At 43.2% G+C, this 142,364-nt stretch overlaps 8 protein-coding genes and 1 long non-coding RNA gene across 18 annotated transcripts; 4 read left to right on the top strand and 5 right to left on the bottom strand.

The window, feature by feature from the left end:
* Positions 1-3,513: 3,513 nt before the first annotated feature.
* On the top strand, positions 3,514-4,506 carry LOC6612147 (keratin, type II cytoskeletal I). The gene is made up of 4 exons (XM_002036628.2): positions 3,514-3,688; positions 3,743-3,951; positions 4,007-4,239; positions 4,293-4,506. Exons 1-4 carry the CDS (start codon positions 3,620-3,622, stop codon positions 4,340-4,342), a joined length of 561 nt encoding a protein of 186 aa, XP_002036664.1. The 5' UTR covers positions 3,514-3,619; the 3' UTR covers positions 4,343-4,506.
* Positions 4,507-58,980: 54,474 nt separating this feature from the next.
* LOC6612144 lies at positions 58,981-60,058 on the top strand. Its single transcript, XM_002036625.2, has 2 exons — positions 58,981-59,699; positions 59,874-60,058. Exons 1-2 carry the CDS (start codon positions 58,981-58,983, stop codon positions 60,007-60,009), a joined length of 855 nt encoding a protein of 284 aa, XP_002036661.1. The 3' UTR covers positions 60,010-60,058.
* Positions 60,059-60,247: 189 nt separating this feature from the next.
* Positions 60,248-62,477, bottom strand: LOC6612143 (double-strand break repair protein MRE11). The gene is made up of 5 exons (XM_002036624.2): positions 62,187-62,477; positions 61,060-62,134; positions 60,842-61,002; positions 60,473-60,782; positions 60,248-60,405 (listed from the first exon to the last, which is right to left on the bottom strand). Exons 1-5 carry the CDS (start codon positions 62,411-62,413, stop codon positions 60,316-60,318), a joined length of 1,863 nt encoding a protein of 620 aa, XP_002036660.1. The 5' UTR covers positions 62,414-62,477; the 3' UTR covers positions 60,248-60,315.
* Positions 62,478-62,691: 214 nt separating this feature from the next.
* LOC6612142 (lysosomal thioesterase PPT2 homolog) lies at positions 62,692-64,312 on the bottom strand. Of its 2 annotated transcripts, XR_004363642.1 has the most exons (6): positions 64,105-64,312; positions 63,863-64,004; positions 63,693-63,800; positions 63,225-63,498; positions 62,852-63,160; positions 62,692-62,792 (listed from the first exon to the last, which is right to left on the bottom strand). XR_004363642.1 is itself a non-coding variant. In XM_002036623.2 (5 exons), the coding sequence occupies exons 1-5, from the start codon at positions 64,246-64,248 to the stop codon at positions 62,962-62,964; spliced, it is 867 nt and encodes a 288-aa protein (XP_002036659.1). In that variant the 5' UTR covers positions 64,249-64,312; the 3' UTR covers positions 62,692-62,961. The 2 variants fall into 2 exon arrangements, 1 of the variants encoding a protein (XP_002036659.1); XM_002036623.2 differs by having other exon boundaries at positions 62,692-63,160.
* A 409-nt stretch (positions 64,313-64,721) lies between these two features.
* Positions 64,722-66,549, bottom strand: LOC6612141 (forkhead box protein B2). 3 transcript variants are annotated; one of them, XM_002036622.2, is made up of 4 exons: positions 66,441-66,549; positions 66,086-66,177; positions 65,898-65,996; positions 64,722-65,816 (listed from the first exon to the last, which is right to left on the bottom strand). In XM_002036622.2, exons 1-4 carry the CDS (start codon positions 66,456-66,458, stop codon positions 65,111-65,113), a joined length of 915 nt encoding a protein of 304 aa, XP_002036658.1. In that variant the 5' UTR covers positions 66,459-66,549; the 3' UTR covers positions 64,722-65,110. The 3 variants fall into 3 exon arrangements, with proteins under 3 accessions (XP_002036658.1, XP_032583123.1, XP_032583122.1); XM_032727232.1 differs by lacking the exon at positions 65,898-65,996; XM_032727231.1 differs by lacking the exons at positions 65,898-65,996; positions 66,441-66,549 and having other exon boundaries at positions 66,086-66,216.
* A 499-nt stretch (positions 66,550-67,048) lies between these two features.
* LOC6612140 (kinesin-like protein KIN-7I) lies at positions 67,049-74,807 on the bottom strand. Of its 4 annotated transcripts, none has more exons than XM_032718757.1 (11): positions 74,624-74,807; positions 74,421-74,543; positions 74,017-74,363; positions 73,116-73,963; positions 68,558-71,981; positions 68,224-68,496; positions 68,016-68,165; positions 67,708-67,959; positions 67,380-67,643; positions 67,208-67,324; positions 67,049-67,139 (listed from the first exon to the last, which is right to left on the bottom strand). In XM_032718757.1, exons 1-11 carry the CDS (start codon positions 74,760-74,762, stop codon positions 67,113-67,115), a joined length of 5,964 nt encoding a protein of 1,987 aa, XP_032574648.1. In that variant the 5' UTR covers positions 74,763-74,807; the 3' UTR covers positions 67,049-67,112. The 4 variants fall into 4 exon arrangements, with proteins under 4 accessions (XP_032574648.1, XP_002036657.1, XP_032574664.1 ...); XM_002036621.2 differs by having other exon boundaries at positions 67,204-67,324; positions 74,624-74,806; XM_032718773.1 differs by lacking the exons at positions 73,116-73,963; positions 74,017-74,363; positions 74,421-74,543; positions 74,624-74,807 and adding an exon at positions 72,398-72,683 and having other exon boundaries at positions 67,204-67,324.
* A 1,066-nt stretch (positions 74,808-75,873) lies between these two features.
* On the top strand, positions 75,874-84,190 carry LOC6612138 (kinesin-like protein KIN-7O). 2 transcript variants are annotated; one of them, XM_032714024.1, is made up of 12 exons: positions 75,874-76,164; positions 76,245-76,367; positions 76,425-76,771; positions 76,825-77,726; positions 77,828-77,992; positions 78,309-82,038; positions 82,105-82,239; positions 82,296-82,370; positions 82,427-82,684; positions 82,748-82,865; positions 82,925-83,418; positions 83,475-84,190. In XM_032714024.1, the coding sequence occupies exons 1-12, from the start codon at positions 76,026-76,028 to the stop codon at positions 83,619-83,621; spliced, it is 6,633 nt and encodes a 2,210-aa protein (XP_032569915.1). In that variant the 5' UTR covers positions 75,874-76,025; the 3' UTR covers positions 83,622-84,190. The 2 variants fall into 2 exon arrangements, with proteins under 2 accessions (XP_032569915.1, XP_032569916.1); XM_032714025.1 differs by lacking the exon at positions 77,828-77,992.
* On the bottom strand, positions 84,099-130,177 carry LOC6612137 (protein abrupt). 3 transcript variants are annotated; one of them, XM_032714027.1, is made up of 9 exons: positions 130,132-130,177; positions 128,910-129,105; positions 118,584-118,768; positions 108,600-109,399; positions 107,876-108,497; positions 107,484-107,774; positions 107,111-107,309; positions 85,977-86,678; positions 84,099-85,912 (listed from the first exon to the last, which is right to left on the bottom strand). In XM_032714027.1, exons 4-9 carry the CDS (start codon positions 109,067-109,069, stop codon positions 85,485-85,487), a joined length of 2,712 nt encoding a protein of 903 aa, XP_032569918.1. In that variant the 5' UTR covers positions 109,070-109,399; positions 118,584-118,768; positions 128,910-129,105; positions 130,132-130,177; the 3' UTR covers positions 84,099-85,484. The 3 variants fall into 3 exon arrangements, with proteins under 3 accessions (XP_032569918.1, XP_002036654.1, XP_032569919.1); XM_002036618.2 differs by having other exon boundaries at positions 107,906-108,497; XM_032714028.1 differs by lacking the exons at positions 84,099-85,912; positions 85,977-86,678 and adding an exon at positions 86,757-89,425.
* A 289-nt stretch (positions 130,178-130,466) lies between these two features.
* Positions 130,467-135,207, top strand: LOC116803626. Its single transcript, XR_004363697.1, has 3 exons — positions 130,467-130,726; positions 131,105-131,556; positions 132,822-135,207. It is a non-coding gene; the product is annotated as an uncharacterized LOC116803626 (long non-coding RNA).
* Positions 135,208-142,364: the final 7,157 nt, after the last annotated feature.

The raw sequence follows: 142,364 nt of genomic DNA, 5'->3' as shown, positions 1-142,364 counted from the left end.
CGATATTGATTTCACAGTTATTGCTGCTGACAAAGCGCCGCTTTCGAGTGAAAAGTGTAATATTTCAATTTTGAGCCTGCCACAATGGTCAGAAGTCCTGAAAATCGAGGTGGATGTGTCCCAAATGCGAACATGACACAATTTAAACTGCCCGACCCTGAACTCGGACCTCTGACCCCTGACCACTGGCCAACGGGTCCACCCCCTTTCATTAGACCACCACAGGGCACCACCTCCATTGTCCTGCATGTCCCGCTTCGGGTTTATTGTTATTGTTATTATGCGAAGTGTTCCTTCTGCAACTGCCAACTGCGGAAGTATTCCAGCCCATTGTCGCTGCACTTCTACGGCCTGGTCGGGATCCGCTCGGGGACCCATAGGAAACCCCGGGCACGCGCCATGCGGGGACTAATGACGAGGTCCGAACTACGGAAACCCGCTAAAGTTCCTTCGCAGTGCACTGCGCAAAAAAATTACATATTCGCTAGAGGGGCAACACTGCATTCGAAGCTACTACTCAAATTGTGAAGTATCTTATTTTATATTTATTATATACTAAAAGATATAAACTTAATATTAATCAGAATATTTTTCATAGTCCTCAAGTTATTTAAAACCTGGTAAAGCTGCCACATAGCTAGCAGTAAACTTGTTTAATTCCAATTAATAAAATTAAAAAAAAATATATATTCTAAAAGTACATCTAAATGTTTTCCAGTGTCAATCTCCAATGAAGGTTCTTCAGCATTCCATGCTCAACCCCCAAAAGCCAACGGATTCATCTATCTGTCCATCTGTGGGTGGATGGTACGAGTACATGTATCTATATCTTTTCCTATCCGTCTGTGCGACTCATAAAGCCGGGCTAAATGATGCAAGCAGAAGCAATGCCCCTTCGGTTGTTGCTGCTGCTGCTGTTGGCACATGACAGCCAGCCAAAAACCAATAAATGTTTTCAAATTTATTGCTTTTCATTCAAAAATTACTTTTGTTTGTTTCGGTTTTCACAATCAAATCACACAGAGATCCATACCATCCATCCCGGCCATCCCTCGAGGATATTTGCCGGACAGGACATCAGTTTTTATATCGCAAATTGTCAACAACAAAAGCGGCAATACTACGGGAGGTGAATATAAAATTGCGTATGTGTAAACATACATCTATAAAATACAAAATAGAAATAGTGCTCGACTTGTGCACTCAGCGGTTTTGTATCTTTTATTTTTAAGAACGAACATAAAATTAGATAGATTATTTTTGTAATATACAAAATAGATATATCTATTAGGCTTTATTATCATTAGTTTTGTTAAATATCCTCTTCATAAAGATAGTGTTAGACCCACCTCTTACACTCTCACATCTTCATGAAACTGCTACGATCGAGAGGATTTATTCCGGTGATTAAGCGAAAGGCCTTTCATATTTCAGCCAATTAGGAAAACGATCGCAACAGCACATCCAACAAGCATCACTAATTGGCAGACGTTTAACACTCCCCCTCAACTCGATGAGTTCCCCAAGATGGGACCATAAAACGATTTCCAAATGAAAACTGGAGGCACTCAGCCAGCTACTGCAGATGGAGATCATCATCATTATTATGATCATCAACGGCAGAAGCAGCACGATATGAAGGGGTTACGGTCGATGGAAGATGCAAGATGGGTACTATATGGCTAAAGTTCCCCCACGCGCCACCGATGATGCCAATGATTAATTGCCTCGAAAATGTTTGTTTTCATAAACAATTTTTTTAATAGACCCTCGCATATGTCGGCTGTCGGTCGAGTCAGAAACCTGGATCTATCGGGGTCGACGAGTGGGCGGGGTCAAAGAGTTAAATCGATTCGAGTGTTGTCGTTGTCGGATCTTAATGCAGATGACTCCGATGACTCCGGAGTTCCAATGCAGCTATTTTCGTGTCCTCCGCCTCTGATCGATGCACTCGTGTTGGGAATGTAAAAAGAGTTGATAAATCAAAATGTTTTGCCGGGGCCACAAGGCATTTGAACGCGCCCGTGGCCCTGACAAATGGGCCCGTGGTATTTGGGCTTATTGAAGGTGTTAATTGGCAGCAATTAGGATGGACCTTAAGCGGTCGAAATTCATATTTTCCAACGTATAAATACGTTTAAAATTAGAAAAAAAGTCGATGGAGAAAATAGAAAGGCAAGTGTAAGAAAGCGTAAGAAAAACATTTTTCCCCCGGACGCGAGGGTCGCAAAGAAATTTATGAAATTTCTGTGTGCTCTGGAGCTCGCGGCATTCCCGAAACAGATTTTTTCAATTAAAAATAAAAAATGTTTTCAACAGGTGACAAAACAATTTTACGGCCCCAAGACCGCACGAATGCCATAAAATGGGATTAGCCATCAGGGAAATGACGATCAAAGGAGGGCACTTCTCGTTTCCTTTCCTGATGCCTTGTTTTGAGTTAAAGGGACCATCATCAAATATTTTATGCATTTTAAATTGCTGCTAAAAAAGCAGAGCTAACGTGCCCTCATCTCTTGCCATTCCAGCCATAAATCTTAGGGCTCTGGAGATACATTTTGTGGGACGACAGGTAGATCCCATTGCTGGCTGGTCCAAGGACATGCCGACACTTGGCCTCAAGTGCATTATGAATATGAAGCAATAATATATTTATGAACCTCATAACGATGCAATTTATGAGGTCATCTGCCATTGTCTGCTGCTCCTTTGTAGGTCAGTCTTTGGCCTTTGTTCAGCAGATCGGCAAGAAACATAAATAAAACTTGGATCGATAGGAAACTGGTTTGCCAGCGGCAGGGAAAAAGATACAGCTGTGTGGCATGCGGTGAGTACAGGTGGAAGTCGCTAAGGATAACAGGGTGGCTTATCTACCAAAGTGTGGCGCAACATAGGTTTATGTTTGTAGGGCTAAAGTCTCTTTCGGACAATATTTATTTAGTAGTTTCCCATCCAACTGGTTTATATTTCTTACTACTTTCACCAAGCATACCGACTGAATATATTAAATTTTTAGAATAAAACAATAATCAGTATTTATTGCGCTACATTTGCTTAAGCATTTATTTATTTATCACCAGCATCTGGACATTAGTTCCATAAATCAGCCACCCAGACACTGAAATGCCTAATTCAATAAGTTTGAATGGCTGTTTTTAACTGCCATTAATAGGCTAATGGCATATTATCCATATCTCGAGATGGTGATTAAAAATGCTTATTATGACTTTGTGTGTTTGCACACAATTTGAATTTTATTATGACTAAGATTATATGAGAAGATCAAAGATAACATTTCGAAATCTCAGCATGATCTCAAATATTTCGTTAAGAGCGAGTATAGAACACAGACTGGTTTTTGCTAATGATATTCATAATGCGACAACGAAATGATTAATTAGTTTGTTTTCCTGTTATAGAAGATTATAAACCTATAAGTTGTACGTTAATAAAACAAGTTAAAAGTTTTCAAATCAAGTAGCCATAGAAAATACATTAACATGTACATCAGTTTGCTCGAATTAGAATTCCTCATTTTTAGTCCGGCATTCAGTAAGGTAACAGATCGGCCAACAAAATTTTTTCTAAAACCATTTGAAAATTTTCAAATTTTTTTACGATGGAGAACGGTCCGGAGTTTAATTGGGAGTACAGTCATGGTGGTCCTGGAAATCCCAACTACTCACAGGTGAGTCTGCCTACGTACTTCGGTATCCGGGGCTAAGCCATGGAATGGTTTCAGATGGGTAGGGGTAGTACTCCTCCTGGAGGCGGTGGTCGTCAGTGGCTGCACTCAAGTCAAGCTAACACCCACAACTATATGCATGGATCCAGTGGAATGGGATCCCACCAGAATAACCCATCTCCAGGTGATCCATTTGCCTCCTACAACCAGAATATGATGAACATGTACACGAATTTTAAGCCCAGTTACGGTCATTCTCAAGTTGGGTAAGTTGTTCTATGGATCTTAAGGCTGATCTAAAACTGTTTTGGATTATATTAGCCCGGCTTCGGTCCAGGGCATGGGCCCAGAGCCTGGTCAAGAAATGGGTAACAGAATGGGTAACAGAATGGGCCATGCCATGCCCGAGTCAATGGGTTTCGATGGAGGCATGGGTTCCGGAATGGATTCAGGCATGGGTCACGGCATGGGCATGAGCAATGGCCTTGGCGCTGGAATGCGAGTTGGTTCCATGCGTGGAGGTCAAAGGTTAGCTGGAGGCTACTCCTCGAACGGTAAGGCGTTGTACCTACCTAATGAAGAATCGCATTAAAATCGTCTTTTGCAGGTCTCAATGATCCGAATCCTTCGCAATCCCACCGGGGTAGTTGGTTCTAGAAGAGCCCCCTAGTTTTATTTCCTAACTAACTTTACGGATCTCATTTGGCACTTGAAAATAAAGTATAGGCTCTCCATAAAATGTATAATCACAAAGCAAATAGCTCGAAATTTTCCGTTTAAGAATAATAAATTGATCACATAATAAATATTTGGCACATTTATCAATCTGCGATCACGTGTCCGTTATCTATAGTTGTGACCGTTTAATTGTAATCGATATTCAAATACGGCCGAGGGTCAAACGGTGCCATTAACGCCGGATGACCTTCTGCCCTTTTGGGTGCTGTGACCTCTGTCATCGGGGATCTGTGTATGGAAATCACGGAAGGGATGGGGGTGGCTTTAGTTGCGAGTGGTGGCGCAAGGGCATAAATAACAAATGCAATGTATTTGTATGTATAAATTATGATGATACTATTAGTTAGCATGTCATTCGGCAGCGGGTCTATAAATTACGGACAAGCAACAACTGCAGCAGCACATCCCCCACCCTCCCATTTTAGGGGCCAATGTGCATCCGTTTTTTCGGGAGTTTTTATTAATAAATTTACATACATATACTTACGATTTCGGGGGGCCCCTAACATCGCCACTCGCCTGTCGCATGTCCCCAAATGAGGAACTCCACCCATTTCGGAAGTCCCGCGCGTGTGTAATGATCTGTCGCCCTGGATCAGGGCAGCGGATTAATGGTAAACCGAACGCATTTTTCATCGAACATTCCGTTGCATTTTTTCCTCGATTTTCCACTATGTTTTTAACAAGCGCCCATTTCGGAGGAACTAATTTATATATATTTTTTTTCTGTGCGACGAGAGTTCAGTAAACTATATGGAATCGCTCCGGTTATGAGACCGTTCCGTTCGTTGTGCTCCAGATACGGTCGGTTCCGTTCCCTTCCACGAAACCCTTCGGACGGAGGGATCCCCGGGTGGAATGCCAGTCACGTCTTGGACAGATAGGCCAAAGAATAGAGCCAACCGACAATCATTCCGCCGTTTTCTGCCTTCATTTCAATTCAGTTTTTTTGTATTTTTTTTGTTTTGTTGTGTGTTATATATATGTATATATAACATTAAGTTAGTCCGTGAAGGTTTGTCGGGTGGCGAAGGGGTCACAAATAAATTAAAACAATTGAAATTTACATTAACATTTCTCGACTCGGTTGGGTCTTGTCTTAACACCTCTTTTGTCAGCTGTGCTTGAGGAGAAACTAGGAAAAAGTTGAGCATTTTAGACTATCTACAAGTTTTATATATAAAAATACATATTAAAATATATCTTAAAGTAATAGTATTTTAAAATTAAAAAAATCAAAGCACTCATGTTTAAAGCATCTCATTTGTTTTGGCCACTTTTCTAAGTAAGATCTTATTTTACAGGGTATTAAGGATGGCATTCCATTTTAGTTATTGCCCTTTCACGTCGAGTAGTTGAAATATCTTGGTGTTATTTTAATTCGTGTGATCTTTTATTTCTATTTTTTATTTTTGTTTTCCCTGTTGTTGCGCTGTGTCGGCTGTTTTTTTCATTTCGAATTTGTTTTCTATGCACTTATTTAATTGTGTTTTTATATTTATTATGTGCTTTCCTCAAGTTGCCTTTTAATGTGCCACATTTACGTAAAAATGTATTTTTAATTTATTTTCTAGACCGCTTTTGTCGCTTTATCGAGCTCATCGGGTTCAGGTTTAATTTCAGATTCAGGCTAAACTCGGGGTCCAAAGGAAAAGGCAAGGCGATAAGCACGCACCATTTTTGGTGGTTTTTGAATTCAAATTGAGTTTTTATATTCGGTTTTAGTTGCTGTAGTTGCCTTTATTGCCCCGACTTTAGTGCCGTGTAATGAAGGGTTTATGGGGCACTATACAAAGTTATATTAAGTACGGATAAAATGTAAAGTATTGTGTTTTGTTTAATGGATGCCTTAGGTATGGCAATAGTTTTTGTAAGATGGCTTTGGGGTAATCAATCTAAGACGGAAGATTTAATAGATATCATTGTAGACAGAAAGGTTTCTAGTTTAGAAAATGGCTGATAATGAAATCAACTGTCAATGAAATCAAATACATATGGCTCCAATTGTTGTAAGCAACATACCAGAACTACTATTACCTACCTAAAATTCCTAAGTTTAAACCAAAGACATTATAATATTATAATTAAGATTTTATTGTTCTTTGCCTAAGGCCAACAAATAGCAGACACTCCCGCTCTATAAACTATACTGTTGCAGAGCATATAAATTGCAAATTGCAGAGATTGAAATGATATATACATATCTGCTGGAAGTTAACTGGCTGATTCAGTAGCTCCAGTTTCGCGTTGTTGGTGGCTGGATAAAATACAAAAAAAAATCCAACTGGTGGCTGGCCATAAAATCAACACTTTGGTTAGCAAAACAAACCGTTTAATGCAAAACTAACAAGAGGCGACAACAACTAGCCACACCTGGCCAAATAAAAAACGAGATACATGGCCGACTGGAGTGTTGATAAGGGCGTGTTCCAGAGCGAGTGAAAAATTTTTGCGCAATTTGTTCGACATTTTTGTCGAAAAACCACAAAAATCAATTGGCAGTTCAAGTGTCCCGCGGCAGCGCCAATTCAATTAATATGCAAAACTTGTTAGTGACATTTCTATTGGGCGTAATTGAATCATAGCCGACATATCCCCACATATCCCTTGGGCTCTATTTTTCATGCTGCTCTTCCAGCTGCCACGGCAGCCCTGTTTTTCCTCCAGCGAGTTGACAACTCTATTCGCCGTCCACCCGCTGCGTCCGATGCATTTATCACGCTGCCTCCCCCGCCGAATCCCGAATCCCAAAAACCGTGTCCTAACCCTAGCCCAGATATCAGCGGGTGGTGGCCAATGTCCGGCCGGGAAGCGATTAACCTTCCCGTGGAGTGGTGTCAGTTTAAAGTTGCCATTAACACGCCATTGTCTGGCCTTTATGCTCAGTTCCCACCCCCATCAGCCGAAACTATAGATATAATCGCCGGCGGATGCCCGATCTAATTTCTTAGCAGTTGATTTATATGTCCAGCAGTCCGGCGAAATTAGAGACTATTTTAGAGGGAAAATGTTTGAAAAGTAGTCTTTTATAATTGTAAACTTTTAGTCTGCAAGGTAATCTTAAAAGGATCTTGAAAATTTAAAAGTTTTGATTTGATTACTATGCCTATGTTAAATCGTTCACTACTCAAGAACTAATTGCCTTCAGACTGACCAAATCAAATCGCTGAAGAATGAAAACCGACATTCCTTGATAACCATAAAACGCATTCGAAGGGTCAAAAGTAATCAGGAAATTGTTGCCATTATTCGGAGCGGGTAAACGACAGCTGCCGCCGGTCGGTCAGTCATCGATTTTGTATGTCTTTCCACTCGAATCGATCGAAAAAAAAGGGAGCAATTCCAACAATTGCGCTAATTTCGAATTAAATTTTTAATCTCCAGCCGGAAACAATTCCACCCACATGCGTGGCTCCTGCTCCTTCCGGTTTCACCCCTAGTACGGGTCATCTATATATCGATCCACTGACCGCCGGTCATCAATGGGCCACACCCTCGCCTCCACCACTCTCGAAACAAAGACAAACGTCAAAATTAACGAAGGATTTGGCGATTTAACGCTCAAAAACCAAACACAAGATGAAATGCGACTCTAGCCGAAGAGCGAAATCAAAACTCACACAAAATTAAATTCCAAGTGAAGGGATGAGCTGGAGAAAGGCGAGTCCTAAGCCGATTTGGAACGCCCACAACAATTTGTAACGGCCGCCGGACAAAGGTCCTGGCACGAGACGAGTGCGTGTGCCAACTGGATGACCACGAGTTCTGTATAACCCGACCAGACCGGGATGCGTGGCCACCTTGGGCTCCTAACTGGAGGGTCAGCGCAGGATCCGAGTTGAGTGGGCACTGGGCGAAAAAAGTATAAAATGAAATAAAATTCTATATATTTACAGGACATGAAATTTATGGAAAAATCTTACTAAAATTTAAGTTAAATTTTATAAATCTTTAACAAAATCATTACACTTTTATGAAATAATCTATAAAATCAACAACCTTATAATTTGCATTGTGGAATGTATGAGTGTTTTCTCCCAGTGTAGCCACGCGTCAAAATCGAATCTTTTAGGGACTTTTCGCCTTTGTTTGCCACTTTTATTGGTGACGGCTCTGACGCCCAGATAAATCCCGACTCAGACGGCGTCCAGTCAGCCAGGTGTTCTCTGACCCTCAGCCCCTACGCCCCTGACAAAAAAAAAAAAAAGAGGGGGTGGGAAAGGTCCACCGTGACCCTAACTGGACAACGCCCTTGATCATCTAGTTGTGTATGTGTACAATTCCTTATTGTCTCGCTTTTACGGTCGCTCCATTGTAAAGTCCTTTAATTGCTTCTGATTGAGTTTTATTTTGGGTGCATCGATTTTTCATCGCCAGCAGTAACTGCAACTGAAAAGAAACAGATACAGATACAGAAACAATCGAGGACAATGGCCAGCACTTTTTGTGTTGACGTGGCGATGACTGTCGAATCTTGACCCATTCACAAATGAATGATGGAATAATTCATGGAATAAGTCACCAAAATGGAAACCAAACACATATATTTAATATATTAAATATAGTAAAATAAAGTAATTTTTGAACGCATGTAAAATGCGTTTCTAAAAGGTTTTAAGGCTATATCAAAAATATGCCCTGCATATTCTAAAAGCTGTTACTATTTTTGCCTACATTAATCTTTCATCTTCCCAATTGAGACTTCCCAAAAGTCATACTCATATTCAATTTCTCAACCCACATTCGATACCCATATTGCACTAAATCCACCTCATATTGAACCATCCTTACCAAATCCAATCCATCCAATAACTCATCCGATTTGACTGGCAGACGGAGCCCCTCCTTATGTCGGTGGAGCCAACCCTTTATCGTAAAACAGGATGTGCATAAAAGTGTCAGGCAATCTCATAAACAGCACATAAAATCGAGAGGAAAGCAGGCGGAGCAGCAATACCTATGCATAAATCGCGTGGCCGCAGTTGGGATTGGGTTGCGGCTGCTGGAATATCTTATTTCATAAGCAAATAAGATATAAAGCTAACTGCAAAGCGAAACCCCTTTCACCAGACCGAAAAAGCACGCAGAGATGAAGACAAAGTTTACGCAGATTTTGCGGCAGAGAAGCCAGAGGAAAAGCGCGCCTCGAAAACCCCATCAAAATTCTGGCCACACGGCTCACGTATCCATGCATCCGCCAGTTGCCCCAAGGGACTTTCGCCAGCGAAAGGGTTGCGACCGCACCTTCGAGGGGTTGGGGCTTGGGACCTGGGGCTGGGAATGGGTATGGAGTTGGTGCTCTGTTGACAAAAGCTTTTGACTTTCGGCTGTGGCTGTGAAAATCGCGTCGAAACTTTGACCAGAAATATTTAGCCAGACAAGCAACACGCCCCCAAGGAGCAGTCGGCGGTTTTCCACGGCATTCATAAATTCTGGGGTTGGTAATTGAGGTGATGGCGTAGTGGCTTCTTCCTTCTGGGGGTTTCTGGCTTTAAGCTGTTTGTGCGTGCCACAAACAAGTTAATAAACTTGTCAAAAAATCCACGAGGAAGCCCCTGGGTAATGAGCATGAACTTCTAGACTTATGAACTGGATACCCGGTGGAGATATTTGTTTAGCAGTAAGCCTATGTGTATACGCACTCGTATTGTTACTTTACTTTTTAATAATACCACATTTATATTTAACAGTATAAGTTGGAAAAGAAAGAAACTTGCTTAGCATACAGGTCAGCCAATTTGTTCAGCGATCTTATATTTACTCAATGTGCATTTTTTATTACACTACTTATGCCAAGCTCGCAGGTTGAACTGAATAATCGATTTGGCTCCACGAAAAAGTGACAACACCTGCTCGCAGGACAAAGGATTACACAGGCGTGAGTGGTGCTCCCGATCCTGGCGGTGCATCTGCTTATGAAGATATAAGATATAGATATGGAGGTGTGTGCCTGGGGCCTAGGACGCCGCATAAAATTCAAATAAATTTCCAACTCGTTCGCCGGCAAGTTCCATTTTTCATGATCAATGGGGGTGAGCGGAGCGAGCATTAACTGCAGCTCCGACTTGGGCATTAAGGCATTAACTTTCGCGTTCACGTTCAGCTTGCTTCGCTGGCTTCCTCTTCCCGGGTGCTGGTGGTAACCATCTTTGGCACCAACCCTTTTCCCATTCCCACTAACATAACCCTTTCCAGTCCAGTTCAGCGGGCGGCAATTCACAATTTTATTTTCATTTTATTACACGAAACAAAGACAAATTACATAAAATATGTTTGCCAGTTTCTGTGCGCGTATGTATCTGCATCTGTGAATGCGAGTATCTTTTGGATACGTCGGCCCACACCTTGCGGCTGCGTTTTTTATGTAAATTGCGCCGCCGGCTCAGACATCCGAATGCCCATTAATGCACAGAGACAGAGAGGGCCTTATGGTAAGAGAAAGAGATGGATACTGGGTTCATCGCGCCTGAAATTGCTAAAGGAAGTTGTTACTTTGTAATTAAAATTTGAGATTGATTAACTTATTGTTCGTGTGAGTTTTACAACCCGAAACTATTACCGGCGCACTTTGATGGTTTGATTTTGGCCTGGGCTCACTTGCAACTCCCCTGCTCCTCGAAGCCACCGAGCTTTTGATTTTTATGATTCCTTCGCTCACGGCAAAAGTTGTTGAACTCTGTTTAATGAGACCAGAAATCGCATTGCGACTCTGACTAGGCGTTGCTTTTAATTGTGCGCAATTAATCGCTCGACGTTTTAATTTGAGCTTAGAATTTGATTGGCTTTCGCAGCAGTCTCTCAGCGAAATTGGAGTCAAGTTTCAGGCTTATTTGTGGCTGCATTCAGAGTCAGAGGAGGTAACCAAAACCATTTTGACATTTCAAAGGACATTTCATTAAGCCAGCCAAAAAGATTTCACTTAATTATTAAGCTGAGCGAAAGACTTTTACAGATTTTAGTATATATCCAGCAAAATATTTTTTTTTCTTACATCACATGTCCGGTTCAAGACTGCCATACCTTTCATAAAAAGTTACTTGGCTTAAAAACTTTTATTGCATTTTCATTCCACTTCAACATTTCCCGTGGTTCTATCACTCGTTCGTTTTCGGGGGCGCAAATTGAGCAGAACTCTTTAGTTTGAAACCTTAAGCCATAAATAACAAATTTTTATCTGAAACATTCGCCGAGTCGAGCGCCAAAGTTTCGGACATTTGCTCGACCGAGCGTAGACTGAAAAAATAAAAAAAAATAAAAATACGAAAGGCGAAGCTAGCAATTCGAGTAAAAATGATGGAAATAAAATACGAAAAGTACGATAGAGCCCTTGCTGCCGGGGCAGGAAACTTTTCAGTCACGAATCGAGCGAGCAGCTCATGTCCTTGTTTGTATTAGGCGGACGTGTGCCAATGAAGAGCGCCCAGGATGCCCAGAAAGTTGCGCTGTCCATCAGCTCGGGGCTTATTGCTTATTTATCTGGCCGGGGTACTGGGGCCATTCATCCTCCCATCCCGAACCATCCACTCTGCCGACTTATGAAATACTTACTAACGGCTTTATTTGACCAGCTTACCACCGGACTGCTGATGAGCCGGATGGGGGGCTAAAAAGGACACCTTGATGCACACAGCGAAATGCTCAAAGGAGACGCTCTGCTCGGAAAATATTTACTCAGCCAGCAGGACTCACTCGCTGGCTGTTCATATTTTATTTATGTTTACGTAGAAGCAAATCAATTCCAATATGAGCAGGGGGAAATCCTTTTATGCTGCGGCATTTCGCCAGATGAAAATCAATTTTTAAACTTTTTGCAATAATATATACCACCACTCAACCCGCACCGAATGTATCCTTGAGCACATTTATTTCCCATAATATCGAAGGTACGTGATCTTCCCGGCGAAGCAGAACAGAACCATCCCATCTGCACTGAATTGCAATCGAATTCTGGCAGAACATTTCACTTTGACCGTATGTGGTTGAAGTTTGAAGATAAAAATGATTCTATATGAATTATAAATTGCTCGATTTATGCACATTTCCACGGCCACTGGCAATTGGCATGGGTTGTGGTGAGGCTTTTAGGTTAAGTGGTTTTATGACCCTGTTCAAACGGAAAATCTTGGGGTCAGCATATCTGTATGTTCCTCTTTGGGTTGCACATAACATAAAAACATAATTTCTAGCATATTTCAGATGGTTTTTAAACTGGAAACTTCTTTAAACATTTATTGATTTTTACAATTACTTAATCAATTTATTATTCCTTTATCGATTAGCCAGCAAATAGTAATATGGCATAAAGCAGATTTATATTTTTGGTAGCTTCGATTCCGGTCGATTTGATTGCCAGTTGATTTATTTTCATTGTTGCTGATATGCGGTGGGGCTGGGTGAAAGGGATTGAGAGGTAGTATATGTAATGCTCGAAACCGACTATAAAATGCTTTTTTATAATTGGTTTTCGATTGCACACTTGCACTATTGAAAAATGCTTCAGCTCTTTTTCAAGTTTTATTATAATTGAAATTCCCGAGCGGCGATTAATGCCAACGAAAATAATTCAAATAAATTAAAATGCAATTAAATAAATCGAACGAATTCGCCGCGATACGATGCGATTCGATACGATTCGAGTCGAAACCAATCGGATCGCGAGAAATTGTTGAAAAAAAAAGAAGAGAAGCAAAAATTGTAGACGCGCAATATTTTTTATGTGCTGATTAAAAAACATTCCTTGGATATTGGCCAAAATATGCAGGGAACGACGGTTCCGAGGCATTTAATTTGCATTTACGATGAATCTCTCTTTGCAATTTTATTTTTATTTTTTTTTTATACTCTTGCCTTTTGGTGTTTTTCATTTTGTATCTGTATCTGCGGCTGCTGCATCATCGATTCGGATTGATGGGCTGCTCGACAGTTGTTCTTGTTTCATTTCATTTCGTTTTGTTTTTTGCATTTTTTACTTTATTTTTAATTGTAATGACAGCTCATTGGTTTCTTTGAACACTGCCACAGGGGATGGGCGAAGATGCTGTCGACCGACCGATGCTGCAATTAAGAGATAAAAATATAATTATTGCAATTGCAAGCGAGCAGAGGAGTCTCAGTTTATCTGTCAGCGGCTCAGAATCGAAATCAAAGAAATGTCTCAAATTCCAATCTATTTCCAGACTGCGATTGGCTTTTTGAAATAATTAAACTAGACATACATCAGTGAAAAAGTTTAATATAGCCACAAAGAATATCATATTCAAAAGGGTATACAATTATTCGGTTCACTTGGCGGCTTTCTATTGTTTTATTTTGAGATCTGCACATCCCGCTGACTGAAATGCCAAACTACAATTACACAGCAATTATATTGATCAGTTTATTTTCTTTTAAGTGATTGATTTTTTTTTCTGTCTAGATCTCTTATTTGCCTTCGAGTTGTCAACTCGCGGCAAATATCTTTATAAGCAATTTGTGTTGTGGTTTTATTTACTTTGTGTGTGAAATCAAATCGAACCTTGTTAAATGTTAAATTCGGTTGACATTCCGCTTAAAGTTGTGGTTATTTCGGGAAGGTTCTTATTGAACTGCAATTCACCCAGGGACAGGACTCGATTTATCTGGTTGTCACGTTTTTTATAGATTGCAATAGGTAGTTTTTTATTCTTTTTCAAGCAAGAACAATATGTATTGTTGCATAAAAGTAATTTACATACATTTATAATTTGATTACAACCTTGTTTCTTGGCACTCAAAACTTCGTTTATCCAGTTAAGACCTTTTCAGGATTATATATCGTGATCATTAATGTTCCATGAACTTCCTTTACAAAACATTCGGATTGTACTTAACCTCTAAAATTTAATGGCTACTTGCATTTTAACTATTCAACAATTTTGGGGAAATGGAACTGCACGAGGCTGGTGGGAAATTAGCATATGGTTGGGGGAAGGGTTTTGGATCTACATATAGGGATGGTGATAGTGCGTGAGTGTTTCGAATGGCATTTAGCATTTCATTTGGCCCACAGTCGTACTAAGTTGCGACGTGTCCGCGGCTGTTACATATATGTATATATTTTAATTTGGTTTCTTTATTTCATTTTAGTTGGCAATAATCAGCGACGCCGCGCCGTGCATATTAATTACTCCGGCCAGCAGTAACTAGTAATGGAACCGCACTCACCGCACCGCTCCAGCAACACAACCCCGCCCGCCCACTCCTCATCCACCTCCTTGCCGTACACCACCCGCCATAATTCTAATGTCGACCCAGACATGCCGCAGTCACACGTTCAAATTACCCCAATTTCGTGCGGGCAGCGACGGCGAATATGTAAAAAAGTGTTCATAAATGAAATGTGAGGGACAGAGTCATCGGTTAAGCAGTGAAAAAAAAACTGAGTAAGATAGTTAAATATTTCAAAATCTTAAAAAAAAAGAAATCTGAAAAAGATTTCTTGCCGGTTATTGATTTTCTCTAGCTAAAGATGAGAGAAATATAGGTTGTGTGCTTTATTTATCTTTCTGAGTGTTCAGCAATTATAACTTAAACTATCTTAATGATATATGAATACTCATATTTTTTTCCAGTGCATGAGCATGTATTACTTGAGCTATGGGAATGGTTAAGTGAATGGAAACAGCGCGTTGTCGCTTGTTTTTTTACAACTAACTGGGCCGATTAGCTTCCCGAATTCGCGCACACGTCCCGACCATAAAAGGCGTCTCACCATCGCTCCTTAATCTGCTATCAAAATTTTGACGAAAATTGAATTAATCGCATAGCAGTATAGCATAGCCCGTATCTTGGCCGAAATATCGTGTGAAAATTGTTTTGAGCTCGTAGGTTGATTTCAGTGGAGCACCGACGACAATTGCACCGACATTAAGTTCCCACAGACCGCGCACTCTGACTTTGACTTTCTTTTGTGAAACTGAAACCGAAATTACAAATCGTACCATGTGCAATTTCCGCAACGGGAAGATCCGCTCAAAAAGATTTCAACACCGATTCGCCATGCACTATAAAGACACCAGACACTGGGCCATATAAATCATCGCGCAGGATCGTAAAACCTCCTGGTTTCATTTGGGACCAAGGTTCAGAACTTCTGCGGTGGCTTCAGGGATACTATGTTTTTAAAAATATGTTACCTAAGAATTGGCTAATAACAAATATTTTATACATATATCAAAGAGATGCTGATTTCTTTCTATAAGAAGCAACTGAGTCTTCTGCCTTATAAATGATTTTATCTTTGGTCTAAACTAGTATCATCTAATATTTGCTTTCTAAACAACTGTTAAATGTTAATATTATATATTAATATAATGTATTAATGAAATTTATTTTTAAAGGCTTAAAAGTCCCAACCCTGGTTAGTTGGAATCGCTTTGATAAGTCATAACTAGGCGTAACCACTGACACCCTCATAAAAGCCGCTAAGAAATACCGAACCCAGTGGGTCAGAGCGCAACGAAATCTTCGTTGGGTGGGTGGCTGGAAGAATTCAAAGGGGGGAATTGTCTTTCAAAAATAAGCAAAAAATGGAATAACCGGGAAGCGGTGGAGCTAGTGCCACGTTCAGTAGTCTTTATTACAACGGCGCGGTGCGTCGAATGGCCAAGGAGAAAGATGACTAGAGGCGAAATGGACACTTAAACTGGGCAAGCAACCAAATGGACGGCCAGAAGGCAATTAACCGATTTTTAAATATGTTTGGCCACCTTAATGACTCGATTACAGCTGGCCAAGACCCAAGGAGCTCAGGGCCAAGAGCAGAACTCTTTACGGCCGTTGTGAATGCGATTTATTTCGATTATGGAAAGTCGCTGATTTGGAACTAATTACCAAAACGATTTGCACCTCGACTTGTAAATGATGTTCGAGGAGTTGGGCCTACAGTGCGATTCATAGGTGTAAAGATCCTATTAGGGCATATATCACTGCAATTTAAGACAAAGGAACTTTCATCGAAAGATACATTTCATTTTATGCGTTTTCTGTAGTGAGTAAAACGAATTATTTCTAAGGGCCAAAAGGTGCGTTAATAAGTCTTTTAATTTGTGGTACTTTTAAAGAAAAATGCCAGCTATTAATGTATTAAAATTAATCTAAATAGTGATGCATACTGGCCAAGCCCAACTAGTAATTCAAAGCAGATCTGCTAGCCGCTTATGCCTGGCCAATTAGTTATTGAAATGGTTACAGAGCAATTGGCATTCATATTCATGCATTTCGCATTCAATCGAACTAGACCTGTCGCCGCGAATTGTCATAACTCTCGATGTCGTCGCATAACTCAGCCAGTAGTATCTGGATATCTGGATATCTGGGTATCTGGGTATCTGGATGTGTCCAAGGGGGGGATCGGCGGCATATTCGACCGACTGCAGTTGTTTTGTTGACCGTGTCAAGGTGTCCGCATGACTTTGTCTCTGCTTTGGCAATTTATTTATTGGATAGCCGGGCCAAAACAACAGCAACGAGTTGCATCGATCGCTGCTCGATAAACGACTATTGCCAATTGCAATATCAACAGCAGTTGCAGCTGAGCTGGCGGAAAAGTTAAAGCGACAAGTTATGAATATAAAATATGCATAAATATGCAATGTAAACGCAAGCGCGGGCTCGAATAAAGCATGTCCAAGTAATATCAGCTTATAATAAACTAAATTATTAAACAAATGCAAATGCGAATTCGAATGCGATTCCCCGTAGCCTTATCTCCGATCGAAAACTAGAAGTAAACGCTGTTAAAGCTCCCGAACAAACACACAGCTGCCCACACGATCAGTTGCCACTTGCCATATGGATACCCAGGCAATTCCACTTCGATATTCGATGTGGCAAGTTGGGCTAAAGACCATCGAACGCGGCTTAATTTGTTGGTTCTACAAATCGTAGATGTTGGCTTACAGATACTTGCGTTGATTTTTCTGTTTGGAAGGCGTGGGTGGTTTTATTTAAACAATTTTGTATATTTTAAACTGTTATCTTACTTATGTAGTTATCATAGCTTTTAGGTAGTTTTGACATAGTTCTGGAATATTTTCCATCTGAGTCATGCTTAAAATGTCTTCGTTTGGTAGTTTTTAAGTTGACATGGCCATATCTTTGGCTAATTCATGCATATTTATTTTTGCTCTTGCCCCTTTTTGCCTCTGGTTGCATCAAATTAGTGAACCTCTGTGCCATTGGGCAGTCGTTCAGAGGATCCTCGACTGCGGCGACGTAAATCATATTTGAGAGATGTCGCATCCTAAATTCGCAGGCGGAATTCCATTGACGAATTGGTTTCGCTGCCCCCCATCACCATCACCATCCCATCCCATGCTCATCTTCATCAGGCCGCCGCGTTTTTGTTGCGTTTGGAAATTGCTTTGCTGGCGCCTACTTAACGTCCGTCCCGCAACGTGAAAACTTACTTTCTGCCTTTCTTTATTTGTGGCTTCAGGCTTTTTGTTTGTGCGGGATCGTGCGCATTCCGCTGGATTCCGCAGCCAAATTGATGGCGCCAAAATTCAAGAAGCTCAATGGTCTTGGTCGCCGGGCAGAGGCCCAGTCCCAATCCCTGGGAAAGGCAAGAAGTCAGTGGCAGACGGCAGCCGTCGGACGCATAACCATACCCACATCGATGGACAAACGGTGCGGTTCATAATAGTATGGGTATTGCAAATAGAAATGAAACTAGAAAGCAATTACCGCATTAAATGTACTAAAAACAAGGCTTTTAAAGCTTGAACATGGCATTTTCTAATTAGTAAATCAGCAAGAACCGACTTATGCTCAAAGAACGCACTGTACGCGATTGAAGGAGTGGAGCATTTGTCCCATAAATGTCATTTCGTCAGAGTTTTTCACGTCGCCGCTTAGATGTCAGCTCCCCGGGGCCTTGGGAGCTCGGCCTTAAATTATTCTACGCACAGTCGCGGCCGTAATATGAATTTTGAATACAATTATTGCAAAAATGTTTCCCTCGGCAAAAAAAAAAAAAAACAGCGAAGGAGGGAAATTCTGCATAGTCGGTTACTGGGTTTTGAGTTGGCTTAAGGGGGCAGCTCTTTCTACTGATCAATCCGCTATTTGCGTGCTGATCTGACGATTCATTAATAAAAATTACGTCAAAATAATCACGCCACCAGTTGGCAGCAAGGAAAGCAAGCAACCTGGACCTTTGATAAATGAGTCGTCCCTCCAGGGTGCACTTGAAACCCTTACTGGGGATCATGGATCAGGGACTCCAGGGACTCGGACTTAATTACATGTGCAAACTCTGAATTTGAATGTCATCATTAGTGGCGCCGATAAAGGGGAAAGTGCGGCTTGTTCGACGCGACACTGATCCGATTCCGATTGTAAGTCCGATTGCCCGGCCGGATCATTAATTACTTTATTACGGAAATCAAAATGTCAGCTTGCCTTTCAGCGCTACGCTTTTCGCTCCACTCGCTCGCCATTCAAAATGTTTTCAGTTTCAGTTTTGGGTTTGGGTTTCGGTTTCAGTGTCTGTTTGTGTACAAAATGTATGTATAGTCAATTCCCCTTCATGTCACAGCGTGTGTTTACATAATGCGGAAAATTAATGATGAATTTGTTAGCTAAGTGACGCCGAATCGCCGTATCACAATCAGAATCTGAGTTGCTGACGCGCCAAAAAGTTCAAAAATGATTAATTGTTTCGATTACACGCGGGACAGACAGTTTTTTTAATGCTTCCTAATGATTCTAAAAAAATAGGGGAAGTAATAGGAGTATGGAAGGAGTTTGTTAATGGAGAAGAAAGCATTTTGAGGAACTAGAACAGAAACATTGTATCTGAACTTCAATTTATTGGTTTCCAGCACGATCCAAAAATGTCTAAATTATATATATATTTATATTTTATAAATGACAGTTCTAAGAATTTATATCTGAGTACTCCAAGTATCATAAATCTTAGGAGAAACACAATAGTAACGTTAATTCTCTATTATTCAAGACCATCCTGGTCAATTATCAAATAATTAAAACCCGTTGAACCTGAAAGCGAAGCCAGTACGAAAAACAGGTTGGCCTACCAAATTTTGATCTCTTGCCAAACTCCGCTGGATCGCCTTCCGTTTCATCTTAATTTGCATAAGCGCCGCGCACAAATCCGCGCTCCACATTCAACACGCGACTCGGGATCGGATTCAAATTGGGATTCGGACTCGGATGGAGTCCATTCGGAATGGGAATGTCAATGGATGCGGTGGATACCTGGCCATATCTCGGGAATTGTCCGCGGGGACATTCAATGTGCAGGCATAACAAATGAATTATTGACGTTTTTAAGCAATATTCGCCAATATGCGCTGGCCAGCGAACAGAAACTGAGAAAACCGAAACTCAGACCCAAATCGAGGACGAGGACCAGACGACACACAAGGGGTACGAGCTGTTGAGAGATATGAAAATTGTCAACGTGGGCTTTCATTTGCTTAATTTAATTTCGTCTCTTTGTATTTTGTCGCGTCTCTCATTTGTTTTAACTTTTTAACGAGGATGTGGACGGTACCCAGACAAACCGAATTGGGGTAGGAGGTGCACTGAGAACAATAATAGCATGATTACTTTATACAAATTAAAAGCTTAAGACTTTGTTAAAAACTGTAACAATAATTAGTGTTTTTCAGTTGACTATAATTTCAATCTGTAAACTTATCCCATAAATGAAAGTAAGTACCCTCGTTTTCGCCCAGTGCAGGGAGTGAGTCTGGGCCTGTTACCGGATCCGCTCGTCTTTCATTTTCGTGACTGTCGTCCCCGGAATGGGCAGCTCAGCTCAGGTAGGAGCGTCGATCTTCCCAGGTCGCATGTAAATCCCAGCTCGTTTGGGGCTCATTAATGAATTTAAATGGTCTCCTTAATAATATTTAACGGCTTCTTTGCCTGGCTTTATGATGACAATATTTTTCCGAGGCCCGCTGCCCCGGCCTCTCGTACTTAATGGCCCTGCATTGGCGTTTGACAGCTGACAAGTTCGTTCGCCAAGTGGGGATGGGGATGGGGGATGTCGCATAAAAAGTCTCAGCTTATGACGGTATCAATAATTCCGTTTCATAAGCGGCCATCCCAAGTTGGTCAATCTGTTTGCCAGTTTATCTCAAGGATTCCATTTGATGTACATGTACGTGCAAAGAGCAAAAAAAACGCATCACCCTCCTCCGCCGAGGATAACACATCCCCCGCCTGGGTCTGTGCCCAACTTATCCAGTTCTACAAATCGATTTTTGATTGAGTTCATTAGGGGCCAAGTCGAAATGCCGCAACAGGAGCAATCCTGGAGATTTCCTTTCTTCTTATCGCCGCACAGCATCATCCACACATATGGTAGGTAATGCCTCCCAGGAGCTTTCGCAGGAATCCGGAAGCAGCCGAGCACTTGGCCAAATCATTTTTGTTATTAGCGAAAATCGCGTCGAGTGATTTACTTTTACTTTTGTCTTACCGCCCCCTCCCCCACATTTACTTTGATTCATCCACACATGGGTCGTACTGGTTGTGGGGTAGGGGGACGTTATCATCTGTCGGTCAGGCGGTCCAAAGTGGTATCCCAAAGTGGCAAGTCCCGGCACAAATCCTAATTGGATTTATGTGTAGAAATGGATTATAGCTTATGTTTCCAACTTGCCCGGCTTTTTCGTTTCTAATTGCAGTCGCTTGCGGGTGGGATTCCAGTGGCCATCCCCATTGATTTCATCATCAGGAACAGATATGGCATGGCGATTAAAGTGAAGATAGTTTTCCAATGAACAGTATAGACAGAATTAAAATAAACGTTCTTTGGCTAAATGCATAAATTCACTTTAAAATAACTAAACTAACTTTTTTAGGCCCATGACTCACTCGAGTTTGAAAGTTTCATTTGATTTTCACCTCACACCAAATATCATGTGTGTGTTCTACCTGTTGAATGAGTTCTGAGTACCGTTAATATCGATATACGCCCCACCGAATGATATTTATGCTATCGTGATGATCACCATTCTGTGATTTCCATAATTCCTCAGTTCGAAAAAAACGAAACTCAGCTCAACTAATAAGCCCTCTCGGATATTTATGACACGATATCATCTCGGGCCACTCGATTACCAAACGTAAACTCCAATGTCTCCTGTGGGTCTGAGCTGGGAATGGAGTCGAGACCAAATGTCTGCCAGGGAATCGTTTCGATATCGTATTGGCCATTAAAATGGGAGAGAAGAGCCCGCGAGAACCACCAGAATTTGTGGCGAGTGGAAGAGTTATGCCTTGAATGAAATGAGTATATAAATATTTTATCAGTGGCCAGAAATCAGATATCTCTTTGATTCATAGAGCTAATTTATGGCTTCCTTTGTCCCCAACCCCAGTTCTGGGTTAGCCAGACCCTCAGACACCAGGTTAGCTCATTATGAGTCCGACCAAAATCAATAAAAATATATCGTTCACAAATATTTCTGTGGAGTGGATATGGAACGGCAGCGCATTCCTTTGAAAAGAACACAAAATATTTAGGTTCATACGTATATCAATAATTTTCTGTATTGAATTTGTGTGTAGGCTAACGAGTTATTTGGAAATCAATCGCCAGCTTGGAGTTGTGAAGATTCTAAGCGAAGATAGATACAATACCAATCGTACCGGATTCCCAACTCAAATTAGCCCTAAATGTTGTCTACTTTAGCCATGCGGCCATCTTCCTGTGATCCCGATGCCACTGCTCTTCTGAATGCAAAAAAAACCCAGCGCATCTCATTGATTTGTAATTCTCGAGCACAGCATAAATTCTACATGTGAAATCTGATAGCCACGGCCTGGAAATGGCCAGGAGTTGGGGCCTTGGAGCTGGATCCGTCCGCTGCTCACTGCGCTATTTTGTGGCAATCATTTGCACCTCGCTCTGCCTTCAGGCCACAAATCTTATTTTATTCAAAGTGCCCATGCGTAGGTCGGCTCCACATTTGCATATGCCGCTGCAGACTCCGGGCCCAGAATCCCAACCAATGCCAAACCCAGCCTGAATGGCACATACAGCGGGGGTCAATCAGATAGATCGTTTATTAAAACGAAATGTCATAAATATAAGCTGTTCTTAACTCTTCTCAAAAACAAATCTACAAATGGGATGTTTACTTATCGTAATATTTAAGTTATGTTTTCATTTTGCTGCTTTCGATGGATTTCTTTTAACGAGCTCCTATTTTCACGACACCCACTGTGGAAATCCAGCTTAGCTGGACTTGGGCACATTTATGAATCAACGCCAGGCGCGCCATTTCATTCAATAAAACACGAGGAGTTTGTGGCCCTCTCCTCTGGCCACCTTTTCAGCCTTTTTTGAGCAATGTTCAATGCACGACAACCACATGGAGTTGTTTTTGCTGGTGTTGCTAACTCGCGGAACATAAATATTTCGACACTTTTGCATGCGCGACGAACATGTGCGAAAATGGCATAAAAATATGGCAGGCTCAGCGCGAGGGGGTGCAGTCAGGGGCGAAACTGGAGGGGGGAGTTGGCCCCGTCTGATGGCCATTTAGTGGCCAACAAGGGCGGCGGTGAGTGTGGCGAGGAGTCGATGGGCAGAAAGATGCAAATTTGTCGCCTGTATATGATCATAATTCATGCAACAAACAGGCGACCGTTGGTCGATGGAGCTGGAGATGGAGCAGGACCTGGAGATGGAGCTGGAACTTGAGGTGAAGGTGACCAAACCCGAGTGCCAATCTGGAGTCCCTGATAAGACCCACGCGAAAGTATCGCAACCGGATGCTGCGTGAAGCTTGCATATTTAGCTTCAATTTGTTGGCTCAAACTTAGGCTGGATTTGATTTTCTCTGCGTTATATATGCAACATATATATGCAACATTATCGATCTGCGTGTTTTCTTACATAAAGATGTGGATATTTATGAACAAAACATGCTGATGAAATGTTTATGTTTATATTGTTTATAACTTTAAACTCGTGGAATTCATATTATTAAGTTTTTGACATTATAGTCGTACCTACTCTTTGCAAATCTTTAGCCAAGATTCATTGAACGCCAAACTTTGAAACCAGTAGCAACTGGGATCTACAAAGATGACCCTCCATTTCCATCTACATCCCCATCCCCATCCCATTCCAAGTGGCGGTGGACAGGCGTTGCGAATGTGTTAAGCGTTTAAAACATCTTTAAGCGGCCGATTAGCGCAGCGGGTGACTGATCCGGTGGGATCCCACTTGGCACCCGCTGGGGCGAAGTCGTTTCGATCGGACTCAGAATCAAAGTCGAAATATATGGTAATCTGGGAGGGATGGGGAAACGGGATGACAGTGGCGTTACACAGCTCCCGGACTCGCCGCCGGTGGTTCTGGTAGCCGTCGACTGGCGCTTCTGGGCATTTTACACCTCCGGCACCACGCAACATGGGGTCTCCGGTCCACCGGTTATTTCATAATTCACTCAGCCGGGCGGAGGGAGGCTGAGGAGGGGGCTGCGTTTATAAATCTCCTTAATATTATTTTGATAGGGCGCCTAATTGCTGTAAATATTATTTTTGTGGCCGCCTAATGTTTCCTACCCAACTTTTGTTTATTGACCGAAAGTTGTTCCTTCGCTTCGTGTTTATTTGAAAAGCAATTAGAATTATTATGAGCAGCATATTTATTGCTCGACGAGGAGTTGTTGTTGTTGCCTGTTTTTGGCTAATTGGGAAAATTAATAGCCAATGGGGGGAATTGCCGATTTCCCATTAAACAATAATCAGTTTCGATTGCAAGCAGTGAGAGAATACTCTGTAGAGAATACTCATCCAAGGCAAAGTCAGTTAAATGCAGAGATACAAAAGGAATGATCGTCGGAACACTGGACAACAAAAGTGAGGTTTACCTAATATACATACATATATTAGATATGTGCTTAGAAAGTTTGTGAAGAGATTCCAAATTAATTAATATTATTAATTATATGAAAACTTTAATTTAATTTGTAATACCCATTTCTTGTTTTAATTATTTGTTTCAGTGTATGAAATGCAGGCTGAGATTGCAGGTGCCAGTCGCCTGAAATTATTGGTCAGTTCCTCTTTTTGCTTCGTCGCTTGTTTGGTTCTCACAAATCAGTGTGAATTTTGTTCCCATAATTTAAATGTCAAGTTTTGTCTATATTAAAAATTCTGCTGCACATCCCCTCCCAGATTCAGGTCCAACTTTGATTCGCCGTTGTCTTCCTCTTGGCCACTCCGATGGACCGACTTGTCTGGCACTCGTCTTAGACCATTCTCGTTCCGATTTCCATTCTGATTCTGATTTGGATTCAGATTCCTTTTCCGTTGGGGATTTTGGTGGATGCACTTCGGCATGAAATGAAAATTGGCCTTGTTTGACACGAATATTTTCAGTCTGGCAGTTTCTTGAACTCTTCGCTGAAATATCGTAACTATATATTCGGATGAGGGACTCAGTTTTTGGTGTATAATTTAAGCGGTATGATTGGAGGTGTTCAGGAGCTGGGAATTTTAATTTCATAATTATATCAGCTAAATGTTATTATAATCATAATCTAGTAATTAAATATAAATTACCCATTTCAATACTTAGTCTTTCGGTTCTTTGAGCCCAAAAAAAAAGAAAACCATCCGACAACATGATTATTGCTCTAACAATAGTTACTGGCTTGCATAGCTCCACTGGAAATTGCATAACAACTGTGGAGTAAGTGCCTCGACTGGGGTGATCTCCTCCCCGGAGTTCCGTATCTCCCCGCTCTTTCTGAACCCAAAACTAAGTCGAGGTAAAGGGTCCCACACAAACAGAAAAAAAAAACAAAAACGACGAGTACAAGTCGGTTATTACTGATATTCGCGATCTCGAGCGAAGTGGAGCCATTGTAATTTTCGTGTTTCTGTAAATGCTTTTGAGGAGGGGACTCGAGATGGCGAGTTGGACACGAAATGTGCGCGATGATAATGACAAATCAAACGATGACACACAAAACGGCAACGATCGTGTTGGGAAATTGCCGGAGAGGAGACCTCCTCGAGCCCAGACCAGATGATTGGCCACTCCGCTGGATGGATGGATGTACGAATGAATGGATGGCTGGAACTACAGCGAGTCAGGTCGCAAAAGCTGGCGTTGGCGTTGATGGAGATCGGAAAAGGGTAAGAGTGCAATGATGTTTCCTACGAGGAAGTGCAGCTATGGCTATCAGTTGTTTGATTGTCGGCCAAATAATTATTTATAATTTATATGCAAACAGTGTGGAAACAGGCGGAGAACAGGAATTCCTGTCCCCGCGACAGGGGTTCTCGATCACCCTGGTGGAGCAGCCTGGGAACCATATCCATATCGCGAATCATCTACAGCCACAACATTCCGTTTTGCGACATTTTCCAAGGATCGCGAATCCGAGGGCTTCGGCTGCGGGACTCACGCTTAACGATATTCAAAATTCATTACAATTGATATTGTTTCGGATGCATAAATACAAACAAATGGGCATGCCAGCCGCAGTCGCATTCCCAGTTTCACCTACAGTCCAGTCCCCAATTCCAGACCGATCCTCCTCCGTTCGGAGTTTTTGTTTTATAAGGCGGAGCTCCATGGCCATGGCTCCTCTCGTATCAGCGACGGAGCATCTGCGGACTGTACAAGAAATAACAATCTTACTAATTGGCCGATTTTAGCATAAACAAATGTATTTTAGCTCTAACTAAACCACAGCAACAGCCACCACCGTCCCAGAATCGTTTTGTTTCGCCTTTTGAGAGGTGCTTTGCATACGAGGCGAGGGCGATGATCGCGGGGGATCCCGGCGAGCGGAGTGGAAGGCTTCTCCCGGCCATGGAGATTGTGTCCCATGCAGACAGCGATTATGGCTGGCGGAGGATGGTCAGGGGTTGCCGCTCGGTCCATGAGACTCGTGGGATCGCATTAGAAACAGGCCAAGTTCAGAGGATTATGGGCAAAGCCATTTCAGTTGACAATATACAAGAAACCAAAGGGGGCAAATTCATACCGCATTCATTTAAATACAAAAAAATTATTTTCGCTACTCCAATGAAAAACCTTCTATAAAAAATGAGTTCTTTTATAAATTTGTATATAAGTTTGAATTCAATTGCAACGGGAAAGACCATTCATTAATTGGTCAGATTTATGAATACAACGTGTCACACTTTCATTACGATATCGCAAATAAATCTATAACCCATATCGGGAAAAAACGCTTTCCATCCTTTGCCATCCGCCACTGGCACTAGACATCTTGGCTATGGGCAATGACACCGCCGATTGAGCCGGAGCTAAAAAAGCGCATTGAAAGGCGCCGCCAATGGAGGCCATACTCGTAATCGGAATCGATTCGAGCCGAGTCAAGGCTTAAATAAATTCGTCATTATAAATCATGAGTTGGAGCTGCAGTCGGTTTAATTAATCACCGCTGTGCCCCAGCGATGCGCAAAAAGCTAAAACTGCGCCAGCCGCAACCACTGAGCCACTGGAAACACTGGAACCACTGCAACCACTGCAACTACTGCACCACCGAAGCGGCGACTGCAAGTGCTCAGCTGGAGATTTTCAAAAAGATGATATTTATGGCAACTTTGACAGAGCTCCCCGAACTGCGTCCGCCGATAGACTCATTCGCAGTGCTTCTGGCCGGGATTGAGTGCCGCACGCGCAGTGACCACCACCGGAGAGCCACCATGGCCATAACACACTGAGGAAAATAATCTATGCTATGTAATAAAGAACTTTATTCAATTGTGAGTCTTTAATGTTAGAAATATTTAACAATTATAGAAAAATTTTATATTATGGAATCCTATGCTCCTTTTCAAAAAAGGGAAGCAAATTTAAACAATTTTTTGTTGAGCAACTCAAATTTACGTTATTATCATTGCAGTAAATTCCTAAAAAATAAAAGTAAAATATAAAAAGTAGTAATTTTATATTTTTGTGACTGCAATCTGGCTGATTTCTTGGCTTCGCTGCGATGACAGCGACGTAGACATCGACGAGGCGGGCGACAGTTTTTAATCGCGGCAATAATCATAACTGTGATTTGTATGACTCTGTTGGGGCAGCCACTGCGGCGACTGTCGCAACTTGCAACTGGCAGCAGGCAACTTGGCTACTTGCAACTCCTGACCATATTCGATGCTCCGAGGTGAATTATTAAAGCCGCCAGGCCAATTTATGCGACGCGTTCTCCTTTGAAGCGCTCCAGCCGTCATAATGCCGACCCCTCACTACCCCGCCCATCGATCGACCGATGTGGTTGCGGTGATTTGTGCCGCTCAGCGGTGCACCGATATATATAGGGATATATATATGTATATATATATATGCGCGGTTCGGAGGTGGAGCACCTAGTAGGTGGCTCACCAAATGAGGAGCTGCCTCTGTGGGTTCGCTTTTTGTGGCCCGGCGGAATATGTAATTCGCCTGCTGGCCCCACAAGTCGTCCGTCGCATTTACATTCCGTATAAATATTTATGAGAGAAAATAGAGAAGCGATCGTTATGATTGAAGAACCTCCGACAGATGGCGCTGATGATGGTGGAAAGGAGCCTATTTAAAGAAGTAAATGATAATGATGATTACCTTGAAGATTTTAGATTGACTGTTATAGATTTCAGTTAAGTTTAAGTATTAAACATATAGATTTTGTAAAAAGTTTTTTAGCATAGGAATTGGATTCATATAACCATCTGGGTATTGGCCAAGATTCATTTGCTCGGCTCTCTCTTGATGGGGGATTTTTGCTGAGCTGCTGCCGGAACTAGCCAGTAAATAGCAACTAGCTGAACAGGGCTTATTAAGTGCCCGATGCGTAACTCCGTAACTCCGGGTGGCCCCAGAGGGGCATCCGAGATCCGAGGGGCCTAGGAAGTCTGTCATATTGAGTGCACACGAACAAAGAGCTCTGAACGAAAATTTGTTGCCGCCTAAGCAACAAATTGCACTTCCCAAAACTCACACACTCGCAAAGGCCTAAACTTGAACTGACATTTTACATAAGGCGGCATTATACATACATACATATACATAGGTGCCAACAAGATGTGGAGCGGGGGGTTCTGCACGGGGAAGGGGCTGGCCAAGTAGGCAGAGCCGCTGAGCAAAGGCCCCAAAAAAAAGAGTTAATTTGCATAATTACGTTGGAGGGGGGCGGTGGTTGGGTCGTGGTGCATTTTCAGTAAGCCAATGCCGGGGAGTTGACTGATGGCAAATACACTAAGAGAAATGGGGTCTTCATAATAAGTTTAGTACTCTTAACTTAACTAAATTCTTTAAGAAGTTCATAAATGGTTTTTGAAACATTGTGAATATTGTTAAACAATTTTAACTTTTGATACAATGATATCTTTGTGATTGGTTGAGGTAGGAAAATCGCCCAAAATCTCTAGGGTTGCAATAAAGTTTCTGCTCCGACTTTGTTTACACTGTAATCAAGGAAGTGGAGGAGGTGGCATATAAGGGGGGTTATGGAACGGAGTGCACGAAAACGAAACGAGGCACAAACAACAACGGGCAACGGGAAAAAATGAAGTCGCTTTATCATTTTTAGCTGGCGGCGCTGTTTGGCCAAAGTGTGGAAAATAAATGTATGGAAATTTGCATACGAATTTCCAATGGCGCTGCCTCTTTCCAGCACCATTGAATGGCTGCCCGCTAGGCGACTCCCACACTCGTTCCGTCTCTTTCCGGCAGTGGCTCCAGTTCCACTTGGAGTGGATGTCCATGGCCACTTGAATCGGGCGGTTGGCTTGGAAGGGGCCACGCCCATCCACTCCCACCACTGACGTCAGCTGAGCACACCTTTACACATCAGAACTCAATGGAAATATCCTTAATTCGTAAATTATTATTAATATTTTAGTACAGCACTTTTACAGAGTATTATGCATGGGTTTATGTGCAAGTTTAAGTAAATACTAACATGATGTTTCCTATTTAAGTACCAATAAATAATAGACGCTATTTTAAAGAAAATTAACATAAAACTATTTGGGAACTAGAACGTAAAATTTAGGATTACTTTTAAGTATTGGATTTTAATCCTATGCTTAGAATTTATCAGCTTAGTGCAAGCTGAATTGAAGAAATCAAACTAAAATTGCACTATATATAATAATACTTTATGAAAAAGATGTATGGTAAAAGATGAATTGGTTAAAAAACGAGACCATGAGCACCTATAACCATGAAACGCACTGTCAATGCGTAAAATTATTTATTATCACTCATTGAGATGAATATTTGTTGGCACTGCTGGCGCTGCATTATTGCGGTCTTTGTTGATTTAATTAATTAAATCGCAGTTGTTTTTTTAATTGATTGACAGATTAAAAACAAAACCAATTAACAATTTTAATACAACGTCCGACCGCATAATATGCCATAATAAAGGCCCAGCTGCCAAAGGGACTGCGAGAGGTCAGAGGGCGAAACGCAAACAGATTGAATACACCCACAAACACTCGATGGGATGTCATAATCCGTTATTCGCATTAACATCGATTTTAATTAATGGATTCACTCAAGGGAAGCTGGCCGAAACCGAACACTAATTAAAACAGTCAGAACGGGGCAGCGGAGATATTTGTTAAGCCAATCGAGTTAAACTATTTCCTTTTTATCAAAGTCATATAACTCTTTTTAATGTCTAATTATAAAAAGCATAAGCTTCAATGATCACATTTATGATTTAGCTACCAAATCTAATTTAAGCAATTTAACTCTTTTACAAAAATATTAAAACATACATACAGCACAACAAATGTGTTTAAGCTGCATGGAAAAAGGATTTAGTCTAAATATGTTTAGTATATCATATAAAAAATAATCGGAAAAACTTCTGTTGGATATCTGTGACTTCCTGATCCGTTTTTTATCACAGCTAAAAGATTCATTAGTGAGTAGTGAGCCAGAAATGAACCATCAAATCAGCAGGTCAATTGGTCCACAAATTCGCATAGAAATTGCAAATTTTAAGCTCGGCATAAAGATTTCAACGGAATGGCTTTTGTCTAATTGAAAGCGATAAATTTGGCTAACATGACGTGGGAATCATGAGTGCTGAGATGGCAGAAACTTAAAATTCATATATATAGATTTTAACATACAAATAACTAAATTTAATTAATACGTCGCAGCGAAACAAAAGCGAGACCAAAGAGTTATGCATATCGAAGTTGGCGGATTGATTTGAATAAACGGCTTCCCACGGGCCAAAAAACCAAAAACCGAATACCAAACACCAAATACCCAAAAATCCAAATCGACAAGCGAATTCGCACGCAATAATTTGAAATCACCGATCGTTCTCATTGGCCATTCATAATTTCTAGTTCGACCGACGTATCGGTGATTACGATGTGATTTAGAAATCGAAAATCAAGTGGATGGATGGATGGTTGGATGGTTGGACGGTTGGATGGTTGGTATCCCAGACATCATCAGGTGAGTCAGAGAACTGGTTCGGCGGCAAATGTCAGCGGATTTGGCTTGAATCGGTAGCGAGCGTGACGATAATTCAGATCGGCTCCCTATATTTATGGGTACGTATGGGAAATCTGCAACTGTCTTCGGATTTCTTGGCATTTCATATGCAAAGCAGTGGAAAAGAGCCAACGAAGATGTCAATAAATCTGCCGCTTTGGCCTTGTTTTGCATTTCCGCTAACAGAGAGACCAAAACGCAGTCATCCTCCCGGCATCCCGATCTCTGGACTCCAATTCAAGCCGACTCCGATCCCGATCCCAGCCAGCAGCACACGCAAGCCAGCAAAACAGGTAAACAGGTCGGGAACGAGACTGAGTCCGAGAGTATCACCACATCCAGATACAGTAGCCCCACGTCAAAACGAGGTGATTTAGAATTGTCGAATTTTATTTAAATTGGATGCAAACATGCGAAATTTATTGTAGAAAATCAATAAATAAGAAAATCACAAACCCAATGCGAAACTTGATCTCCAACAGGATGGACACCAAACCGGGAATCGAATCGAATGGAATCGAGAAGATCACCTGGAGATCAGACAAGGAACATCGGAAAGAGCTGCACCAAGATTCCTGCCCAGGCACGAACTTTGTTTTGATAATTTCTGCTGGACTTCGAAACTCCAGCAATTCATTATTTTATTCGTGTCTCCCTGGGCTTCTCATTTTATATCGATTTTACTCGCAGTTCATTAAAATTTCGTTTTCGGCTAATAAATATTAAGATCTGCTTTCATTTCAAATACCCTTTAATTTCAAGGTAAAGTTTGCCTCAAAAATGTTACTTTTGAACCAAGGAATTAAGTACACTCCCCTCAAAAATTCAATGTATATCCAAAGGGTATTTCCCATTCTATGTTTATTTAAACATTTACCTTAATTCGCTGTATTTTCGTTGTGAATGAGATGAGGAGGCAGAAAAGGACACTCAACATACTCAAAATCGATGGCTGCGATAGGCGGAACCAGTCCGAAGTTTCTCCTTGGACATTTGCAGCTCCATTTCATTCGTGCCTTGTATCTGATTGCCGTCGAGTTTTTCGGGGACCGTGTTTAATTAACTCGAATTAGAATTTCAGAATGTCCCCCGGAATATGGACGCAGAAAATGTAAATTAGCATGCATCATTGTATGTGCCAACATTTATGTTTTTTAATGAGCATAAACAATGCTAATTAAGCAAGGGTCACAAGATACATTTACTCTGCTTTTAAATAGTTTTATTTTTCTCTTCCATTTGATTTGCGAAACTCACAGAAACCCAACTGCTTACTATCAGCAATGCAACCAGCGAATATTTCTCATTTGAATGTGGCGCCTTAATCGGTGATTGACTGCGGAATTTCACCGAGGCACAGATATGGCCAACACCACATACATAGTCCACATCCACATTGACCACAATGCCCAAGACTTTGGAGGATACGCAGATATTTGCGGGAATAACTCATGCAGATTACTCGCCGGCCCATGAAAGGCGGGCAAATTAAGTGGGGAAAATATAATTGATAAACACGGGCGAGTTCTAATTCTGGCGCTCCTTATCGGGCTCCATTAATTAGGCACTTGATTTATGAATGCACCGATGGCGATAGTATTCGGCTAGGACTTGGCCCGCTCCGCCTAGCCAACCTCTTAAATATGAGCCGCATTTTATGGCCACAAAGGAGGAGCGTACACTGAGGATAAATGCCACTTTTATTTTAAGGCAAATAATTACTTTAAATTTAAGCTAACTTACGCACAAAAACAACTATTTTTTATGCAAAATAACATCACAAGTTATCCTATGTTTCTTAAGATGTATCTGTGTTAAATGATAAACGATAAATTCCTTATGCTTAAGAAATTTCCCTCAATGCATTTGGCGTGGGCTGCTTTTTCGCCAAAAATATGTGGGCTTAAAATAGCACCTGCCTCGCTGAGTTGGTTCAACTTTGGCATCTTGGGTTGCGGACATTAATCAGCTGTTACTAAACGGCTTAAACGCCGGTAGCCATGTATTGGCCCTCATCCTCGCCCTCGATCTCCCCCAGAAATTGTTTGTGAACAAGCGCGAGAACGGCGAAAATGCCAAATGCTCGCATCGATAAGGATCGCGCCTGCAGCTTCTAAGCTGGCGAACGGAAATTGCAACCAGGAACAGGACATGGCACTGCATCGCAGGACATGAGCAGAGAAGTGGTTGCGCTGCAGGCTCAAATTAATTAAGCCTGCGTTTGCGCATTTCACGTCGGTTGCGGCGTTGTCCTGCGGAATTAATTGGCGTGGCGGGTCCTGGTTCAGGACAATGACAACTCGATAAGCCCACATCAACGCACATTGCGTTGCCACTGGAAGCGATCCGCGGATACCAGAGGATCTCAAGGTCCTGCAATCCCCCGATATCATGCACCTGTTCCGCATTGCTCGTGGGTGAGAGATCGAGGTTGTAAGCATTTCTTTGACCCCTTCCTTAGATCGTTTTTCATACATACACATAAATACTCCAGGGGTTGTGTCATTCTTTTTCGTTCCTTTTGAATGGCCTGCTGTTTCGGTTTTGGGCATATTTTATGTAAAAACGCAGCTATCAGAGTTTTATGGTTTGTTTGTCATTTTAACACCTTTTAACGTGCGCACATTAATTAGAAGCGCAACGAACCTGCGCGACATTCTCGCAGAGCCCGATCCGGATGCCTCCTGCTGTTTCGGGACTTTTGAAGGGAAAGTGGAAACGGAAAATGGTGCACATGCCCCAAAAAAAAGGAATGATAAGCCTAATGTCATTATACATGGCCTTTGTGTGGAGTGTCAGCTCTATTTTCGAAAAGGTGTTTTTCAAAAGGGGTTGGACTAACTAAGTAATTTCGTTCCACCTTTTGTTTACTGTAATTATTATAATTTTTTAATAGCTAATAAGAATAAAATGTTAAGTGTGTGCTATCAGCAAATAAACTTACAAGAGATATACACTTTATTAATATGATTAATGAGGATATTTTGTTTAGGTACCGAGGGCTATTTATAAGTAATTTTTAGCAGTTTTAATATTAGCAGTTTTTATTTTGAATTCCTAATCTTAGTTCCGCGTGCAACCTACCTTTTCCCACCATTTCTGATACAATTCACTCGCAGCCCGACAAAATAGATAAAGTTCTATTTAATGATTCCAAAGTAGAATCAGCGGCAGCTTATCGCCATGCCAATCTGGCAAAATTATTCCATTTTTTCCCCACCGACCGCGTGATGAATCGCACCAGAAGTGGAATCAGATCCACGGATCCCTGCTCCACGGTGGCTCATTGGGTTATGGACAGCCCCATGAGCTGATTAACGTGCAAGTCGTGATCGCACAAAGGCGTTGCCATAATTTGTCAACACCCCAATATTTTACGAGCACTCATTGCGATATAATTGGGCCTCAAGTGGCGTATAAACGGGGTTTTTTCTGTATCTTTTACTTTTTTTTTTTGTTTTTGGGGCAGCCAGTTATTTTGCGATTCGAGTTATTGCGCATCATAATGGCCGCCTTATGTCGTCTGGTCGCGATTTACGGCCCCAGTCCGCACTTTACACCCCCGATAATCCCTCGATCCCTTTCCACCCACGTATCCATCCGCCTTATGTTTTATGTATCAGAGCGAGCAACTGAGTTATGTACAGATACAGATACAGATACGGATATTTATATATAGTTTTATAGGGGGTACCTGTGCGATATATTTGTAACAGACCATTGTGTCAAATATAAATCAGATCATTTTTTCCGCCTTCAGACCGGTGACCAAAAGGCAACAAAAAGGTAAAAACAAAGAAAAAGCAAGGTATTTTGTATTTTTTTATGGGCCAGAGACGGAGACAGAAATTGGCATAAATTTTGAGCGGCTGGCAGGGTCGGCTTTTTAAAATTTTGACAAACTTTTGGTGCCCCGTAACCAACCCCGTGTATCTAGATCGCGTTGGATTCGTCTTCTTTTGAAAGTGTTTTGATTTTGCGAATTAAAATTCAATGCACATTAAAATGACAAAAACGAATCGAAACGAATCCGCTGAATTCGAGCGGAGTACATTAAAAAGTCATGCCGTATCTGACAAAATGGTCAGCAACAAAATCAAATCGGCCATACAAAAAAAAAAAAATAAAACCTCTGGCGACAGCCATCAAAATGTAGATCGTTCGTCATTGAGGGTACAAAACCCCATAATTCCGATGGCAATAAATAAATTTAACACGCCGCAGCCACTGTATGCATAATGCTACAAAAAAACTAAAGGAGTCACGACCCGGATCCGAGTTTAAAGTGGAGGCATTATGTACACATATATGGATATATAAACACATGGTAACAGTTTTCAAGTACAAATATATTTTAAAACTTCTTTAAAATATTATAGAGAAGTAATAATTCAGCACTGCATCTTGTTTAATTAGATATCACTACTTAAATCAGAAACACTTTGTATACAAACCGATTGACCAGACATGGAAAAAGAGGTGAAAGCCGGTGCTCAGCTCTCTGGATTCCTCGCAGCATGGAAATTGATTTGCCTTTAATTTCTCGCACGTTGTAGATTAATTTCCCCAGGAAAGGCACTGAAAAAGTGTGCGAAAGCGAGTCCTTTGTCCCACAAAGGGCATTCAGAATACGGAGTACCTTTGCGGCAATGTATTGCCAGTGTCCGTCATTTTTTTCTTTTTTTTTTTTTGGTAGGTGGAACACGGTTGTCGGGTCCTTTGAGCCACTGGTGGCCGGAATGGGGGTGGGGCGGTCTGGGGATTCGGGATTCCCCTTTCATTGCGCAGGAGCAGAATCAATGCTTTGGGCCCGTGGGACACGTAATCCGGATTGCGCCATTCAGAAAGTGTAAATGAAAAATCTGTTTTTGGAAGCATTTCGGCGTGAAAATGCAATATTGAATTCATTTTCATTTAAATTCAGCAACGCAAAAAGCAATTACACGACGCTCCTGGCTCCCTGGCTCCCCAGTTCCCGACTCCCCAGCTCTCCAGCTCTTCAGCTCCAATCAGATTTCATGCAAAGAGGCCATGAAATAAAAACTGAAAACAATTTTTTATGTAAAACAGGCTTATCCCGCTCAGCACAGCGCAGGCGGTGCTCAAAGGGGCATTAATAATAAACTTAAATTAAATGTAAATATGGCCAGGAAATCTCGACGGCGACTGCGAAACAATAACAAGGACAGCGACATTCCGGCTGACAACAACTCATAAATTTTGCCCACAAATCGCGCGGCGAGCGCACAAAATCTGTCACCTATCAAAAATGCCCTAAAAGGGCATAAGTTTCCCGCCCTCCACCCAATCCCCGCCAGAATCGTCGATGGCACTCGAGGCGAATGCGCGTGCGCAGCCTTCGGCTGACAATCGATGACAATCAATGTTTGCATTGCATTATTATTATTGGAATAAATGAATAAAGTATCGTGGATCCGCGGCATGCAGTGACAATGGCTCGACACATTCTGATGCTGCCTCCGATCGCCGATGTTGCCCATTCGGGGGATTTATGTATGTCCATCCCCGTCTCCGTCCCAATCCCCAGCCCCGTGTCCATGCCACAGCCCCATCCCATCGAGCTGCTCAGTCCGTTCAGCAGTTCAGGCGAATTGTCAGCGCTTTGCGACCAGTCAAAATCGGCATCAAAATCGAAATCGGTAACAAGATCACCGAAGGCAGAAGCCCAATGGCACAGTGAGAGAAAAATCTACCATATACTTCAGCACCTTGAAATTTAATAACTCTTGTTATTAGTAGTAGTTAAATGCCAAATATGTAGATGAATAGATGTTTTATTTGAAAGGATAAACTAAGAAATAGGCGTATCATAGGCTAGATTATGTTGTAGTTAATAATTATTCTATAATGAAATTAAAATATTTTTTTTTTACTGTACGGAAAGTTGGATCCGTGTTGACATTCCTTGTAGCTTGTACCGCTGCCGTTTCGCCACATGGTAACTGGAGTTCTCAGTTTTGTTCGTCCATGACAAACAGCAATCATATTTCGCTGGCCGATCGGCTAGATCGACGATCCGCGTTTGTGGCAAGCAGAAGGCACAGTGGATTAAAAATGGTATATATAATAAAATATAATTCCGCAAACAAATATATTTAAAATTTCTATATTTAAAGATACTACATATATAATTGTTAAGCATCTTATAGTTGTTGAAGGATATATAAGATTTGATTTTCTGACATGTATCTCTCAAGCACAGCGAAGCTAAACAATTAATTTTAATTGTAATTAATTAGTCAATATATTAAACTCCTTGTCTAAATTGTTCCACTGTTGAACCGTGAAACTTTCATACATATATGGATAAACGGTCGCGAAACAAGAAATGCATATGATTTTGAATCTCTTCGCGCCGAATGCCAACAAGCATCTCGAGTCGGCCAGCTACCTCAGATTTCTATCATATTTTGCATAGAATGCCCAAATTGCAGACCCCAGATCTCGTTGGATGTCAGTTCCTGGTGGAGATCCTGCGCAGTCGATTGCATCTTCCAGAGATTCCCGATCGTCGGCTGAACTATTTTAATATTTCCCCCAGCTGCGGACCAAAAGTGTTGAAATTCAAATCGTCGCGGCTGCTTTAACAAACACCCCAGCTAATAATGGCGAAGGCAAGACAATGCGACGCCTTCGTGGATGCCGCTGCTCCCCAGTGACGGGCGGCTCTTCTCTGGGCCCCCACTTGGCTCCAGAATGAGCATCCGAATGGGACCGAGACTCTGCAGTGGAGACTTGCCCGCGACAGTCTCGCATTGCCAGACAGCGTGTCTCTGGCTGCCTCATTTATGCAGCAGATCGGTGGATCGGCGGATCGGCAGATCGGTTGGTTCCCGGCTTTAGTTCTCCAACTTTGACTTGGGGAGTTGGACTGGGGCCGCGACTTGGTTGTCGAACAATTTCTTCGACACCTTTTTTGCCGCCGCCGAAGCTTCGGGCCATTTGGCATTGGGGATCTGCATCGGCATCTGCATCTGTGTGAGAAATGGAAAGCCCTTTTTGGCAATTCCTGCCCGTTGGTGAGTGCAGATGATGTCCCTGTTCCTGTCCCCACATCATCTCACTGAAGTACATGTAAACTTCAAGACACTTACCTTAGTGAAGCCCAGTTTTGGATATACAGTAAAACTTGAACAGATTGATCATTTGAAAATGTTTTGTGCTAAGCTGGAAGTCACTTATGTAATTTTCACGGTTCGCCATATCCAAGCTCCACTGTGTTTTGTCACTTACACAGCCGAGTTTTGTGGGCTGCCAGGGGACATCAAAACGGAATAATATTTATGATCATTGCGATATTTTTGTATTTCTCCATGGCTCTTTTTGCTTTGTTTTCCCTCTTGTCCATCTGTCAGCACTGGACCGAGATTGGACTGGGTTTGCGGATGGGCTTGTGGCCCATCCTGGTCGAACTTTTGCTTTATGTGCCACGGAATGCGGTGCCCCGCCCCCACCGCCGCCTCTGCCCACGACCTGGTCCCTGTGGCACTGATTTACCGATATGTCATTGAGCGATTCAATGCGATTCACACGCATTCTGCAACGCGGACGCGAATTCGAACGGGTTCAATCCGCCGGCGAGAATTGTCACCCTTTGGATACGATTTGAATGATTCGCGGCTCGGGTACAAAGGCCTTGAAAGATGATGCATAAATCTGCATGCCTAACCGACCTTCTCGGAATTTGTGCAGCTTTTGATAGACACAAAATGTGTGATGTTATGAGTGACTGGGAGTTCCGATCGGAGGGATCAGGATTGCATAGGATTTAAATAAAAAAATAAAACCACCGAATATAACTCTCAATTTGTAAATTCCCAGCTGCCGAATTATCTGGTAAGTTCTGCTATCTGAACTTTCAACTAATATCAAACCCTTTCTATTAACAAAAAAAAAGATACTTTTGCATACATGGTTTATGCTAAGCTAATGTTAGATTTTGAATAAAACGTCATTTTGAATTCACTAGAATTAATATATGTATTTGGAATTAACTTCAATTGAATTAAAGACGCAGACAAACTAATTTGCATTTATCAATTCGGAAAGTTAGCAAGTGAGCAAAAATTAACGTGTGTCACTCGCAGGACGAAACTCCTTATGCCCCCGGCTAAAACTCGTACTTACCCCTTTGTGGCAAGCGGAAACCAATCTTTTAAATGCCCCATGGAGTTCCATTATGCACTAATGTGCCAAATTGTAAAAGCATAGATGCACCCTCCCCTTTTGCAACAAATGTCAAAAACAATGTAGCGCACTCGTCAAAGTGGCACAAATTTTTATTGAAAATTTATAATTGAATAGCGTAGCTTACCTGAGGTCGTGCCACGCCCCCTAAATCCCCCCACGGCCTACGCTCTAATACCCCGTGGAGTTGGCTTTGTAATTGAATTTGACGTTCGGCTGTCGCGTGTTCCATTTGTGGGTGTCTCCTGTTGACTTGCTGTCATGTGGTGCGCTGCACTGGGCGGCGGAGGCGTGGCACTCTCACATACACATATGCATTACATAGTTATGCTCCATGGGAAGAGTCCAAGATTTGGCACAAATTTCTAATTGACAAATATCCGATTGACGCTATTCCATTACCAACTATATATATATTCGGCTGGTATTTTTCCGCTGCCTGGAATTTATTCCGACTTCGGGCGACTTTGGGTGTCCTTTTGTGGCTCAGAAGAGGGTGGTGGTGATGGTGGAGCTGGCAGGCAATAAGTAACAAAATAATTGAACAATTATGTCCAAATGTCCGCCTGCCACTCATTATGATAGACAAAACACGGCGTCCGACTGACGGGGCCTGATCCGATGGATGGGATGTCCATCCGCGTCCATCCCCGTCCATCCCAGTCCATCCCAGTCCACATCTTCGCCAATAGCGCGCTATCTACCATCCTTGTTCGTGGCCTAAGCCGAGCGAGGAATGACATTTATAATTACCTCGGGGTATTTGGGGAATAATTTGCCCGTCCATCGCACACTCATCTCCCTGCCGGCTAATGGCCGAAAAAGAAGGAAGGAAGGACGGCAGGCGCAGGAAAAACCGGGGCCCAAGTGTCCAGATTCACCCACCCACCCACACCCACCGCAAGGCCAACACCCGCGCTGACCAACGCCGAGGGCTTAATGAGCCGGATTTCGGGCCAGGGAACAGACCAACCAAAAAGAAGCCATCATCAGCAGCTTTTGTTCATCGTATTCTTTTTCTTTTCTTAATTTTTCGCCCAGCTGCCGTCCCGCTCTGGTCTTCTGCGTTGTCCGCGTTTTTCCTGTCCTGCCAACTGAAAAATGTTATTGGCCGCAATTTATATGAAAACCGTGCTCACGTACCACATTAACCCCCTTGGATGCCGAATACTGGACCTTGGATCGAGATCCCGGGCAGCAACAATAACTCGCCCCCTCGAACAGTGAAAATGAGTAAATTTTCTAAATGAATAAACTTTTGCCAGCAGCGCAATGCCGAGGAAAAGGCAGAAGGAAAAAGTTAAGAAAATAGCAACACCACTGATACGACTTTCGGATACCTGTCGCAAGGATTTTTTTTAAATGACCATTGTTGTGTAATGAAGTAGAAAAAATTATGTACAAAATTGCTTACCTCTTTCATGTGGCTTGAAAAATATCATTTTTAAGCAAGCACTCTCTATGTCGGAATATACCCTCGAGTCCTTGAAAAGGGGTGCTGAGACACAGGCCACAACTCAGCATCGTTCCCCACTGTCCAAGTGGAGAGATAGATAGATATTACCGCCCTTCGCCGGGGGTTGGACCATCGACCATCGAGTAGCGACATCTTGGCTGCTACGTGGCCAAGTCGCAACGTGGCTAATTCTTCCATGAGCTCGCAAAAATTAAGAAATTAAAAAATTGCCCTGCCTGCCTGCTGACGGTGCGGAAAATTCGTTTCGCTGTTTTTGGCATTTTCCACAATTGGCTGGCAGCACTTGAATAATTGCATTCCTTCGATGTTATTAGTCACCGGTTGGGATGCAGACACACAGATACAAACAGACTCATTTATATAATTGTTTGTGTGAAATATATACCAATTTTATTGAGGAATATAGCTAAGTGTCTTCAGATAGTAAAACACTGAATTAATATTATCATAATATATATATATTATATAAAAATATATGAATATATCCATTACAAGAGAATTATATATCATTTATTGGAAATAAATAGAGTAAATTCTTTTATTGATTAAACCAACTTGTAACAAGTCCATTTGTCATGAAAAACCAGTTTTTTCCGCCTTCCGAATATCCTGTTTCTTATCCGGATCTTGCCAATTCAAATGGGATCGCAGATATGGAACACGCTTTGGCAAGTTGGACCTTTGCATTTGGAAAGTGGGTGAACTGCTCCAGGTTCCCAATTTCTTTCCCTAAACGAATTGCTAGCTCACGTACCAAGGCAACTGGATAAATGTGTGTATATCGTATGACGTATAATTAGACGGGTAACTCGACTATGACCCAGCCTTCGAGACCCGGACTTTTGTTTACTGGGACAATCTGTCCGGGTTCATCATTAAATAATAATCAGTAGGGCAGAGGGGCAGGTTCGGTTGCAGTTTAATGGTAATTTGTTACGCCTAAACGTGAGCACGCGCTGTGCGGTCACCTCACCCCGCCCACAATCTGAACACTGAACCCCCGCATCCACCTGGCCAAGTCCTTTGCTCAAAAATTATGCACTGAAAAAAAAGGGAAGAGATTAACCAAATTTACTATTATGTGTCACATATGTCCAATTAGTAATCTGATTTTAGTGACACGTTGTATTATTTGTATATTATATCTCACCTCTGAGTTAATAAGCTGACTTTGTTTTAAGTTTTAAGTGATAGTTCTCATTTTCACGAGTGCACTAGTCTGCTCCTGATAGAACAAACCACTAAAACTTACCTTAAGGCTCACGCAACGGGACGCGAAGGACGAAAGGACGAGAACCCATTCCGGGTTCCAGGATCGCCGCTGAAGTTGTAGGCATTTCGTGACTTTATGGCTTTCGTGTCGCGGCAGTCGAGCCTGTCAGCTCCTGCTCCTTGATTGACTTGGCCAGCGATCCGGGGAAAGGGTGGAATGCGGTGGTTTCGGGGGTGGAGCCACCCTTGTTTGCATATTACTTAATGGCATTTGCACTTGAAGTGTGCCAGAAATTACCTGTCCGCTGGCAATTAACTTTTTAACTCATTTCTGAAACAGTTTGCTCGCAATGCGGTAGGCCGAACTATTTCCCTTCAAACCCTCTAAATGCGACACTGAAAAAACATAACAGTGAGTTATTCAAATATTTTCAAAAGGGTTATCAAACTTAGCTTTTCTACTGAAAGTATACAAATTACTAGTAATATTTCGGTACTAATTTGATTTTAAACATTTTTAAGTGAAGAGACCACTAATTATATAATATCCTTATTTTTACACTTATTTTTCTCGCATCTTACAGTGTAGCCATTTCCATCCGCGAGTCTATCAAAAGTTTTGGCTCATAAACACGAATGGCTCCAGGAACGCTTATGGCGAAAGTTTTCCCGGGTAGTGCTCATCCAAGGACCGGGTGGCGATCAATCAACCCCACGGGCAGTCAACACTTTCGAAGGTCCTCGATTAGAATGCCCCACCTTTCACTGGCCACTTTCGTCCTCCGCCCACCGGCAGGCCAATCTGTGCATATGTTAATTCAAGTGGAATTAATTGTTTCCGGTGTTTAAGTTTTTCCGCAAAGCAAATTCTCATTCATTGCCGGCGTCTTGGTGCCTCGACTGCGGTTAGTCCATCCCCATCCCGCGGAAGAATCTGCCACCCCTGCAAAACATTTGCATGCAGGTCCTGGCCAAGTTCCCTTCAACGCCCTCGTTTCGGCTTCGATGGATTTTTGACTTTTATATTTGATTTGTAATGTTGTGGTCGACTTTTGTTTTGTTGCCACTTAATGAGGCCAGTCGAGTGGAAGCAATTTCTCCTACTGACACGAACTTAAGGATTTTCAATTTCTTTAAAGGAGTAAAAGAAAAGGAAAATCGAATTTAATTATTATAAGTTACTAACCAATGCAATTGCAACTTCAGTTTAATGAGCGTATTACTGACGTAGTTGTCCCAATGCATCGTTGGAATTTTTAATTAGTCTGCTTTTATTATGGATACATCCTCGTCGATGCCTCTGGGGCTCACTTCCGGCACACATCCCTTTGGCCAGTGCAGCATTCCTTTGATTCCATTTAATCCTTGTGCATTTTTCACATTTTCACATTTTGCCAATTTTTCAGCGCGACCCTTGTCGGCGATTGGTAATTGTGATTGATTCCTGTGAGTCTGCAGTTTGATGTGTTTTTAATTAAACTTTTAGTGATATGCATAAATACTTGGAACGGAGTGAAATTTATGGGAAATGAAGGCAGCTTGGCCAGCGAAAAACCTTTGAAAATCCCTATTGAAATCCATCTGCTTTCATCGAGTTTAAATTTAAGTTTTGTGTCGAATTAAAAGTAAACAACATGTTCATTAATCCCGCCTCGCTAGTCACCATCGCCAGGGTGGATCTGAGATCCTGGCGAGGACACCCTTTCAAGGACTATGCATCTGCAACCCCGAACTGTCATACTTTTCACCCATTTCTGGTCTTGTTTGCACACATGTCATACAAGGCACTTTTTTGACAAATCGTTAAAAGCGTGTTAATAACTGCTGCAACACGAGCCCATCGAAATCACCCCGCCGGAATGCAAAAATGTTGAATAGATCTTGCACCCAAAATACATTGGCAATTTCCTTTGTCATACAACACGATGACATCTCTATAGACCTCTATAGATACAGATGCGTTCCTCCAGATTACATAATGCCCACCAAGCCAAGCCTGAAAACATTTTATGTCCATAAGGGGCAGTTAACTGGTGCGATCTGCTCATCGGATAACGAACATATGGCAATAGATATGGGTTGATACGCCAACTTTTCATTTATTCTTAAATATGGACAAAAAGGAGCTAAAAGCCGTGTTTTTTGATGATGATTTTTTGATCTGGGATGATTATCCCAGAGTTTATATAATAAATTGCATCCTCGCTGATAATATTTCTTTAGAGAACCATGTTAAATTATTATTTCATTTAAGATCCGCATTTAAGAATGGAAATTTTTTGTAGTACATACAATTTTCTGTTCAAGCTCGAAAGTTTGCTATGAAAAATGATTTCCCTGCCATGGAAATAGATTCCGTGTTTTCTTCTCATTTTTCCTATCCAGCTAGCAGGCCATTGACGGCCTAGTTTAATTTAATCTCGAACGAAACAAATAACTCGCTGGAATAACTAACTGATGGCCATTTATTTTAATATTCTCCAGCTCGCAAATTCGATACTGGGACACAAAGGTGACGTGAATCCCTGCCGATGGAGACCGATTTTTCCTGGGGCGATTGATGAGCGGATGTGGACGTTTGGCAGTTGGCAATTTCGCAATTGAAATGCAACGTTGATTTTGATTTGAGTTGCAGAGTTATTGAGGCGCAGTGGAAGCCGGTGGAAGGGGCAAGCGAGGGGACGGCGGGATGCCGTTGCAGTTGGATTTTTTATTGCAGTTATTGACACGTAACAATTGCCGTGAGCCCCCGCAATCCGTACTGCCCAGTATCCAGCCCCAAATGTCAGCCTGACATCCGCTTTTTTGCCAGCAGTTTTTTACGCCAGTTGCTGCTGTCGATTTTTGGCGTTTCCGTTTCCGCTGATATTCAATTTTGTTTGATTGCTGTCGTTTTTAGTTGAACGATTTGTCCACTTCTCCGGCGATGTTTACATTGAATGGTCCAACGCGAGGCCATATTTCAGACAGGAAGCCACCCAACAAAAACCCCTCCCCTTTCTGACACATTTGGAAGGCGCCTGGGAAAAATGTTTCGTCCTGGAATTATTCCATACCAACCAGAGGTCCTGGCACATACTAGCCGAAATTATGAACGCTAAGCGGATTACGTTTAACACGATTCACTGGAGAGCAGGTCGGGTGTCTGGGTAGCAATGGAGTCGCGTGGCTTGCTCCGTAATTCGAGTAAAGAAGGAACGTGTCGGAGCTCAGCTCTAATTATGAAATTAAATACAAATTAAAAAGCCCATTCAAAAAATATGCCGTAATATAAACGCCTGGCGGCGTTGCAAACTCAAGTGGCAGCGTTTCAAATATCAGAGCTTTCCATCCCATTTCGCATTTATCCTGTTCCCGTTGCCATGCTTATATGATGGGGATATACATATCGTTTAGCCTCATCCACTTTTGGAGTTTGGGCCGTCTTGTTTGCCCAATAATCCGAAAGTGTTTCGTCATTGTCGTCATCATCATCATCATCCGAATGCTGATCGATTTAGCAGGCTCTTTAACAGTGATTCTTTTCTATGGAAAATAAGGAGTCACCTTGAGAACAAACTTAAAAATTAATATCTGATGTATATAATATACATATCAAATTCTAAATTGTGTGGTAAATAATATTACACTTTTAATGCATACAGATTCTACATAATTTGACATTAACTTTATATTCACATTTATTTTTAATGTATATAATTATAGAGTAACTCGGTACCACGGTGCAAAGCTGTCAAGATTTCGCTCATCATTCGCCCCATCATTATGCCAAGTTTTTGGAAACCAAAACGTGCCAAGTCAAAATGGGGCGTGGCAGGGGCTGGATGGGTTTCGTAGGAAAGAAAAACATATTATTCAATATTTAAAAGTTCGCCTTCCTTCCTTCCGGCGGAACTGTCTTCCGCTCGAATTGATCGATGACGCTGCTCCAGCCGCCTGATGAAAACTTTTCATCCCCTGACATTGCTCTTCATAGCGCCATGGCTTTCCTGATCTTTACCGCCTCACCTTGCCCACCGCCACCCACCGCGCGAAGCCACCACTTGGCATGATAAATTTAATTCCGCTTCTATTTTGATGGCACTTGTCAATTCAAATACTTTTGTCAGTCTCTCTCTGCGATTTTTTGTGTGCCCTCATTGTAGAGCTTCTTCCTTTGTTTTTGTTTTCAGAGGAGCGCTCAAGGGCTCTTCAGCACCAGCCACGCCCCCCCCGCCCACCGCATTGTGCTCAAAGGCTGCGAAAAGTTGAAGGATTTTGACGCATTAGAGTGCTCCCCCAGGGCCGAAGGTCTTAGCAGGGAGTGGGTGGGGTGGTTGGGTTTAGACACCTGCAAGCAAATGAGTGCATTTGTTGTAGCTCATCGTAACGGATGACGAGCTGTCAGGGATTGAACGATGCCTTCAATTACCTATTGCTGATAAAATATTCCAAAAATATATATATTCCAATAAAACATGTATATTTTCTAATACTTAAAGTTAGGTAATAAAGATATCGTGAACAACATTTGTTATAACATACTTTTAGGTAAAAATTAAATAGATACAAAGTAGAGATAGTCTTCTATATCAGATTTATGCAACTCAAACTAAAGCAGCTTAAGAATATCAAATATTATTATCCACTTATAGGAAATGTATCTATATGTAGTAGCTTCCCTTTCCCAAAATCTCCTGATATCTTTCCCATTATGTCCGACATTAACCACTAATGAAACATGGACAAGAATGCTGCGATTCCCGAGCTGTAAGCTCCCCCCATTTTTCTCGTTTCGAGTCGAAGCACTTAACTTTTCTTGTAATCAGACAGCGCGGACACGAGATTCATCCACCATTATGATGGTCCCAGCTTCAATTTTAAGTTTTTCCCCGAATGAACCGGACTTTCCCCAAGGGAGCTGCCGAACTGGGACCGAAAATGATGACTTAATATACGAAAATCACGAAAACTGATGGATTCCTCTGGGGTGTTTTTTACTTGCAACGACCGCTGTGTGCTGTCCTTGTTCTCGTCCACGTCCTGCCCGACTTCCTGACCCTTAGTCCTGTCCTCTTGCGACAATTTCACGCTCCTCGCACGCCGCTGACAAGCTGACAGCTGCCACTTGAGCGATGGCGTTTATTAGTTATTAAACGACGTGATATATGCCCGCGGCCCGGGACACGCCCCTCATCCGGCGCCCCCCGCAATTGGCCAACACTTTGGCGCCTTAATGAGACCGCCTGCCGTCGCAGTGGAAAATCACTTGCTCGAACCGGACATCTGCGGTTCTGCATCCGGATGCCGACTCGAATTCGCAACACTTTATTTAAACTTTATTTAAGGTCCATCAGAGCCGAAAGTCACACGACGAGAAGGCTGAACAATTGCACAACTGGAAACTATCAGACGTGCCAAAAAATTTAATTAACTAACTAAAAAAATTATGACAAAAAAAGTATACAAGACATTAAGTTATTAAAAACATCTTAACAAAATAGATTCGGTATTTGTTTCATATAAAAAAAGGAAAACATTTTACACAGATATCTGCAGTTTCTTATATTAAGTTAGTATTACAAGCATATTCAATTTTTTTAAATTCAACTGTATGCCTTAAAAATAACTTATTAAAGCCAGAATCGAGAATCCGCCATTGAAATAGTATTAATACCCTTGTAAAACTGATTGATAATAGTTTATTGTTTGTTCAATGCCTTGCATAATGCATGTGTATAAGTTTCGTAACTATAATTGCCAAAATGCGGAGTTGTATCATCCCGGAAAGAAAAAAAAAATCAGAACCCTTGTCTCCCAGCCCATTTGACTCCGTTCAATTTGAGCTGCCTACTGTGCGCTTCTATTTGTTTATACTTATTTCGTTTTCACACCCCCTTGCGGGTCGTCCCATCCTTTACCAGATTCCAGATTCCAAAACCCGGATCCACCCCACCATTCGCAGCCTCATCATCGTCATCATCAGTCGTTTGAACTCGGAATCGGTCTCAGGTTACTTTGTTTTCCTTGGCCGCCGTTGTTTGTATTTATTTCCGTTTCACTTTTCGTTGGGTTTGTTTGTCATTTTAAAAAATGCGTTTTGCAGTTTATTTCTTTCTTTTTCCGTATTTCAAAATTCAATTGTGGACGGCCGCAGTGCTTTTGGAAAAAAAAAATCAAACCAACCCCCTGAGGTAAAGGTATCGAGCCCTTTGCCGACTTCATCTTCAACTCCCCCTGCGGCTAATAACGTCCTCGTCAGTTCCGGCAGCTCAGTCCTGGCACCCCCTGGAATCCGGATTCCTTCTTGTGCTTTTCGGTGTCAGCAAATTATGGTTGAAATTTTAACACAAATTTGTTTGCCAGCGATTTTCATCCAGCGGGGTATTTCCTCTTCAAAACATGAAAATTTCTTAAGTGTGTTATTTTTTTAACGAAAGTTAAATTATGGATTCCAAAGCTAGCAAAACCAATAACTAAAAGTTTCAGCCTTAAAAACTAATGCAAATATTCCAAGATCAAATCTAATACCCATTAAGTTACCCAAACCCAGTTCTCAGTCGATTTAATTATGATAGCTATCTTTTGAATTCCCAGAGATGGTAAATCAATTGCAATCTGAATTAAGCTCCGAGGTGGGAACACCATAGTTCGTGTTGTCCCTAATCCTTTGACACGTAATCCCTCACGCTTTTCGGGATCGTCACCGGGTCTACCCCGTTCTATTTACTCCGGCAAGGCGGACACTTGCGCTCCATTTGTCATTTTCATAATGGGCGCAGGGTAAGTCGGTGGGAGCGTGTCGTCGAGGCCATATCTCGCGGATTACAAAAACGAGACGGAGGCGCGACTCCTGTGGCACGTGACTGGAGGATGAGTGTCAGCTCAGGCGGAGATCACTATCGGACGGAACACGGATGTTTATGTTCACCTAAGACGCGGCATTACACGGCGGCCCTGCCCGCCGAGTCAAATGGCACGTAAACCAAGTCGTTTAAGGTTGCCCTGTCCCCAGATTTCCTCAGCCCGCGGATTAACTTTGTCATTTTCAGAAAAAATACAAGTACATATATAAGATATTAGCTCTACGAAATATAAGACATGGTATTGTAATTTCTAGGACAGGCAATAAAATAGAACTTAGACTTACAAATTGTCAAATTAAATCTATGCAAATGGCCCACATGTAGCCAATAAGAAGTGGACTTAAAGTGGGAATGACTTGGCGACTGTCAGTTTTCATTTGGAGGCAACCGAGCCGAATTGATTGATTTATTTTGGCAATTATGTGCATTCGATTAAAAGTTGAACTCGCAGTCACGCGGCGCTGGCTAATAATATGCAGGGATCCCATCCTAGAAGCCCACTCCACAATCCTCGCCTAGCGGAGAAAAAAACAACATAAATCCCCAGGAATATCCCATGGAGCTGGGGGATTACATGGTCCTGAATTGAAAACCAATTGCGCCTGGGATGAAAAATCGCGGCAACAAACCCAGCGGGCGATAATAGAGGGGATGCGGGTATGGAACCGGAGCAGGACCTTAGTCGGTATGGGGATAATCTGGGGGGATGTGGCCTGTTTACAATGTCGCTCGACTTGGACAAGGGGATTTCTTTGTTTTGGTTTGGTTTTAATTTTGAGCAACGAATAAATTAAATCAACCGAAATTCGAAATAATTGCCGGAAATTGGTGACGTTGTTGAAATTTCATCACCGCCTTTCAATTCGAACGGCAATGAAGTTGGTGTCCGGTGCTTAATAAGATTATGCGTGACCCGGCGACCACGGCTTCCATTAACAAGGACCTTCAGGAGTCCACAAATTCGAGGCTTAAAATGAACGTATGACAGACAAGTTAAGCCGGCGTTCAGATGAATTTAAGCGACGTTGGACAACATTAAAATACAAGAAAACTACAGAATAGATGAGATACATGATCAAATACTAATAAGTCCGTCTTACATGTTCGTATCTATAGTTTATAGAACAAGTAAGTTATATCGTTAATTGTTGGAAAAAGTTATTAAGTTGACGGGTCAGGTGTGAGCTCCATACTTTATGACTGGCAATTAGTAATAAATCAGTGCTATAAGAAAGCACGATAGATAGTTTCGGATATTTATGGGCCAAGTTGCAAGCATTCGTCTTGAGAATCCGGCTTGTCTCGGATAAATCAAAACTTTGTTTGCCATAAATAAAAGAATGGCTAATAATTACAGCTGTTGTTCGATGGACAAAGTCCGCCAACAGCACACCCCACACTCCTCGTCCTTTCCAAACGCCCACTCCTGCTCCACAGGAAGAAATGTAAATGAGTCTCTAGCGACTAATAAATTCCCAATTACACATGGACGGGCCCTGACCAGGGACTCTTCTCCTGATGGCCAGCACACAAGGTCCACTCATAAAACTATGCCGGCACACCCTGCATACCTCCACCACCTCGAACCAGCAATAAACTAAAAAGCATACATTTCTGAAAGCGACAAATTCATGCACTTGGTCGAACTCTGGCGGAGGGTAGGAAAGCGAAAGGAAAACAAGGAAAAATCAAATGGAAAACACGGAAAATCACAATTACATGAGGTGAGGGGTGAATTCGGGAGGAGGAACGGAGCACTTGAACCGCTATCGATGTCCAATTACGGGTGACGCCGATGACTCCGGCAAATGCCAACATCTGTGACCCCGTGCAAGATGGAGATGCGTGAATGCCCTCCGGCAATCGCATTTGTTCCGATTGCCTCGACTAATGCACTGATAACCCCGATCTCGAAATGTCCTGCATGACCATGTCCATGGATGTTGCTGATGTCATTACGCAAGTATGATGAATTCCAAAGGTTCTGATAAGCGGCGAATCGATAGCTTTCTTCTTTGGAACATATGGAAAAATCAGCAATGATTGAAAGTGTAATTAGGCGAGAAAGAAATTGGTATAACTAACTAAATTAAAATGCTTAAGAAATTAAGCAATAAAGTAATTTATATAGCGATTAGCTTGGGTTCGATATATGTAGCTCTATAAAACTTTAGCTTAAGCGCAGCTATATCTTTGGTGTTTTTGGTCTGAATACCCTTAAAAGTACAATACACCCCAATTACCATTTAGCCAGACTTCCCAACAAGAACTCACACATATCGGACCTCGTTAAAATTCCTGCGAAATCAGTGCGAATCGAAACGGGGACTCGAAACAGGAAAATGGGAAAAATAAACCCAACGAAATCGCAAATATTTCGTATCCTTACTTATGTTTTACGATTTTCGTGAATGCGAGTGTTTGGGTTTGGGGGTCTCCCCCGCATCTCATTTGCCGGAAAACCCCACATACGTTTGTTTTTTTTATTCGTTTTTATGCCTTTTTGCATACTTTATATATTTGTTCAAAATTTATGTGCGCTATTGTTTTTATGGCATGCACCCATTTCGCCCCATGTGCCATATATGTACACATAAGCTATGCCCCTCGTCCTGTAAGAAGGCGAAAATGTTATCCTTGTTCGAAAGGCATTTTAATGCCAGCCTGGGGTTGGGAATGGCAATGGAATTGGATTGGAGCCGTGTGGTTGGGTGGCTGTTCTGGCACTTTTCTGCAAATTATGGCACATGCGGCGACGTCGGCATTATGCCTGATCCTTTTGCCTTTGATATGGCATGCCAAGCATGTACAAATCCACACAAACACACACAGAAACGAGTGTGTTTTTATGTAAATCCATATCTATACATATATGTATATGTACATATATGCCTGGAGCCCTACCTATCCCCCAGTCTGCTGCCACTTAAGCCGCTTATGTGACAAACACATGAAATAAAAATCAAATGGTGGAAAGGGAAGAGAAGGGGAAAATTCGAGAGGGAGAGCGGAAAATCCTCGCATAACGAGCATTTCCCTCTGCCATATTTGCGTTATTTTATTATCATTTTTCTTCGACGTCGCTCGGAAAGATTTCCTTACAAAATGGCGGGCTGATTTGAGCTTTTCTCTCGATGATTATGTTTACTCGACTTTATCCTTTCTCTGTTTTGTTTATGAACAAAAGTACATACAAATTTTTTATTTTCTTAATTTTGAAAATAAATTGTAATAATAAGAGTCCTTAAATCTTCCAACACTTTCATAATAGCTATTATCCACAATCTATCTCTTATACAAGTTGTTAAACATTTGTATCTGATAACAGCTAGTAACATTCCCAAACTGACATAAATGTATCTCTAAGATCGAAGTTATATTTGACTTTATGATCATGCGATATTTGACCTTATGTATCATTGCAATATTTTGCTGAATCATTTCTTTCCGTGTCTCTATCTGCTATTTTGTACAGCAGAATGATGCTTGCTTGCATTGGCGCTCCTCACTTTTATATCTTTCAGATATGAGTTGCCATAAACTGTACGTGTGGGCGTGGGCTTATGTGTATGTGTATCTGTATCTGAATAAATGTGGATGTGTGCCACAGATACGAATCCAATTTCTCAGAGGCAACAATAAAACTCGGCTCAATCTTTTGGGGGCGGCGCTGTAGATGGTATGTAACCGAATCTGAATCCAAGACCAGGCCTGAGATGACGATAAGCGAAAATGGCGAACCGCCTTATGACGCGACTTAACGGGATTCCATGCGCCCTGATTATGGGCATAAATACGAGCCACCCACCCCAAAGGCACGATACATGCGAGGAAAATTTAAATAAACTGATAAACGAATCCGCTCTAAGCCCCAGCCAACGTTGATGACTGTTTCGCTTGTTTCGCCTTGTCCCCCCAACCCGCCACTGGCGAAAAGATACAACTTCTGCCAGGCAGAAGATACAAAAATGAAGACGAAACGGGGCAAGCTGCTTTAATTAAAGCCAAAAGGAAGCCCGGCGCAGCGCAGCAATGGTGGCCAGGAGGGAACCAGACCAGATCCGAGGACCTGGTCGCCGGTCCGCTTGTTTATGACCCGCAACGGTCGCAGCGATCAGATACAGTATCTTCACCTGACACTGTGACTGGGTATGGGATTGGGTACGGGTGTGGGTATGGGAATGGGCATGGGTATGGGATCGGGCATGGGTCTCAGCCATGACGGTGACAATTTATGACGTACAACCTGGCCGCCGAACAGGAACCACTTCTCCCGGTAACCAGCGCTTTCAGCAATGGATGCTCCAGTAGCCGCCACTGGCCAATGGACGGCGAGCTTATGAAAATCATAAACACTGAACGGCGGCCGACGTTGACATCCGAGCAACGAATATGCATTTTAATAAAATATCCTAAAAGCCACATAAATCACATCCGGACAGAGCATCGCGTGCTCCAGGTGGACTTTATCGGTCGGCTGCCGCTTAATGGGTTTACCAACTTCCCTTCAATCCCCACCTTGGAGCAGTTCTCTGCCCCACATCAGCATCGCAGTGATAAGTTTCGGTGCATCCATTTAAGTTTGCTAATCTCTGGAGGAGGTCACTTGTTTCGATTGCATCGCATAGTTATAATGACAACGTTTCAGAGAATTTTAAACCAAAGAAAGCAATTACTCCAATATATCCAATATATCATATAAAATACTAATGTTATGTACATTTCAACATCCAAGATTAAATGGAGTAACACTTATATTTCCTTACGAAAAAGTTCACAAGGTTGTTGGGTCATAAAAATAAGCTGGCGTTGCCCTTGAGCTGTTTAAATTTATTTAATCTATGTCCAATTGGACCCATCAAGTGCCAACTGTCAAAATATTCAAAACCGACACTTTTCGTCTAGACTTGGCCAGCCGCAGGCGCAGTTGGTCATACTTCTGGGCCAATTATCAATATCTCTGGGCAGGAAGTGGAGCAGGTTGCAGGGCATCCAAGGATACCGAACTGGAGCGGCTATAATTATGACATATGATGGCATATACAGATGCCAGGACCGACCCATGTCAAAAAGTCCGTACATACAGGCATAATTTAGAGCGATTCGGAGACGTGGACGAGGGTCTTAGGTTCGTGGAATAATGATGCTGGCTTCTTGACACATTTGAGTGCTAATTTAGGAGTCTCGCACATGACCATGGTCAGGGATGCATCGATTACTGAATGTATGGGAGAGGTGTCATGAGTGCTCCGATCCTCTGGCAGGATCATTAAATTTTGCTCAAAAGAGGAGAAAAATAATTAAGCTACTTATCATAATTTACTCGGAATATCGCTGAAGATTTTATAGGATTTTATAAGATTGCAAAATGATTGGTTATGATCTATGCTTTTGCAGGGTCAGGAACCTTTGAGATTATTTCTTTTATTTATATGTATGTAATAACAATTAATGCGTTATAAGAAAATTTATAAAATAATATTACATATGAAATGATTTTTTTTGTTTATCTAGGACTTAAAGAAGACTAATACTTTTTCTTTGAGTGGGAAATAATGCCGATGAAAAGTAAATACCAAAAATGAGACCATAATCAACATGGCACATTGTGTACATTGTGGGTCCGCTTGCCACCCCCAAGACCACCCATCCCCCACCCCCTTTCTATCACCCAGACAGACTTTTAACGATAAAACCCAAGGATATCAAAATCGAAATATCGTTAGACGGTCCCGCGCAAAATGCTTGACAAGCATAACAAACAGTGGAGGTACATGGGTCCTGGGTCCCAGCCAAGGCTTTTATGATGGTGACGACCGCCCACAGGACCTCCCACCCACCAACAACACCACCCCCGACCACCACCCACCACCCGCCGCCCACTGTGTCGCATTCAACATGGCGTCGGCTGTTGGTGTTTCGCTTTCTGTTTCGCTTTCCCTGCGCGCTGGATGGGGGGATTCCCCCAGTTCGGTTCGTTTTGCGTTTTGCGATATAAACGAAGTTTACCAAATAAATAAAGAGCCCTCCGCCGCTTCTCGTCTAGCGATTGGGTTGCAATATATCGCGTACGTGCTGGCATGCCATAAATATGTGGCCCATGTAGATGCGATGCGATGCGAGGCAACAAAATTATATTTCTGTTTGTGTTTGCAACAATTTATTTTTCTCTCCGCCACCTCCACCCACTGCCACGCCCACCTCGCAGATAAAGCGAAAACATTTTTCCAGCTCAACTCGCTGCGCAATCGATAACGATGAGGGAGACAAAGGAACCATCGACTCCGAATCGTTTCAAGGATGGGGATTTCCCGAGCTTATTATATAGATACATAGATATACTACATAGAGTAGTGGCAAGTGTTCTGAAGGTAAACTTCAAAATATGTAGTGCAAGCAAATTTGGCCAAGACCGCAGCATGTGGCGAAGTCCGAAGGAGGAGCAGGGATCCGTAGCCAGCCCATATATCCTTCCATATTTGAGTTTTGTGCAGGGCAAAGGTACAAGGCCCTTTTATATTAATGGGGGCAACGAAATAGAGATTTTCACAAATCTGTCTCTTCACTCAAATATGTACAAAAGGTTTGTAAGTAAGTTTGCAACAACGAATTTCTTGTCTTAATACTTACCTCTTTAGTGAAATAATTTTAAAAAATAAACAGAAGAACAAGAATGAGTTTTAAATATTATTTATATTTCCTATATAAAAGGGCGGACTCTTAAGTTTTCTCATACAAAAATTATAAGTATTTACGCTTCAATTCAATTAAAAACTCCACTTTTGCAAAAGATTTCTATGTATCGAAGTATATTGAAGTATTGAAATATTTTTGAAGTACGCTTACATCCCAATTCCACTGTTAAATTTGCGACCAGCACTCAAGAAAAGCAGCAAGAAAAACAAAGAAACTTTTGGAGGAAAAGGAAAATTGCAGCAGAAAAATCGGAGCACAAGCAACAAGCCAACAAATTTAAAATGTGAAAACTTTGCAAGTAGTTGAAAGTTGGCAGCAGGCGAACGAACCGCAGTCGCCAGAGAAAGGCGACGTGCAGTTGGAAAATGGGGGAAACTCTTTGTCTAAGCAGGGGGCACTGCGGACTGCGGAGGGGTGGCAGGTGCAAACAGGGCTAAGTGATACGGGCGCACGACTACGGTACGGATACGGCTGCGAATACGGATACGGGACTCGATGATTTGATGTAGCTGAAAATTTGCCGCTGAGATTTTCTTTGTGGTTTCGACTTCTTTTGATATGAGAGCATTTTCCAACGTGCTGCACACTCAAGAGCAGCTATCCCCCAATGCCGCCGCCTGTCATTTGCCAATTCAACGGAGAACTTCAAAGAAGCGGCAGTGCATCCTCCAGTTCGGGCAAAATAATCCCCAAAGTCTGTCGCCATTTTGGAGTGGGTAGCAATCGCTAGCCACACGCCCACAAAGCAGTCGCAACCACAAGACGCAAGTGCAGAGGAAGTGGGTGTTATGAAATATGACGAGATATGAACTCATATTCCACCCTCGACAAGTTTTTCTGATTTTGCGCAGTCGCGATTTGGAAAGAGAACAAGAATATCATAAAAATTGGTCCACCATTGACCATAAAAAGATGGTTTCCATCTTATATAACAATGTAACATTAATATAATTAGTGGCTAATTACAGCGAAACCAAACTTGCTTATATTATTGCTTGATATCCATTCTTTTATCATAGAAAATATTTACAGCTTTTTTTTTTATTACCCTTAATATAGAATTATTTATTACTGATAGTATAACTTTTACATTATGAAGCAGTATGATATTACAATCTAATTAACTTTTGAACTTGCCGCAATGATACAAGCCAACCACAAGGCACTTGGCCAAAATGCCAATCAAACTGGCGCTGAGCAAATATTATCACAACAAGGCCGCAGAACAATGTGGAGGCCATCAATCAATAGGCACTCGTCGTCAGCCAAACCAATCATCCATTTATCCATACATATCCATCCGGATCCTGGCCATCCAATCACACAATCACCCAATCGCTCAGGCGTATCGCAAGAACAACAACAATTTTCCAATTAAGCGGCCAAAAATTTGAGCATATGATGATTATTGACGATAAGAGCTCCCAACCGCCCCAGGAATCCCAAATGGTCTGCCGAAATGTGCAAATAAATCGCACAATTGTCCATCCGTCCGTGGAGTCGTCCTTTTCGGGAGGATTCCGAGCTATCTACGAGCATCGAAACTAAAAGTTAGCTGCGGCCATGCCAAAACCAAAACAAAGAAACTTTCGTTTCCAATTTTCTTGATGTATTAAATTATTTACGCCCTCTTGAGCAGAGGATTCGTGTGCGTGGCACTCATATGTGCATCTGCAGATATGTACATACATATATGGACATGTGTGTATATAGGTGACTTCTATATGTTTACATTGCCAGCCACTAGTTTTGTTAATAACAGTAGCCCAAGAAGTTCAGTTAATAACACATAAACTTTGATTTTCCTAACAGTACAACAGTATTTTCAATTCTAGAAGTTGATCCTGTATGTACTGTTAGTTAGATACAGATAAAATAAAAAATACCTACGTTAACAACAAGATTCTGAAAGTAAGAATATTCAAACAGCGCAAAGGATATTTCATCCTTAAAATCATAAAATGTAGAAAAGGAGCTAATGCTAAATCGCACGAAATTCTTAGGAAAATAAAGTTCTAACATTATATTTATCACTGATTTTCATAAGTAACATAAGTAATAATGATAAGTAACATAAAGTTATCGGAATAACTTTGTAAAACTTGAAGACTGACACATTTGTAACGCCATTTTATTTAATTAGTGAAATTAGCGTTATCCGGATGGAAAAGATAACCGGCGAAAGTGTCTCAGTCACTTTTCACTGCGACTAACTGTCACCAGTTGGCCAGATGCGCTGTGCTCTTTCTAGGAAAATACCCATTAGAGGATGGGAGCTGTTGATTTTCACAGTTGGTGCGCAGAAAAGAAAATTTCTTGGCTGCAGCCAACTCAATTTCACCCAGTGGGCCAGTGAGCCAAATGTGCAGCGATCAGCGCACGGCATCGACGGGAATTCCCCTGCTCCGCCCAAGAGCAGCCCAAGAGCAGCAGTTGCAATTTATGATAACCAATTTGCGGACTACAAACACAACCATTGCCACACGAGCGATACCTTGTGCCGGCAAAGATTCCAGCGGAGATCCCAGTCCAAGATCCCAATCCCAGGGGCAGTAGCCGAAGTAGCGGCTTAATCACTCCGCTGCACGCATCGTTAAATATTATAAGTTATTACTAAGATATAGTGTGTGTGGATCGGTTGTTGCCTCCGGCGAACAGCTGGCATCTTCTACTGCATTGTTTTTGATCCTACTAACCATATTTACTCTTGGCACTAATTCTACTCTCTTTACTATAAACTGATTTATGTGTATTTTGTATTCAGAATATCTGGGCAGTTCCGGTGTTCCACTGCTCCAGTAATCGCTATTTGGAAGCTTCTACAGTAGACATTTGAATTAAAGAACTACATTTAAATTCTACTACATCTTACATTCAATGTAGAAATATTGTTTAATATTTCAATGATTTATAAATGACGAGTATTGAACATTTTCGGACAGTTTTCCTTTAATGAAAATATTTCTCATTTAAAAGTGTTCCTTCATGTATAATATTCTTTAAAATTGAAATTATTATTTGAGAGAATTGGAAGCTATTCGCTATCTAGTTCCAATACTAGCAGATTACCATAATAATATTATAATAATAATAATCTTAAATATTATTTTAATTTAAGTGAAATCCAATTCATTAGTTGTATTTCTACCCTATGCATTGACAACCGTATTCATTTATTCATACAGGCGTATAGAAATCGAAAAGTGCTACTTTGTGGCGGATAGCTCCGCAGATCCACGGCTCCATCGCGGGACCTGAACAAGATGCATAGGCATCCATCCGTGGTTGGGTAACGAAAACATGTCAGCGCCCACAGACGACCACGATAAGGAGAGTCGGTCGAACGCATAACAAAATATGGCCAGTGCTAATTGCCCTCCCAGTAGCTGCTCCACCAGGTCCAACCGAGATCCGTCTGCATCCCATCGAACACGCCAGTTCTTTCCGTCTGAGTGCGCCGCAATCTCCGATCGCAATTTATAAAAGCTCTGCCCGCCCAGCGATTTCGCTGCAGTAGCATCTTCAGATTGTCGGCAAGTGGACGTGGATATTAGCCAACGAAGATCAACACTTAAGATCAGGACTCTGGATACTCGCATTTGTCACCAAGGACTTCACAATGAAGCGTCTCGAGTGGCTGCTGCTCCTGGCGTTGGTAGCCTCCGTCTCAACGGCAGTGACTCCCAGGAGGAGGCGACACAGCGCGGTGGAGTCCGCAACTGCCTCCAATCCCGGTGATTGGGGATCAGCCTGGGGCTTTGGTCCCGAGATGGCACTCGTGAGGAGGGTGTACGACGATTGCCAAGACAAGAACGACTTCATTGGCTGCCTGAAACAGAAAGCCCTTCATGCTCTTACTCGAGCTCTGGACCAGGACTCTATCAAGATAGTGAATGGTCTGGCGCTGGAGAAGCAAAACCAGAGCGAAACGGAGAGCATATTGGGCTCCCTGACGGATGCCCGTCAATTTGGCAACCTGTCACCCATCGATCGAGCCCTTCTCTCCAAGGCGGACAAGCTGATGCGGACGCACACGCTCAAAATCGACATGGACGGGGGCGGCGCAGAGGATAGTGTGGGTCGTGGCCACGAGCATGGGCACAAGAAAAAGAAGCACAAGGAGGGAGGCCACATCAAGTACGTGGTGGCTGCCCTCCTCACCGCCATGGGCATCGCTGGTCCATTGGGTCTGAAGGCTCTGGCCGCGATCGCCGGCAAGGCTCTGGTCATCAGCAAGGTGGCCCTGACCATTGCCGGGATTATTGCGCTCAAGAAGCTCTTCTCACACGACCACAGCGAGGAGACCAGTTTCCAGGTGCACGCCGGTGAACATAACAGGTGAGTCTTCAGCTTTTGCCCCAATCAATAAGTCAAAAAAAAGTCTAAATCAGAAAATATTTTAATCCCGGGATAGCATTTCCATCAAATATTGCATAATTTCCTTTGAAAAACTTTACATTTCCATGAAGAATTGGTTTAACATTTACTTTACCTTCATGTGCTCCCCTGCAGACGCAACACTTACGTGATCCGGCCGGTGTCCAAGACGAGTGCTGGGGCAGGAGCCGGTGGCGTGGGCGTGACCGCCGCCGGTGGCAGCTCCTCGGTGGATCCGTATCGCTACTACTACGAATACCACCAGCAGTAACGCGTGTGCGCGCAGTGGCGATAGTGGTGTCTGGAGAAATCTCCGCCGTTTTGCGGCGCCGGAGTCTTGATGCAGCTAGACTACCAAAGAAACGATCCACACATCCAGTCGGACCAATTGGAGTCCGACAGCAGCCGTTCACCTTAATGTAGCTCCTAAGTTGTAGGCTAATTTTTTATGCAGTTGCGCGAACCCTGAGAATGAAGCCCATATAATAAACGATATCGAAATGTACTCCTAGAGATTGTAAAAAGGAAAACTGTTGTTTATTAAACTTCGTGGTAAACAAGGGCTCTGGAGTTTAAATCAATCGGAATCATCCGATATAACATAGCTGGCAGTATTACGAGAGCCCATAACGCTACTAAGGAGCGTTTGTTGCCTGCCGGAAGTTCGCTATGTAGGATACAAAAAGAAGATAATATAAAATGTTCAGGTTTATCTAAAGGCTTACATCTCATACCGTACTACTGACTGTCACATCTAGCTGGCCCTTTCCTCGTGTGCCAGCTGTGGCACCTGCTCGAGTTCGTGCCGTTCCACGACCCCTAGCAGCTCCCCGTCCCGTCGCGGGGGCAGTGGAGGCGTTCGCTTCGCTACCCAACACAGACATGGACTTTTCTTCTTTCTTCACCTTCAAGCCCTGTGTTTCGAGCATTTTCAGTAGATCCCCGTGCTTGTGAAGCACCCTAAATCGCTCAAGCTCCTCGTCGATGTTTTCGTCGTTGGGCATCGCTTCCATCAGGTGATCAACTGCCTTTTCCTTATAGAACCTTAAGGAAGTTGGTTAGCATGTACATATGTAGTTATTTGCTACTTGATTGCAACTAACTTGACAATATTTTCTGCTGCATCGGCATCCCTTTGCTCCAACAGTCGATAGGTCATCTCAGCAAGAGCCTTTGAGTGGAATAACTTGAGAGGCTTATTCGACTTGGCCTCTTCGAAATATCGATCGACTAACTCCTCCACGCGAGTGGCATTATCCGCTTCCTAAAATGTGTTCCGATGAAAACAATTCTAAATTTTAAATAATATTTCTTCCCTTACCAGTGCACGTCGCAATGCCTCTTTGTCCAGATTGACAGCCTCCGTTTTGGTACGCTTAACCACCTTGCTGAACTGCACCACATCCTGAACGTTGGCCACTCGAGTGCTAAACATCTCTCCAAACCGAATCGCATTGAACATGCAGGACTCATCGGTGTAGAGGAGACGCAACCGAATGAGCGGTAGCGTTGGCTGCTTAGAATGACCGGTGTGTTGGGCTACCGCCCGCTCAATCATAGCCTCCACTCGTTCCTGGGCGAATTTAAAAACCTTGGTAGAGGCATCACCTTCGACAAGTCCTAATTCGTCGGCATGGTCGGCCAGTACGACGGATTCAAAGACGAAGGGCCGCACAGTCTCCAGCGGAAGGGGCTTAAGCTTGAATTTTCCTTTGTAGATCTCGAGCAGGCCGACGTGCTTCTTCTTGGCCTCACCCTCGGACAAGGAGGTGGGCACCGAGGAGCCCGGCTGAGAGACATAGAAGCGCTTTTTGGCATTCTCCTCTGGCTCGATGCGACAATCGTGTTCGTGACCCCAGATCACCAGATGCAAAAACGATGGCAACAGGTCCTCCGGTAGGTAATTCTTTGGTCCCCGATCGGCGCGGTTTTGATGTACCACCAACAGATGGAACCAATCCTCCTCCTCTTTGGACTCATTTCCGTCTTCGCCATTAGCAACATTCTCGGGACAGTTAAACTTCACCTTAAAATCCTTGATAAGCCTTGCCAGTCGGCCGTCGTGGATGTGGCTAAGTCCGTACAGGGCCAGTTGGCTCTCTCCCTTGCGCATCAGCACGGGGCTGATCTCCACCTGGGTTAGATCGGTCCAACGACCAAAATAGTTAACCAGTCCCGAGGTGCTCAGCAAATCCAGAGAACTCAAACGACCGAAGCCACTGGGATCGTCGTGATTGCCGTGAATGGAGAATACCGGAATGGCAATGTTCAGATTGGGATCCTCGTAGTTCACGGACTGGTTAACGGCATTGTGAAAGCACTGCCCCTGGTCGCTGAGAATTTCCAGGGAAACAGGACGATCACCGAAGGTGTAGCGCCGCAGGAGTTCAATGCATCTGAGGAGCAATCAAAATGAGAATAGAGTGAAGAATGCCATGGAATTCCTACTTGTGTAGCGCATTCTGGCTGGGCACCGCATCGTGGAAGAGGTCGCCTCCCAGCAGAATCATGTCCACATCCTCGGACACCGCTAGTTCCAGGATCTCCTCGAAGGCTGTGAAACTGTCCTCGCCGCGCACCGCGTCTTTTTCGCCATAGCCCAGGTGGTTGTCGGTAGCCACCAGGATGCGAATCACGTTGTCCGCATCCTGTTCTGCTGTCGTGGTGCCATTCATGGTCAACTGGGCAGCTTAAAAATTCACAAAATAAGATATTGCGCCCTATTTCGCCATCACAGACCGCGGATGTATCGATTAAATATCGATTCTTCATTAAGGGATAAGTAAAGTTATCGCTTATTGTTATCTATCAGTTACTAAAAATGCGCGGGAGATTTAAGTATTATTTTTTCCCACGCTATGAAAATGAATTAAGAAACTATTTAAATTTAAAAAACAAATTTGACGACATGGAAAATAAACTTTTATTAACGATTCATTTGAATATCCAAATATATATCTTTGAAATTGCAAAATAAAAATTGCTAGTTTCACTTTATTTGCCTATTTACAAGTAGTATATGAGTTTGTAAGAATCTCTCCTGCAATACGCAGGCTGTTTTAAAAATATATAGCTTAGTTACCAATAAAAGATCATGTTAGTAGCCTAATTACCCAGCCAGCAACTTCACATTAATGCTTATTGATGAGAGTGAGCCGTTGTCCGTCTTTCCGATCACAGCCGTTTGATCGCTTAGTTTAGTTATTTGGTTTTGGTTTTTTGTTCAGTCCAGATATGGAAATATCACTTCGTGGATGACATCCCTTCGCGTGTGCCAGGCAAGATGATGAACATGGGGTTTGACCACAATGATGAGCTTGCCGGCCTCCTGAAGCGTCCTGATGCCAATGGAGTCGCTGGTGAAAATCGGTCGCCTAATAAAAGGAATCACATCCATGTTCTCGTCGAAGTACCCAAAGTGGCTGAGGAAATATATATATATGTGGTTATTTGACCTTTGCTATTATCCGACTAAGTAAACCATACCTCGATTGCCACGGTGTAATCACATCGTCGTTGGGTCCGCCGATCATCACCAACTTATTCAGCCGCACCATTCCCATCTTGAAGGAAGTGGAGTTGGAGGTCTTCTTCTCATTATTGATCAGTGGCAAGAATTCGCTGTACAGCAGATAGAGATCCTGCCTCTGCGGATCGTTCCAGTAGCCACCAACCGAGGTGTGCTGTCCCACGCGCGAGTAGAACAACTCGAAGGCTGTCTTGGCTGCCAAATCGGGAAATATCAGATGCAGGAAGCTAGCTGAAAGTATAACCAAGCTAGAGTTAAAATAAAAACTTGAACCATTGTGATCCCTTTGATTTCTAACCCCACTGCGAAATTTTCGAAAACGGTTACTTAATATATTTGTTTCTTGTAAACTTCAAAAAGGTGACGCAGTAATACATCGATATTAATAGAATTTACTCATTGAATTGAACTTTGATCTCACTTACTGCCGTATTGCCCCGCCTGTGGCGAGGATAGAGATATAAAGGTCTTCACATTGTGCTCGGGCAGACTTTGGATGGCCGCCCGGGCCAGGAGCCCTCCTTGCGAGTAACCTTAAAAAAGCATAGTATTGGTAAATAGTAGGAAATACCCTTATGAGGATAGACTGGCTTACCCAGCACAATGATGCCCTCTGGATGCAGTTTGCCTACCTCATTGAGGTAATCCCTGACCTGATCGACTTGTCGCCAGGCGTTCTCCAAGCTGTACCATCCACTGAACTTGTCGCAGTTGTAGACGATGGTACCAGGATGAAACTACAAACGGACAAAATGAGTCTATCAGTGCAACTGCGTTGTTTGCGTCGCATTCGACCTTGGCTCTGTAAACAATAACAAGGCAAATCGAAAAACAAACCTCTTTGATTTCCCGGACCAGAGAGGCCATCGATTCGGCTCCGGATAGAATTCCATGGAGAATGACCACCGGTTTGTAGGCCAGTGAGCCGGTAATGGACGAGCAGGTTACCAGGGCCACCAGGACTTGCAAACGAAGTCTCATTTTGTGGGGAACAATGGATTTCCGACTGATGTTGTTGATGTATTATTAGCTGCTCTTCTTCTTGCTACCCGCTTTGAAAATTCTAAAAGTGCGGATTTAAAATCCGACATGCGAATGGCAATGTGTTGCGAGCGCAATTATGAGCAGAGCGGCATTTGAAAATGCATTTGAAATTTAAATAAAACACAACAAACTATAGAATAATTGGATGATGAATTTAAAAAACGAGGTGTGCTTTCAAGAGGAAAGGTTTATAAAATAGTTCCAATAAATTGGATGCACACATTAAAATAAAGATCAAATCCAATATAATTTAGCGGACCATTAGAAACACAAAAGTGTTCGCATTGGGTACTTTTATAATACAGTCTGATCAAAATAAAAGTATGAAGTACAAATTACATTGATTGTAGATGCCATTGCAAAAAACTAAATCCCTAGGCTCCAATAACTCCAATAAAAACAGAGAGATCGCCGAATCTTAAAATAATGCTCGTTTATTCACTCTCAACTTACACGATCGTCGTTATGTACTTTGCACTATTGTGTCTTGCGTAAATTTAAGTCTAGGCGGCATACACGCACCGCAATTAATATCTACGCTCTGTGGCTGGCGATCCACAGACTCATCCTCCACATCGCACAATTCATTTGTCATCCGGGGCCCGGAACAAGGTGATTTCAGGGTATATCAAATATGACAACACTTAACAGTTTAGGCTTAGGGCTAGGGCGGCATCTCAACCTTTTTGCTTAAGAGTTCTCGATCTGGATTTGTAGCGGTTCTGTTCCAAGTTACGTGATTCTTTCTGCGGCCGGAGATCTAGTAGAAGAAGTCCAGCCCGTTCCGAGGGCTCGAACCTCACCCGGCCACCTCCTCGCTGACAAAGTCCAGCTTGACCACCTCAGCGGGCAGGCACTCCTCCACGTCCACCTCGTTCTCCTGGACATTGATGCGATTGAGGGTCATGGACACGTCTGGTCCGCACTTTAAGCCTGCTGGCGCGCCTGCTGGCGATCCTGCTGTCGCCGCTGCCGCTGGAGGATTGGAGGTGCTAACCACATCGTCGGCAATCACCACCGTGGGCGAAAGTACTGTTGGAACAGTGGACACTGCCGACACAACGGGCACCATGATCTGCGTCGACGAGCAGGTGGACACCATATGTGGCTGCTGCACCACTGTCGCCGTAGTCGAAGTGGGCTGCTGGATAATGATGTTCTCCGTGATGGTGGGCGTGTTGTTGGCCGTCGAGGCTGCAGCCTGGGCTGCCGCTAATGCCGCAGCCTTCTGCATCTGCTGGTACTGCTTAACGGTCACCGTCGTGCCCGTCGTAGTTGTGGACTGTGGATGCAGGATGATCTGCTTTGGCTGCGCCACCAGCTGTACGTGCTGCACGATGGGCTGTGACTTGAATACTTGAGGAGGTGGCTGCTGGAGGGGCTGCTGCGGCTGCTGTTGTGGCAGCGTCTGGAGAACGTGTTGCACCTGCTGGACGGGCACTTGCTTGGCGGGAATGCCGGCGTCCTCGAAGGCCTTCTTCTTCAGCGCCTGGCGGATCTGGGATCTGCAATGGGGAAGGTCAATTAAAACTAGCACGGACACACTGGGCAGCCGGTTCCCTCGCCAGGAGCACAGGATCACTTACACGGTGCGGTTCTTGATGCTTAGGCTGATCTTGGTCAGGTCGTCTGAGAAGCGCATTATGGACGAGTGCAGCATGTCGATCTCCTCGTCCGTCCACTTCCTGCAGCCGTGGCGAGGGAACAAGGCACACAGAAACACTCCGATTAGTGTCCACAAATTTCGCGACTCCAACGCACAGAATCAACTTACCCCGATGGCGACTCCGCATTGGGATGCAGCTGCATGGTTAGATCGCCCAGTCTGCTGAACGCCTGTCCGGCGGCCGTGAATATCTCCCCCACCTGCAAGTGCATGCGGATTTGCATCCGGAGTCAGTTTGTTGTTACCGCGTGCAAATTCAAAACAAACGCACCGCCCCTGCCCACCGCCCGCCAACCCACTCGCGGTGGAACAACAAATTTCCCACTCGCAGGAGTGAGACAAACGAATGACTCTCGGCTCTCTCCCGCGCCGCCTTTTTCTCGCTTGCAACGCGCGGAGGCGCTGGCGACGGGATCAACGCGGGCGGAGCAGCCGGCGGATGTGGCAGAGCGGCTGAACCTACCTTGATTGCCGAGTTCATGGCCTTTTTTCGCGGGGCGCTGTTTTTTTGTCGTAATTTTACGTAGTTTTGCGTCCGCAGCTATCCAACACTGATGCCGTACACAACACTCAAGCGGCCCTCAATTTTCCATTGCACAGCACTAGAATATGTATTTGCGCAACTATCGACTTATCGATTGGTGCAATCGGGAATTCAAACAAGAAGCGTTAAGCTTATTTAGTCTTACATTTAAGTAATTTTTGTCTTTTATTATTCGAACCAGTAAATTCTGCGAATCTGATTTTAACATTAAGAAAATGTAAATAGTTTATTCAATGCTATACATATAAACAAAATATTATTACACATTATAGAGGATACATTACTTAACTAGCAATATTTAACTTTTTATCGAATTTAACCATTAAACAAACAAAAACCAACATAATACAGATTTAAATTTAAATACTATGATCACGTTTGTTTTTATTTTGTATTTAATTGTATTTAATTTTTGTATTGATAATATTTGACAGTTACTTAGGACATAAATATAAATAGAAAACTATATGATGTGGAATTCCACCGTTTGCAAGATAACACCTAAAAAAAAGCCCCTAATACTCGGATAACTTTAATCATCTTTTTTATTATCGTTTTGCCTCCAGTCCGAACTCAGTCTTTGTTTGCAGCTCAGCTGCTCGCAGTGGCAATTGCCATCTGCAATATTAGTTAAAACCACATAAAGATTAGAAGATCTCGCGGCCAAACAAACCTTACTTACCCACAGGAACGGTCGTAGTTCCGCCGTTACGTAAGTCATTCCAGCAAAACTGCTTACGGTGCTCATCGTAGGCCGTCATCCGTCGATTCTTCCGCTCCGCAGTGTCTAAGCTGATGGATTTCTTTACGAGAAATATAAAAAAAATTATTACATGCAATTTAGAAGTTCATACGTACCTTTGGCACACTGTCAGCCGAATTGCAGTCCAGGGGCTTCTTTGTTGCCGGAACAGCTACAGGAGTGGGCGATCCATTCGAAGAATTCAACTCAAAGGAGACATCGCCTCCGTTCACTTTTTGCGCGTGTTTGCGCTCAAGCTTAGCCAGGAGCTCGGTGACTGTGCATACCTTCTCCTCCAGATTACGCTTGTCTTCTAACAGGATGGAGATGGTGCCGTCCATGCGTTCCTTCTCGGATCGAAAATGGATTTCCCTGGTTTTCTAGGCGATTTGGGGAGAAAACATTTAGCTATTTTATAACCGCCTTTGATTGCAATTATTATACCAAAGTTGATCGTAGTTCTTCGTACTCCCTTGCACGTTTATTAACCTTCTGTTCCATCTCGTGGCTTCTTTTATTGGCCGCTTCTATGGCTAAACTTTGCTTAATCGAGTCCTCTCGGAGTGACTTCAAGGCGTCTTCATTGGACTTCAACTGGGCGACAAGTCGCGCGTTGATCCCATTCTTCTCATCAATAACAGTCAGTCTTTCCTCTAACTCTTGTCTATTCTGTTGCATTATTAGTTCCTTTGATTTCTAAATAAATATTTAATTAGCGACCGAATAACCTACAAAGACAAATCTAATATTACCAATGTTGAACGGAGCTTTTCGCAATCCTCGTTTAGCGCCTTGTTAACCGTACTAAACTTTTCCTCCATCTTGCGGTTTTCCTCTTTTAGATTAGAAATTGTTTTATCCAACAGTTGCTCGTGCGTTCGGAAATATTCTATTTTGGATTGCTGAAAAATTTTAATTAACTATATTGTAATCAACCAGATAGATTAAAATAATAATTACCAGATCGGAACGTAGGATCTCGCACTCTTTTGTGAGATCAAGAATATCCTTCTTCATTTGGAGATTTAAATTATTTTCTGCTGCTTTGTTTGATACATGATCCTTCGAGGTTTCTAGCAGAGATTCGAGTTTCGTTTTAAGCTGACATTGACATTTATCTTTCTCTCTATGAATGGTTAGTTTTTCGCCCAATTGCTGATAATGCAACTGAAGATTGGATATAGTCAAGTTCAAAGTTTCCTTTTCTTTCAGGAAATCATTAGTTTGAGCTGCCTGGTATAGAATATAACAGAATAGAATAAAAAAGTAAAGGCGTTAAATAAGTAAAACTTACCAGATGGGACCGTATATTTCCGCACTCCTGGGTCAGTTCCCCAAGCTCCTTGGATCGGCGATCGATTTCTACTTTCTTGGCTCGAAGCTGCTCTTCGAGACCGAGTTTGGTTTGTTCCAGTTTGCCCAAATCTTCTCGTAGAGAAGAATTGAGCTTTTGCTCCTTATCCACTTTGTTCTGTAGATTCTGAGCATCATTTAGCTTTATTTTAAGCTTTTCATTTTCAGACTCTAGATTGTCTTTTACTTCTTGGAGAGATTTCAGTTTAAGCTGAAGCTCGTCCACTGATCCCTTAAGATTGGCAATCTTTCGTTTAACCTCACCTGCCTGGGTAGACATATTTTCCTGTACTTCTTTAAGACTATTTTCCAGGTCTACTTTTGCTTTTCTCGCAGTTGTATTTTCATCAAGGGCGTCCTTAAGCTCAGCGCGAAGCTGTTTAATCTCTGAATCTCGGCCAGAAATTCCCTCCTGTAAAGAAAGCAGTTCAGCCTGCAAATCCGCCACTTTCTTCTGCAGATTTGCCGACATCTTATTTGAATCCGAAAGACAGCCTTTCAGCCGCTCGTGTTCGCACACCAGCTCATCGTAGGCATGAAACCTGAGCTGGGCACAGTGCAGCGCTTCTTTGAGATCTGCCTCCTTGGACTTGAAAGTCTCCAGCTTTTCTTTAATATCACACCTCTCTAAATCCTTTTGAGTGGTTAGAGTAATCATTTCCGCTTCGATTTCCTCAAGTTTTTTTAGGGTCTTCGAGTGCTGTGCGTTGATTTTCTGGATCTCCGATAGCAGTTCTGCTTTCTCGCCCCTCAACAGCTCCAAATCCATAACATATTGATCGCACTTCCTTTGCAGCTCATCGATGTCCTCCTTCGACGAGCCTGCCAGCAAATCCGAACTTTTCTGGTCGGCAGTGCGTTGGAGTTCTTTTAGCTCCAACAGGCTTTTGTCGTACAGCTCCTTAAGTTGGCACTTTTCCATTTTTACTCCCTCGAGTTCCACTTCCCGTTTAGAATTCGTTTTATGCAGCTCTGCTATTGTGTTTCGCATCGCCTCAAGAATAGAAACTTCCTTATCTCGCTCCTCCTCCGCTTGGCTTAGTTTCTCCTTGTAAGAAGATTCCTTCTCCTTCAGCGTTTCATTGATTTTTTCAAGCTCTGCCTTGTGTCGGGCAGCCAATTCATTTCTTTCCTTCTCGGCCTGAGTAATCTTTTCTTGAAGAGATCCTTTAATGACATCCAAATCCGCCTGACACTGAGTCGTAACACTAGTAAGCTTTTCACTGGCCTGCTGTAGCTGCTCTTCGTAGCGTTTCTTGGTTTCCTCCAATTCCAGGCAGTATGCACGGAATTTGGAGCGGTTTTCATTCTCGCTCGTCTCAATTTTCGCCATGTACTCAAGCTGAAGGCTTTTATTCTCATCTGTCTTTCGCTTCTCCAGAATTCTTAATTCCTCTTGTGCCCTTTGTAATGATTCTTCAAGTTGCTCGATTCGGCGTTCGTATTCGGTGGTAAGAGTTCGATCAGTTTGTTCCTGGATTGGTTTCTCCAATTTTAGAGATTCTTCAGCTGTGGTGCTGCTGTGCTGTAGTTCTGCACCGCTATCTTGAAGCTGATCTAGAGGGCGCAACTCCTGCGCCTGCCAATTTACAAAGTCTGCAAGCTTCTGTTCCATGGATAAGCAACGCTCGCTTATTTCTCCAATATCCGCCTGCAGTTCGGATATTTTTTCGTCCTCTGACTGATTTTCAAGTTTTTTCTGCAGTTCACACACCTTGGACTTCAGATGTGCAAGGGATGTCTTGAGAGTAAGGACTTCGTGCGATTCCTGCTCGTTAGCGGAAGATGGTATCGTAATGGTATCGTCGCCATGCGGGATACTTAAAAGACTTTGCTTCATTGTGGTCTGTACGTTATCTTCAGTCTGCAACTCATCGCACAATATTTTTGTCTTGCCATTTTGATTTACTACAGTTTCGATTTGTTTCAGGCTGGTAATTTGTGCACGCAATTTGTCAATAACTCCTTTCTCCTCCTCAATTAGATTCTTTTTTTCGTCAACTTCTTGTTTCAGTTGCAAAATGATATCACACATTCGGTCTTCCTCTTTCACACAATTCTGTTCCTGATTTATTTTGACAATCTGAGAGCCTTTAAGGAATACCGAGTCGGATGTATCCTGCTGTTTACCATCACCCTTTAAATAGTCAGCAGGCTCAAGGCACAGTTTGAAGCTTGGCACACTTTGATCCTGTTCCGCATGGTTGTGTATAAAGAGGCGCCTGCCACCGGAGTAGTCGCTGAGCTCAATCTGTTGGATGGACTTCGACAGCTTGGCGAACTGTTGCAGCAAGTCGTTTTCCGGATCACTGCACTGAGCGCCTACACCCGATCTCTTCATGGATTCCAAATCGCCGTTCGTTGTTCGTTGCTTGAGCTCCTCTCGGAGTACATCGCTCTCTTGAATACTATCCATCAATTGGGTGGATAGACATTCGTAATTCCGTCTAATCTCGTTAAACTCCGATTCCAACTCGGAGAGGCGCTTCTTCAGCTGTCGATTTTGCAGCTCCATCTCTCCTGGATGAGAACCCGGATTGGGAACTTCCAATAGCTTACTCTGGACCTCCTCCACTCGCTCCTTGAGAGTTCCAATCTCGGCTTGCAGCTTCGAATTTTCGTCCTGCAGCTGCTGGCACTGTTCATCCGATCTGAGTTCCAGATGTTTATACTCCTCCTGCAGCTGCAGGTACCTTTGCTGTATAGAGGTGTAGTCAGCCTGCATGGTACCAATGGCCAGCTGTTGACTAGACAACTTATGCTCCAGATTGTTGTACTTTTCCTGCAATTGTCCAAAATCATCCTGCGCTGTGGATATCTGTTCGGAGAGCCGTTTGCAATCAGTGGTCTTTTGTGAAACCTCACAGCTTGCTTGACTGAAAGCAGACTGCATACTTTCCAACTTGATACGGGTGTCAGCAATCTCCGATCGCAACTGATCACACTGGCAGGCGATTGATTCCAGTCCTGAGGCACTCGCTATGGGCAGTAGCCGCTCCAACTCCAGGCACTTGTTGCAGATCCGCTCGCAGCTGGACTCAAGCTCGGGGCACATCGATCGCATGAAATCCTCCTTGCTGTTTCGCAACACATCCCGAGAAAGCTCCTTAAGGGACAGTTGCAGGCTTTCTATGGTCGAATCTTTCTCGAAGATGGAGGAGAGAAGTTCTTCCTTCATTTGCTTGGACTTGGCTTTGTGTGTTTCAAATTGCTCCCCTAGATTGACTGCCTTGCCGTTCTCCATCTCCAGCCGCTCAATTGTCTCCTTTAGCCTCTTCACCTGCTCCTCGTACTTCTCGATCGTCTCCTTTGCTACCTGGTTGGATGCAGTAAGAGCAGAGATCTCGATCTGCAGGGCATCGCAGCTGTAATTGATAGGAAAATTGAAAGACTTGAATGAATACGTAAATTCAGGAACTCCATAAATATACTTTAACTCTATTTATAATTCCAGTGCGCGCCTGGCTACGAAAAATAGTTTACTCTGCGAGCTAAATGGGTGCTGTCCGAGGGAATCCGGCGTTCACAAAATACCACTAAAAATAGAAGCAGCTGGCGGCATTCAAGTTGAAGTTGCACCAGGTGATATGTGTGGGTTACGCGAACATGGTCAAAGAAAAGAAGCGTTTTTTTAAAGATACAAATCCAAACACCTTTTCACAAATTGTTTATTTTGACAAACTAAACAGAAGTGCAACTGCACTGTGCTTTTATTTCGAGCGCAGTTGTCTGTGTAGGTTGGTAGATGCAGATCTTTCACCCAAGTCACTCACTCACTCACTCTCTCGGTTTCGGTTAGCCAATCTATATGCGTTACATCACAGTCTATAACGTTGGTGGATCGGCAGTAGGGCCGACGTCATCGATCACCCAAGACGATAGGCGGAGGAGCGCGAGAGCGATGGGCGGAGGAAAAGCGTGCTGACTGACGGACAGCGGCAAATACAATGCGCATTGCGGAATTCCAGCGATCAAATTATCAAGAAGTTGGCCAGTTAACTGGCTTGTCGATCGGCTGACTGCCTTATCGCGCTCCCAGGGCCACAAAGCGATCGTAGCTGGGGCGTCACATCGCATCCAGCCGAGTCTATTCGCAAAACTGGCTCACATCAGCCGTCGCCTCGCCTCTTTCCGCTCCCGGATTCTCCCCCAGAAATCTTTCCTTCTCGACGGCTATTTGCGTTGGCGTTTGTTTTGTTTTCGATTTCTTCGCGATCGCACTCCGAGTGGAGCCAGCTTGCCCTCTTCGCTGCAACTGCTGCGAGAAAGCGAGAAGAGCGAGCGAAGACAGCCGAGTAGAAGAGCTCGCGCTCGTCTCCACCTCGTTTTTTAGTTGAGGTGTCAGGTGAGTGCGCGCCAGAGGTGAGTTGGCATGTTCAAAATGAGCTAACTTAAAGTAAGTTGCGTAGAATACTACGTAGTTTCGTTTGTTTAACTCATTTTGATCTTTTTATAACTCTAGATCCAAAGTAAAATAAATAATTAATAAATTTACATACTTAGGCACTGACTCCTGATCCTTTTTTGGCATCATTACTGAAGGAATTCTGCTCGCCGTCTCTCTTTGTTTCGCCTGGACAGGCATGGTGTTCATATTATCCGTTTGAAACGTTTTCTCCTTAAGGGATTTATAAATGCCTTTGGTTTTGGGAGCAATCTCCCGTCGCTGAGAATGAGTGGTGTTGGGTTTCGGCAGGTTAGTCAGTTTCGAAGGACGCGGAAGACGGGATTCCTCTGGCTCAGGCAATGCGGGAACAGAAGAGTCGCCTTCTGAGCCTGAGGCGGATAAAGTCCAAGTACGACGACGCTTCTGGAGGCGATAGTCGTTAAGCGAGGCGCTGGAAATGATCTTCAGCTTGTCGCGCTTGATGCGACCTTCCAGTTCCTGCAATACCAGCTGGCTCTCATTCTTGATCTTCTTCTCAGCAAGCTTTTTCTTCAACATACAGATCCCGCGATCAAGTCGTCCCATCATCGTGGATTCAGAGTCCATCTTGCAGACCTGCGGCTTGCAGCGAATTTTTATGGCACACGTGGCGAAGCTTATAGTGGATGACGACTCCTCCACGAACGATGGTGTAATTGTACAGATGATAGAGGTCAAAACATTTTCACCCAGCGATGGCAGCATGATGCGCGGAAGTTTCGAATCGCGAAAGCTATTCGGCTTGATATCCACGTTCTCGGAGCGGCTCTTAACCAAGTTGCGAAAAATCATGAGGCTGGAGGCGTGGCCTAGGGCATCCGCGTGTTCCACCTGTTCTGATCCAGCCAGATCCACCAGGCTCAGTACGCTCTGATTTACGGTGTCGTCATCGCTGTGGTCAGACTTTCGAGACTCAATGATCTGTAGAAATAATCTTGCTTATTATAGGATTAATACAAGAATCTAGCACTTACTATCCTGAAGATGGCGTGCGAACGGCTGGACCGCTCGTTCATGTTGTTCTCGCCCACGATGCGCTCCTTGTTGCCCATGCAGAGCAGGCGCAGGAGGTCGTCCTCGCTGGTTACGATGGACTCCTTGCAGTTCACATTCACAATCCCGTTGCCGGACTCATGGATCATGAGGTCCTGATTCTTCTTGTTTAGCAGATCGTAGATCTTCTCGTTGTAGATCTCGATGTAGCCCACGCGCAGCAGAAAGTCCCGCTCCGTCTCACTGGTGATCTGTTGGAAGATCTCCTTGGCGGCCAGCACCATGACGCCCGGATTCTGCTCGTCGCCCATCATGGTGTACGTCTTGCCTGAAATGCATGCCCGGTTTTAGGTATACAGCCGCGTATATATAGCACAGTACCCACCCGACGACGTCTGGCCGTAGGCAAAAATAGTTCCGTTGAAGCCCTGCATGCAGGCGTGCACTATGTGCCTGGCCATCCGGTCGAACACGTCCTGGTTGCTGGCGCCCTCGTCGAACACATAGTCTGTCAGCGGAATGGAATGGTCATGAGATAAAGGTCTTGGGGATCAGGATACGCTCTCCGCTCGCTAAATTACCACTCACCGAAGACATAGGGCTCCGCATGGCTGTCCGCCAAATGGATGGAGCGGCCTTCCTTCACCTGCCAGAGCGAAGTGAGCCCGGGCTCGCAGGGACGCACCTTGATGCAGACCTGGATGGAGCTTGCGTTCTTCGCAGACATCTTTGCGAATTGTAAGAAATTAGTTTGACATGCACGATGGACGAACACAAACAGATTCTAACGTTTTATAAAAGCTAGTTTGATTGACATGTTATTTTCTCTGTATAAATTCGAACAATTACCGCTTCAGAAGCGAACTAGATCGAAATACGGAACCAGTAAATCGGCGCGAGCCAGTTCAATTTAAAAGTTTTTAGATGTCGGCGAATATGAAAATATATACCAATACGGTTCGAATATAAAACTTGATAGTATTCTAATTTTCTATGAAAAAAGGTATGTAAAAGTCTATTCAGAGTTTTTAGATAAAAATAGAAAACACATTTAAGTCAACTATGAATTCCAGAAATTATTTTCTCGTAATTTCTTATTGGATTGTCAAAAGGTTCCATGTAACAATAAGTTTACATATTTTCCAGCTTAAGTTCACATGGTAACAAGCTTAAGAGGATTTTTTGGGAATTTATGAGGTAAGAATCCGAGCTATTTCGTGTTATCTCTATATTATTATATACATCCAAAATAATAAAGACCGCTAAATCAAATGGCTTACTTACAGACAGACAAAAGCTGGGAGGATTGCTTAATGCATACAGAAGAATACTGTCTGATATAAACATGAAATTTCATTGAAATAATAATGTCAGTTTTCCACTATTAATGATTAATATTATTACTTTACTTTAGGGAGTTAAGTTATAATTTATTCACGTATTTGTTTTGGGATCAAATATTTTCCACATTATAGGAGTGCTATGAATGAATGTTATGAATTAATAAGAAAAATTACGAACATATATGAAATTTAAACAGTAGCATTCCCATGTATTAAAGACCTCGTTGTATTTTCTGTTTGAACTTACAGTTTTGGGTCATCGTGTTTTGTTTTTCGAATAATCGTTAGTAAGCATGCCCTACCAATAAGAACACAACGTTTTAAGAATATAAATATGCCGTAGCGACTGTTGATCAGGAATGTTAATGCAGCCCTGTGGGATTAGAACATAATGTGTTGTTTTTTTGCAGCCCTATTCGGAACTTTGATTACAATCGATTTTAATCGATTACTTATCGAGTCCATAAGCGCCACCCGAAGATATCGAAGCAGTTCCGTCCCTGAGTTTGCAAAGCGGCATTTGTTCGAATTTAACGATAAAGAAAGATGTCGATATTTATTTGTTCACTGTAAAACATTGCTTTTTATGTTTGTTTCTGAACTGCGTTGTGTTTATCGTAAAGCATTGAGACAAAGAAGGCGCCAAGATGTCTGCGAAGAACGCAAGCTCCATCCAGGTCTGCATCAAGGTGCGTCCCTGCGAGCCCGGGCTCACTTCGCTCTGGCAGGTGAAGGAAGGCCGCTCCATCCATTTGGCGGACAGCCATGCGGAGCCCTATGTCTTCGGTGAGTGGGTACCTAGAGAGCGGAGAGCGTATCCTGATCACCAAGACCTTTATCTCATGACCATTCTATTCCGCTGGCAGACTATGTGTTCGACGAGGGCGCCAGCAACCAGGACGTGTTCGACCGGATGGCCAGGCACATAGTGCACGCCTGCATGCAGGGCTTCAACGGAACTATTTTTGCCTACGGCCAGACGTCGTCGGGTAGGTATTGTGCTATATATACGCGGCTGTATACCTAAAACCGGGCATGCATTTCAGGCAAGACGTACACCATGATGGGCGACGAACAAAATCCGGGCGTCATGGTGCTGGCCGCCAAGGAGATCTTCCAACAGATCTCCAATGAGACGGAGCGGGACTTTCTGCTGCGCGTGGGGTACATCGAGATCTACAACGAGAAGATCTACGATCTGCTAAACAAGAAGAATCAGGACCTCAAGATCCACGAGTCCGGCAACGGGATTGTGAATGTGAACTGCGAGGAGTGCATCATAACCAGCGAGGCTGACCTCCTGCGCCTGCTATGCTTGGGCAATAAGGAGCGCACTGTGGGCGAGACCAACATGAACGAGCGGTCCAGCCGTTCGCACGCCATCTTCAAGATAGTAAGTGCATCCTGCTATTATCTTTCCGATAATCTGCAACATTTACCCCACAGATCATCGAGTCCCGAAAGTCGGACCACAGCGATGACGACGCAGTGATTCAAAGCGTGCTGAACCTGGTGGATCTGGCTGGGTCGGAGCGTGCGGACCAAACGGGTGCTCGAGGAGCGCGCCTCAAAGAGGGCGGTCATATAAACAAGAGCCTACTTTTTCTCAGCAACGTTATCAAGAGTCTGTCGGAAAACGCGGACAATAAATTTACCAGCTACCGCGATTCCAAGCTGACGCGCATTCTGCAGGCTTCTTTGGGCGGCAATGCATTCACATCCATCATTTGCACAATCAAACCATCGATCATGGAAGAATCGCAGTCTACCCTTAGTTTCGCCACGCGAGCCAAGAAGATCCGCATTAAGCCGCAGGTCAACGAGATGGTATCTGACGCCACAATGATGAAGCGGCTGGAGCGAGAAATAAAGGTGCTTAAGGATAAGCTGGCCGAAGAAGAGCGCAAAAACGAGAACCAGCAAAAGGTAGAGCATCTGGAGAGACGAATAAAAAACGACATGCACAAGATAATCTGTGGTCACTCCCTGAGCGACAAGGTTCAGCAGAAGCGACGCCGTACTTGGTGTCCCACTGCATCGGGATCGCATTTGGAGCTAGCAGAAACCGGCACAACTGAAGATCGAATTGGCCAATTTCCAAAGGCCTCCCACCTTCCAAAACCAGAGTTTTTTCCCACTTCAAATGCCGGCAAACGATGGGACAACATTCCAAAGACTATAAACATTTTGGGTTCCCTGGATATCGCTACCGATAGCAACTCCATTAGTGAGGAATTTCTCCCGGCAGAGTGCATTGACTTTGGCTCCCCTCACCCAAATGTCCTCAATCCCATGTTGACCATCAGGCAACTCCCAGACCTGGCTCTCACTCCCAAGGGCCCCTTAACGTAAGTACTTCTCCACGCTTTTGATCATCCTCCATAACACTCATCACATAACAATCGCATCCACCCACATACCCCGACCCTGCACTTGTTTGCTAGCACAGAACGGATAAAATCAAGAAGGAAATCCAGGACTTGCAAATGTTCACCAGCTTAGAGAAGCATTTTGAGGTGGAGTGCGAAGAGGTGCAGGGTTTAAAAGAAAAGCTGGCCGAGGTTACAGCACAGCGGAATCATTTAGAGCAAGAGTCATTAGCCGAAAAGGAGCGGTGAGTTAATGAGGTGTTTTCTGTCAAGGAATCTGTCAAAACATAGTGCCTGCTTCGTAAAAAACGATGTAAACGTAACTCGACTTTGGTGCTTTAACCACTCAACCCAAAATCTAACATACATATTCATACTAATCTCGAAAACAAGTGCAGCTATATTCTTGAATTTCTTGAAAACACAAATTTAAAAAAAACATTTTTAGTTTTTTAACAGTAAATGCTGTTTATAGAACTCCACGGCAATACCTGTTTGTTAGATTTATTTTATTATAGTTTTTGTGTTTAACACATAGTTTACTTCTTGTGTATCTTATAGTTATGATGATCTTCAAAAGGAGATAACCAGCCTAAGATCGGCCAATGAGGCTGCGAATTCAAAGATCAGCGCATTGGAAGAGCAACTGAGCACTCTGAAGCAGACTATGAGCAGAATGGAAGTGGAAAATCAGGAGGCCGTGGGCCTCGAGTTTGAGTTTGAGGCTCACAAGAAATCATCGAAACTTCGCGTGGATGACTTACTCTCTGCCCTTTCAGAAAAGGAGTCGACTATAGAGAATCTTCAAAAGTCCCTTGACATTTTATCCCGCGATGTCTTACGGAACAGCAAGGAGGACCACATGCTTTCCATTGTCCAAGAGCAGGAAGACATCGCCGGCGACAGTATATGCAACAAGTGTGCCGAACTAGAGAAGCTGATTGCAGATTTAGAGTCCAAGAAAAGTGCATGCGAGTGTGATCAGCTCCGGTTGGAGATCGTCACTGTTCACGACAAGTTAGAGAGCATTGAATCGGCATTTAACCTGGCAAGCTCGGAGATTATTCAAAAGACAAAAGAGCTATCTGCATCACAGAATGACTTTGGACAACTACAGGAAAGGTACGACGCTCTGGACCAACAGTGGCAGGCTCAACAAGCGGGCATCAAAACCCTACATGACGAGCACGACATGGTTCAGAAGAAATACCAGAAGCTGCAGGAGGAGTACGAGCAGTTGGAACGCAGGGCAAGAAGTGCCTCCAGCGCTGAGTTTGAACGGCTTCAAAATGAAAACACAAAGTCTCAAGCCGATATCACATCCCTCAATAAACGAGTGGAGGAGGCCCAAAACATGCTTAGGGAAGTCCAAAACTCTGAATCTACTGTGGAAAAGCTTCAAATAGAAAATCAAGAACTAACAGCGAAAATCACAGAACTGGAGACCAACTTTGAAGAGATGCAGCGGGAATACGACTGCCTTTCCAATCAACTGTTGGAGAGCGTCCAGGAGAACGATGCCCTGCGAGAGGAGATAAAGCGACGACCCACGAGCCTTGACGTTGTGTCCATGATGAGTTCCGGTATAAGCTCCGATTTTGACGAACAGAAGCAGGAGGTCCCCCTGGACAGGAACCTTCTACACCAGTTTGTAAAGCTATCTGAGTCCATCCAACAGATAGAGCTGCAGCATCATTCCGGCATCAGTCGCCTCTTTAGAGCCTACCAAACGAAACTGGATCAGAGCGAGCCAGGGCTTAAGCTTTGCCTTGAGTCTGCTGAGTACATAGAGGAAGACAATCGTCAATCAGATGCAACTGAACCTATTTGTCTCAAAGGTTTTCTCAAGCGACACAGATTTCAGATAAAGCGACTTAGCCAGGAACATGTAGAGGTGGGAGAGGAGAAGCGACTGCTTGATATTATTTCGCAGCTGGAACAGGAAATCGAAGAGAAGAGTGCGCTTATGGAGGCAACAGAGGCAACCATCAACGAAATGCGAGAGCAGATGACTAACCTAGAGTCGGCACTCCTCGAAAAGAGCGTTATAATAAACAAGGTTGAGGACTATCAGCGCCAGATCGAGTCCCTGGAAAAACAAAATGCGGAGATGACAATGGTGTACGAGGAGCTGCAAGATAGAGTAACAAGGGAGAGCTCAATGAGCGAGAGTCTGCTCCGAGTTCCACCTGACGAGGATACCCTTCCAGGATGCCCTACAACTCCCAGCAGACGAGAACAGGAGGTCGCCACGCTAGAGACATCCATAACAGAATTGCAGTCACAGGTCTGTGATCTAAGGGCTGAACTTCAAAACCAATTAAGGCAGATCCAGTTGAAAGACGGGAACATAGCAAGACTACAAACGGATTTTGAGGAAATGAGTGAGCGCTGCTTATCGATGGAGGTGAGGCTAGCCGAGTTGGATGAGGATACTAAGCAAAAACAAGAACTGCTGGATCGTCAGGCCCAGAAGCTCTCCGATGACCTATGCCTTATCGATCAGCTTCAAAAGAAAAACGCGCAGCTCGTTGAACAGTATCATAAAGCGACAGAATCTCTCAATCTCGCGGAGGCCAAGCCGGATCAGATGCTACTTTCCTCCCAATATGATAGTCAGATCGAGAAACTTAACCAATTGCTAATGGCAGCCAAAGAAGAACTACACGATGTGCGGAGAATAAAAGACGATGAGATAAGTGCTTTGCGAATGGAGTTCCTGCGCCAGATTGATACGAGTCAGAAAGAGAACCAAGCCAAGTTCTACGCTGAGTTGCAGGAGACTAAGGATCGCTATGAGAGCAATGTGGCCGAGTTAAAAAAGAAGCTATCGGAGGTAGAGGAGATACTCTCCAGCGTTACGGTTCGTTGTCAGGCGGATTTGGAAGCGCTTAGATCTGCTCATAAAGAAAATATTTCTCAGGCTGTGGAGGAAAGAAATAATTTGATTGGCCAGCACCAGGCTGAAATCGAGACGATCAGGGAAACCTTTAAAGATAAGCTAGCTGAGGCTAGCTCCCAACAATCAAAAATGGAAGAAGACTTTAGAACGGAAATAAGCGATGTAAGAGCCACCCTAATGGAGCAATTGAATCAAACGAAAGAGGAGCGCGATAAGGCAGCCGCGAAGCTTGAGGAGGTCGAAACGACACTGGAGCAGATGATAAGTAGGGGACGTGTCATGTCAGACACCATTACTGAGCTGGAGAAAACAAAAGCTGAGCAGGACTTGGCAGTCAATAAATTAACAATGGACAACATCGAATTGGAGAAGCAGTGCAGTAAGACGCAGGAGCAGTTGCAAATGGAATCGCTTACTCGAGATCAAAACAATTTAGGAATAGAAGCACATATTAAAAAGCTGGATTTGATTGTGGCCTCTTCAAAGAATAGGATCATTGAGCTCGAGGAAAAGTGCGGCCAGCAGCTTCTGGATTTGGATAAATGTAGGCTGGAGAAGTTGTCCCTGGAATCAGAGATTCAAAAAGCTAATGCAGAGCATTCGTGCACCATGGATAAACTTCAGGAACTCCAAGCTAAAATGAAAGTCCTAAGCAAGCGGAATGAGATGGAAAAGTGTGATTTCGAAACTAAGCTCGAGACATTTACTTCCAAGATAACCGATCTCGAAGAAGTCTTGAAGAAGGCACAACATAAAGTTCTTCTTTATGACGATTTGGTATCGCAGCACGAACGCCTAAAAATCTCTCTTGCCGAGGCAAATGAACTGTCATCAAACTTGCAAAAGAAAGTGACGAGCCTGCACACGGAATTGATTGATTACCAAAAGGGAATATCGAGTCGAGATGTGGAAATCAATGAGCTACGCGAAGAACTGAAGGCCGCTATGGATGCAAAGGCAACTGCGAGCACGGAACAAATGACTCTGGTAGCGCAGCTCAAAGATGTCGAGGAGCGGATGGCAAACCAGGCAGAAAAGTTCACACGTGAGGCGGCTAATCTAAAAGGATCAATAAACGAGCTCATCTTGAAGCTCAATTCCCTGCAAGAAACTAAAGATATGCTAGAGTCCGGAAATGAAGAACTCAAAGAACAGCTGAGAAATTCCCAAAACCTGCGGAACATGCTGGATGAGGAGAGTAAGGTGTGTATCTCCCTAAAAGAAAAATTAGTCAAATTGGAAGAAGAAAAAACTAGCCTTGAACAGCAGCTGCGAGACAATACATCAGAAATATATCAAAGATACACGGAGCTTACCAAGGAGTTGGAGCTGGGCCGCAACAGAAATGCAGAACTTACAAAGAAGTGTGAGGAGCTGTGCTCTGATCTGGTATGCTTTTTTCTTAGTGTTAAAATTATATGAATATGTTTCTTAAACACGGAAATGATCCTAAAGGAAAACACAGACCTGATACGACTCGATCTGCAAGAAACTAAAGAGCAACTGGAGAAAACGGTGGAAAAAAATCTTGGATGGCAACAGAAGTTTGACGAAGTGACAAGGGAGTGCGAAAAGCTACGATTCGATTTGGTAATAGTGCAGCTCACACGATCATTCACAGAAAATTATTCATTGATTTCTTTTAGCAATCCAAAGAGGTGCGAAATGAAAGTAAGGTTCAGGAATTGATAAACGAGTGCGAGCAGCTCGGGTCAACTCTGGTAAGTGTGATATCCTTTTGCTAGGTTTTCAAATGATTTCATAAAGTGATTTTTAGAAATCCAAGGAAGCCAGTTTTCGGTCTGAGAATGAAAGCATGGAGAGAACGATCTCAAGTCTTTTGGATGACAAACGCAACCTCGAGGAAAAGTTGTGCTCGGTGAACGATACTGTGGCTAAGCTCGAGACGGAAATAGCCACGTTGCAAGCACAAAAAGTTAACCCAAATAACGCTTCCTTTGAGTCAATTGCCTCAAACGAATCGCCAGGTGCTCCTGCGCCGCGAAAAAGTCTAGATCGGAATGCTGGGCCGAGGGTAAAACAATGTTTAAACGCCTCTAGCCATAATAGATATCTAAATGTATTATCATTTTCGCAGAAATCGATTCCCTTTGAATGCGAAATACGGAAGAATCGACGAATCAGCGTCCATGATGAGCGACGGCAGTCTTACTGGAACGACGTTCGGGAATTCGGCATCATGACAGATCCCGTTGGTAAGAGTAGTAGTAGTAGTATTTCCTCTGGGTTTCCTACTTAATGAATCCAATTTCAGACAACAACTGCAACTGTGCGGAGCTGAATTGCAAGCTTAAGGAGTGCCAGCGGGAGCTCTTCATTCGCGAGAGTCAAGTGACGGCACTAAAGATGGAGCTGAACCATCATCCGCTGAAGGATGAGAATGCGCAACTAACGAAGCGAGTTATTGAGGAGCAAGACAAGGCAAAGGTTGAGCAGAAACGGCTTAAAATGAAGATTCAAGATCTTAATGCAAAGATTAATGACCTCACCACGGCATCCTCCAAGGAACCAGGATCTAACCAAATGGCACACGCAGCTAAACCTGCTACCGTAGCCGCTCAAACTCAGACGGAATCCGATCTTGAGGCAATCCTTGAGAAAACGAACATAAAGTATCAGGATGCGGTTCGCTTGTTGCGCTCACGTTACAATCTCATCAAGGATCTGGAAGAGAAACTTAGGCAAAACGAAAACAGTGACACCTCGAATATTACCTCACTCTCAGCCGGACAAACAAGTGCATTGAAGGTTGCTATTTTGCATCGTTACTCAAGTAGCTCTTTTATTAATTATTATTCTTACAGGCACAGTGTGAGTCCTTAAAGAGGGAAATTTCCACTATCAAAAATAAGTATGAATCCGCCAAACGAATTTTGGCGATTCGAAAAGATGATTTGGATGCTCTGCGGGAAAAACTCGCGAAATATGAAACAGCTACATTAGATAAATAAGTCACTAGGTATTATATTTGTGTACATATGTGTTTGGGTTTAGTTTAATTTTGTGTGTCATTGATATGAGTTCATACAAAGTTCCGATCTTTTAGAAATATGGCATTTAATGTGTTGTACTTAAACGTCTCATATATATTTAAATTAAATTGTATTCAATATTACCAAATTAAATGGATCCGCATATTTTGAGTAAAACACACATTGTATTCATAACGCGGCTTTATTGTAATGTCAATAAATATTTATATAACTTTCTAAGCACATGAATGTCTACTTATATTGCTTATTTAACGACTTTAACTAATATATTTTATTCTAACGTCTTAACCAAATCGCATTAGCCATAAATGCATTTCAAGCCTAAAAATGCAATCTATTGCACTCCCCTTGCGCCAAAATTTGGGCGAGAGTGAGAGGAAAAAGTGTCTAGAACCAAATAAAACTCTAAACCGGGTAAATAAAAACTAAAGATACTCTCGTGTTCTTAATTTTTTTTTTTATTTTTCGCTCGCTATGCTGATAGGTGGCTCTTAAGTAAGATTTTAAAAACACGCATGCCAGTGAAATAAGTTACATATTGGAGAGTGCGGTTAAGGACTTACAAATAAATATCCAAGTAAAATACATTTAAATTAATTGAGGTAGAAAATTATTAAATTAACACATATGTTGGTCATAAGGCAAGTTGTAGCGACTCTTGTAGAGTCTGTGCTCATCTCCGATTGAAGCTAACCATAAACCTAGGATAACTGAGGCATATTCCAACTAAATACATACATTCAGGAAACAAGTAGTTACATCTATCTATGTCTTGCTTGCAGTGCTGCCACATAAACTAACTAGCCTAGTTTAAGTATAAGTATATGCTTATGATTCGCACTGGATATCATTAAGGGGGTTCACCTTCGAGTGCTGACGACCGAATGCTGAGTATGCTGAGGTATTCAATTCTCTGACAAATAAGTACAGGCATTCATATGTTTGTATATTTAAGTGTAAATACGTATACCGAGCGTGCTTTGTATACCGTATGTAAGTTGTATAAACAATTCAATTTCTTGTTTGCTGATCCCCTCGCGATAGGATTCTAAGTCTAGGAGCAGATATCGGCTGCTACAAATTGGCAAGTTTCCTGGAGATGGAGTGCAGGACCAGTCACAACTCATGGAAGTCTGAGGTTCGTTTCGGGGATTCAGCTCTTTCGCTGGCTGAGGTAGTTCGGTTGAGTTGTTCGGATTTGTCCGCAAGTGTTCCTGAGATATGGTAAGCACTGGTATAGACTGGCTAGACTTGGAACTGGAAGGCTGTGGCATGCATGGCACATCTGAATTATCTGCTGGCGTCTGGTACAATACTAATTACGAAGGATCGTTTGGGGGCTGCTGTTGGCCTAACATATTCAAGTTTTTTTTTATGTATTTACAGGCATCTCTTTCAATGTGAAATCTAACTTAGTACGCTAAGACTACCTTTACGTTTTCTTATTCATGCAGGATGGGTTGTCTGGGGCTTTTCATTCTTCTTCTCCTCATCGACTTGTATACACAGCAGGTACTTGTGTATATAAATTATAAATATACATGTGTATAGCGATATATCTATATATAGGTATATATATATCTGTATAGTTAGGTAGTTTTAAAAGCACAACATAGAATTCTCTACTAGGCCAGCTCTGGCAGCGGCACAAATATGATTTTAGTCCTAGGTTTCACTATCGTATTGTATCGTATCGTACACATAAACTGGTATACATGAGGATAAGGCTACTCGTTACATATGTTCCATGGGTAATCGGTATACATTTGTTTATGTTCATGTTCATATTCGTGGTTCCCTCGCTGGAATCTCTTGCTCCTCCTATGTGTTGTGCACTCCCTCATCCTCCGAGTAGTTCTCCTCGGCATCGGAGTTGGCCACCTCATGGTTGCTGCCCGACTGGTTGTTGTCCAGGCCCAGATCCATGGGCTCTGATCCTTCCCGCCGCATGTCACCATCGTTTTCCGCCATTTCATCATGACCCATCATCCTGCCGCCCGAGTTGAGAGCCAGTGGTCGGTTCGGCGAGAGGTTTCCCGCTGCCTGTTCGTGCCGCATTATCGGCTCAATGGTCAGTCCGGGTCCGCTCTGTCCAAAGGCGGGATTTCCGGCGGCCAGCTTGCTCAGATCGAATTGTCCGGGGAGAAGGCCCGGCGGCAGGTTGTCCAGACTGTGTCCCATCGCGTTTAGCTGTGCCATCTTGGCGCGCAGTGCTGCGGCAGCTGCCTGCTCCTGGGACATGCCCATGCCTATTGTCGAGGGAGAGGACACGAATTACTTACTGGAAACTTGATATGCAAAGGTAAAACTCACCGAATGTGTTCTCCGTGATGAACTGCAGATAGGTGTCCAGCAGGGATTGTCCAGGCGCGTTGCTGTTCGGCAGCTGAACGGCCAAGTCCTTGGGTTGACCAAGAGCAGCCGCAGTGGCCGCCACGGCAGCCGCCTCATTTCGCATCCTGGCGTGCCCAAAGTTGCTCAACAGGCTCTCGTGGTAACGGCTCAGGTCGCTGCTGCTTCCGCCCATTCCATACAAGCCGTTGCCCGTGGTCAGGTCCTCGGGATCGTCGTCAGAGTCCTCGGCATCGTCCATGGGTCCACCGCTAGCGTTGCTTAAATCCAACTTGGCCTGGCTGCTACCTCCTCCGCCGCCCCCGCCGCTGCTGCCACTTCCGCCGGTGGGCGAGGCTCTGGCCCTCAGCTCAGCGGGAGAGATCTTGACACCTGCCTTGGCCAGGAGGCGCGAGGCGAGCTCCGGATCGAAAGCACTGGGCATGGGCAGGACGGGCAGGTCCTTGGTGGAGATGCCGCGATGTTGGCGCGACATGTGCGAGTGCAAGGAGTTGCGGGACTTGGCCACCGTGCCGCAGAGCACACAGCGATAGCCGGGGCACACGGTGTGCTTGTCCTCCAGATGGGTGCGCAGTGTGTGGGCGGAGCGGTAGATCTTTCCGCACTTGGGGCAGGGACGCGGATCTGTGGCTCGGACGCGCATTTCCAGGGAGCGTCGGGAAACTGTAAGACACATTAATGTACAAATTAGTCTTGGGCTCATCGAAGTTCCGCTAACAGAGAGACCAATGAAAAGCCAGCTAGTCTTCGTTTGCTCTTTATTGTTCACCAAAATAGATTTGCCGCCACCTTCAAATACATTCCTTCAGGCAACGCGCAGATACAAGATACTCCTACTAGATACATTTGTTTTCGCCCCTCAGACAATTTCGCAAACTAAAATGGCATACAAACGGTTGTACAATCGCTGTACATATGCTTGTTTTCTCTTTGGGCTTTATAAACTACAATTGTAAAATTGTCCGTTTCGAAATAGAATTTATATTTAGTCATCATCGGGATGCAATCTCGATGGACCTCATTTAGCCAGTTTTGTCTGGAGTTTTTAGTGTGTTTTTGATTAACATTATAGGAACCTTTTTACGTATGTCTGCTCTTGGAGTGTTATGCCGCCAATTGATTCGAATTACAGCTTAGTGAACCTAGGGGTAATCAACAAAAAAATATCTCCTTGAATTTTGAACTTTCTCTAATACAAATCGTTTTCAGTTTTTCAGTTTTTCATTGTTTTTTTTTTCACTTTCGTTCGTATCTCTCTTTTAATGCTCAACTTTGGTTTACTTGTTTTTCAGTTTTCATTTTTTGGTTTTACTTTTTTTTGGCTAAAAATATATTACGCAGGCACATTCTATTTTGTTTCAGTATCAATATTCATAATAACTACTTTATATATTTCTATATATCATGTTTCTTTGTTTGCTCGTTTTTAGCTCTTTATCTACATAGTTATCTCACCCTCTATGGCTTAATCATACGTATTTTGCTTATGTAACTCTATGAATTAATGTTATTATTCTTGTGGTGTGTAGTTCTTCGGTTTCGTTAGCTTTTACTTTAATACTGCACAATGCTTGCTTAACTGGAGCGTTTCTGGAACCCAAACCCACAGATTTGATCTCCATTAGCTAGTGTAAAGGAATTCAGAGTTTGAGATTTACTTTTGCCTTAGGTAAACGCATTAGAGCTGCACTTGTAGTATATGTACTTTATCGCATATAGGAACGTAATAATTGTTGTAAGTTTCCTAACCCAAAGCGTTCATCCATCGCCGCCAATCATGTAGCTCCTCTGCAATCATTGGGTATATATCTTACCGTTTGTTGAAAGTATGAATTTTTAATTGTTAATACTCGTATATACTCGTATACTACATAAATAATAAACAATGAACCGAATCGTACTGAATCCTTTGGTAACAAATCCGTAAAGGACACCCAGATCATCTTTTTTGGTAACCCAAATGAAACCTTTTATGGACTAAGAAAGAACAAATTGACCACTTGGAGGAGCTTCAGTGACTGGTGGGCAGGATGTGCAGCAGTAGTTGGCCCTTGGGCAAGGATCTCTCGTGCGCTTACAGTTACTTTTAGTTATAGTGGGACTCCGAGTGGGTCTTGGACTACTTTTGGCTATCTACGATAGATGCGAGTGTCTCGAGACTGGGTGATTTCTCGTGAATTGCGAGTTAGATTCGATTTATTGTCGCCATTGTGACTGACTGAGAAGCAGCAACCTAGAAAGCTTTTAGCGTGACTACGCGGAGTAACATTAGCCCACGGCCTCGCAGTTTCATTTGAAGTCCGGACCGCCGGCGAAGGGGCCGCCCGATGACCGCATGGCCTTCATCTTGGCCCACTGAAGCGTGTGCTTGATGCGCATGTGATTCCGCACCGAATTGGGATGCGCGAACCGGCGTCCACACTCGATCACCGGACAGACGGGACTGTCGCGCGGATAGTGTCGGTCCAGGTGCTGCCGGAATACCCGCTGCTCCAGTGGTGTCTCACACAGCGGACATGGCAGCATGTAGTTGCTGTTTCCGGCTGCCGCTCCGCTGCCACTTCCCATGGCCACGGGTTCAGCACTTCCTGGTCCCGGTCCGGGTCCGGTTGCCACCACCTGACCGGGTCCACTGGCATTGTTACCGGGACTGGCCGATGCAGCTGTCGCATTCGCAGCCGCCGCGGCAATGGTGTTTTGAAAGAGTTCCGGAAAATCTCGTGACCTGCTCAGAGCTATTGTCCTGGCCATAAACAGATTTGCCGTCAGTTGCTGCTGGTGCGACTGCTGCAGCTCGTCCAGATACTGCTGCTGCTGCTGTTGCTGCTGCTGATGCTGCTGTTGGTGTTGCTGCTGGTGCTGCTGCTGGTGTTGCTCCTGCTTCATGAGCAGCGTTTGGTAGAGCGTGGACTCGCTATCCTGGCGCGTTCTCTTCATGGTCAAGGAAATGGCCGAGGAGGCCGACGAGGAGCGATCATCCTCGTCCTCGTTGCTATTGTGCTGCTGTTGCTGCTGCTGCGCATGCTGCTGCTGGTTGCCGCTGCTGCAGTCCATGTCCTGATCCTCTTCGCTGTCATTCCAGGATCGAGCCGACGGCGTGGGCGAGGAATTGGCCGATCGGTTCTTTTTCGTATTGTTGTTATTGTTGTTGATGCGCTGCTGGTGATGATGGTGGTGGCGATGATGATGCGGCTGGTGGTGATGGTGAGGCTGGTGGTGGCTGCGCCGCTGGTCAAACAGTTGACGCTGCTGCTGCTCCTGCTGCTGCATCAGCTTGGCCAGCTTACAGGCCGCAGGACGACGGTCGGCGGCATGGGCCTCGTGCGGTCGCTGCTGCTGCACTGCGTCCTCTTCCGTTTCCGGCTCCAACACCTCCTGCTTGATGCCGCTCTTGGCATTCAGGAATGTGCCTGCGATCCAATTGTGGGGAGAGTAGGAAGTCAATGAGAGATCGAAAATCAGAGGCTACATAAGGGTGTGCTATTGGTTTCATTAGCCAGCTTCAATTTGGATTTTCAATTGTGGAACGTGTGTGTGTTTTTGGGGTCAATTTTGAGTTCCATCATAAGCAGCAGCAACAACAACAACAGCAGAACTGAATTAACCGCGGCTCTGTTTCGAAATTTATAATCACTTTCGGGTTTACCAATTAGAGCCAATTTCTGGACGATTTTAATATTTTTATTTTTTTTTTTTGGGAACACATTCAGTTCTAGAGTTTGGAATATTGCTTCAACTACCGCCTGAATCGGAAGTCCACACACACACACACGGTTTAAGCCAATATTTTGGAAGACAATCTTTCTTTGTTTAGCCAATCTCATCAGTTCAAATATATCGTGTAATATAAGGTATTTAAGTGTATATATGATTATACATTCATTTTTGTTTTTTTGTTTTGCAGGCAGGCAGGCAATGAGTATTTAAATTATTTAACAAAAAAGTGCAAACAAACTAAACAACTAAAAACTGATATATATTATTTACACAATAGTTCTATGGCTACAGTGAAACTCACAAATGCTGGGATTTATGGTATTTCATTTAGATATTATCCCCTCGCCTATTGGGTGCTAACTTCATGACTTTTTCGTTTTAATCAAAACATATTTGATTGCAATTTAAATGATGTGTTCGGTGGTTTCCGTTCTAAGACTGCATAACGCACAGATTCGAGTGGGAATAGCCCTGGGGAAAAGGGTGGATCACGGAGTTTGGGGGTTGGAGAAGCGTATCGCGTGTCATGGAACCATTGCCGGATTGGACGGTCGTACAACTCTATATGCGAACTGCGATTGTGCATATACATACGTATGTAGACCATATCCAAGTGGCGTGCTGGAACACACCTGGCCCCGTCCCCGATTCAGATATATCCTTTTGCATTCCGCCCGCTCCCATTTGCAGCGCCATTTCCATTTCCACCTCCACTTTCAGTTCGGTTTCGTTTGAATATTCGATAATAATAAATATTGAAAAATAAAACGCAATTTAATGTCTACAAAATTGCCAAGGCCCATGCCAGAAGGGCCATCGAATCGAAATATTGAGTCATTTTTGGGATGGCCAGAGGCTTTGCAGAATTGGGCGTGCAGGTCATGACGCAAGGCGGCGACTCCTCCTCATCCCTCCCCTCGCATCAAAAAAAAAAAAAAACCTAAAATCAAATTAAACAATTTAGCTCTGCCTTTGTGCGTGACAACTCAAGGGAGAAGGCAAACAATTCGGCTGCATAAATATATCAAGTGAAAAATACAATAAAATCCAATCGAATAAAATGGAAACTGCAATATGCAAGGATCCCCATACCCACAATCCCCCAACCCGCTTGCATATCTATATAGCTGGCCCTGTCTCTCGAATGAGCTGGCATATGCTTAGATGCACATGAAACATGCATGGCCGCATCACAGTTTTCTTCGGCGAACAGAACATCCCGAGCTCCTCGTCGATTGGCCGGCGCTCAAGTGCAGCCAGGACAACCCAAACCATGCCATCCCATCCCGACCTGGCCGAGCAGGACAGGATGGGCCATCCTGCCGATCGCCTTTGACCAGCCAAGCACATTTCGAATTTGTCACATTTGAGGAAACCGAAAGGATGTCACCCAGCCAGCCAGCCAGCCAGGCAGCCAACGTGTGTGAGGCATTCTGCTCCTGCCTGCAAGTGACAGCCACAAGAACAAGTCCTGAAAGAGGACATTGTGTGGCCCGGATCAAATCAGGCGTAAGATTTCCTCCCGCCCTTTTTACCTCGGCAAGTGCACTTTTTGTGAACGATGCGTTTGGACGACACGGGCACAGGTGTGTGAGGAATGAACTCCCAGGGTGAAGCCTTTGGAGCCGTGTGCGTTGGCCTGGGCTATTCCTGCCCGTCTTATTTTTGGCCACCTCGGTGGCTGTGCATAATTAATGAAATATAAAATGCAAAACCTAATTTTTCCTAATAATTATGCATCTAAAATGTCTATTTTTGTGGATGGAGAACCCCTTCTCTATAAAATGTTGCCAAATAAGAAAATTCGATTCCTACCATCAAACTATTGCCTGCGTTTCATTTCTTAAGTATTAGAATGATCCATTCGAGATTCGTAATTGTTAATTTCCGTTCACAAAGAAACCTCGGCGATTAAAGATATTCCAGGGCGTGTGCACCTATTCCAAATCCAGGGCTTGGTGAGCAACTGCCACCTGGCCATCAATTATGGCCGCATGCGAGCGCGTTTTCTGTGCCAATTCGCGTTAAGGAAACCCATCGGGTTATGCAAGACATCGGACCACCGGACGATGGTCGATGGTCGATGGTCGATGGAACCTCCGCACCCACATCAATTACCAGCGGAGCATTCAATCGCAGTGCGACTACGGGACTTCCTGAGATTCCGATCCCCGTGCGAGGAGACGGACTCGCATGTCGCGGTCCTGTTAGCGGCAATAGAAATTAGCTTTATTAAAGATAAAGCGGCGACGCGACCCGGGTAACATTTCCTTTCGCGCCAAGGGGCCATTATAACGAAGTCACCACCGCCGCTCCATATAGTTATTATTCCCTTTACCCCGCGTTTCAGGACTCGTTTTGCATTTCGAGAATGGACTGCAGAAGGAGGTGCCGGCAAATAATTAATTTTTCTATATAAATCACTCGCGTCAATGGGCCAGGCCCATTGATACCATTATAGCCACCATCGTTCCGCCCGGGGGCCAATGTGTAAACATTTCCGAGCGGCGCTTTGTCTCTGTCCGGGGGTTAGGGATCAGGGGTCGGGGGTCAAAAGGGTTGCCAAGGGTGCGTCGTAGGTGTGTTTAACGGTCATTTCTCGATGTCTTGCGATCGTTATCACCTCGCTTATTATTATTATTGTTATTGCTGTTATGCATATTTCGCCCCCCGAAGCCTCTTGTAATTTGGTTCGGCCTTTTGTTCTTATTGGAATTTATTACTTAATAAGTTTTTTCGGTCGGTAAGGGCGATGGCAAATGGTTTTCGGGCTGGTCAGTCCGACCCACCCATTCAGATTTTTACGACCGCACGCTCAGCAATATTTCCATTGCTTTTGAATTTTTGAAAGTAACCAGAATTGGTCTTAATCCGAAATCTTGCCCGATAATAAAACTATAAAATTGCGGGTCGGACCTTGCGTTTTTATTAATTTTTATGGTCCGTTTTATTTGGCGAATTTTTGCAATAAAACGTATCTGCGTCTCAAGTATCTGATGGATACAAATTGGCGACGTCCTGCAGTTTTACGATCTCCGACCCCAAAATAATAGTTGTGATTGAATTATGGATAAAGTGGATTACTCGGCCGGCAATTTCATATGCGACCAAGTGTCGTAAAATCGCTGACCGAATTCATTAGATACTCCCGTTCTCTCCTCAGTTAATTAGCTTTCAGGGCTATCTACTTTCCCAGGGATGAGGAACACTGCGAACTGGTCAGGATATGTATCGGGAAACCCACTTTAGATTGCCAACGCTGCCCAGATGTCAGACGACACATGCCGGGACAATCCATCTCTGCATTGCTTTATCTTATAAATAAAACGCAGCCACAAAAGAAAAACAGGAGAAAAAAACTGAAAAAAAATGGCAAAGTTTGGTCCGCTGAGGGAGGCGGGAAAAGTGGGCGGGGCATTGGCACGTACGGCCAGCCAAAAGCCAAACGAAATGTTGTTTAAACTTTGCAAACAAGTTTGCTTGTTCGCTTTGCTTTCTTCCACTTTTCTTTCAAGATACACTTTCAAAGGGTGTTTATGTTCGGAGAATCAGTTTGCAGACCAAATTGAAGGGGTACTTAAAAATAAATACTACATTATAGAAAGTTTAAAATCCATTTTTGGGCTTAATGCTATTGATCCTTTCTAAGCTTCATAGATAAACAATTAAGAATCCTACTTTACTCTATCCCATCTTACAGTAGGCAGAGTAACCCTAGGTTGTTAGGGTATTTGGATTATTCGGTACCCTTTCGTTACCTTTTTTATCTTTGTTGTCCCTGCACATACATATACGTATAACTGTAAGTGTGGGCGAGGACTTCGTTTCGCATTCCCTCATAGATAGCATTTGAAATTGAAAGCGAAATTGCCGTTGAGCATGTGTGACGACAGTGGAGGAGTTCCGGCAAGACGGGAGGGGAGGCAACATCGAGTGATATATGAACTGGCAGGATGGCCACCTACCCTCCCACAGGCAATCTGCCTCCCATTTTTCCTGAATTTCCCAAACACCGACATCAGAGCATTGACATTCGCCATCGACAACGCAGTTTTCGGGACGGAATAAAAAAACAAATTGTAAGTGACGCCTCGAATGCATATTCAAGGCGGACACATGCCAAGATCAAGTCGAGAAGTTTTTGCTGGGGATACAGGACTCAAGGATTCCAGGGACAGCTGCTCCTTGGCCTGTGACGAATGTTGATGGGACCCGGCCGATAATGCCGTTTGTTTGTCTGCCCTCTTTTTTTAACTTTTGAAATGAGAAAAGTTTCAGTGGGCCAACGTGTTTTTAATATGATTGCGGCGAGTGTGTGTAACTTGCGCTTCCCAACCAGCTAAGAAAAATGCCGTGCAGAAAGTGTTGCCTACTTAGGCGGGCCAGAATCGAAATTAGCCGGGCTTAAGCGGCGGAGCCAAGCTGGTGGTGCCCATAAATTAGTCACTCGGTCCAGATGTGGGTGGTCCAGTTGGGACACACACACTCAAGTATTACCCTCTTCCAATACACACACACATACACAATCCCACACACGGAGATAAAGCGAACAGGCAAGTTAAAAAGGATAAATCGCTTGTGTTCATCGCTCTTCGCACATAATAAATGTATCTTTTACTTGCGCCGCATGAGGAGCGTAAGTAACTCCCCGTGAACCACCAAGAAACACCACTGCCCAGCCACCCACTTACCCCACTCACACACACACACATACATGTGCAAGACAGCACAGCAGTCGTGTATGAGTTGTATATAAAGTTAACAGCATTTGGCTATCTTTTTGCAATTGATGTATTACACATAAAAGTTTTCAGCTCGACCCGCACACACACACACAGACGTACATACATACATTGAGACACTCAAGCATCCATGTACTATATATTATCTATGCCCCCACATGTCCCCACTTTGCCATGCGTTGGTGTGTGTGTCCGTGTGTAAGAAGTCCAAGACATCCACGAGACCACGTCCGCAAACAAAACGCACGCATACAATTACAAAACTCTTACACGTACGTGAGTCCCTTATGCCAGTGTGCAAGTGTGTGTGTGAGTGGGTCGAATGGTCGAGCTTAGGTGGGTGGGGTGGGCCGGTGAGGAGATGGAGGGGAGGGTACGGTTCGGGTAAGACAGCAAAGGAATATTGTTAACCGACTACAAAATAAATACGAAAACTTTTAATGCCCCCGGCTGCCGAGGCAAACGTTGAAAAATGCTTTGCCTTCACACACAGACACGTGCATGCCACACACACTCACACAGCCACACACACACAGACAGCCAAAGGACAGCTGGGACGGACATGAACGTCTTCGGACTCATTGCCACTTGCAAAGCCCAACTACACATACAGACGGACAGGCAGACAGACAGAATCAACTACACGAGCAGTTGAAGGGGGTTGGTGAAACGGGCGCAGGGGGGGGTGGGGGGGATAGGTCTTGAGGGGGGACAGACCTTTATCTTGCTCTCTCTTTCCCTTTCCCTTTCTTCTCCTTCTCCTGCTTCCTCTTCTTTCGCTGTGGGTGTGCGTGTAAGGACATATGCATGCGAACCCTTCGGCCTCACTCTTCGGCCCCATAACTCATCTATCAATTTTCACGTACTTGGACCGCAGCTGCCCCTTCCCCACATCCGCCACGGCCACGCCCCCCGCCCCCAGTCAGTGCTTGGGTTCTCGAGGATTGCGATTGTGTGGGGTTGTGCGCCTGGACCGAAGAAGGCGTCTTATTGCCAAAATGTTGCCCTTTGCCATCTTTCTTGTGAGCGAGAGACTCAAGCACAGTGGTGAGAAATGAGATTGATTACTGGAAGATCGCAAATGGGCAAAATAGAAAACTAAAAAAACTAAAACAAAATCAGAATATACAGTACAGAAACGCGAAAGTTTATCACGAAGTTGTGGAAAAAGTTATATTGTAAATCAACTGTCTAGAATCAAAACGAATTTTAAAGAATCCATTTAGATTTGTTACAACATCCATTTGCTTTGTTTTACAATGTTGATCATATTCAATAAAATTTTAGTTTGAAAAAGGAGTAGATTTTAAAATTCTCTCCAAACAATCTTGATCATATAATTAATGCAATTCTATATCACCGCATATAAGCATTCTTGCAAAAAATTATACTAATGACCCTTCATCTCTATATAAAACAAGTATGCCAATGTGGTTCCACTGTTCTTTTGGCTGGTTTAAAACCGAACCCGACTCCTTGGGTCCTGTGTACTTAAAGTTTTCTTCTCGACAGCCGCACACTCACTTAGCCGTCCAACTAGCTACACATACACATGCAGGCACACAGGAACAACACTAGAACGGACCCAACAATGAAAGCCGACAGCCCCAAATGTCATTCTATCTTGGCGGTCATTAGAACGGAGTTCACAAGGTGAAGGGGGAATGGTGGGGCTGGGTGGGGGCGGTGAGTGCTGGAATTGTTGGAATCGGGTACGAAAGGGGTGGTGAGCGATGTTCGTTCTTGGCAAGCAATTCGCTCCTCACTTCGTCTTTGGCCAAGATTATCTCCTTTACTTTTGGTGGCAAGAACTTTTTGCCCGAGCCCCACCTTCCCACCTCCCCACGTCTCCAATCCCCAACTTGTCCATATCCTTACTACTTCGTCTTCCTCTGCTTCATTGTCTGTTCTATTCGATTCGGTTTTTTGGCTCGGTTCTGCATGAAGTATTTCACTCTTTTTCCATACACTCTCCATCTCACACTAGCACACACGCTCGTATTAACTTGGCCCATTGTTTTTCGCTGTCCTTGTTGCCTCATGCAACTAAACACACACGGACAGCATACACACGCATACTGCGATATAAGGGTTGTCTGTGTGAGTGTGCTATTGATGCGGCTAGTTTGATGTATTACCCCAAAAAACGAAATGTCTGTATCGCTTATGCGGGGTTCTAGAGCCATGGAATGGAATAGAAATGGGCATTTTGGCATTTCGATTTAGTGGCACACACACACACACACACACGCACACACTTGCATGTTTGTAGAGAGACAAACGACGATTACGCCATCGCACGCTCTCACTCTAGCATAGAGTACACCCATAGCTCTATCCCTTTTTCCAAGGGGCACTCTGTCTCTCTCATGCGGGCCTTTTTATGGGCATTTTGTATAATACATCATCGACAAACATGTTTGCAAAGTGTGTACGAATATTATATGGGAATCTAACTTGTTGTTGCTTTTTGCGCACGCTTTCGCTCTCGTGCTTTCCTTCTTTCTGTGTGAGTGCGGCTGTGTGAGTGCGGTGGGTGAAGGGGTGGGGGGTTCAGTGGGTGGTCCTGGGTGGACTCGGAACAATTGCAAGGACATGTGCGATGGATGCTGACGTTGACGCCAATGGTGTCGGTAATGGAATGGCAATGGGCAATGGGCGAAAATGCTTAGGCCGTTCAGGGGCGTCGCTTTCGGGGGTTTCGGTTTTTTTGAAAGGGAGTAAGGAGGGGCTGGGGAGGGGGGGGGGGGGGTCTCGAAGCCCGACTCCGGCCACCTGCTGATGGGGTTGGAGCGAAGATGGATGTTCGGATGGGCGAGGGTCCGAAATGTATTCGCTTTGAATTATTCCAAAATATACAGCAGCCGAGGCAGCGACGCCAGCCGAGGCAGCAAAAAAGTTTGCCCAAAGTTTGTCCCACTGTGTCAGTGTGTGTGTGAAAATCCACATGGACGTCTGCATATACATGTGAGAGTGTGCGTGTGTGTGCGGGGATGGTGGGGGAGTTCGTCTCGGTTAGTTTGGCGTACAGTTTTGTGAATTTGAATTAAATGTACATAGTTTTAGATTGCGTAATTTATTAGTACAGGCTGCAGCCTGATGCCCAGCCAACCTATCACTCGCACCACCCACTGGAACACCCACTGGACTACCCATCCCCACCCCAAAAAGGCGTCAGCACGCACGGCCAAATGATGAACGATGCGGTCGTATGTGGTTAACGTTGCCGGGGATTAGGCGATCCGGGTGTGGGTTACTCTTTGGATTTCTGAGAGGGCGGATGAGTTGGTGTGGCTGTCGGGGATTTACTACTGCTGATGGGTGGCGATTCGGATGTTGCCAAACTCAATGAATAGCATAAATAGCTCAAGAAGTTTCGTTAACTCTGCGTTCCAAACATTCATGATGATAATCATTCTGTGCAAGGAGGTATTTTAAAATACTTGAGAATTTAAAAATGTGAATTTACTGTTACCTGATTAATAATCATTAATTTATATTTTAATATAATCAATAAATTCTGCACAGAAATCGGTTAAGATTCCTTTTGGAATCACAAGCTTACAAGCATAATTGGGCTACCCAATTGAAGGGGACTTCAAATCAGACCCCAACGGACACTTATATTTTAAGGGCACAATGCTAATCCTTTTCCATCTGCCTGCTGGATCCTTTGCGGTTGCGAGTAGCTGTTGAAAGGACCTCTTTGCCTGAAAGAAGAGCCGAGTCAAAGATGAATTGCTTCAGTCAGTGGTCGAACCGTTCTCCATGCCCCCCAAAAGCAGCTTGAGTTTCCGGCTTTTCAACCCGATTCATCGCCCTGCACTACACATCCATCTATCCAACTATAGAACCTTCGCCTATCCATCTAACCATCCGTCCTTCCATCGAACACTTGCGCCGCACTATTTACGGTACAATTTATTACTTTATGAGCAGCGAACTACTCGCCCACCGCCCACTGCAGACCCTAAACCCCCGCCAATACCCCCTCCCCCCTTGGACACGGACCAACGATTGTATTTAACTTCATTGGGAAAGGAGAGGGGAGTGGGGTGTTTGTGGGGCATGTGGGTGGTTTTGCGATGGTAATGAATGTATGAATTTAGAACGCAACTGAAAACTGGCGAGACAGTCGGTCGAGATAGTTTTTGCACCCAGCTAAATTCCCGCACCACCCACATTTCGCCGCCCATGGCCCACCCCCACCCCGCATTCTATTCATCATCAGCAGGCGATGCGGTTGGGAGCAGGACAGGAAATGAGTAGAGGAAGTTTTAGTTTCATATTCGCACGGCTCTGGGTTCAGGGGCGTAGTGAATGGGTGGCCGAAAAGGGGTTTTTGGATTGACGGTGGCGATGTTGGCACTGCGGTTTGCTGGGAGGGAGGGGGTTAAATAAGATCCCCCTTGGAAAGCGGGCGATGGCATGCTGTAGCGCCATCTCTATCCCTTTCACTCGCTTTGCTATGCGTGGCTGCGTCTGTATGTGTATATTTTCCTAACTACGTGCATGTTTGCTTGTATGTGTGTGTGTTAGAAAGTTAGAATTGTATTGAAATTGTATTTTGTTAAAATTCATGTTTGTTATTGCTGTTTTAGTTGTTGTTTGGTTGTCGTTGGCCAACCATTTTGTCGGTCTGTCTAGCGCTCTCTTTCTCTCGCTATCTGTGTGTGTGTGTGTGTGTGTGTGGGCTTTATTGCGGCACATTGGGCGTATGAGTAATTTCATTTGACTACTTCTCCCAGCTTTTCGGTTTTTGCGTGTAATTCTCTGACAAAAAGCGGGGAACTCTTTTTGTGTTAGAGCTTAGTTGGCAATATAAATAGTGCAAAATAATATAGACTATTTAGGTTTGAGGCTGGGCCAGCTAAATCAATAAAAACACTGCACGAAAGAGGAATTTAATTTCGTTTCATACCGAGTTAGCCTGGGATTTCTTCTCGTTTATTTGGTAAAGCCGGTACTCTCACCCGTGTTTTCTTTTTTTTTTTCTTTCTTCCGGCTTGGGTCAAATGCTGGACAGGGGAAATACATCATCGACACGTTCGCCGGGTGGCATAACGAACCACCACCCCCAGAAAGCCCCTCCCTTGACCCATGAGCGAGCACCAATCCCCACCCGCGCGCCCACTTAGGCGCAGGATTCGATCGCACAAATTGCTCATTGCTGAGGAAATATTTGCAATAAATTTAGTTTATGGCGTCGGCTGTTGGCGCTCGAATGCCCGCCTGACTGACACCCCTACGACCCCCTTTCGCCTACGCCCCATTTGCCCCTTTGCGCCCACACATACACGCACATTTAACCTCGTTGTAGGTGGTGGCCGCCTGTCAAAGCCTAAATTATATGCCAGGATGCGTGTTGGTGTGTGAGTGCGATATTTGGAAATATTAAAATGCAGGACTCAACCAGCGATATGTGAGTGTGTACGTGGTGGTTTATTGATGTAATATCCTTCAATTATTATGGATATTTGGCGCATTCCCGAGCAGCTAAATTCTTGTGTATCAAAAACGGGTTTGGGTAGCCGCAAAAGAGTTATTTCTGCTCAACGTCCGCCCTTAATTAACTGACCCGCCAGCATGGGCTGTCAAATAACCCCCATCCTGGGCTACCATTCTGCAACCCCACAAACAACCAAATCCCAGTCATTGGGATGCGAAAGACACACAGAGATGGATCTGAAGGAAATGAAATGCAAACAAATGCTCCGTCTTGTGTTTGTGTCTGTGTGAAAAGGATGTGTGAGCGCAGGACGCTGAGTGGAAACCCTGCTCTTCTCGAGGGGGTGAAGTCCTGGGCAGCAACTACTTTCGCATGTGCGGCAATAATTCATCCATTAAAAGGGATATCAATGCGTCAGAGGCGGTGGACGGCAGGGAGTTCTCGGGAGTGGCACAAAATAGGCAAGACGCAAGACGGAAGCGAAGGAGCAGATCCTGGCTGGCATCGGGGTCAAATGGAAAAAGGACGAGTCGAGGCAAAGTCTTCGCCATCCGTTTGAAAACCACACGCACACATTTTCTTCTCCTGAACCTTTCCTAATACACTTGGGGAAAACACAATATACATAATCACTTACAACACTTGAATATAAAACAGGGAATGCAATATAAGGTGATTTATGGATACAAATTCAAATTCATGGTAAGATCTGGAAAATGTGTACGATATTCAAAATATCGATATGATGTATGAATAAACCCAATTCTTTTTTTGTCTTATGTTTGCAAATATCTGTTTAATTGATAAATGCCACTTTGATTTCTATTTAATTCCCTCAATATGACAATTAGTTTTTATTAGTGTAGCTAATCAATAGAAGCTGTGAACGAAATCCGAGTGATAAGCGAAAAATGCCGACAGATTGCAGGCGTCGCACGAAGAGAAGCCGAAGGACCGAAGAAGGCCAAAAGGACTTCAAATGGACTCGGAACTGAACTCGAGACTCACACACACACATGTACGTCATCCATATGGATTTATGTAAATTCTATGCCCAAAAATGACCTTTTTGCCAAGGTAGCACTGCGGTGCGGGGCAAAAGAGCTCTGTCTTTGACTTTAGTAATATTTTCGTTGGAAATAAATTCGCATTTGAAACGGACTCGGATTCGGATTCGGATTCAGTAAACGAAATCCTTAAGCATACAATTGTGGAGGTGGAGAAGCTGATGGTGAATGTGGATATGGATTTGCTTGGGCTTGGTTGTGTGGGCAGACGGATGCTTTGTTGCTACATACGACCACTTGAATTTAAAATACAACGTGGCAAAAAGGGCCGCACTCAACCCTTTGGATTCTTGGATTGGTAACCCAAAATTCAACCCTGCCCAAAAACGAAATAGTTTTGAGCAAAACTTTTGCATTTGGGCCCCGGTACTTGTGTGTCTGTGTGCGTTAAGCTCAAGTAGAAAGCGGCAAGAAGCAGAAGCAGAGGGAATTTTGTTTAAATTTAATGTATTTCCTATGGCAAACACTTGTCCACTTGTACCACCCAACCACCCACCCACCATCCACCACCCACTGTTGTGCCCAAGAACGAGATGGATAGAGCTGTAGAGCTATTTCTACATACATAATAATAATGGTTTTTTATTTCCATTTTTCGCATCTATTTCCAAACTGTTTGTGTGTGTGTGCGTGCAAAACAATTTCATTTGAAGTTTAAGCAGAAAATTAGAATTTTCAAGTGTTGCAATGGGTTTTTCAGTAGAAAAAGGAATACATACATAGGATGTATGTGTGGAAACCTGTCCCATGCTGTCCGTTGCTGGGTTTCTGGTTTTGGTTTTCCTTCAAGAGAAGGAGAGCGTGTGTGTGTGTGTGTGGGTGCGTGTGTGTGGGGCGCACAATGACATAATCCCTCATCTACATAAACATTAGAGCGGGAATTTAACTCAAAAGTTTTTAGTTTCGGTTTCGTTTTCGGTCCATCCCCCAATTCCTGCCCGTCGGACCGAAAGTGTCTCCGGCTCTGGCACTTTTGCCACTTTGTTGCCCAGCAGCCTTCCTGCATACGAGTCCATATATATCAGCTCGTATAGGCCAGGGTGGTCTATCCAGCTAACACACACATACGCGCATACATGCTCACCAACGCACACACTCATCCATTCACCATTCACCAACACTCACTTGAGTGTGACGTGCAGCAGATTGAGTTTTTGAAATTAATTTGATAACATTTTTGTTTTGTTCAGTTTCGCAAGCGGGGCGTGGCATTGGTGCAAGCTATATGTATCCATATAGTGCATATATATTTGAAAATTATCTGCAACCATTTTTAGAGTAAAGTTGCCAGAAATTGAAGAAATTTGAAGAGCTTGACTCCATCAATTTATTGGATTTTTATTCCGGTTAAGAGTTTGGAAACCTTTGAGGATTTCACAAATATTTAAAATGGAGCTGACAACTTTACCAAAGTTTCTTTATCTTTTAAATCCTTTTTGAGCCAAAACCACTATCTATTAAATTAAATATTTATTAGCTAAACATAGTGCGTTGCTGTAAATTCCCCTTATCAATTTTCCTCCACCACAAAACTTAAGGAAATGGATTTCCTCCGCTTAAGTACCGCTTCATGAGCGGGAATCATCAACTTTCTGCCCACATCCCCACTGCCACCAACTTTGAGATGACATAAAAATGTCTTGGACAAGGATACATTGAACGAGCGATTGAAGCTGGCCAAGATACAAAGATACGGATACATGCGACAGCCGCACGCACTGCAAATGTATTTCCAATCATTTTACTCATTATCCGGGCAAAAGTTTTGCGGGCCCCCATGTGTGGAGTGTATGTGCGTATGTGTTAGTGTGCAAGTGTGTGAATCTACTTGAACATTTTCATGTCCTTCGCTCATTTGCAGCAGCTTGATTGGGGGCAATGGTCGGTGGGCGGAGTGGATGGAAAAAGTGGGTGGCTGGTGCCTCGTAAGCAAAGCTGGCCACACTAGGCGCGGTGAGTTAACGGGACCGAGCAGGACCCCGCAGATACAACTACAACTAAGTATGTATGTAGGAAAGTGTGCGGCGTGTTGGCGTTAATGGTTCTTGATGAAATGAAATAATGGGTGCGTTTATTCACGTAATGTATTTGTATTTGTTACAGCAACAGCAACACACATATTTACAATAATAACACAGCTCGTAAAATGAATAACTGAATGGAATGATTGAATGCCGGATGGAATGAAAGCGGCGCCCAGGCGACGCCGACAAAGGGCAACGGCTAACAAAACGCTTTTCGTTAGTTTTCATTATTTTCCGCATTTAAGCGTATTTATTCCGTTGTTAATCGAATTTATTAAATGCAAACACGCCAACAAATGCCGGCCAGAACATACATAAGGCAGTTGTTGGCTGGGGAAGGAGCCAGCACGCACCTTACGAACTGAACACCATCCCACTTCTGAGCAACATGGGTGCGTTTTGTTTGACCTGAGAAATAATGTTTCTCGCATGCTTATTTCCTTTTGCTGCCGGCTGCTAATTTTACGCATTTCACGCAGTTCCAGGACGCCAGAAGTGGGGTAATGGTCGGGATCCTGGCAGCGTACGTCATTAAATGTCTCTATAGCCAAAATCCACACACCTGAGCAAATTATCTGGCGCGCAGCTTGTAATCCTTTACGTGGCATAGCAGTCAGCAGATTTACCACAAAAATATAATTAGGCAAGCGATGCAGCTGACAGCACTAATCACATCGATCTGATTAAAGGCTTTAGTTTTCAACTTCCGTTTGAAAATCGTTGGTCTTGAATTTAACTTGAGATATCGAGTTATTTATGAGATCCCATTAAACAACATTTCGTTAGCCACACAACATATCATTTCATCATTTAGACCACGGAAAATGCATTCCCGGCCATATTTGACTGTTTTTTTTTGGCCACTTTGGCGTTGCAGTCCAAGGAAGTGTCAGAAGATGAACGATAGAGAGGAAAGAAGTGCATTTGTGAGCAGCTGGCAAATAGAACCCAACCGAACCAAATCGAAAGAAACTTTGCGCATTAGCTTTCGAATGCCAAACGCCAAATGGCCAGCAGACAGACAGCGCCAGTTGGTCCGGCCAAGTTTGTATCCGCCCCTGCCACGCCCCCTGCACGCCCCACGACTTCCGGAAACTTTTGCATTTCGGTCTGGCCAAGAAATGAGCCACTGGCCTCATATGTCAATGATTTCTTCCCATTTCGCATTGTTTGTTTGCATTTCTTTGCCCACGCCATCGGCGCCAAATGCAGTATTCGCACCTACGCTCCTCGCTGCCAGCAATCCTTTTTTTCCTTGGCTGCCCAACTCTTTCTTTCTCCGATTTAGCTGATTTGAAGTAAGCCCTCCTCCTTATCGTCCTGTCACACACACACACACCCCTTAGCTGTTATTATTTTGCCTGCCATTTATTTGCTGTCAATGTTTGGGCTAGCAGCCGCCCAACGAACCACCCAAGAAATCACCACCCACCCACCTGACGAGGCCGCAGCCGCCGGCCTGGCTGTCCGCTTTCTTTTTTGTCTCCCCGATATCATTTTCATTTTAAAATGTCCTCGGCAACGACAGCGAAGACGCCTCCAAGCCAGAGTCCAGCTTTTCTTGGGCCAGCCTTCTTTTCTACGGTGTCTACTACAGTGAAAGAAACCGGTTAGAGTCCTACTTTCTTTTGGTGGAATGATTCTAGGAACTCTTTCGAATATATAAAATATGTTCTAGCTCACACTGGAGCTTACACAATATATTAATAAGGTTATCGGTTATCGAAGAAACGTATACCACTAGTGCTAGCTATAAAAGTTGCTATATTTTGTTTAGTGCTCGTGAGAAAAACATGATTTATTTTCCACTGTGTACGTTCTCCCATGTTATTCTAGTCCTTTTTGTGCTCCTGCTCCTTGAAGACAATTTCGGGCTAGGTTTTTGGCCAGGCCGGGCCACTTTATAAATGTTTCTGCAATGGATTTTTGCAAAGTAAACTTTTTCCTCCTTTCTCGTTCGTCTTTTGTAGTTTTTGGGGCCCGCATCTGATTGCGAGTGTGTGACATTTGTGGGGGTGGAGTGGCGGCGGACAAGTAAATATATTAAAATGCAAACCCAACTCATATTACCGAGGCCAGGATCGGAGGCAGGGGGCAGGACTTAGCTTCCAAGTCCTTGCGCACACATGTGCGCAATTTCCAAGTCCGTTTTCGGCCATTGCCAATGCCCAGCGAATAAATCGAATGCACAAAAAAGCAATAAAACGAAATAAAATCTAAATATGTATGGTCTCGTGTGTCGCCCTTTTTTTGTGGGTTGGTGGAGGAGGGTAGCGGGGCAGCGGGGAAAATGTGGGCGGAGATGGCAGGAAAAACAGAAGGCAGGCAAAAATAAAAGAGAAAAAACTTATCATTTTTATCATTGCGCAAAAGTTTATCCTTTTTGCTCGGGCCGTTAATATTTTCGATTCGGATTTCCAAATGGCCAAAAGTCGCAGGACCGCCCCTTTACCGTTACTGCTCGGAATTTCAAATGACTTTGGCTCGTTGCGAAGCTTATTGAATGTTTATGCTTTATTAAATTTGATTTCTCTTCGCCACACCGGCATCTTCGCCTCCAGTCGGCTCCAACTAAACTGACCAAGTGCTGGCCAACATTTGTTGCAATGATCTATGTGCCCTGAATATTAAACGACATCGAAACAGGACTTTGAATGTCCTGGATTCGGTCGAAGGATGGTAGTCGGTCTGCTCCTGAAGCCGGCACCATTATCATTTTAATGCGCGTTAAATGCGACATTTGCGACATGGGACAAAGTGCGTGTCATGTGCTTAGGAACACAAACAACCCGAAAGGAGGCAGGAATAAGGACCTGGTCAAATCATATTTGTAGCGCTTTTTTCCTACACTGAGAGTGAGGTGAAAAGAAAGCGGTTGCGTTTTTACTATATACATATATTTATAGAAAACAAATTACTTTATATATGTATGTATATGATATACACTTTCTTCAAATAGATCGATAAGTGAATCTAATATGTCTCAAGACATATTTTTCTGTCAGTGCAGCCTGTTTCGGCATCCTTCCGTTTCACAATCGAATGGTAATCATAATCACAATAATCGTAAGAGCAATAGCCGTAGTTATGTCGATAGCAGTAGTGTTTGGTAATGGCAATAATCATTTTTTGTCGTTCGTTATGTAGAACATTTGCACATACGTGAATGGCCAAACGGACATTACGCACCCCGAAACAGAAAGCGAATGTGTTTATAATCACACGCCGAATGTCCTGGCCAACAGTTACATATCCTTGGCCTAATGCGACACGTGCTCCGCGCATATTTCTTGGCACCCTGGACGGGATTGGGCATGGGATCTAGTTGAGGTTCTGGACACCAGCGACAGTTGGTTATGGGCCTAATGATTGCCGCCCATTTGGGTTGGTCAACGCGTTACTCGGATCGAAAATCGTTTGTTATTGGATATTGGGATTATTTGGCTTAGGGAAATTGTTCATTTGTGAGTTTCACTGCCTAAATGCTAAGCTAATACTACGTCTTAAAATGATATTTATAATAGTTTTACACATGAATATTAAATGCAGTAGATGTGCAACAAATCGAAAGTAAATTTCATGTTTTGGTTTATTCCAATTAGGTATTTCCGTATACTTCGGATGCACATTTTCGGCTTATAATTATTTGATAGTTAGTTACATCATAACAAATTTCTAAAATGATGCAAATCATATACAAAACATCCGTTTTCTCGTTTCTTCATAAATAATATAGAACAGGCAAATATTCGATAAATCGATAACGCTTCTTCAAATTTATATTACTAATTTATAATCCATTATTTTATCTTTTATCTTAAATATATCACTTTTTTTGCCAATTAGTAACTGCTTTAGTTATATGTACTTCCCATTTGTTTATCGATAGATCGACCGTTAGTTACAAGGCAAAATGCAAATCATATGTGTAATGTTTTGTTTCAAAACACTCTCTTTCCAATCGATTTTTAAATCATATACAAGAGGCAAATATTCAATTTTGGTTCCGTACAATAAAGTGTAAACGAATGACAAGCTCCTAATCGTATATAGTTTCGGTATAATGGAGCATATTAAAATGAAAAACTCGACTCACCGAAATCGCTGTTGATGCCAGAGGGTCCTGGCAGAAGTCCTGGAATGCCCTGGAGGCCGAGGAATGCATTGGGGAACGAGTGCGAGCGCTGGTTGTCAATTCCGTCGAGGGTTCCATCGTGCTGACCATCGCCTCGATCCGAGGGCTCCGTATCACTGCTGTTCGAATCCTCACCCGCGCTCTGTCCGAGTTCGTGTTTCTACAAAATAATATATATATGATAATTAAGATTTAATTATTAATGCATGCTGCCTTTATACACTGAAAAAAATAATATAACTGTGTGGGAAATGAATTTATTCCTTTAACAAAAAACCAATTTCACGCCAAAAACTTTTCTATATGAGTCTAAGTATTATCCAAAGTAACCCACCGGGTTGGCCTGCTGTCCGTTGCTGTTCTCCAAAGCCTGTCCTAGTAGCGATTCCCTCAACTCCATGTTGCGCTCCCGATCCTTGGATGTGTCACGACCGCTTCTGTTCCGGGTGAGCGGATGCTGTCCGGCGACGGGGAACTCCCGATCCAACAGCAATCGCTCGGGACTGATGCCATGCTGGGCACGGAACAAGTCCGCGCTCTTGATGCGTTTCTGTGGCGGCGGTGTCAGATGGCTCTTCCGGCTGCCCTCCATCTCGCCCATGTCCCAGTGGTTGCTGCTGCTGGCCTGCAAGGAATATGGGAGAGTAGGGATGCCCAAAGTTAGTGAAAGTCTGGAAGGGATCAACCAAGTCGAGTGCTAGCATTTCGTGGAACTGCACACTTTACTTTGCTGGGATTGGGGTTCGGGTTTCTTACGGGCGACGCTGCCGACGATGCCTTCAGCTCCTGGATGGCGGGCGTACCGCTCGTCTGTCCGCTGGCGCTGCTGCTGCTGCCGGCACTGGCTGCTGTTGCTGCCGCTGCTGCGGCAACTGCGGCGGTCAGGGATGCGGCCGCTGCTGCTGCAGCCGCTGCACTCGAGGCGGTCACTGGTGGCGGTATCTGTGGCGCACTGAACGGTGAGTTCAGGCTGCTGTTCAGGGATCCGCTGATGTTGTTGCTGCTGCTGTTGTTGTGGCTGCTGCTGTGGTTGTTGCTATTGCTGTTGCTGCTGTTGTTGCACGCGGCGCTCGTTTGATTGGGCGATAAATAGCTGCTTATCTTGTTGTGATTACTGCTCTCAGCATTATTGTTGTTATTGTTATTGTTGTTGCTTAGGCTGTTGCTGCTGCTGTTGTTGTTGTTGTTGTTGTTGCTGCTGTTGTGACTCAAGGCGGCGGACAAAGCCTTGGAGTAGGGATAGCCACCATTGACATCCGCCAGACCGCGAATCTGCAGCAGGTGAGCTGTCTTCAGAAAGTCGGGCAACTGTTCGTGGCTCACATTCACCTCACCATTGTACATAAAGCTATAAAAAATGTTTTATAAAATATTTAAAATTTCAATTCTCACTAAAAATCTAACAATAGATGTCTTAAAAATTGACTATATTTAATTCATTCAAACTCACCTCAGCAGATTCTCGACATCATCGCAGCGCACGTCGCGCAGGATGACTATCGGATGCTCGCAGGGATTGGCCTTGAGCAGCCGGCGGAAGTAGGGGCTGCAGGCGCTCAGGACGACCTTGTGGGCGGTGAAGGAGCGCTCGTCGCAGGCCAGTGTCACGTCGACGAAGTCCTCCTCGTCCCGCAGGTGACGGAAGGAGCTGAGGATCGAGCTCTGGAAGTCGTTCCACTTGAGGGCGTAGTGCTGCTGGTGCTGCTGCTGCTGATGTGAGAGGTTCAGGGAGGGCGGGGGCGTGGCCGGCGAGAGGGCGGATCCGGTGGCGGCCATCGTGAGTGAGGATAGGGAGGACAGGGCGTGGGCGGCTGCTGCGGCGGATACGGAAACGGAGGAGGTCGCCGGCGGCGGGGGCTCCATTTTGACCACGCCCGCGTTGTTGTTCTCCGCCGTCTGCAGCTGTGTGGATTCGGTCATTTAAGTGGACCTCGTCTAGCCGGGATGGGATCGGATGGTTTGGCTGTCTTAATGGACCCGGTTGCTTCTTCTTTTGTGGCTAGTTCCTTGGCTATTGTCGCACAAATGCTTCCCCTTCTGCTTCGCCTTTGTTATGTGTGTGTGCTCTTCCTTTTTCTTTTAATATTTCCTTTTTTTTTTTTTTTTGAGGGGGCCTGGCAAATATTTACACTGCCCGTCCGTATGTACGGATTTTCCGGCTTCTCTGCTAATTCGGCGGCAGCCTCGCGCGGCCTTTGTCCATTTTCACCGGACTCTGTTTGCCACGGCGCCCATGGACGGAGCTAAGTGCTGGAGGGCGAGAGAAGAAACCAAAATTAAGATTAGTCTTCGAATGGCTCAAATCCAAATACAATTGCTCGGGCAGGTGGGCCAATCATTAAATATTATTACCAATTATTCATACATAAGCAGCGGGACTGGGACTGCCGTAGTGCCGCTGGATCCGCGGTTGGTCTAATGAAACCATTAATTACACGAGCGTACCCCCCAAACCATCGAACCACTGAACCACCAAGAGCGGGCCACTTGTCGGGGCATTAGACGCAAATCAATTTAATTTAACCGTTTACAAGCCACAAAACAATGGAGCTAACGTTGCCCGCCACTCGCAAGATCTTTGACTTACACTTGGGAAAATCGGTATTAAGAGATCTTAGATATTCCGTACTTTATTTCCGCACTTTATACAATAATATAATATATCATCAATAGGTAGAAAAACTTGAAATTCCCATACAAATGTCAAATATCATTTAACGCCATCTATATTTTTCATAATTCCAAAGTATCATAGTCATTTTCCAAGTGCACCCGCCAAATAATTGTACAAGATTATTAGATCATTATGTAACCAACCACCAACAATCCATCCATCTTCAGTGTGCTGCCGTTCACCGATCTCCCCTCGCTATAAGGCGGACCAACCTGATCGATGTACCGCCATCAAAATATTTATAAACGCATTCATCTCTGGGTTTCGGGTTCATCTCGTCGCTGGAGTTGGATTACGATCGCCATGGAAGATTCGGATTACATCTTGGCGTTCGAATAATTCGAGAGGCGGAACTCCGTATCCCCCTAATTCCATTACCTTCACCATCTCACAAATACTATACTTTCAATGCAATTGGCGCCTGCAGTTGCAGACTGGTAATTTTTCATGGTACATTTGGAATTCCGCTCGAAAATCATGTTCACAATTTCCCTGGGTACTCATGCACTTATTCACTCTGACTCACAACGTTGTTTGATTAATGGTGGGGCATTTTAAACTCGATTATGGCCATCACTTCTGGCCGTGACTAAGACAATCGAAGGAGGCTGGTCGGCAGCAGGTATTTTATTTGAAACAAGTAAGCTACTTGGTATGTGTTATTTGTGCAATGAGTGAAGGGTGAGTTAAATGATTTAACTACATCGTTGTGGAATTTGAACTGGCCTTTTTCCCATTTTATTTTATTTTTTAAATAAATGGGAAAGTCTTAGCCTATGGCCTATACCAAAAATTTATGGTACCTTTTACCCCCAATCGAAACCCTCTGCGTTGCTTTGCGCTTCGCTGAGCTGCGTGCATTTCTTTGCGCTAATTTATGAAGTAACCCAAAACAATTTCATCACAACACATTTGCTGGCAATTATTTCGTTTATTGAACAAACATTCGCTTTGCCTCGCACATCGCATAAATCCGAGGGGTTGGGGGCGGGGCCAGCTGCCATACCATACCATACCCTACAATACAATAACTAACCCGGCCAAGACACAACAAAATAAAACAACAGATAGTTTCCGGCTTGGTAACCGAAAAATATGTAAATGAATGGCGAGGGGCGCAAAAAGGCAGCACAAAATACGTTTTTCACATGTAATCAGCAGGATGTGTGTGTGAGTGTGTGTGTGTGCGCGCAGGACGCAATTGCATTCAGCATGCCACACACATCAAATGTCCAACTTTCAAACGGCAACTGCCTAAAAACAAAAACATTTCAGAAATTTGCGTTTATCATAACACAGTACATTTTGGCAGCCGAAAAGGGCCAAAAGCCATTCGTGAGTGGGTGTGTAATTGAAAGGAAGAATATCCTGCGGGTCGGAGTCGAGCGTAACATAATAACAAATAAATGTAAATGATAATGGTAAATAAAAAACGAATTACTAAATAACACAGATATCGCTGGCATATGTATGCGTATACATCTATACATGTATATGTACACACACCCACCAGGATTTATATACAATCATACATATATAACGATCCACATACGATATTTATATGGCTATACAAACACGCGTATGCAAAAAGAGTTGGGGTTCGTATCTAGAACTGCGGAAATGGCAGCAACAACTGTTGTTGGCCATGGGCACAATCAAATTTGTACTAACTATTTGAACACCCCGAACACTCTTGCCCCGAAGGGTATATTGAATAGAGCGACTATCTTGTGACTGACAAAGATAATATTTTAAAATTTTGTTATTTCACATGGTTTGTTATTTTGCACCAATACAAAAAAATATTAAAGTGACAAATTTTACCAATATTTGAACAAAAAACATAAAATCACAGGGTACATTTAGTTAGGATAACTTCTGCTTGTTATTTTTGGTAAATTGATACTTTGCCTTGGCAAGTGAACTAAGTTCCTTGGTAAATATTTTACCCCCACCGCCACGCGTATTACAACCCCCCGATTCGCCTCTGTCATGTATACCCCAAACCCATCCTTTATAACTAGGATTCGGGGGCGGAAGGAAAGGGGGAGGGGCGTTATGATGATGATTGTTATTTTTACGATTTGCATTTGAGCTGTCAGTGGGAGAATCATTGAATGTACACAAATGTCCGAGGTACAAGTTGCTCCTTAGTGTGTGTTGTTGTTTCTTTCATTATTTTTACAGTTATGTTTATATCGTTTATGAGCTCATATTGTGGGGCGTTCGGCCTTATAAAGGGAATGTGCTGGGAAAGCCATAAACAAAATAAACGCAAATCAGGAAATTGAGTCAAATTGGTTTCGGATGCGAGTGTGTAGTTTGTGAATGTTAGCCAGAAATAATTCAAAAACTTTGCCGATTAAATCAAATTAAGCTCAGCTTTTAATAAAAAGAATAGGTTTGCATGATTAGTGCTAAAATTATGCATATAATATCCATTATATGACGGCGCCAAGTATCAAATCGAATTATAAACGGTGTCAACAATGCAAATTCCGCACAGCCCATTTAAGAAGATCGTTCTATCAGCCTAGTTCAGTGTGCAAAATTTGTATGGGACAATGGGAAAGGACCTCACTCAATGCAAGCAAATTAGTTAAAAACCAATTAAAATCGCTCATCCGCCACGTTGACCAAGCCGACGCCACACGATGATTGCGGGGGAGTTTGGCCACCATATACATACATATAAAATCTGTACATAGGGTAAATGGATGTACTCATAGCTGTGTGTGTGAGAGGCTGCACACGTTCCAGGTCCAAATATTCTAAAAATCCAAATTAGAATGTCAATAAAATGCCAATTTTAATGAAATAATTAATTAGATTTTGCACATCAACAATCTAACACGCATTTGCGGACCAAACACCCAGTCGTATGTGTTTATAAATCTATGTGTATCTATGTTTTCTAGTCGACTAAAACCATTTTTAGAGCCGAACCGTGACTCGTGAGTGGATGTGTGAATACACTAAAAGATTGTGGAAATGGAAGTTATTTAAGCCACTTTTTTTCTATAACTAAAACTAAAATGAAATACAGCCATAGAACTATCAATTTTGAAACATCTTCAATTTATTTTCGGTTCATACTCCATTTCAGCATTTCAGCTCTGATTTATGTATTTGGTTGTATTATCCTGCAGGTTTTTAACCAAAAAACTCTCTCATGGCCACACATCAAAAACAGATGTATAAATTAGCATACACGCCAGCAAAAGCGTTATAGTTGCTGGCTACCATTTTGTTTAGAGTTCGCCTGACCTCGCACATTGGCTTTTTCTAAATTTGCATGCGTTTCTATCTTCATTTTCCTTATTATTCATCATGACATCCTATTCAGTTGTGTTTTTCTGCTGGCAGCAGCGCGATTTGTTCGATTTTCAATTATTTAAATGGTTTTATTTCGTTCGCCTCACATTCACACTCATTTGCATTTCTGGACCCCAATCCTCGCCAGCCACCACAGCCATATCATCGTCCTCAAAGTTGGACACGCATCAAAGTGGCACTCAATGGCAGGGAACAAAAAAAAAAAAAAAACTAAAAGCGAGAAGGGAACTGAGATGGAACTCACAGCGACTATTCCTAATTGCCTCGGAGACTTTAAATTGAGACATGAAATTGAATAATTCAAAATAATTAGCAGGCCAGAAGACAGCCCTCGGTGGCAGTGGTACTGGCTGTCTCAATCTCATTCTCAGTCGCAGTCTGGTCGCGTAATTGCATTAATGATTTTGACAAATGACCGACGCCAAAGTCGCCTTTGACTTTGACGTCGACTCGATGCAGATGAGAGGCCCAACTATATTGGCCAAAAGACTGGGTGACTAGCCACAGTCCCAGCTCAATTTATTACATTTAACGCAAAAATCAATCAAGGTAAGAGCTGCTGATTCAGGGCCAAGTGGTTCTACACCTTAATAAAATGTTAAAACTAAGTAAAACAGCTACTAAGCTAATTGAAAAACAATAAAACGCAATAAATCGTATACATAATAAAAAATGCCAAGAAAATTGATAAATTTTCAATATTTTATTTCTAAGCCCGACACTTGATAGAATACTTTTTTTTCCCAGTGTTCGGCTTAGAAAAATCTGCGATCCATTTCATGGATAGACATTGAGGCGCATTCGTAGCCAGCTGCTAATTAAACTAATTGAGTAATTTCAGAAATTCAGAAATTAAATGAGCAAATAAAAATGCCCAAAAGACAGAGACATAAACAACAAACCAAAGCCAAATTTTAAAGCGCAGTAATCGCGAGCGCAATCCAAACCCAAACCCGAAATGGCCCCTAAAAATTGGAATTGTAGAGGGGCAAGATCTCCCAACCATTCGTCAGATGCGTGAGACCATTACTCATGGATCCAACTAGTGCGATAAGATCGCACTGCAATGCGTTTTTATTGGCACCCACTAGCGTACTATGGCCACTATATACACTGTGAGCAACCAACCTGTCCTAATTAATTTCCAACTTCACCAAAATGGCTCTCTTAATGGGGCGAGTCCACTAGCCGATAGCCATCTCAATGGGCCGCAATTAGCCCGAGGTTGCTATTGTTGCCGCTAGTTGATAGTTGGTAGTTTCGCATGGCCAAGAAATGTGTGGCCAAATTTATGCAAATGCCAATTCGTGGATGCCATCACTCCACCAAGTTTTCAACTTTCTTTTGACCAACAGAAAACACACATAAAGATAACTAGATACATGGCCAGCTATATAAATGCGTACATATATACACAAGATGTCAATGAACTGTCGTCTATAATAAAAATGGTTAATATTAAAAAAGAACTTAAAAGCCGGAGCGTAGAAGAAGAAATTGAAGATTCGGAGACAGAAATTGATCTGTTCGACCAAAGATTGGGTAAAAAAGAGCCGGTGAAAGAAACAAACTAAATATGTGGTATTTGAAATTTACATAAACTGGCCATAAATTAAATTAGCCAAAGCTAATGCTGAAGCGGAGGCCAAAGTATCCGAAAGATACAAGATGCAGGCCAACAAGCGACCCAGCATCATCATTATTCGAATACAATTAACACAAAGAGAAAGCAACTACGACAGCAGCAGATACAATGGCCGTAAGAATGAATACGTCGCATCGTTCAGATATTCACCGTATATACTGGCATTAATTTTCCCTCTGGTATGCCACCACATCCAACTTTCGGCATTGAAAAGCCATAAAAATTCGAAAAAAAAGAAAATAACGAAAAAACAAGTTGAATCCGAAGTAGAAGTAGGAGAGATCACAGCGGATCGCGGATACAGATACAAATGTATCGCGACCTGTAAGTGTGCGTCGTCGTATCTACATCTTATAACATTTAATTCATTGTTCACTATTTGGATTTTATGTGTATTATGTATTCCATTTTGTAGTTTTCGTTTTCGGACATTGTTTTTGTTTTTTCTTTCCCCTTTTTTTCCGTTTTTTTTTTTGGCTCTTAGCCGATTTGATCTCGCGTTGTAAAGTGCTTCGGCTAGCTGGCCATAATGGAAAACGCGTATTGGCCAAGTTGTGCGTGGCGCTGTTGTTGTCATTAAATTTGCGTTTATTTCATTGGTTAACTTGTCTCCATTTCCTCTCCTCCGTTTTCTATTTCGTCTGTCTGCCTCTCCCATTCCCCTCTCATCAACAATCTGTATCTGTATCTGTATCGGCTTTGTATCTGCGTGTGCGTTTTATTGTTTCGTTTCTTGCTCGTTTTCAATGTTTTATTTAATGATCGTGTTTACATACTTAGACCATCTCTTTCGCCCACGGTATTTCAACTAAATTGTATTTTTTTCAGTCAGCTTATATGTGGGCAATTCAATGATATTAAAAATATTTGGTCAATCTATAAGAAGTGAGCTAGATTGTGAGATTTAATAAGTAGAAGTATTTACTTTCTGTTTTGATACAAATAGAACATAAGGGTCTGTAAAACATTGTAACTTAATTCTGTTAATTTTAATCAAGATGTTGGTACATGATGATAATATTACCCAGTAAATGACTGGCCTAGAGTTTCACTTATCGGAACACAATCTATTATTGTTCCCTCACCGAAAGTGTCAATCCGATTTCGAGGTCCAGCCGAGATTATCCGGCCAAGCGGCTTTGATTGGGTTCGGGGGTCAACTGATGGATCGATATGTGACTGGCGTTGACGGCGGTGGCCAGGTTAATTATAACATTAGCCAACTGACAACTGGTCAGCAGCTCAACTGGTCCTCGGCTCAAAGTATCGAAGTAATCGAAACACACACTCCAGCACACACTGCTGATTTGTGAAGCGGAAGGTGTTTGCCATCGCCATCGGGCAAACAATATCCAAATATACTTTTCCCACACTGCCGCCTGTGTTTCGAGGTGTTCACACCGACCGACCATCACCATCCCCAACCCCATCTCCATTCCCTCGATGAGTCGGAGCTCCCCCGCGCGGATTTTTAGATCGGGTTCGGTACTCGTAAATTTCCATATGACATTATTAGGTGGTTCGCTGCTTCTCACTGCTCCTCGTTGCCGGCTATTATGTCATAATTTTAGGAAAAAGTGAAGCGCTCAACCAAAATAAATTAAAAATTGCTTTCATGCTTGAATCGTTTTCTGAAATGGGGTGGGCAGGGGGGCGGGTAGAGCTGAATGAGTACTTGGTTGCCTGCGAATCCGGCGAACTTCATTACCGGTCGCTTCACATCCAAATATAAAGCACGTTGTGACATAGCCACGGATCGATCCCTTGTACCCAATACCCTATACCCTACACCACTCACACACACACACTCGCTCCTCCAAGTGTTTATGGTCGATTGAAGGCTTGTAATGGATAATATGCTGCCGCTTGCTGCCCTCCTTTTTGGGATTCAAATTTAGAACGCCGGGGTGAATGAAGTGCGCAATATTCAATTAAAGTCATTATTATTAGTAATTTCCCATCGCCAGCAATTGCCATTGATTGTTCGTTAGATCCATCCATCGATCTCCAGATCGAACATCCATCGATCGGTGGATCGATCGAACGGTAATCCCACCCCCAACCGCACTAATTGATATTCGAGTGCGATAGACTCTCGGCCCCTGGGGGCCAGCTGCATTTTGTTTGGGAACCGAGGACGGTACGGACTCCATACCGGAAAAATTCATCAATTTCCAATTTGTATGTATTAAGGCGAGCGGCCCACACCCCCCATTTGGGAGGGGAGGGGGTGGTGCAAGCATAATGAGGCATTATGCAAAAATGCCCGAGTATACTTTTTCGCTAATGAAGAGCTGTATTTTTTCTGCTCGCTTGCCTACATACGGACGTCTTTATTAAAAGTAATTAAGTCGTTGTAATTGTCATTTGACGAACTGTCAGTTAAGTGGAATAGGTGCTGGTTGGTTGGAGGGGATTGGAGGGGATGCAAATGGGATTGTTTTGACATCTGCTAGGAAGCTACTTCAATTTAATCCCAGAACTAATTTTGGTTCAATCATTTTGGTACAGGATTAGCAATTCAATTCAATTCATATTTTTAAGTTTGCATTAAGATTACCAGTTCCAGCTCTACTCGGAGTTGAATCTACCCCATGGAGTGATTATTCCCCCTCAAAAACCAAGTTCCCAATTCTTGCCCCATTCCACTGGCTGGCGTCATTGAAGTAAGTAATAATTGTGTCTAAATTTGTACGCAGACCATTTGAATCTCAATAAAATTTATAGTTATGACGAAAATATCTCCTCCTCGCCCGCTCCGCAAGTCGATTCCGCTCCGCAGGCGAGCTTTAAAAGCATTTTTGGGTTGGGTTGCCTTTGGTTTGGTTTGGTTTGGGTAGCCAACGCGACCGTACAGAAATTGAACTCAAGTGCAGACAATTGAAGCTCCTCAGAGAAATTTTTGGACTGCGGGTTTTTGCTTTGAGGTTGTGCGTTGAGGGGAAATGCCACCCCTTTTGATGATGCATGTGTGTGTGTATTTGATTTTGATTTCAATTCTCTATTTATTCGTCTGTCGTTCGCTTTTTTTTTTTTGCAAGCGGTTATTAGCCAATGCAAAAGTCAGCCGACAGTCGAGTACTCGCGCCATTTGGTTAATTGATTCCAAAGTTTGCCATACCCCTTCCAACCACCCACAGCCCTCAGAAGTCCCTCATGCCCTCATATGATTTGGTTTTTTGCTGGCGTTTGCTTTGACCAATTCGAATTTGTGTTATTTATTGTTGCCATAGAGCTTTGGACACAAGTAAATCTGTATTGCAAACTGGACAAGCTGGGCACACTGAAAGAAATCAGTCGCAGTTTAATCATTTCTCTGTTAACAATTCTAAACTGGAGTAAATTACAAACAACTTACAACTTACTTATTACAAAAACATAGAATTTAAGATTTATTCCTTATAATAATATATTGTATATATTGTATTCTCTGTGATTTCTTTCTGTGCACTTTGCTGGGGGGGAGGTGAGTAAGTTTCTAGGAACTATAGGTACCCATAGGGTGGGGGATAGTGACTTAGAGAACACTGAGAACGCCACAATTACGGCAAATTAAAAGTAATATTGCGTGGCTCTTTGATTCTATTAAGACTGTTAACCGGGGGGTACAACAAGGAGTTTGGGGCAATTGGATGGGGGCTTTTACTCGAAGAGGGGTCGCATCGAGGGATGACAACTCGTTCACATTTAACAACATTAAGAAGCTTTTCAATTGCGCGGCATTCAATTAGCGAATTGATTTGGCCAGTCCACTTAATGGAAATTTGAGTGGTACTCACATGTTGCTGCTGGTTAATGCTGCTTCCACTGCTTGCCAGAAGATTTCGATGATGTGGCTTAGCTTTCGATTATGGATGTTGCTCCAAGTGTTATTGTTGCTTCTCCCAAATGGCGTTGTCTATTCTGTTCGAATTTTATACGGCTGCTGCAGTTGCTTCTTCCACTTTCAGCTGCAACTCAGTGTCTGCAACAAAAGAAACGGAAAAACAGTTGACCATTAGAAGATATTCTAGATTCACCCTCGACTCGCTAGGCCCTGCGATAAAAGTGTCAATTGCAATCAGAATTTATTGCCACCTTGCGATGCGTGGCTCAATTCGTTGCATTAGGATCAAAGCCAGCACAGAGATCGACCGACCCCGAAATCGAAGGTCAGACAGACCCCAGACTGAAACTCGATTTGGGTTACCTGTTTACCTGTTCGTTCGCTCAACGGTCTAATTGCACCCACTTAGCACTCACACACGTAGGATATAACAATTGCTGTTGATTCTGGCCCTTTTGATCCACGCATATAAATTTCCAGCTTGACAAGGCGGTCTTTCCTTTGTCCCTGGACCAGAATCTAAAAAGATCTCAGTAGATCCTTTCCGGACAGAAATTCCTAACACGCAAGGTGTCTTTAAGTTGGAACAGAGTTACTAAGGGATAGTAGCCAACATTACCCCAGTTTTAGCCCCCCTGTGAAAACGAAAGAATAACAATAAGCAAACTAATTACTGATACGCGTGGAAATTTTCAGCAATAACAAGATCCCGAAAAAAAGGGTTCAGTGGTGGAAAATTATGCGCTGCAATTTTTATTGCCTCATTGTTTGGGCCATGTTGTTGCTTGGCTGATGTTGCTGTGGGTGCTTTGCATTGTGTCGGCTTTGTTTCTTGGACATTTTTGGGTTAATGTTAATTACCCGAACTGCTTTCGCACTGAAGAAACCCAAAGCAATTAAAATTTTTATGACGCACTGAGTTATTACTTCAAATCCACAAACTTGAGTAATGGCCACGCCCCCCAACTCGCTGACCTCACCCCCCAAAAGGACGTGAGAAACTTGCCCAGAAAAACGCAAAAGAAAAGGAAAACGAACGCCCACGAAATGGAGATGAAGAAAAAATGCGAAGCAACCAAAAAAAAAGAGGCCAACCGAATTTGGGTTCGAGAACAAGAGGAGATATTAAAAAGATTTATTGTTTTATGATTTTCAGAGGGGTCACGACCAGCGTCGGCAAAACTGCAACTGTTTCGGTTTAGATTTTCTACCTGGGCGGCAGGAGGTCAAAGGTTAATCGCTCTGGGTTCGAGATCGATGCTACCAGAAAAACCTATGCCACTTGCACTTTCACTGCCGCAAACAGCGAAGTGAAATGCTGTAATTAAACTCTAACTATCAAAATGCAATAAATTATACAAAAATCCCCCAGCATTCGTTTCTCATGGCATCTTAACTCATCTGCTACTAATACCTCTCGACATTTCATTCGTTGATAATTTACATAAAACGATTTTCGGCTAGATTTCAAGCCATTCAAGCGGCTGCAAGTGAAAAGATTTCCAAAATCAGATATGTGAAAGTTTATTAATTAGCCAGCAAATGCCAGATCGTCGAGGAACTGAAACGACGTCGTAGTTTCGAGTTGAGTTGAATGTATAAATTAAATCTGTGACTTAAGCTGGTTAAGGTCGGTATACAAAATCTTGGCCAGAAGTAAATATTTTGATTTGGCTTAGATTTGTAGACTTATAACAAAAAGATCTTCAGTCTTGGAAAAAACCACGTTATGCGTATTGAAAGCCAAGTTAAATTTAAGATTTAATTGCTTACTGATAATTACGGATATGATTCACCGCATAATTATGCAAATATGGCAGGCGATTCCAACTTTTCCTGCGATCATTAATTGAGGGCTGACGTCATTGCGCCTTAATACAACCCGAGCAATGCTTGTAATTACTTCTTCCACTACAACTAACAAGCTGAAGTTGTTGTTTTCCCTCCGAGTGGGCGGAAGTATCAGTGGGTGGTGGGGGTAACAAAGGATTGCATGATTAGGACGCATATCAATTATGGGCTACAAGACTTCTCTCTCCCCATCCGCGTTACAAGCCAAATGCGATTAACATAAAAGGTCAGCAAGCTCTGTGGGGGAAGTTACCAAAAACACCAAGCCGAGTTACCAAAAACACCAAGCACCCAAAACCCAACAACAATGGAAAGTGGTTAAAAAAGTAGTAATAGGCGTAATAAGAATAATTGGCGATAGCTCGGATGGGGCTCGGAGTTAGGCGGAGTCCTGGTGCGTGTTCTGGGGTTAGTCCTGTAGTTGTTTTGGTTGTTGTTGTTGGAACGCGTTGACTTGTGACCATTTCATAAATACCGTTATAAACAAATTACGACAATAATAACAACAACAGTAGCTGGAAATATGAAATTTCTTTTTTATTGCTCACATTTACACATGTCGAAGCAACGCCCTTCGCCAGGATCTGCTCCTTGACCCGCTCGCCCTCCCATCGAATAATACCCAAAACAAAAAAAAAATATGAATTTCTAATGAAATTAACCTCCTGCTATGCAGCTCTTTTGGTTACGGGGTTAGAGTGTTTATTTGATGACGGGCCCACAACTATCCAACCATCCCAAAAACAGCCTGACCGAAGGACAGCTGGAAACCTGGGGAACCTCGGCTCCCACTCCAAAAACCTTTACACAGAAAAGTGGGCATGCCTATAACCATTCTATATGAATTTTAAAAAGTAAAAGGATTCATATCAACCACTATCTTTTGATATCATAACTAATCATTAGACATTCCTGTCCTTAAATGTCAAGTAGCGTTTATAAATCGAATTTTGATCTCCATTAATAACTTTTGACTGCATTTCTCTGAGTGTACTTTCCAACTGCGACTTCCATTGACCCCTTCACTGTTAGCGCGCCTTTCTTTCCGTTCGCACATTGTAATTTTTGGTAATAAAAACGGTTTTTACTTCATAATTTTTCGAAAAAGCGACTGCATTATACGGGGTATATTAACCTACCTAGGATAATTGCAGGACTCGGAAAATTACTGAAAATCCAAAAGAGGAATGAGGCAAAAGGAGTTGAGGCGAATAAGTCAGAACAAAGTTAAATTGGCATAAAATATCGAAATACTCGGAATCGTTTATTTATGCGCATTGTGAATCACCTTCGAGCGGGAGAACAAGAGACGGCAGCTGACCAAAAATTAAGAAGAATCTTTGCCAGAAAAAGAAGTCGGCGCAGCAGACTGTCCAGTTAAGCTTAAGTGGGTATTAATTTCTCCCCACTGACGGGATGTCCTTGCCCCCACTCCCCCGTCCCCATTCCCACCACCTTACAACCGAAACAGGCGATTGCATTACCGCAAAACTTTGAGCCCAAGAAGGGGAAGGAGGTAAGCAGTTAGTCACAAATACAATCGCGTAATTAATTAAGCGCGTCAGCTGGACACTGACCGCCGTTAGGGGGTGGAGCGAAAGGGGGATGGAGAGGAATCCAATACCGAAAGGATAGGTACAGTGGAACCAATGATGTGTTATCTTATAAAATATATACAATAACAAAAGCAGTGGGAATTATAGTGGAACTTTAACGTTTTGAAAACACTTGATATTTGGAAGTTCAAAAATATTATGTTTATATATCATTTCTAGTTAGCTGGATGAGGAACATGGCCCACTGTTCATGGCCAAGCACCCATGCTGGGCAGCAGTGCTTAAACCGAGACACACGCATTGTTGACCGGATGGATTGGATATGGAATCGCGATGGGCCGTTCGGTGCGAAGGTGGTGGGCAAACACACCTCAAATCGCGTTTTGTCCTTTATCAGGTAATTCACTTTTTAACTTGCTCTTCGCCTTTTATGCTGTAATTCCGCTGGGGGCCTCATTCTTCTTGCCCCGACTCCTTATTTTTTTTTTGTAATTGTTTGCCATTAATTACAGCAACAAAAACAACGACAATAACGAGGAGCAAGAAAGTCGCAGTGGCGCAAATATTTCCGCCTTAACCTCTTCCCCGGCTGGTTGTTAATTTTATTTATAAGTCCGCATGACACACCTTCCTTTCAATTCGATTTACGATCCGTGCATTAACGGTTAATGGCAGGTTCAGGCTTTTGGCGCCTGTCTCTTTTCGCACAACGCTTTTTTGTCCTTCTCCCATTTAGCCAGCTTGAAACAATTGACATTTGGCCATTTAATTACAATCGTTGATGGCATTAGAACTTGACCAAATATGATTTCCGTTTCCGGTTATTGCGAACGCCCCTCTTACTCATAGATGCCATCGAGCAGGTTTGATGCAACACGAAGCTCCTGAGACTCATTTCAAACTCGAACCGAAGTTTCCGAATGCCACTAGAGCGAGATGGGGCGCGAAGAAAGAGAGCACACGCACCACACTCATATTCATATTCATTCATGTGGTTCGCTCGCCAGCCGGCAAAACGCCAAGAAAAACAATAACAAACCCCAGCTGAGAAAAATTGAGGGGGGAGGGGGGGGGCTGTGAGAAAAACCTAAGAGAAACGCCAAAGAGTTGGAGCCCAAGCAAAGAGCGGAATTCCCAGACTGCAGTCTTAAGTTGCACCAACATAATACCCATACTGGCACCCAACCCATCCGAGGAATACCCACACAGAAGGCCAGTCCGAGTGGCGACTTCTTTGCGGAAAGGGCCCAAAGGGCTGGAACGTCTTTTCTTTATTGCAGATTCGATTCTGCCACCGAAATTCGTTGTGGGTGCGGGGGTGCAGTGGTTATGCCATCATCTTATGCGACTTTATGCAAGGCGGTACAGTGGTCGCTCGATAAGGTGGGGTGCCATTACCAACTGATGATGTTTGGTTCTTTTGAATAGTTTCGTTTGATTTTATATATGCCTGATGTATGCATATGAAGTTGAAATTATTATTGCAAAAAGAAAAACCTTGGTTTATGTTTAAATTTAAAATTCATTCCAGGCAGATCGCACTTCCCAGCGACCACTGTATCCGTTGGGTGTGTGTAATCTTAAGCAGTATATTTGTTGTTTGCTTCTAACCAAGTTGGCGCTTGGCTTGCGGCCAAATCGAGAAATCAAATCAATAATTTGGCTACGGAGAATCGGGCAAAGTCTGGCAAAAGAACTGCATTCGCGGCACGTTGCACAGGGCTATTACCCCACTGATTTGCACAGTTGCGCCACCGAAAACAGACGACATCGTCATCATCTCGTCATCGTCATCATCGCCATGGGGTTTCCCCGTTTTGTCCTGTCTGCGAAAACGCTTTCACACAAGAACAACAATCGCGAACAGCGAAATCAAAAGAAAATCCGCAAGCATAAAAATCAAATAAAGCTGGCGGCCAAAGCGACCATGAAAAGGGAAAAGTGGAACTGGCGTTGGGGAAAATGGAGAGAAAATGGGGGAAAATGCGCGGTGGGCGGACAGGGGGTGTGGTGCGCCGGGGGAAAACGCACACGATGAAATGGGCGAGTCAGCGATGACACGTGCTTTTTTGCAGCTGTTTTTCGTGGAAAACTCGCAACTGTGCGAAAAAAAGGACAAAAACAAAAATCGCAAAATCAACGCACACACACACATTGAACTCATAAAAAACGAAGCTCGAGGAAGATGTTGGGGAATCGCGAGTTTTCGCAGCCGACGAAAGCCGAAGGCGATTCGAGTCCTTCAACTGCAGCGGCGGAAAAGGATTAGACGTGCGGGGTGGTTCGAAGGGGGTCAGAGGTCAGGGAGCAGTGCAAAAATGGGAGCAAAGAGAGCAGCAGAGAGTGAGTGCCAAATACCAAACGCCAGGAGTCGCATCCTTTGCCAGTATGCATTAGTATTTGCCCGCAAATGTGTGAGTGAAGAAGGCAGGCAGCATGCAGGTGGCCACCAAATTGTTGCCTTTGGAGCCACAGTGGACACTCGGGGAACGGAAATAAAAAAATAATGAAACGATATTGATTAAATACTCTGTATAAATTGAAATCGTATTGTTACCTCCTTTTTTAAATTCAATAAGGTCAAGTATTATGCATCCGCTACAACAAAGTAAATTGAGGTTCATGATCTTCTATTTCAGTTTAAAAAAGCTTTTTTTAAACAATATTTTACTGCAATTCGCCAGTGACCACTGTGAATTTATATCTTATAGTATCTGTGTGTTGGTTGTGTGTGCGAGGGAGCAGGGCTCCAAAGGGGGAGTGAGACAGACAGATAAACAGACAACCAGAGGCCAGACGACGACAGCAACAACAGCAAAAGCAACAACGTCGCAGTCTTTTTGGCGCGTGACGTCGAATATTCGAATCGGACGGAACGTCGTTCCATGGCAGATGGCAAATTGCATTATTATGCGAGTGTCTGCAATCTGCACAGCCAAAACAACAACAACAGGAACAAGAACAGCGTCAGCGACAAGAGCGAAAAGGAGTAGAAAAACAAAGTGCAACAAAATAGGGAAAAACAACAAACAATTTTTGGGCACTGCATCATCGGGATTCAGAATCGGAATCTGAATCGGAAACTTTCGGCTTGCATCGGTATCGGTTAGTCGAGCGGATGGGCGATTAGAAATGTGGGAGTGGCTGGACAGGGTGGCGATGGGTCATTCGCAGGGATTACATTCCGTTTTGTTCAAAAATTAATAGAATTTCATAAGCTTTTTCGGTTGCGTCGCTGTCTCTGTCTGTCTATCTCGCTCTCTTTCCCATCGTCCTGTCTCTGTCGCTCGATGCACTGCTCTCCTTCATCTATCTATTGCACACTCGCTCTATTTGCCGCCTCGCTCTTTCAAATGTTAATTTGAATTTTTATTAGGTTTTAGGCATGCATTGTTGTTGCTTTTGCTGCTGCTTTTCCACTGCTGTTGTCATGCATTTTATTTTCACTTAAAACTGCAATTGTTGGGGGGCCTTTGTTGCTGCTTTTGGGGGCCTCAGTCGCAGTCGCTGCTGCCGTAGACGTCGCTGCCGTCATCGTTGAAAGTGCGACTGCGTTAGAAAATTGCATTTGATAATACTAAACACACGGACAGCACACAGTTAAAGTCGCCAACATATAGAAATCGTTTTTCTTTTTTAGGTCGTGGGTTGGGCCGAAACAAGAAGGTAAAATAACCCAAACTGCAACTGTCCAGTTAGTTACGTTCTGTTACGTCTAACAGTACAGGGTTGCATTACGTTACGAGTCCTTAAGGATTATGAATCAGTACGAATATTTAAAATCAATCGAATCCTAAAGTATCGAACCTTATATATGATATACTAAGTATAAGTATATGATATAATACTGTATCTTTAGGCTTTTTTTCATAGGTAATTAAAAGGAAAGCCTGTTTGTACCCTTTATCGACTGTCCACTGTGACGGCAGCTTCAAACTTCAAATGTTTACGTTGGCTTACGTTCTCAATTGGTGTCGTTAGGAGTTCTCGCAGAAGAAGTGCAAATATTTTGACGAGAATATTTCTTCAAATCGATGTGATGCAGCTATGCACATATATTCCCCCTAAGTCCCTTGCTCCTGCAATAATATTTTCGAAGGATCTTTTTTGTTTGATGATTTACATGGCAGGTAGCATTGAGAAAGTGCCACATCATTTTCATTTTCGCTGCACTTTTCGTGCACTTTGTGAGCGATTTACTGATTTTTGTGATTTTGTGCCAACTCATGCGGCAATCGCGATACTTTTGGCCCAAGGCGCCGCCGTCGGCGAGTGAGAAAGGCGAACGTTGGAATCGAATGGCTTGGCCAGGTCCTTAGAGTCCTTTCTCCACATTCCTTTGTTTCTTGGCCCGCTTCACTTCTTTATTCTCGAGCGGAACTTCAATTACACATTTGCTCACATGCGAAAAAGTGAAAAGTCACTGGCCTGTCATGGGCCAGAAATCCAAATCTCATCTACCGACGGCATTTCTTTTTTGGCCCTCTCACCCCCAATTCTGCACCCATCATTGAGTATCTCGGCCTTTGGGCCACTTGGAAATCTCCTTTTTTATGCCCTGCTCCTTCACATTTGATTGGAATTGTTGTCGTTTTGGTTGCGGGTCCTTGGCTAATGGCGACTGAGCATTTTATACCCTTTTTCGCAGGCAATAAAAACATTTTCTTCTTTTTGGCCACAAAATAATGAATAATATGAAGAAAAATACTTGCCGCAGCCGCGTTCGTTTTTTTCTTCTTCTGGAAAACAGAAAACGCATTAAGTGCGCGGTTTCCATTGTTTATAACATTTTTGCCACCCCGGAGAAGGAGGCAAAGGGATAATTAAGAATGCTTATTTATCTAGAACGCAGTCACGGCGCCGATTGTCCAGCATCCTTCCACTTTTTTTTTCATCTGACCGCAGGGGGGCAGAAACCCCATGAAAGGGTCCGTAAAAAGCCAAAAAACTTTTATTTTTTATGATAAATTATATGGATTGTGGGGCGAAAGGATGCGGAGAAGACGGCGCCAACCAAAGGTCATTCGGAAGCTGGGCAGGAAAAAAGTGAGAACCGAGGCTGAAGAATGATTTGAGACATAATGAAATAAAGCAGCATTTTAGAGGGAAGATGACGGCCAAAATGTACTTTTATTCTGCACTTTTCATACAATCTAAGCTAAGAGCAAAAGGTTATTACACAGAATACAATTACAGAGCTGAAGTAATGAAAATAGCTCTCAAACTCTGTAAGCAAAATTGTTAAGCTATGCGATAAGTTTTGAAATAGTAATTATGGAATTAGAAAAAGCAACTTTAAGCGAACATTTGAATATGTAATGACTTTTTTGAATTCTAAATTGACTCTTGCTTACTTAATCACGCTTTAGGGCCTCAAACTAAAGTCAAAGGTCACCTGTTCTTGGACATTTACCAAACTCGCAAGTGTTCAACCTAAAAATGGGTTTTCGGCCTGTGCCGCAGATTTTCTCCGCTAATTAGCCGGGCCGAAAGTTGGCGAGTTGAAAATTACCCAACACAAGAAATCTAAGAAACGGAGCTGGAGAATCGATGCCGGTGGGCAGCAGCAAAAGCAGCAGCGCACACGCAAATCACTTGTTTTTATGTAATTAACTGCTCAGCCCCCCGAAAAGCCCATCGAAGTTTCTTCGCCGGAGGTTAACGGAGATTTGGCCGGGTAATTAACCAAAAACCGATCGCTTCTTGCTGCGCCTAGAGTCCGAGTTTTTGGCATAATTTCCAAGCCCGACGATTTGCGTTTTCGGCTTGTAAATCTCTTTCTGGTATTGGCTTCTTTTGGCCGTTCAATGACCGATAAAATTGCCTCAACCATCGCGACCAACTCGACCGACTCCATCGATGCCTTTTAGCGGGCTATTGATTATTAATATTTTCTATTTCTCCCTCTCTTTGTGTCTTTTTCTGGTTAGTTGTTCCCAAACCCCTTTTTTTTAACCATTTGCTGTAATTACAGCGACGCGTTAATTGTTCGCCCCCCTGACCCTTTTGTTTCCCAGCATCCCCGGGTTTCCACATCAACGTATTTGTGTTTGTTTTCAACGGGCCGGTGAAAAATAAAAACAACACTCGCCCAGGCGAGGAATCTACACTTACGCGATGGTGTCGGGTATCGCAGACCCCCGACTCCGAGACGAAATCCAAAAATCCAGCCGGGAGTCAGGTTCATTAGCTGCTATTACCATTATTGGCCATACCACACACTACCCATAGCACAACTGCCTCCAAAAAGTTGGCAATTACTGCACACGAAAATTCCACCGAAAACGTTTTCCCTAAGTTGCAAGATTCATTTATCAAATCGCAAGAGGACACCAACTATTCGGGTCTGTCTTCAAGGGCCGCAGACCAATCAAGAAAGCGTGTAACACCAAAAGATACATCATTTTTGTAGATTCACACATTTTGTCCAGCTAGTTTAAAGACAATTCCAAATGCTGAAGCCTTTTGTGAGCCCGATTTTGTAAGCCATTAACTTCGGTTTACGATCACTGAGAGAGATCGCAAACAAAGATCGCGGTCATTAAACATTTGTTAACCTAATTCAATTTATGTAAAACAAAATCCGAGACTGAAACGCATGGCATATAAAGTTAAACAAGTCTAGGGAAGCGAGAAAGTTCTATTTTACTGCGATTTTAGTGTGATCTGATTAAACAGTTTAAACGATTTGATTCTCGTTTGTTTGGTTTCGATGCCAGAAGATTATTGATAATTAATTTAAAAATAATAAACTCTTAGAAAACAAGCGTTGAAACTAACCTTCTATAGACTTAAATGATCAAATTCCCCATTAAAAAGTTGCTATCCAAGCAGATCCAAAAATATTTCCAAGAATCAGTTTTAAAACTTACCGTTTGCACTGTTGATTTTTGTATTTTCTTTTGAAAAATTCACGATGATTGCTGAATTTGTTGGTGTGATGCCACAATTGTAAAATTTGAACACTTTTGAAACACTGAGGGTTATTTTCTTTGGGTATTGCCCTTTATGAATTTGTTTTCTTTAAAGCCGATTTTGAATTTAGTTTGATTTTTCAACACTGCACAACTGCAATCACAATAAGAACAAAATGAATGAGAATCGCTGGCAAAACAGAGAGCATTTTCCTGGGTTTTCCGAGAAGCGGAAAACAAACGAAACGAAGTAGAAGAAAAACGCCACAAGAAGAAGAAGAAGACGAAGAAGCCGTCGCGCTGCACTTGCGATTTTTGTTGTTTTTGTTTTTTGTTTCGTGCGCTCTTTTTCGCAGCGAGTTTCGTGTTCTGGTTTTTTTCTCTGATTCTGATTGCGATTGTGAATCTGGTTCTGTGTGAATTTCGTTTTTATTAATAAAATGCACAACTTCCGTTATTAATTTTGCAACGACAACAATTGCTGCGTGTGTGTGCGAGTGTTTGTGTGCCTGTGTGTTTGTGGATTTGTGACAGCCGCTGACAGGCGAAAAGCAAAAGCAACAAAGTGACAAGCATGAGCGTGTGTCGCCTAGGAGGAAAAAGCGGAAAAGCAGACCGAAAAATAATAACAACAAAAAGTGGGCGGCAATCGAACGGTACAACCTGTCCGCTTTTTTTTTTACCACCGCCCCCACTGTCCCCTTTTCTTCAGCGATTTCGCTCCTGTGCACGCGACTCGCGCTATCTCGCTCTTTTGTTGCGGTTTTTTTTCTGCCTGTTAGCTGCATTCATTCATAAAAATCGGGTTGTAAAAAAAGAACAGCGGCAGCAGAAAAAAACGGCGCTGATTTTATTTATTTATGCCAATTTGCCGACGCGTCGCCGCTGCAGTTCTTGTTGTTTATAGTTTCGCACTAGGAACGGAAGTTTCTTGGATTTATTTTGAAAACAGTTAACAGCACCAAGTTTATACGATCCAATTCGGGTTTATATGTATTTTAATAGTTTTTCTGTTTAAATTTATTTATATTTTATTTTGTAGTTCTTTGTTTTCTTTAGTTATGTTTTATGATTTCTGTTTATTTAGTTGAGAAGTTCAAATTCAGTTGTCTCTGACGTTCTGATAGTTTACTAAGCCATCAAAACACTGAAAATCACAAATAAGCCAAATTAGCCGCACTTGAACCACGACACTTGCTGCCCGTCTGATTTCTGAAATTGTACTGCGCGTAATAAGAATTCCTGTTTTCGTAAGCGGTAAGTAAAATCCGACGCACTCTTCGTCGGCTCCGCGTTCGATGTTCGAAGTTCGACGTTCGATGCTCGACGTTCGATGCTCTACGTTTGACGTTCGACGGCGAACATGTTGCATGCAGCGCGTCGGTGGTTTCTCAGTCGTTTTTTTTAGCCCCATCCTCCTCCAACTGGCCAACACACTCGCAGACACACACACACACACACTGACGCACAAGGGGGCTATTATCTAAGCCATACAATCAGATTGTGTTTACTTTTCCAACCGGGCAAAGTGGCAAGGTGAAGACTGCAGAGAGCACGAGAAGAAAGAAAGACGGACGGCCGACCAATTGAATTGCAGAATTGCCAGCGCTTTCTTGGCCAAAAGTTTTTGGGTAGAAGAGAGCAGCCCGAGTTTTTGATTCATTGGGTGTTAAGTGCGATAAAATGTGCGCTCTCTGATAAATTATAGTTTCCATAAATAAAGTCGCATTTAATCGAATTAAGTTATTTCGCAGTTTAAAAAGGAATTGTAAAATGTAAGTTTAAGTTCATAAATAAATATAAAAATCAACTAACCTTAATGTTCGAATTAAAATATACTTTAACTTTACTTACAAACATTTGGTCCAAATAACAAACAAATTGACTTAAAGCAAGCATTACTTTAGTCATTGGAATGCACTGTAGCTGTGAGACGGATTTCAATAAATCATTTGACCTCATTTGAAATTGTAATTAAAATGACGCAGCCAAGGAAAAACGTTCAAATGTGCAAATTACTAAACGGATATAAAACGGATGTCTAAACGAATGAATTTAAATATTTGTCAAATAATAGTGCAATTTAACAATAAGGCTAAAGATACATAAATACACTTATTATGATGTATTTTACCTAACCATACTTTCCTTAGATATGCGGAGCTTTATAGTGGAATAATAATTCAAAAAAAGGAAGACAGTTCCGTGGAGAACTGGAACCGCACCTTAATCTTGCCCTCCTCCGATTTCTCGCCCCTGCAGGAAGTCATTAAGCTGCCTGAGGCTGGAATAAATAAAGTTTTCCTCCCACTTCGGCAGACGCTAAAGCTATGAGGTGCCACCCCACGGCAGATGCAACTTTATTAAAGTCGACAAAAACAAAATAAATTTACGTGTAAAAACAGTCCAAATGGCAGAACAACGAAATTGTCGCCGCACCACCAAACATCACCAAACGATCCCAACAGATGCACAAAGTTTCGGATGCAACGATCTGTAGATGCAGCTACAGCTTCCCAAGAAGGGAGCGCAAGTTGGCGGCATGCGGCAGCTAATGTATCTAATAGATACACGACAGCACGTCAAGCGCTTCCATTGGAGCGAGGTATGAAATTGGTTGGGCGGAGGAAAGTTCCATACCCAAACGCAATGGCTATATAATCTTGCACTATAAGAAAGAATCTAGAAAATTGTCCACTTTTGAAGAATTCTTCTGGTATAATTGCTAACTACTCATAATATATCTTGTTTATAAGTTATATATAGCTAACCATTCTTTCATTTAATGATCTCAAAATGTACTTCTTGATTCCACTACTTTATCTCATGTATATTATTTTGTAATATTCTCAGTGTAGCGGGGAGAATTTCTCATTCTTCGCTCCACTTCGCTCCACCTTAGTTTTATGTTTGGCCCCACCTCCGCTGCATTCTCTTCGCTTCTCGTGCTTCTCTAATTAACATTGGGATTGTAGTACGCTTTTAATTTATATCTTATTGATGCCGGCGACATTTGTATTTATTTTTACCCACAAGCACCGCTGCCACACCCCCTTCCCCTCTTCCAGGGGTTAGGATGGGTGGTGGTGTGTAGGTACTGTCCAAAATTCACTTCCCAAATCTGTTTCTCCACCGCCCCACCGCATCCCCTCTAGTTGTGTGTGTACGTGTGGAATGTTATTTTTATCGAGAGTGAAGGAAAAAAATTGTGGAAACCTAAAATTTATATGGAATAGGTGTCGTCTTGATATTTTGGGTATAATTATTGTTAATATTTGTTGCTGCCTCCGCCCCTGTCAGCCCCCCGCTCGCCCACTTCTTCTCTGCTCGTCTCTTTTTTTTCCATTGTTGTTGTTATTTTTTATCTATACTCTAATTAAAATATTCGGATGTATGCGCTTAATATATGTCTGTGCTCATATATATATAGAAAAGCATGTACATATATTTTAATGCCACGATCTGTCTTAAAAATCTCGTACGCATTTCAATGGTCGAACAAAAATTGCTTTGAAAAAATGAAACTAATATGAACAACAACAGTTGAATTCTTGGGTGGTTCAAGTTTATTTTTAATAAAAAGAATCAGCATTTTCAGGTTGCTTTTAATGGATGCTGTTTATGACATTTCTGTGATTTTTATATTATTTTAGTGGTGCCTCTGTGTTGGTCCATTGCTCATTTCAATTTAGGTCGAGAAAAAATACAATACAATTACCAAATAAAATAGCTTTAAATATTTCAATATCAAAAGAGTTTTCTCTACAAATAAATACAAAACTATCTAATTTCTCTGCCTTAAAGTTTTCCTTGTTAACAGTGATATAAGTGATCAATAATTATTCAGTATCTACTTATTTTTCATCACAGATTCCTCTGCTCTGCCTTCAAATGGAGTCATCCAAGTTGGGTACTCCAATGCCTAATAGGGGGATATATCAGCCATGGAATGAAGACGCCGATCTCTTGCACACGAGGCAAATGACATTTCATTTATCTTGCAGCTCGTGCAGCAATTTCAAGCGGGTTTTCCTGGAGTTTCCCCAACGGATGAGGGAGTGGGGGAGTGGGGGGTGGAGCAGTTGCGTTGGCGACCAGCATTCGATGTCAGCGATGAGTTATTGACACTCGAAGCTGCGTCCCATAAAGCTCTCAGTTCCGGTGATCTCTGGCTGAGTTATCAATGTGAAAAATAGAAACATGATTATGAAATTATCAAAAGAAATGCGTGTACGTGAAAAATGTAGGGGGAGGCAAGACATCGAGCAGCAGAAGGTGTGAGTGAGACGGGGATCGAGAGCCATCTTCGGATGGGTGGCGCTTTCGTTTTGCTTGAGTTTACCCCACAGCCTTAGATTGGATGGAATTTGTAGAGCCAACGGCAGCATAATTAAAGTCATCAACTTAAACTAGCACTGTATTATGGTTTCGGTTTGGTAAACACCCTGTAAAACAAACATATGCTATAAGTATTTGTATTTATTGAGCTAAAAGAACGCTTTTTGAAAGAAAACCTTCAAGATACTGCCATTTAAATTCTTAAACCTAAAAATTCATAAGATCCCAAGCAATATCCTTTTCCTTTCTTTTAAGTATTCATAATTTATAGAGCTAAACTATCTAGTGGTTACCACCATCTGTAATTTAGTAGCATTCCGTTCATTTGAGCCCCAGCAATCTTAGCCTGCCTACATACACGCGACCTTCCGTCTCTTTTATCCACATTGTTGCCCTCCTTTTCTATCGAACGTGTGTGGACAATAGAAATGATCAAGGTAAATATGACTGTACATATGTACATTCGTTTATTTGTACCGCTCAACTCACCTTGCGGCGCACGAATTAAGACCCGAAAGAGCGAGAGAAAGATCGAGAGAGTGTTTCCATCGGCTTGGTTTTTTTTGAAGATGATACACGAACCATGAATTTAATTATGATAAAGAAAAAAAAAAACCATTTTATAGCCAACAAAAACACGCAAATAAAGGCTTATAAGAGTATTAGTACTGGTCAGCGTGGTGTATTGGTATTCGTGTGGGTACAACCTAGGTTATTATGTAAAATAAGTTGGAAAGCGTCTGGATAAATGGGTACTTTGCTGTGTATGAGTGAGTAGTATTCGATGGTGTGTGCTTTATATGCATGGAATATAAGTTGGTCGGCCATCGCAGTCTACGGATTAAGTGTCGTTGGCTCTATTACCCGACTCTCCAAATCGAAAATCCAAAATGGCGGCGATCGCATTGCACAAGGTACAGTTGCCTCCGAGCTTAGAGGGCATAACTCATAAAACCGACTTGAATACGTATTACGCAGTCTCTGAAGACGTGGTTTTCGAAATTTCACATTACTGCTGCCGGTTTTATCCATCCGAAACGAGATGTAAATTAGGATGCTATGTAAATTTCGGTTTAATATATTATGGGTATGTATTTGTTAGTTTTACGTAGGCTAGGTATCGAACATTAGTACTTAGGTTATATTTAAAATGATTCCTTCAAAATAATTATGGCCAAATATTAAATTCACAAACTGTCATAGGAATTAGAAATTCACAAGCATGTTTCCAAACTTCATCTCTGTGAAATGCGTACGTTGCATATTTGCCTAAGAGCATCATTTTAGATTTATTTCAAACGATTAACTAGGACTTAAACATTGATTTAACGGGGTTTGCTTTAACTGCAAAGAAATCATTAAAAACGTAAGCTCAATAACCTGTCGAAAATTTCTTTGAAGCCAAGACACAAGATGCGAAGTGAAAATTGAGTTGGACCAAGCTGCTGCTAATGCTGAGCTACCGTAACACATTAAAATTATCTAGTAATTCCTCCTCAGCTTCAATTAGTGACCTGGCCCATCAGTGCCAGAGTTGAATGAACCAGGCCAACAGCAAAACCAAAACCAAATCGAAGTTGGTCAGGTCTGTTAATTAGCCAGAAGCGCAGGCAAAACAGAGACCCGAACCCAAAAATGCTAATAATACTGATGCTAAGAGTCAATCAATCATTTTGCAGTTTCACAGTGCAAAAAACACTTACACACAGCTAACCATCCAGCCATCCACATCCACCCAATGAGGCATCTTGTGCTGGTTGAACCAATTCCACGGATATTTTGTACATTGCGATTCGACCACCCATTGCTGACGCTGCAGTTACCAGATTCAGATACCAATACATTTGAAATACTTTAGAAACAGTAAGAAAATGATTGCAATCTGTACAAGTTTTTGTTGTTTAGTATGAGAATATAATAAATTGAAAAAATATATTGTATGCGATCTCTAGAAACTTTACCAGTTTTTTTAGAAACCATATAATTAATGAGAAAAGTAAAAATCAATTGAGTGCCCCATTATTATCCGCAGTGCTCAGCATCAGCATGAGAACAATAACTTGATGCCGCATTAAAATATCTGCAATCATTAAAATTGCGCACGCTGACATTGTTTTGGAAATTGGTCGACATTGTTTAGAAGCCATACCCCCTTTCCACTATCCCATCCGGTGGCTCGGAAAGCTCTGCTGCATTTTCGCCGATGACATCGCTTTTCTTTTGTGATGATCCAATGGATCCAACGAATTATGCCCGATGAGAACGGGTCTCGAGTGCCCCGGCCCGAGGCATCGAATTTGGAACAATAAGCTCGAAACGTTTTGCACACAAAATGCGTCAAGTCCTCGACTGCATCGCCATCCTCTCCTCCAGTTGACAACCCATTCAACCGATGATTCACAGCCGCACAATAAATAAGCCCAGGGAAGCTGCACGGCACACATATTAGATGGTAATCCTGGCATCTATTCTATTTCTATTTCATCCTTCATGGTTGGTCATCTCAGGAGGTTCAAGCTAATATCATCCGATCATTTAAAATAATATTATTGTTTACATAAACTTTGAATTGTTTAAGTGAACAAAAATTAGTGAGATTAGTGTTTGCGCAGAGCTTGTTTCATATGAATAATATATAGTTAAGAATATCTTCACAGCTTGTTTCATTTCAGCACATTACATTTAGTAACCCAATTATATATATATATAGAATTTGTTATACCTTAGCTAATTAAACTAGTGCCAGGCAGCTGATGTTTTCCTTATGAAAAATCCGCTGACCACTTGCACTACATTCCCACCTTTGCTGCGAACACAGACTAAACTAGCTAAAATGAATTAGGTAATTAGGCATAGTGAAAGTGAATTTCAGCTGGCTTATCTGCTCCAATCGATTCGCAGTGACATCCCACAAGTGTCAGCTGCAGTTGGCCAGTAAGTATGCATCGCTGGATGGCTGATTTCGTGTGTCCAAGCTCTAAGGAGAGCTGCTGACTGCATCCAATCGATGGGTGTGTGTGTGTGGTGTGTGTGTGTGTTCTCGTGCTGGCTGAAGGCTGACCTAAAAACCCAATTGGAAGGCTAAAGTCAATAAAGAAGACTTCGGTGATGGGCCGAGGCCGGCTGGAGTTGGAGATACTCGTGCTCGGACCTCGTTCGCCCAGTTCCTAGCGCAGCTCCATCTCCAGCTCCACCTTCACCTGCCTCGTCCATACGGGGCCCATGCCCGAGTGCATTCGACCGCAGCAGCACATCGCTGAGGGGTCCCCATTTTGACCCGCCTGCGTGCGCCATCAATGGTCAGAAGTCAACCCACAGCTCGGATCTGATTTGAATGGCAAGTGGGTGGCGGGGCGGGTGGCTGCATTGGGCAGGGTCAGGGGGCAAGGTGGGTTCGCCAGCCAACAGCTGGACTGCGGCGTGGCACGTGCTGGCGCCAATCTCGCGCAGACCCAACACTGCGCAGTGGAAGGCGAGGCGTGTGGACGCCATCCGAGCCAAAAGCTTTGGGATAGGTCGTGCTCAGAGCTTGCGACCTCTCTGAGCAGCACAATGCACTTAGAGAAATAAAGTTCTTAAACTATTGAGCAAGTGGCACAAGTTCACCCACCCTTCGTTGTGGAAAAGTGTTTAGTACTTATTTATTGATTCTTATTAAGAATTTGATTTGTTATTAATTTACAAATTTATAATTTATACTCATTTACTAGGCTGTAATTTTTCCCAGTGCCTAAGGGTTGAAGGTGCCTGCGAGTAGCCCTTGGTGGTGCGGAGCTTTCCGCCAGTGGTTTCGAACCCGACTGCCACTGGAACTGGAACATATCCGTCCGTGGAACGCGACATGGAACACCTCGGTGCAGCAGCACCAACGACCCGACGCGACCACCAGGCAGTCACCCAAATTAGTTGCCAGCGATTCGCCTTTGCGAGTGAGTCCTCTCTGCGATTGCCGTGTGTGTTTGTGTCTGTGTCAGTGCCAAGTGCCCAATTGCCCAATTGCCCAATTGCCCAACTGTCTGTGTCTGTGGTGGTGCAAGTGCCCGTGTGTTTGTGGAAACCAGGATTGCAGTGCTCCAGCTCCCGAGGAGCGAAATTGCGGAGCCAGGCGAAAAGTGAATGGCTGAAGCAGGGTCGATGCTGATGCTCTGATGCCCTGATCCTGCGATCCTGCGATCCCGCGTCTGGTCAGTGCTGGAGTGAGTGTGTGAAAGCGATATCAAGATATATTCTGAAATCCTGACACGGTGATAAGTGGCAGGCGGAACAAAGCTCGGGGGAAATCATGGCCGAGTGGCTCGCATCCTCCTTGTCCTTGTGCTACGTCCAAGCAAATGGGCACAGTGCCCCCTTAAAGCTGCTTTTGCTTGCTTCCCCGCTGGTTTAAAGCCCAGTCAACGCGTGCCGCCGTTTAATTATGTAAAAGGACTCGTACACAGACATACACTAGCACACACTCCACTCTCGGGTTGTGGCACATAACACACACACGCACATGTGAGTGTGTGTGTATATATAGGGAGCACTACATATCTTGCTGGATTTTATTTGTACACCGATTCGTGGTCAAATAAAGGCGAACGCAAATCGAAATTTCATTCTTAATACAAATTGATTTTTTTCCATTTGCTCTTGCCGCCTTGTACCCATTTTGGTGCTTTGTTTTCGTTTCGGGCATCCAGCGGCATACGGTGCGTATGATCGATTTTGAGTCGCTTTTCCGTTGGAGAGGCCGAGCAGAGCTGGCGGCCTGAAAAGTCCAACAATTAAAATTAAATTGTTGTCCCCTCGTTGTGAGGGTTGTGGCAGCCGGTTCAGTTACCCCACATCCTTTGCCCCTTTAACCCCCCCCTAGCCCCCCTTTTTTTTTGTGTGGCACGCGAGACAACTACACACGCACACTCTCTAGAAAAAAAAAGAGAAGAAAATAGGAGGAAAAACAGAAAGGCAGCAGCGTGTGTGCCACACAGAGTTGGTAACTGTGCCACCACAGCAGCTGGCAGGAGTCGCTCCAAAGACAGGCGAGCTTTATATACATACTCGCATATCTGTGTATATATGTATGTGTGTATGTATATATGTGGCATATCCTTTGCATGCACGTGCTTCCCCAGCCAAAGTAATTTGGCCTAAACGGGCAAAAGGCTGGAAAAACAACAGCCAGCGCTGTGGAAAACAAAATTGAAGAAACCAGAAAACATAACAAACGGCACACAAGATATATAAAGAGAGGCAGAAAGAAAGCATGGAAAGCACAGGCCAGAGAAGAAAAATCAATGATGCTGCCAAGTGGCGGCTTTGGTATTTGCAATAATGCAAAAACCAAAAAAAAAAAAAAAAAACCTTTAACTGCCATGGCAAAATGTGGGTTCATTTTGTTTGTGTCCATGTGCTTTCACTGCAATTAAATTTGAAATGAACACTATTTGATTGCACAGACCTAACAACTGCGCTTTTAAATGTCACTAGATTTCGAGCAAATGTTGGTTTTATATGTTGTATAATTAAGCTGCTTAAAACATGTTTAATTGCCAAACATCATTAAAAATCGCCATAAAAGTAAGGTGCTGTATAGGTAGCGAGTTAATATAATTAAAATAGATTGCAGTCTTAACTTGAACAGTATAAATATTTCTATATAATCACATATAAATTCTAAAGCAGACTAGTAAAACTTGGAACATAATAACCTTTCTAAAAAATAGCTTTTAGTGATAATTAATGACAAAAACCTTGTATGGTACTTTATTTTACGTGATCCTAAAATTCATGGCCTGTAAAGGGAGTTGCCACATAATTTGTAATTTATGAATAATGGACTGCATGCCCTAAAATTTTGCATGCAGTTTCGTAAGACTTTGTCGTTCTATTCCTTCATGACTCGAATTTTAAGTGATGAAAGCATTACGCAACAGCCAGCCTCATAACAACCATAACCGCAGTTCCCTGGCAAATGGGTCAAGTTTCTGGCATCCAGCTAGCCTTGACTCCACGACTGCTTACGCAGCTTGAGTGCCAAATAATGGCAGAACCGATATGGATTTGACTTCGAAATGAAAAGTTCTGGCCAGGAATGGGCTCAACGCCAGGGATTACCAATGCTGGCACACGATGAAAGGGCTGCATAAATCCAGGCCAGTGTAAATAAGCAGGAGCAAACGGTGAGAGGCAGCGCGACACCTTTAGAGGCACACCCTCTAACCCACTGCTCAAACCTTCCCAGCTGCTCCAACTGCAGGGCACTGCTCTCAGCTGCCAGTCGAGTGTGGGCACCCCGCCCGGACTGGAGACTACGGGTCTCCGAGCACGGGTTCCTTCGGTGGCGACCACGGGACTCTGTTTACCGCACAAATTGCATGCGAGCTGCAGCTGCGGCTCCTGCGGTGACTGAATTTACACTGGACAAAACTGAGGGTTATAATTATAATAAAAATAATATAAAGTGCCATATAAAGACATGTTTAAGCTCTTAATAAGTTTAATATTATTATTATGTATTTTATTTTAGATTTTAATCTATTTGGAAAGGTGAAGTCCTTTTGCGGATGCACTTTTTTTTAACTCGTATAAAACTTTTGGATTCTTACAAATGACAACCTTGAACTTATTTTCTATGTTGCACTTAAAAATACACCTTGCAACTGCCGAGAATATTTGATCGAATTTGTATTATTCATTCCTCGTGATGTATTGCTTTTTTCGAGTGCTGGCTCCGACCTGTTCAGACTCTGCCATGCGCAACTTTATTAACCCCGTTTTGAAGAGGTGGCAAAGCCATGCATTTATGCCCATTGTTTCAACCGAGCTGCTCCTCTGCCGCAGCTCCCATTTGCCACGCCTCCTTTGTCCCGCCCACCAGGAGGCCAAGTGCTTTTTTCCCGTATCTGCAAAATTCTGGCTACCATCTTCCAAAGTCGTTGTAGCTGTCGTTTGTCGTGACCGCGCGCTGATGTTTGCCCCGCCAGCCTCAAGAGGTTGGCACTCCACCTCCAAGCACCACCCATTGGACCACCCACTGCCTCACCGCCTCCTTGATGTTAGGAGCCAGTGCAAAGCAATTACCACGCCCCTAGCCCCCTGTATATGTGTGTGTGTGTTTGTTTGTTTTGCTGCTCGCGAGACGGCGACGTCGTCGGCTTGGCTGGTGAAAAGTTTATAATTTTATTAGGCCCTACTGAAATTGGGTTAGTGTCGCTTTTAGTTGCATTTCCCAGCGACGAGTGACAACTGGGCAGCGACGCTCAGATAGTTTCCACGCGGCTTTGTAGTGTTTACACGAAAGACCCCGCATCCCGCGTCTTTTCCCACCTCATACCCCATCCCACCCGCTTTTTCCGCGCCAAGTGTTGAGAGGCTGTTGCCCGTCATCTTAGAGGTGGATACGCGGCATTATGCTAAAAGCCATGTTGGCCGACTCCTTTGGCGGCGCGCTGCTTAAGCACTTTGAGCCACGTTTGGACATTTGCAGATTATGAAAAATGTTGATCAGGGGGCTTCTATTCCCTTTTGCAAGCTGCATTTAAATGAGAAATTTCTACTCAACCAACTACCAACTGGAACCCTTTAAAAGAAAAGCAAACTTAATCAAAGTAGAACTTTAAAAACAGCAATATATAGTTAAAAAGTTTGTTTTATATAAGTAAAGTTTTTGTACAATCAATATACCCATTTGCTTGGACTAGTACCTAATATTTGCCTCCTAATCACAGAAAGTGTTCAAGTGGAATCCCTAATCGTGAATATATATGCTAATTGAATAAAAATTCGTGTAATGATCGCCATCGTATAGTGTGAAAGTTGGACCCGATCTCCAAGTGAGAATTACGTCAGTCCGCCAAAAAGAAATGAGAATCTTCTAGCCAGGTTTCAATCAAGCCAATAACCAGCGACCAGCAGGTAAGAAGAACTCCACTTTGATTAGTCCATTCAATATGGTTTTTTATTATATTGCCATTTTTTTTTTTTTCAAAAAGATTTCTATGTAAATAAGAAGCCGTTTGTATTGTCTAGTAGTTGCTTTTCGACTTTATCGCGGTTTCAGCAATAAATTTCATGAAAGTACGAATTTTAAATAAAAACTTGCCTATAAATTTGTGCACAAATAAAATGCTTAGAAACAGTTCGTTGCAAAAATATAAAATATTTAAAGGGTTCATAGTATACAAACACTTAAAAGTTTTTAAATATTTCATACTTTTCTATTCAAAACTGGTTACAATTTTAGATATATTAATATTTAGTTTTATGAATACCTTGTTGCCATGAAACGCACTGTACCCACATTGAGTTCAATATCTATCTCAGCAACGGCCAACGAAATTTATGCATACGGAATCGTATTTTCGCCTCGATTGGCTCGGTGTGGCTTTGTGGCTCTGTCTTAATAAAGACGGGACAATAATAATTTTTAATAGGTTTTACTATTTTGGCTTAGATCAGCTTACGCGCCCAGAGAATGGCCAAAAGCGCGGGGGGAGGGGATTAAAGCTCGTGTGTGCGAAGAGCTCAAGGCAAGATGGGCTGGCAACATTCGAATTGAATCGCTTTTATCTGTGTTTTGTCACTAAATACTAAATTGGCAACTGAAGTCGAACACTAGCCCGAAGTCCAAGCTGAAGACCGCAAGTAGCTTCAAGTTTGGCAGTCGATTTGGTATTGAAATGGGCACTGGCTGTGCGCAAGTAACTGCCAATGAGATCATGATCCATATATAGTGTGATTCCGGGGCTGAAGGCAAATTAAATCAGTTTGGGTGATGAGATGATTTGATTAGCATTTATCGCTCGCACTGTAATTGCTTGAATATTGTTATTTTTTACAAGCAAATTAATGGCAAACGGGTTTAAATATTTATTCAGCATTTGTTTTACCACACTGAATACTTTGACTGACCATCAAAGGCGATCTACAATGTGAATAACTACTTCTTGTATGCTGATAACTTGGCCATCCTTCTTAAAGGTAGCAACTCCCTTTAAAAATCCTCTCGGCATTATAACTGGCCAATCGTCGGTTTTTAAAACGCTATCCTTTATGTAGTAGTCTCCTTTGGGAATCGGACACGATTGAGCCGGTCAA

The sequence above is a fragment of the Drosophila sechellia genome, chromosome 2L, assembly GCF_004382195.2.
Source record: "Drosophila sechellia strain sech25 chromosome 2L, ASM438219v1, whole genome shotgun sequence".
Lineage (NCBI taxonomy): Eukaryota > Metazoa > Arthropoda > Insecta > Diptera > Drosophilidae > Drosophila > Drosophila sechellia.
The sequence above is the reverse complement of the archived record's forward strand: the minus strand, read 5'-3'. Positions and strand labels throughout refer to the sequence as shown.

What these genes read in the sequence shown, in the direction of transcription:
- LOC6612144 (XM_002036625.2), top strand. Translation starts at nt 58,981, where the DNA reads ATGAAGCGTCTCGAGTGGCTGCTGCTCCTGGCGTTGGTAGCCTCCGTC. An exon ending in CACGCCGGTGAACATAACAG is followed by an intron (nt 59,700 to 59,873) that starts GTGAGTCTTCAG and finishes GCTCCCCTGCAG; the next exon opens with ACGCAACACTTACGTGATCC.
- LOC6612143 (XM_002036624.2), bottom strand. Translation starts at nt 62,413, where the DNA reads ATGAATGGCACCACGACAGCAGAACAGGATGCGGACAACGTGATTCGC. An exon ending in AGCCAGAATGCGCTACACAA is followed by an intron (nt 62,135 to 62,186) that starts GTAGGAATTCCA and finishes ATTGCTCCTCAG; the next exon opens with ATGCATTGAACTCCTGCGGC. An exon ending in AGGCATTGCGACGTGCACTG is followed by an intron (nt 61,003 to 61,059) that starts GTAAGGGAAGAA and finishes AACACATTTTAG; the next exon opens with GAAGCGGATAATGCCACTCG.
- LOC6612147 (XM_002036628.2), top strand. Translation starts at nt 3,620, where the DNA reads ATGGAGAACGGTCCGGAGTTTAATTGGGAGTACAGTCATGGTGGTCCT. An exon ending in GAAATCCCAACTACTCACAG is followed by an intron (nt 3,689 to 3,742) that starts GTGAGTCTGCCT and finishes GAATGGTTTCAG; the next exon opens with ATGGGTAGGGGTAGTACTCC. An exon ending in TGGAGGCTACTCCTCGAACG is followed by an intron (nt 4,240 to 4,292) that starts GTAAGGCGTTGT and finishes CGTCTTTTGCAG; the next exon opens with GTCTCAATGATCCGAATCCT.
- LOC6612141 (XM_002036622.2), bottom strand. An exon ending in AATGCGGAGTCGCCATCGGG is followed by an intron (nt 65,997 to 66,085) that starts GTAAGTTGATTC and finishes CCACGGCTGCAG; the next exon opens with GAAGTGGACGGACGAGGAGA. An exon ending in AGCATCAAGAACCGCACCGT is followed by an intron (nt 65,817 to 65,897) that starts GTAAGTGATCCT and finishes TCCCCATTGCAG; the next exon opens with ATCCCAGATCCGCCAGGCGC.
- LOC6612137 (XM_032714027.1), bottom strand. Translation starts at nt 109,069, where the DNA reads ATGACCGAATCCACACAGCTGCAGACGGCGGAGAACAACAACGCGGGC. An exon ending in GATGTCGAGAATCTGCTGAG is followed by an intron (nt 108,498 to 108,599) that starts GTGAGTTTGAAT and finishes CATTTTTTATAG; the next exon opens with CTTTATGTACAATGGTGAGG. An exon ending in CGAACCCCAATCCCAGCAAA is followed by an intron (nt 107,775 to 107,875) that starts GTAAAGTGTGCA and finishes TATTCCTTGCAG; the next exon opens with GCCAGCAGCAGCAACCACTG.
- LOC6612140 (XM_002036621.2), bottom strand. Translation starts at nt 74,762, where the DNA reads ATGTCTGCGAAGAACGCAAGCTCCATCCAGGTCTGCATCAAGGTGCGT. An exon ending in GAAATATACGGTCCCATCTG is followed by an intron (nt 68,497 to 68,557) that starts GTAAGTTTTACT and finishes ATTCTATACCAG; the next exon opens with GCAGCTCAAACTAATGATTT. An exon ending in AAGAACTACGATCAACTTTG is followed by an intron (nt 67,644 to 67,707) that starts GTATAATAATTG and finishes CAAATCGCCTAG; the next exon opens with AAAACCAGGGAAATCCATTT.
- LOC6612138 (XM_032714024.1), top strand. Translation starts at nt 76,026, where the DNA reads ATGTCTGCGAAGAACGCAAGCTCCATCCAGGTCTGCATCAAGGTGCGT. An exon ending in AAAAGCTACGATTCGATTTG is followed by an intron (nt 82,240 to 82,295) that starts GTAATAGTGCAG and finishes GATTTCTTTTAG; the next exon opens with CAATCCAAAGAGGTGCGAAA. An exon ending in GACAAACAAGTGCATTGAAG is followed by an intron (nt 83,419 to 83,474) that starts GTTGCTATTTTG and finishes TTATTCTTACAG; the next exon opens with GCACAGTGTGAGTCCTTAAA.
- LOC6612142 (XM_002036623.2), bottom strand. Translation starts at nt 64,248, where the DNA reads ATGAGACTTCGTTTGCAAGTCCTGGTGGCCCTGGTAACCTGCTCGTCC. An exon ending in ACAGGCGGGGCAATACGGCA is followed by an intron (nt 63,499 to 63,692) that starts GTAAGTGAGATC and finishes TTATACTTTCAG; the next exon opens with CTAGCTTCCTGCATCTGATA. An exon ending in ATTACACCGTGGCAATCGAG is followed by an intron (nt 63,161 to 63,224) that starts GTATGGTTTACT and finishes ATATTTCCTCAG; the next exon opens with CCACTTTGGGTACTTCGACG.